Raw genomic sequence first — 110,707 nt, 5'->3', positions numbered from 1 at the left:
GTCCTGGAACTCACTCTGCAGGTCAGGCTAGCCTCAAACTCAGAGATCTGATTTTACCTTCTTTTCTTCCCCCCCTTCTTTCTTTCATGAACTAAGGATTCTTAACCTTCGGTCCAGGAATCCCTCAAGTGTCAGGGTTAGTGTGTATCTGGGGTGAGGAGTAAGGTTTCTGGTTCCCAAAGTCTTTGACCAAAGAAGGACTCAAGGGTAGACTAAAACTAAAGCATTCCTGTGTAGAGCCTCCTCAACAGAATTTTGGGTTGCTTTGAAATGAGACAGGACCTCATGCATCCGACTTCTTTGGACTATGAACGGAGGGTGAAGGGGATGGAAGAATGGTCCCACGGGTATAGAGGTGGGCCTGACGAATCTGAGTTCTTCAGTATACTGATTGCAATACCTGAAGTGCTTAACAGCCTCCCCGGACGGCCAGACTGTGAGGAGGACATCAGGGTGTGGCTAGAGGCCGCTAACTTCTCCCCCCCAATGGGGCTGTGGCGTTGAACCACTCAGCCTAGGGACCATCCTGGGAGTCAAACCCTCTTACATGATGACTGTGGTTTGGATACAAGGGCTCGTGCTCGCAGGCGGCATCTGCCCATGGGTAGCTGTGGCCACTAGAGGGAGCCCAAGTTCTGCAGGACACCATACTAGATGCCAAGGTGAGGTTGGGGCGGGAAGAATTTCAAGGTTGCACCCTCTGCCTGCCTCTCCTCCATTCTGAGTTCTGGTCCCAGGCCTCTCATTCTAGGGCTAACAGAAGCTGTCATTGGAGAATGGGCAGGGGCCACATCTCTTTCTGCCCCCTTTCCTGTATCCCTCAGTTATTTTGTTCAAAGAACTTCTTGCCCTCTCTCTTTCCCTGTACCTCTTAGTTTCTAGGTAACCATCTCAGCTTTCCCTTCTCTCCTGGCACCCCTGTATGTCTCCCATGGGGCTCACTTTCCTCTTCGATTGCTTTCTCAGAAACTCCCAGGCTGGCCAGGGCTAGTGGAGCTGCAGCCACCTCGCCTAACCCTGTCTTTTCTTCCCCCATCCCAGCGAGTTGTCCTTCCCTGACAGCGCTCCCACCCCCTCCAGGTACTAGGTTGGATTGGGTTACAGCTAGCTCTGCTTGGGCCTCCAAGGCCCCTCTCTGCTTTCCTTTTGTGCCGTTGCCTGGAGACCAGCGGATTGTGGGGGGCTGGGGCCAGAGAAGGAGCTGGGGTGAAGGATGGGGGTGGAGTGTATGTGTGATGCTCCCAGCAGCTAAGCTATGAGCCTGGCCTTGGGTACCGGAGGAACTAGAATGGGTAGTGCTGGCTTCTTTTTCTAGTCTTACTCCTTGTCCTAACCTAGGCCTGAATTTTTTCTTTCAGAAAGTTACCATGTTGGCGTTTGCCTTAGTGGTTAAACAAGGAGGAGAGCTCAGTCTAGAAGGGATTTGGAGAGGGCCTGGGCCAGGCCCAGTGGGAGCTAAAGGAAAGAGAGGAAGCGCAGGGGGGAGAAGGAGGAGGAGTCTCAGCAAAACTAGTTGGTGGAGGAAGGAGCAGAGGGCATCCTGGAGCACAGAGAAGAAGCAACAGGGCACAAGAGGACAGGGAGCCGACCCGGTCTCTGGGAGGCCCTGCAAGGGGACCAGAAGATGGGCATGGGGGAAAAGTGAGTCCCTGCAGAGGCAGGGGTTTCGGGGTGGGGTGATGGTGGGAGGATTCTTGCTCTGTCTCCCTAGTGCTTTGGAATCTGTTTAGAGCTTTTGGGCAAGTTCAAGAACTTGGCTGACTCTGGCCTAAGGAATGGTAACAACACAAGATCTACTGAGCGGATACAAGGCCAGCCTTTCTCCTTCCTTCCCTAAAGGCAGTCTGTCCACTCAGCGCCCCTACTCCACGTACCTGGTTTGCAGCTAGACTGCCCCACAGATGCCCTACCACCACTCCAAACTGGTGAACTACCAAGGGCTCCCAATCCAGACTCCAGCTCCAGCTCTTCCCATCTCCCAGCCCGCCTCCCTCCCTTTCTCTAGCCTTCCCAATTTCAGCTGCCAAAAATCACCCTGTCTCTAGTGTCCTTTGTCCTGAGAGATGTTGCTGCTTGGTGTGGGGCCAGACAGGGAGCCCAGAAGAAGGCACTGGTGGACTGATGGGGTGCTGACTTCATGGCTGTAGCCTAGACATGACTGACACATTGACAGGAGGAGAGTTAGAAGATCATGCTGTGGTCTGTGCTGGGGACTGCCTCCATATTCCAACAATTGTTTTGGGAACCAGGGCACCTAAGGACGTGTCTAGGCACTTCCACTTCATCCCCTCTGCGTCTATGGCTGAAGATGCTAGTAGTCATGACTTCAGACTTGAGAAGGAAAAAAAACGATTACACTAGTAAATGGAAGGGCCCAACGGTGAAGTGCTGTCCCTCAGTCACCTCAATGCCAGGGCCTGCCCCCGCCGCCCCCCCTCCCCGTTCTGTCACTTCTCCGCAGTGTTTTCCATCTTCAGCTCCCTCTTTTCCCATCACTGACCCTCCCGCTATGATGCCACGAAGATCCTATTTATCTTGTACTTCCTCCCCGTCCTCTCTAATTCATTCTCCTCCAGTTTATTTGCCAAAGGAAACAGATCTTAGTTCGATTGAAAGTCCCCACCCTCTGGTTTTATCAACCCACTCCAAACCCCAGTCTCCCTCTAGAATGGGCATCTGGTCCCACCTTTCAAAATCTCTTCTGAGACCTCTCCTGCCTTCGCTCCCACAGAGGTGTCTCTGGACTTCCCTCCAGCTTCCCTTCATCACTCCCAAATTGTTGTGGTTTGCATTCTTTTCGACACCAACCACCCCTTAAACTCTTATCTCTTCCAGAAACACCATTCTCTTAGTATGTCTTCATCTCTTCATCCTTTTCCGCCCAGGTCTCCAAACTTCCATCGTATTCTCCCCGAAACAGCTCCTTAAACAACCTCCAGTCTAAGGCTCTGGTCCTTCCTCTCCATCTTGCCAATATAGCCCCATTATCCCAATCTCTACTTCAGGATCCCCCGAACTCCTCCCACTTCACCCCTGCCACAGCCCCTTGTCCCCAAACTTCTGCAGCCTCCCCACGTCTGCCTTCACAGCTCCCAGCCCCTCCCACCCAGCCCTCTCGCGCGGGGCCCGCGAGCTCCCCACGCTCTGCGCCGCGAGGCCCTCTCCCTCCGCGCCCCGGCCGGCTTCGGCCAAACTCGCCCGGCGCCTCCCCTTCCCCGATCCTCCGCCCCCCGACTGCCGCGCGCTCCCTCCCTCGCGTCTCCTCCGGGCCCCTCTCTCCTCCGTTCCTCCGCGCTCCCTCCTTCTCCCTCTTCCTCCCTGCTCCCATCCCCCTCTCCCGAGCGCCCTCCCTCCGCCGTCCGCTTTCCTGTGCGAGTCGCCGGACGCGCCGCCCAGCCCGTCCGCCTGCCCGCCCGCAGCCGGGCGCCGGGCCGGGGCCTCGGGCCAGGACGCGTTTCTGGGCGGCTGGCCTCGGGGCGGGCTAGGGGCGCGCGGCACGAGCGGCGGGAGGGCCGGGGGTCGCGGGCCTCGCCGGGGCCGCGAGTGCGGGCGGAGGCGGGCGGCGCGGCGGGGGCGGGCGGCGCGTTCCGGGCGGGCGGGCGTTCGGGCGGGGAGTGCGAGAAGCCGATCGGGGCTGCGCGGGGAGCGAGGCATGGGGGCCGCCCTCCGGGGGGGCCGGGGCCGCCGCCGCCGCCGCCGAGGCGGCGACTGAAGCCGCGCAGCGAGGAGGGGCGGGGAGTGGCCGCCGCCGTCCCCGGGAGGCGCCGGAGCCCGACTGCACTCGCAGCCAGCCAGCCGTCCCGAGCCGCTCGCAGGTAAGGTCCGCTGCCGCCCGCCCGGGCCGCCCCGTTTCGGCCCTCGGCTCCCCGCCCCCACCCCTCCCGGTCCCCCCTCCCGCCGCCGCCTCCATTTGTTATTTTCCCGGTCGCGTTCCCTCACTGCGGGCACGGCCGGGCCCGAGGCTGGGGGTTCAGGGGGTGGGGCCGCCCGGAGGAGGGACGCGGGCCCGGGAGTCGCGAGCTCGGGAGGTGGGGGAGGAGGGTGTAGGGAGGAGGGCTGACGGGGCCGAGCTTCGCCAGGTCCAGAGCCTAAAGGGGAGGAACGCCGAGGTGGAGACTTGGCGGAGGTAAAACGGGGGATGCTGTGCGGGTGGTTCGCGGAGAAGGCAGGACGGATCGGAGAGATGGCAGCGAGGTGGGGCGTGAAGGCTCCAGAAGCCCCGCAGGCCCAGAACCCGGGTTCCAGAACCCAGGGTTGCGGGTATTAGGAACAGAAGGGAAGTGGAACCGGGAGAGGGGTGTGGTAGATGGTAAGAACAGGATTGTAGCTGCAGAGAGGGGGGATTGAACCTGGGGGAATGGGGAAGGACCAGGAGAGGCCCATCTTTGAGAAGCCTGGGGTGGAAATGGGAAGGCCGTATCTTTTGTGACTCAGTTTTCTTTTCCCCACTCCAGGTCACCTCTGACCCTGTTTTCCTAATCCCAGACCTAGTTACTTCGTTGAAGGGGGCACTGAGGCTCGGCAGTGTGAGTCCTAACACTAATAAGAAAGGAAGGAATACTGATGGGAGGATTTGGGAGGTTGGGAAAGAAGAGAGAATTGGGCAATCTTGTAGGCATTCCAAGGAATTGTGACCTCCACCCTCATCCCCAGAGCTGTGGCTGCCCCACAGCCGGGCTCTATCTGGGAAGCTGTCAGTGATGCTCTGATCTCCGGGGTCTCCCTTTGTGCCCGGGGCAGGTTACCCTAAAGCTCCTTCCCTGAGGGTACTACTGTAAGAAGGTCGGAGTTGCTTTGGCAACTGAGGTGGTAATAGTGGCTGCCAGATGGACCCCTGGGATGGTCTCTTGAGGGGCACTTTTTTTCACCCATTTTGTTGCCATGGCTGTGATCCAGTGGGAAGTCCTGTAGGTGGGGGTTCAGTATGTAGATTGGGCCTCAGCCTGCAGCTATGTCCTAGGGACTCTTGGGAGGGGTTCTGGGAGATGTTTCTGGTGTTGCCCCAAGTAGGGGTTTCCAAAGGAGGTGCACCCCTTCTGCCCCAGCAGTCTGTTGGAACTGGTAACCCTGTTGCTTGCAGGTCATTCTTGCAAAGCCTCCTCCTGGGTATGGTGGGAAGATGAAAATACTGTTGTTCAAACTATCTGGTCTTGGGCTGGGGGTAGTAGCTCAGTGGTAATGTTATTTCCTAGTATGCATACATAGGCTCTGGGTTTGAGCTCCAGAAACAAACAAAATAAAAAACCCAAGTTATCCCATCCTGGTCATTTCCGGCCTCTGCCACCCGTATGTCTTGTAAATGGTTGATTCTTTGCACTACTTCATTTTCTTGAAGTCCTCTTTGGATTTCTCTTCTCCCTGTCAGTTCTCAGGGTGACCCCTTCATTCAACTGATCCTTGGCCTTTTACTTCCCTGAACTTAACAGAAATGGCGTGGCTCTTCATGCCTGTCTCAGGTGTGGGTGGCCCAGGGGAGAGGGCTATGAAACAGCCTTGGGCAGAACAGGATGCTCTGGAACGGGAGCCGGGAGACCAGGGTGTACTCTGGCTGTACCTCTGTGACCTTGGGCAAGTCACTTCTCGTCTTTGAGCCTTCGTTGTATGATGAAATGGACTCTGTGGCTCCTTCAACAGCCCTGGGTTCTAATAAGACTTAGGCTACTGCATTGTTCCCTGCTGGTCTGGGCTTCATGAATAGCTCGGTCATTTTCAGCTGATGGTTAGGCAGGCAGGCAGGTCTGGAATGGTGGAGACTAGTCAGTGATCCTGAAATAAATATACTCTGTAAGCTCTTCCCAGGGAGCCTGTGACATGGTCATTTTCTGACATTGTCATATTTGTTCCTTAATTTCTTTCTTTGGAAAAAAGGATGACATTTATTTTTGTGTGTGCCCTGGTGCACATGTGGAGGGCAGAGGGTAACTAGGTGTTGAGTTTGTTCTCTTCTTCCACCATGTGGGTCCCATGGTTTGACTTGGGTCGTTGGTTTGGTAGTAATCTTTGTTTATATTTTTTGGTTTTTGAGATGGTCTTCTATAGCCCAAGCTGGCTTGGCTTGAACTCACTACACAAGATGACCTTGAACTTGTGTTCTCCTTGCCTCTACCTCTGAAGTCCTGAGATTGCAGGCATGGGCCACACCCTGTTTTATGTGGTGTTGGAATCTAACCCAGGGCTTCATGCCTGCTAGACCAGCACTCTAACCACTGAGCTGCATCTCTAATCCCTCTTAATTCCCTTTCCTCTGCTTACTTAGGGACTCTTTTCTGAGTTCCTGTTTCCCTGCCTTCTGAGTTTGTTCTTCTTTGCTTTCTTCTACAATAAGGTAATGGGGGCAAATGGGTGCTCTTGTACATGGCAGATGTTCAGTGTTAGTTCGCCACAGCCTCCTAGGCAAGACGGAGTACCACTCAAGTTCAGACTTAACATATGACCCGACCTCAGTCTCCAGCTCTACCCCTTCCTCTGCCACGCCTTATCTCAGGAATTACTGCCCCATTGATGCTGTTTTTCTCTTCCAAAGCTACTCATGGCAAATTTTATCAGATTTCAGCCGATTAAAAAAGGTAAGAAAGGCACACAGTAATCGCTCTGTTCTCCAAGGAACGTCAGTATATTTTTTGACCTTTTGGATCCTTTAAGAATCAAACTGACTTGGTAACAAGTTCTGTGATGGGAGGAGATGGGTGCCCTGTTCTAGGAGGGCTGACAGATGCCAGCCCCAGGTAGTGTTCTTTGTTGTCCTTATTGTTAACATTCTTTTCTCCTTTTCTTCTGTTTGGTGCTATTTTGTGGACATTGGTTTATTCTCTTTCCTCTTGTTCACTTGTAGTTTTATTTTTTTGAGACATGATTTCATGGAACTGGCTGGCTTTGAACTTGCTTTTTGCCGAGGGTGGCTGGTCCTCCTTCCTTCACCTCCCAAGTGATGGAATTACAGATGTGTGTCACCATGCCTGGTAATGCTTAGTATTTTAAAAACCAATCCACAAAACAACTAAAAAAAATGTGGTCATAGCTGTAGTTGAAGTAAACTGGCTTACTGGGCAAAGCGTCAGTCGAAAGTTCAGACTTGGGGCTCTATCTCATCTGTTTTGTGCCCCTTAAGTATAAGTTACTAAGTTTCCTGGAAATGTTAGACTCACTCATTCCTCATTGCCTGCCTCACTATGGTTCAGTGGGGTTGGGCAAAAAGAGATTACTCTGTGTTACTTGGAGAAAATACATGTAGAAATGTCATTTACCTGCACCTCCCAACTCAGAATGGGTGGGTGAATTTAGTCTATTCTCATCGGGCTAACATCAGTTAATTCAAAGGACCTATCGAACCTGGGGTGTGCCTGTAATTCCAGCTCTTGAGACCTGACCTCAAAACAGTAACCAAATGGACCTACTGACAGTCACTTGGTTTAAAGGTCATTGACAACAGTACACTTGGCTGGGTGAGGTGCTTGCTTACAAACCCAGTGCTGGGAAATGGAAGGCTCCTGGGCTTAGTTTAAGGCTGGTGCAAGGTGCATCGTGTGACTCTGTCTCAAATAAGGACACAACAAACCCCATCTGTGTGTGTACATGACATCAGTAGAAAATATAAAAAGGAAAACTGTGACAGTAGCGTTTTTTGCACTTAAAATGTTACAGGCTGGGCATAATGGCACACACTTTCAGTCCCAGCACTCAGGTGGCAGAGGCAAGCAGATCTCTGAGTTCAAGGCCAGCCTGGTCTACAGAGTGAGACCCTGTCTCAGAGAAAGACAGACACAGAGAGATGGAGAGACAGAGAAACAGACAAGCAGACAAGAGAAACGGTCTGAAGAGATGGATCAGTGGCTTAGAGCACTTGTGGCTCATGCCGAGGACTGAGGTTTTATTCCCACATGATAGGTCACACTCACACTAACTCCAGTTCCAGGGTATCTGTTGTCCTTCTCTGACCTCCCCAGGGACCACACACACACACACACACACACACACACACACACACACACACACGTGATCCACATACATTCAGGCAAAACGTTCATAAATTCAGGCAAAATGTTCATGCATAGAAAATTACATTTAAAAATTTTATGGGTAGTATTATGGAGTGGTTTGACTCTTAGCAAGAAACATAAACAAGTATAGGGACTAGAAATACACACAGTCCAGTGTATTCTCCTGGCATGCCTGAGGCCCTGGGGTCAGTGCACAGCACCAAGGAAGCCTTTAATCCCAGCACTGGGGAGTGAAAGCTGGAGGATCAGGAGTTGAAGTACTGATGAAAATGTATGGCTGTGGATGCACGGGTAGATGATGATGTCCATGTTTGTACTGCTAGATACAGGTAGATAGGCTGTTCATGCCAAGTAAAAGGACAGGCTTAAAATTTGTAAGTCTGTGTTGTATGTTCACTGACATTTTGTCTTTTTGTAGTTTTAAAATATTTTGAGGGGGCTGGAGAGATGGCTCAGCTGTTAAGAGCACTGGCTGCTCTTCGAGAGGACCTGGGTTCAATTCCCCGCACCCTCATGGACGTTCACAGCTGTCTGGAATTACAGTTCCAGGGGATCCGACACCCTCACACAGACATGAGTGCAGACAAAACACCAGTGTACCATAAAATAAAATTTAAAAAGTTTTGAGTTGGGCTGGTGAGATGCTCACTGAGCAGTGAGCCACAAAGCCTGACAGCTGGATTTGATCCCCAGGTCCTACATGGTGAGAGGGGAGGACTGACTCAGGCTGTCCTCTGACCTGCACACACACATCATAGCACATGCATACCCTCCCTCAGTCAACCCATCAGTGTATTCTGAGTCTGGTTACTGTGAAAGCTTTGACTTTTAAGCACAGGAAACACCAGTACAGCCTTCCCTTGATATCTGGGGGATTTGTTCCAGTACACTCCACAGACACCAGATTAACACATACTCGAGTCCCTTGTATGGAATGATGCTGTGTCTGTTTGTACCTACACACAATCCTCCATGTTTTTAAAATCACCTGTGGATCATGTACAGTAACCAGTTCCATGTAAATGTTTGATAAAGTCCACCTGTTCAAAGTGGAGTCCACGTAACGTGCCATGCGAAGGTGAGCAATGGTTGAACCAAAGCTGGAGAGGGACCCAGGGCTTGTGAAAGGTGCGACATACAGCAGCTTGTGTCCACATAGCATCCTTGGAGATTGATCAGGGGGCAACATTACAGCAGCTTGTGTCCACATAGCATCCTTGGAGATTGAGCCGGGGGCGGCAACATTAACAGATCCAAACTTTGTTTGGAACTTTCTGGAATTTTTCCTCCCAAACATTGTCAGTTCAGGTTGGCTGACTCTCTGGACAAAAACCCTCTAAGTGGAAAAGGCCAACTACTAGAGGATGGATCCTTATGAGGCTGTCTAGAATGTTCTACAGTTTCGAAGATGCCTCGATTTGGGGTTGAAGCTGGTGAGGCTGTGCTACTCAGTATTGTAGAATGGGACATTCTTCTGCATTGTCTGATGTGAAACAAGATTGTTATCTGTGTGACTGATCTAGGCTTCTTAGAATTCTCTCCATCTTCTGAGGAGAGTGTAGAAGAGTGAGCGTGTGAGTGTGGCCTTTGAAGTCAGATTGCAGAGGGTTTGCTTCTGGCTTTGTCGTTGGTCCTTCCCTATGGAAGGTGGGACAGGTCACAGTCACAGTGAGCCTCAGTCTCCTTACCTTCTAATCCCACTGCAGAGTGTGTTGGAGATGATCCAGGAAAGTGCATGTAGAGGGCTTGACACGAAGAAGATGCCCAGTAAACTAACATATCAGCCTCGTTTCTTTGTGCCTCTTTTGAATTTGTAAGGCTCTGGAATTAATGAGTGTACAATTTTTTTTGCTGTTGTTGTTGAGACAGGATTTTGCTGTCTAGTTCAGGCTGTCCTTGAACATGTGATGCCCAAGCCATAGCTTTCTGAATGCTGGCATTACAGGCATCTACCACCATACCAGGCCACAGATACTCTTTAGGGCTTGTAAAGGGTAAAATCCTGCTAAGTGTTAGGTTGGGGTTCATAGGTACATCTGAATTTTCTGCCTTCCCTAGAGATGAGAGAGAATATACTGTGAGGGTCTCTTAGCTGACGTAGCCTGCGGAGCGAGCTGCGGCCTCTTGTGGTGTCTGTACCTCTTGACCCTTAGGACTAGGCTTCCTACTCAGACCCCTGCTGCTTCTGCTACAGTATGAAAACGCTGATGGTTTTTCCTAACAGATTTCACTGAAAACACCCTGCGAGTACTACAACTGCTTCCAGCTTCCCAGACCACAGCTGTGGGGAGCTTGGGGTACAGCAAACAAGATTCTGTATTCAGCTGCCCAGGCAGAGGAGAATGGGGTCTCCACAGCCTGAAGAATGAAGACACGACAGAATAAAGATTCAGTGAGTAGAAGCTATAGTAAGCAGTACGCCAGGTCAAGGGCAGGGGCAGGGAAGCTAGGAGGAAGGGCCTACAGCGGAGAACAGAAACAGTGTATAACCTAAAGTTAGGTGCAGTGTAAAACTACTGCCTCCATCCTGCTCTCAGATGTCAATGAGGAGTGGACGGAAGAAAGAGGCCCCCGGGCCCCGGGAAGAGCTGAGATCGAGGGGCCGGGCCTCCCCTGGAGGGGTCAGCACATCCAGCAGTGACGGCAAAGCTGAGAAGTCCAGGCAGACGGCCAAGGTAACCCTCCTCTGGTCCCCCAGGATGCACTGCAGCTGAAGGGGTGTTTGGGGGCGGGGGCTTCAAGTTTGGCAGGGAGTAACTCTGGCAGGGGCTTACGAGACAGAAGACAAGCATGTTCTCTTTCTCCCTAACAGAAGGCCCGAGTAGAGGAAACCTCTACCCCAAAGGCCAACAAGCAGGGCCGCAGCGAGGAGATCTCAGAGAGTGAAAGTGAGGAGACCAGTGCACCTAAAAAGACCAAAACTGAGGTGAGAGATTGTGACGACCGTGACCTTTCTGACTATGCTCTCTCTAAACTTTTGCTGTGCACCGTTCCTGCTTTGATGTCTGCTGGCATCTCAGAGTCCTGTTTGGTGCTTGTTTGGAGTGGTCTCGTCTATAATACGGTAGACAGCTCCTGAGGCTTTAGTTAGAACAGTAAGTGACAAAGCAGGGCCACGGGACTGGACGGGTAGGGAGGATGTTACAGCCTCCTTGAGGAAGGGACAAGTAAGTCTTAAGGAGGATGCAGAAATGGGACTGGTAATGTAGCTCACTCCGTAGAGTGCTTGCCTAGTACAGAGTGCTAAGTCCAAGCACTTAATACAATCTAAAAACTGGGCATGATGGTGCACATCTCTTAGCCTAGCATTCAGACAAGACAGGAAGATTAAAAAAATTCAAGGTCAGCCAGGTGGTGGTGGTGCTCACTTTTAATCCCAGCGCTTGGGATGCAGAAGCAGGCAGATCTCTGTGAGTTCCAGGCCAGCCTGGTCTACAAATCTAGTTCCAGGAAAGCCAGGGCTACACAGAGAAACCCTGTCTCAAAAAACAAAAAATTCAAGGTCATCCTGTGCTATGTGATGAGTGAGTTGGAGGTCAGCCTGGGCTATATGAAACTGTTGTTAGAAAAGCAAGCAAGGAGGAAAGAAAACAAGGAAACCACACATTTGGGGACAGCTAACGGGACCAGGGATGAGAGTTGGACAGGAGATGGCAAGAAGGGTCTGCAGTCGATTGTAAGGGGTCAGTGTTTGAGATGGACACTTGAGAAGGACCAGGGTTTGACAAGGAAGGAAATAAGCTATTAGAAAGCAGCTGAGATGTGGGAGAGAGAGATGCTAGATGACAGAAGGTGGCCTTGAGCAAGCATCCCCAACACACTGTAGCACAGCAGTGCTGTGAGGAGCAAAGGATTGTGGGAGGTAAGTTTGAATCCTGGGGAAACAGGAAAGGAAAAGAGGAAAATTGAGCCCTCTTCCCTGACAGCAGGAGCTCCCTCGACCACAGTCTCCCTCGGATCTGGACAGCCTGGATGGGCGCAGCATTAATGATGATGGCAGCAGTGACCCTAGGGATATAGACCAGGATAACCGGAGCACATCCCCCAGCATCTACAGCCCTGGAAGTGTGGAGAATGACTCCGATTCATCTTCGGGCCTGTCCCAGGGCCCAGCCCGCCCCTACCACCCACCTCCACTCTTTCCTCCTTCCCCTCCACCACCAGACAGCACTCCTCGACAGCCAGAGCCTGGCTTTGAACCCCATCCTTCCGTGACCCCCACTGGATATCATGCTCCAATGGAGCCACCCCCATCTCGGTTATTCCAGGGCCCTCCTCCTGGAGCCCCGCCCCCACACCCACAGCTCTACCCTGGGAATGCTGGTGGAGGTGTTTTATCTGGACCCCCCATGGGTCCCAAAGGGGGAGCAGCTGCCTCTTCAGTGAGTGCCCCTAGTGGAGGCAAGCAGCATCCCCCACCCACCACCCCAATTCCAATACCAAGCTCTGGGGCCACTGGTGCCCCTCCAACAAAGCCGCCCAATACTCCAGTGGGTGGTGGGAACTTACCTTCTGCTCCACCACCAGCCACTTTCCCCCATGTGACACCAAACCTGCCGCCTCCACCTGCCCTGAGACCCCTCAACAATGCCTCAGCCTCTCCTCCTGGAATGGGGGCTCAGCCAATCCCTGGGCATCTGCCCTCTCCCCATGCCATGGGTCAGGGCATGAGTGGACTTCCTCCTGGCCCAGAGAAGGGTCCAACTCTGGCTCCCTCACCCCACCCTTTGCCCCCAGCTTCTTCCTCCTCTGCCCCTGGGCCCCCAATGCGGTACCCATATTCATCCTCTAGTAGCTCTGGAGCGGCTTCTTCTAGCTCCTCCTCTGCCTCCCAGTACCCAGCTTCCCAGGCTCTGCCCAGTTACCCTCATTCCTTCCCTCCACCAACAAGTATGTCTGTTGCTAATCAGCCACCCAAGTATACCCAGCCTTCTCTCCCATCCCAGGCTGTGTGGAGCCAGGGTCCTCCACCTCCTCCTCCCTATGGCCGCCTCTTGGCCAACAACACCCATCCAGGCCCTTACCCTCCTACTGGGGGCCAATCCACAGCCCACCCACCAGCCCCTACACATCACCATCACCAGCAACAACAGCAGCAGCAGCAGCAGCAGCAGCAACAACATCATCATGGAAACTCTGGGCCCCCTCCACCTGGAGCATATCCTCACCCCCTAGAGAGCAGTAGCTCCCATCATGCACACCCTTACAACATGTCACCCTCCCTGGGGTCTTTGAGGCCCTACCCATCAGGGCCAGCACACCTGCCTCCACCTCATGGCCAGGTGTCCTATAGCCAAGCAGGTCCCAATGGCCCCCCAGTTTCCTCCTCTTCCAACTCTTCCGGCTCTTCCTCTCAAGCCGCCTACTCGTGTTCACACCCCTCCTCATCCCAGGGTCCCCAAGGGGCATCCTACCCCTTCCCACCAGTTCCTCCAGTCACCACCTCCTCAGCTACTCTTTCTACTGTCATCGCCACCGTGGCTTCCTCGCCAGCAGGCTACAAGACGGCCTCACCACCGGGGCCCCCTCAGTACAGCAAGAGAGCCCCATCCCCAGGGTCCTACAAGACCGCCACCCCGCCTGGATACAAACCGGGGTCACCACCCTCCTTCAGGACAGGGACCCCACCCGGCTTTCGAGGCACCTCTCCGCCAGCAGGTCCAGGGACCTTCAAGCCAGGCTCGCCCACCGTGGGGCCAGGGCCCCTGCCCCCTGCGGGGCCTTCCAGTCTGCCGTCTCTGCCTCCACCCCCCGCGGCCCCAGCTACGGGGCCGCCCCTGGCGGCCACGCAGATCAAACAGGAGCCGGCCGAAGAGTATGAGGCCCCCGAGAGTCCCGTGCCCCCGGCCCGAAGCCCTTCGCCCCCTCCCAAGGTGGTGGACGTGCCCAGCCACGCCAGCCAGTCGGCCCGGTGAGCAGCCGTGGGGTTGGGTGCGGGTGGGGCTGGGAGCGGAAGGCGGAGGGGCGACCGGGGCCTTGCGATCACGTTCACCGTGCTGTTGGAATTGGGGGACACGAGCTGGGGGAGGAAGGGGGGGCCGCTCTGGAGGCTCGAGCTCACAGCTCCGCGCGCCCGGCAGGTTCAATAAGCACCTGGACCGCGGCTTCAACTCGTGCGCGCGCAGCGACCTGTACTTCGTGCCGCTGGAGGGCTCCAAGCTGGCCAAGAAGCGCGCCGACCTGGTGGAGAAGGTGCGGCGCGAGGCCGAGCAGCGCGCGCGCGAAGAGAAGGAGCGCGAGCGCGAGCGGGAGCGCGAGAAGGAGCGCGAGCGCGAGAAAGAGCGCGAGCTGGAGCGCAGTGTGGTGAGTGCGTCACAAGGTGCGCCGCGCGCCTCTCCCGCTGCCGGGCTTCGCCACTCCGGTCGCTTCGCCCCCTGGCGGAGGGGAGGAGCCGCTGCAGCCCAGAAAGCTCAGGCTTCCAGGCAGGAGGAAAAGAAAGCTGGGAGTGGGGTGAGGCATTTTGGCTTTCCACCGCTGAGACAGTCGGGCGGCCCGGGGCCGGCAGCTTCCCGTGGCTGCAATGCTGACCCCACCTCTTTGTGTGTTCTGCAGAAGTTGGCCCAGGAGGGCCGTGCTCCGGTGGAGTGCCCGTCTCTGGGTCCGGTGCCCCATCGGCCTCCCTTTGAGCCTGGCAGCGCTGTGGCTACGGTGCCCCCTTACCTAGGTCCCGATACTCCAGCCCTGCGCACTCTCAGTGAATACGCCCGACCTCACGTCATGTCTCCTGGCAATCGCAACCACCCATTCTATGTGCCCTTGGGGGCCGTGGACCCGGGGCTTCTGGGTTACAATGTCCCAGCCCTGTACAGCAGCGACCCAGCTGCCCGAGAAAGGGAGCGGGAAGCCCGTGAACGTGACCTCCGTGACCGGCTCAAGCCTGGCTTTGAGGTGAAGCCGAGTGAGCTGGAACCCCTACATGGGGTCCCCGGGCCAGGCCTGGATCCCTTCCCCCGACACGGGGGCCTGGCCCTACAGCCTGGGCCGCCTGGCCTGCATCCTTTCCCTTTTCATCCGAGCCTGGGGCCCCTGGAGCGAGAACGGCTAGCGCTGGCAGCTGGGCCAGCCCTGCGTCCTGACATGTCTTATGCTGAGCGCCTGGCAGCTGAAAGGCAGCATGCAGAAAGGGTGGCGGCCCTGGGCAATGACCCACTGGCCCGGCTGCAGATGCTCAACGTGACTCCCCATCACCACCAGCACTCCCATATCCACTCTCACCTTCACCTGCACCAGCAGGATGCCATCCATGCAGGTAAGACGCCCTGTTTCCTGGCTTTGGACGGTGGCTCTGCTGTATCCCGTAGCGTTCTCCCGTTCCTCTGGCCAGAACCTCCCTTTTGGTCTGGCATCAGTCGCCCTCTCCCGAGATTACTGTTCTCGTCTCTGCTTCCTTGACTCTCTGTCCACACTGTCTCACGCCCTCTTCATAGTCCAGCCTTCTACCCTTGATAACAGACCAAGCTGGAGCCTTGTGAAGGATCACCTCTCTGTCTTCATCTCTCTAAGCCCCTCACATAGCAGTGTTCTTGTTCCAAACCTCATCTGTTACCAGCATCTCCTTCCCTTACATCTAGGGGTCTTCTGTGTTTCTGCCCATCTGTAGATTTAGAACCTTTTGGGAAAGTCCATGTACGTTTGGTTTTGGTGCCTTAGGCAATAAGGAGCTTCCCTCACTATTTTAATGTCGCACTTATAGCCCAGAACACGGCCTGGTTGGCCGTAGACTTGGTCATTTGGAATTGCTCGTTTCTTCTCGCCCTCCCCCATTCCCCCCCGTTAGAGCATGTATTTGTTTATTTATTAAGTATACAGAACAACAGGCTTTTGGCATTTTCATTCGGCTCATACTCATCCCACCTCTTAACATTTTTTCCCCATCTCATTTCTTAAACTTAAAAAATCAGTAGTTTTCTAAACTTACCCTTCTTCTCTTCAGAGTAATCCATTCTTCTCTTTCCTCCTCAGCCCTCTCTGCTAACTAATCTGTCTTCAGTCAAGCGTGTCTCTTCTCCAGCAGTTTCTTCTTCCCATCTCAGGGCTCGAGCTCTTTCCTCCTGCCTTCGTTAAGCTTTGGATCCCTGGGGTCTGTCTTCACAGGCTAAATCCCTCTACCCCAGTGCATGGTTGTCCCTGACCCTGCCTCCTGGTGACACCTTCCTTTCTCTGCCCTCCAGCCTCCGCTTCGGTGCACCCTCTCATTGACCCCCTGGCCTCAGGGTCTCACCTTACCCGGATCCCCTACCCAGCTGGGACCCTCCCTAACCCCCTTCTTCCTCACCCTCTGCACGAGAACGAAGTTCTTCGTCACCAGCTCTTTGGTAAGGATGGAGGTTGGGATGGAGAAGCCTAAGTGAGGGAAGGCCAGAGCAGAGGAAGTAGGGTGGTCGAGTGGGCCTAGAGGAGTTTGGAGAGAGAGGTGAGGAGCTGAGATGGAAACAGACAGTCTGAGGTCCTTCTAAAAGAGGCTCGAGCTCTAGGGCCAGGCCCAGAAGTCGGACTCCTGGTTCCATTCCACCCCTGGCAGATGGTAGGGTAGGTGGTGTGACTCTACATCTTAGCCTTAGTTCCCACTGTCTGTAAAGTGGCTGAGTGCCCTAGCCGTCAGTCACCTGCTCCTGGCCTTTCTTGTCTGTCCTAGCTGCCCCTTACCGGGACCTGCCAGCCTCCCTTTCTGCTCCGATGTCAGCAGCTCATCAGCTGCAGGCCATGCATGCACAGTCTGCCGAGCTGCAGCGCTTGGCTCTGGAACAGCAACAGTGGCTGCATGCCCATCACCCGTTGCACAGCGTGCCGCTGCCTGCCCAGGAAGACTACTACAGGTAGTGCAGGCTACCCCAGAGCCCAAGGGAGGTGGGAGGTGGGTCCGATACAACAGGGTGCTGGCCCTTTGGAGGGGACGCTCCTCTCTCAGTCTCATCTCCGACGCCTTGCCTCTTGTCTAGTCACCTGAAGAAGGAAAGCGACAAGCCGCTGTAGAACCTGCGATCCAGAGAGCATCCACTGCTCCTTCATCCAGACCTTGGAGGACTCCCCCAACCTTTTGACGACCCCACTCCCCACCCCCGAGCCGAGGAAAGGGTGCTGCCCGCGTGCAGAGCTTCTGCAGCTGGGCGGAGGGAGGGAGAGAAGAAGGGACAGAGGTGTGGGGGGGGGGGGCGGGGACAGAACGTGCACAGGATCTTGGGCCAGGTCCCTCTTCCTCATCCCCTGCTTTTCTTCTCCTCTAGACCCATCCTTGGTGGCCACTGCTCCCCCAACCCGTTGGTGTGATTATCTCATCTGTTAGATGTGGCTGTTTTGTGTAGCATTGTGTGCTGCCCTGCCCCACCCCCTGTGTGCACCCCCTCGGCGATGTGTGCCCCTTGCCCGTCCCACATTAATAATTTATATATATAAATATCTATATGATGCTCTTTAAAAATCATCCTGACCAAAACCAAACAAACAAAAACATCCTCACAGTTCCCCAGGAAGATGTCTGTGACTTGTTTTTGGGGGGCTGTGGGTCTGGTGGGGTGGGTAGGGTGGGAGGTCTGATTGTCTTAGGGGAAGTGGGAAGGGGTGGGGCTGGGCAGGGCATTTCTTGATCGTGGATCCTCAGCTATGCGTCCTCTGATTTCTCCCAAGATTGGGAAGGTAAGGCCTTTGAGAGCAGGAACAGGCCCACAGTGGGCATGACCAGATCTAGAAAACTCAGACCCTGGAAGCACTTCTGGCACTCATCCATCTAACGTGCCACCAGAGCGCTCCAGAAACAGAGTTTCGGAGATCTAACTCTTTCCATAGCATAGTTTGATAAATGGTTTTGAAACAGTTGAATTTGCATTACTTATGTAGGCCAATAAGATTAGTATTGCTGATTTTTATTTAAAGATTTATTTTGGGGTTGGGGATTTAGCTCAGTGGTAGAGCACTTGCCTAGCAAGCGAAAGGCCCCGAGTTCGGTCCTCAGCTCTGAGAAAAAAATTTTTTATGTGTATGGGTTCCTGCCCGTGCCTACGAATGCAAGGGCCTGACAGGCCAGAAGAGGGTGTTGGATCCCTTGTAGCTTGAGTTACAGGCAGTCAAGGATTGCCAGGTAGGGCGAGCCATCTTTGCACCCCCTCTTTTTTAATGAGGCAAGGTCATGGAAGCCCAGGTTGGCCTTGAACTTGTGGCCCTCCTACCTCTCCTCTGTTATGCTAGTATCACAGAAGTGCAGTACTATGCCCGTGACATTCTGGATTACCCTTGCAGTTTGAGGCAGGCGGGGATGGGTGACAAGAGCCTGTAATAAGAATACAAGGCATCGGGCCTCATCGCCTACCACTATACAAGGCCAATTACATCGGCTTTCGCTCCAAGCTTTTATTATTGCGAAGCCCTGTTGTTTTTTTTTTTTCTCATAACAACGGAGCTGTGATTGGCTGTTTCCAGCCAATCAGCATTGAGTCATTTGCATAGCCCTCTCTCAACCGGCCACAAACTCAAGAAACGACCGGTTTTAGTAGTCCTCTATAATATTATTTACCGAATTGAGTAATAAAAATGTGCTTTGTTATTCGTATATTAGTAGGGGGAAGGGGAAATGGCACGCTGATCTCACCCTCACCGAAAGTGGAGTTCGCGTCCTTGCCGGGCTCGCTGCAAAGGCGGCTGGGCAGTGTTACAGCTCTTTTAGAATTTGTCTAGCAGGTTTTCTGGCTTCCGTCGGAAAACCCCTCCCACTCCCTGGTTTATAAGAACAGTGTCTGTCCCGGCCTGGTGGGCGGTGGGGTTGGTTCTCGCTGGGGTCCTGTAGGAAGTGCGTGTGCTAGGTCCGCGCTCAGACACTTCCGCCTCGTGCGGGTTTGCTTCCTTTGCTCCTGCGCTGGCCCGGCAGCCGCGGCAGGAGGCGGCTGGCTGCTGGCTTCTCCGGATCTCTCCAGGCTTTGCACTAGTCAAGTAGCGACTGGCGTCCTATGGCGTCCGCCTCCGCCCAGCCCGCGGCCCTGAGCGCAGAGCAGGCCAAGGGTGAGGAGCCCAGGCTGGGCGTGGGCCGCCTTCAGGGGGAGGGCGCTCTACTACCCGTTCCTTCTCCAAGTGGGGCCCTGGCCCATTAGGGCGAAGGGTTGGGAGGACGAGCTGATCGGGTTACCGACCGCCTCGGTCCGCTGATTCCCTGCCTCTTCCCTCCTCTGGGCTTGCCCGCCGTGCTCCGCGGACCGCTCCGGGATGCTTCGGGTTTGCAGTGGTCTTGGCGGAAGTGATCCAAGCGTTCTCGGCCCCAGAGAACGCCGTGCGCATGGACGAGGCTAGAGACAATGCATGCAACGATATGGGCAAGATGCTGCAGTTCGTGCTGCCAGTGGCCACGCAGATCCAGCAGGAGGTTATTAAAGCCTATGGCTTCAGTTGCGACGGGGAAGGTGGGTCCCACATGGGATGGCGATGCGCTGGGGTGGGGGTGGGGCTCATGATCGGCGGCCCCCCCGAGTCGATCTGTTTCTCGCCACAGGGCGGCAGTCACATCAAACATTGGCACTCAGAGCTCAGGGCCTAGCCTGAGCTCGCTCCCCCGCCCCCCCCCTCCCCCAAGGCCCTATGTTAGGCAAGCTCCCCACCACTGAGCTCTCTTTGAGTCAGGGTCTCACTAAGGTGCCCAGGCTGGCCTTGAACCAAAGATCCTCCTTTCCAGCCTTCTGAGTAGGTGGTATTGAGTAGGCTTGAGTCACCAGGCCTAGCTCTAATCTGAACAGCGGCCTTCTGCACTTCCTGCAAGGCATTTTGGTTAATAGGTTTGGTGTTGGATTTGAGCTCTTTCTTCCCAAGGACCTGTGTTCATTGATTTGGCCTAGCTAGCCAGGGACTACTTGCAGACCTGGGTTCTCATTCATATTTAGGCTGCTTGAGGTAAAACAGCTAACAGGTTCACCTGAGAGTGAAAAACGTTCTGCCTTAGGGCTTTTTCCTTTTCTTTTTTCTTTTGAGACAGTTTCTCTGTGTAGCCCTGGCTGTCCTGGAACTTGCTTTGTAGACCAAGTTGGCCTCGAACTCAGAGATCCACCTGCCTCTGCCTTTCAAGTGCTGGGATTATGGGGGTGGGCCACCATGCCTGGGTACTCTAAGGACTCTTTCATCTGGTGTCCAGTTGTGCCTAGTGAAAGCTGGGTGGGGTTGGTTGGAGCCATGCAGGACAGCCGTGTGAACTGTCCTCTTCGGAAGTGGCTGCCCGGTTCAAAGGAGATCAGCTCGTGTCTGGTGCCTCCTACTCTAAGGACCCCTCCCCTGCCTCGGCGCACTGGCCTCCAGCAGGCGTCCTCGCTCCCTCTTTCAGGTGTCCTTAAGTTTGCCCGCCTAGTCAAGTCTTACGAAGCCCAGGATCCTGAGATTGCCAGCCTGTCTGGCAAGCTAAAGGCACTGTTCCTGCCGCCTATGACCCTGCCGCCCCACGGGCCAGCTTCCGGAAGCAGCATGGCTGCCTCCTGAGATTTGTTCTTGTCAGTGTGCCCCTGCTAGGGAAGAAGACCTTGTGTTCCAGAGAATAATAAATGCGCTTGTGACTAAACCTTGGTGTCATCCGTTTGTAGTCCTGGCTACCCCCACTTGTTGCTACCCGACTGCCTCTGGCCTTGCCCTTCCTAGGTCCTTCCTATCCACTTTTCGGGGACCAACCCTGTTCTCTAGAGCCCCTTACTTCCCAGGGGGTGGGAGGCTGAATGGGCCTCTTGGCATCCTGGGAGGTCTGTTCACAAAGGCCGCACTTCCTAGGAGCACAGGGCTTCAAGGCTGTTCTTTGGGCCCTCTGCCCTCCAGGGTCTGAGAGGTACTCTGCTGGGGGCGGTCCCCTGGCTAGGGTTACTTCCTGGTCCTTGCCCCTGCCCGCCCTCCTGCGGCTCTTGTCAGTGTGAGCTTCAGGTGGAGCAGCAGGTGGCTCCTCCCCTTCCCAGAGAAGTAGGCCCTGGCCGGCCTGAAGCCTGCTCCACGGCCTCGGGCCTCTGGGGAACTGGATTGTGGTGGGCGGTCTCGGCCAGCCCCGCCCCACCTGTCCTTCCCTCGGCGACCTGCAGGCCAGGGGCTTGTCCTCAAGGTGCCCTAGGTTTGACAGACTGGAGGGAGGAGGAAGCGGCTGAGAACCAGAACACTCTTCCTGAAGGTCTGGTCTGGATCCCTGAACAGCTGTGCCACTCGCTTGGCCCCGCCCCCGTCGCCCTTGGCCGGTGACTCCCCCCACTCCTGGGGAGATGCTGTCCCGCGGGTAAGTACCCTGTGCCACCCGTGTCCTAGACTTCTGTTGGTCTGGGCAGACAGGCATCGTTCACACTCTTCAACCAAGCATGCTGCCATAAATAGTCTGTCACACCCACCATCACCCCCTGCCCAGGGTCAGCTTCCTGTCCCTGTGAACCCTCTCCTTCCCACAAGATTCGGGACTCCCAGGCTCGTTCATATCCCTCTGCCTCCTTTTTCTTCGCCCCAACCCCAGATGTTTATCTTTTCTCATTTGTGACCTCTGGCCTGTAGTCCTCTGCTTCGGCCTCCTGTCTGGGACCTGTCCCCACTGGGTAGTACACATTACCTCAGACATGACGGTCTGAAGGCACATTGGAGAAAGCTCTCCCACTCCTAGACAGGCTCCCCCTTACTTCTGAACCTTGGTTCTGTCTTGTCTCTTCACTGCCCCCCAAAGAGAGCAAACTTAGATGAATGGTGAGCATCCATGGCGGGCAGGTACCGCTTATGTTGGTATATGAGCCTGTATGAGGCAGACGTGGTCTCTGTTTAGAGAGCTGGCATTCCAGCCAGAGATGACAGAATGAATAAATAATAGAATAACCAGGATTGTTTCAGATAGTTGAAGTGTTAACACCCAGGAAAAGAAACAGTGTAAGGTGCAGGTGATGTATCCTGGAGACATAACTGGCTGAAGGCATCAGGGAGGGCTTCCTGATGAGGTGCCAATTGATGAGATAGAGGCAGCCATACTGTGATTGGCAGAAATAGCAAGTGCAGAGCCAGAATAGGAAGTGTCCACTCCTGAGGGAACCCGTGGGCAGCCTAGACTTGGGTGGGATTTGGATAGCGCAAGTGAAAACCCACTCGGAGGTGCTGGTGACTTTGTGGATTGTTTGTGCCCGAGTCCTGCTGACTTTTGCTTTTCACACTCGTGTGAGCCTTTCTGTTTGCACTCTTCCTCCAGGGCAAGCCTTGTCACTGCCAGCCCTGAGGGTGGCACTGAGTCTTCCCACCTGGCTTGGCAAGGCATCTCCCAGCACAGAACTTTTTCTTGATTCGTCAGCCTGGACTTGTAAGACCCCGCCTGCTGGGGTCCAGCCCCATGAATACTTCAGCTCAGCTGCATTGATTGGCTTCCACTGAGCAACCCAAGCGCATATTATGCATGCCGCTTCTGTGTCCTGGTCCATCTGCCTGTGGGGATTACGTGCTTCTTCCACCTCCCAGCATGCTTTAAGGTGGTTGTATCAGTGCCGTGGCAGACACATCTCTGGCCACAGACAGCTTTGGTTTTTTTCACCTTCCCACTCATCACTCACATAAACTTGTGACTCTGGGCAAGTTACTTAAATTGTCCGAGTTTTCGTTTTTGTTTCTAAAATTGGGATAGTAACGAGCAAACAGTGTTGTTGTGAAAATTAACAATAATACGTCTCAGCTGGGTATAGTGGTGTATGACCACACTAGGAGCTGAGATAGGAAGAGCTTGAATTTGAGGCTAGCCTGAACCACAGAGTAAGATCCTGTCTAGTAGAAATAATGAAAACAGAGAATAGGGTTATGACCAGTGGTAGAACACTTGCCAAGCATAAAAACCTGACTTTGACCTTTTCACAATAGGTAAAGAAATGAATAAAATAGTCACCTGCCAGTGTCCATAGGCCATTGATTCCAGGGCGACCAGAAGATACCAAACTGTACAGATGTATTTGCATGTAAACTACACATGTACTAATGCATATTTTAAATCCTCTCCGAGTATTTACCTAATACAATGTAAATGCTATGCAAATCATTATACTGTATTATTGAGGAAACTATGGTGAGGGAAAAACGTCTGTGCCTGTCCAGTAGAAGCATACTACTTTTTTGTCTATAGTTGGCTGACTCCACAGATGCAAAATCGGAAGACAGAATCCATTGTAAAATGTTAATGCTGATGACGAGGACATGAAACCATACCACTTAGCAGTGAGTTACATAGGTCAGGATGACCACCTGAGGACCGGCATGTGCCTTCACCCTTGGCCTTTTGTCCCAGGCTTTAGCCTCCTGAATACTGGGGTTCTAGGATAAGCCACCACACCTGGTTGCTTTATTCACTTTTTAGGTCTCAATTTAGGAAATCTGTTGAGCTCATTTATTAGGTTGGAATACCAAGGCTCAGAGATGTCCAGTAGCTATGTAAGATCTCGCTGTGTCTTGACTACGGTACCCAGGGCCTGTCTTCTTGCATTGCCATTGGTCGTGATGTCTTCTTTCATCCCTTGCTTCCCAGAGGAAGTTCTTTCTCTTCTAGATACCAGGCACTTGCATTTAGGACTGTCAGCCTCCTTGACCCTCCTCCTTAAAACAAAGACAAAATCCCTACATCCTAGGTGGTCAAGGGCTCAAATGGGATGATTGTGTATATTGTCCTAATGCTCTTCCAACTCCAGGGCCATGGGCCTTGCTTCTTGGGAGATTACGATTATCTTCCTGCCAGAGGATAGCACTCCATATTATTGGAGTGTCTTGTTTTCTGGCTTGACATTCTTTAGATACACTTAAAGGGTCAGGAGTATTAGGTACCTAGTAAGCTCCTTCACACTAAGTGGGCTTAACTCTGGAATGAAGAGTCCTAGACCTGGTTTCAGTTGGTGTGGCGCTAAGCAGGTACCTGGAACTTCCTGTGTCCTTGTGTTGGGGATCTGCCCCCAGCAAGGTATGTATATGGATGGACACAGATGATGGGGTGCACATAATTTGTGTTACTATACAAGGTCTGCTTGCATATGTCTGTGTAATGCTTACTCATCTGCATGCAGGGGCAGACCAGGAAGCATACATGTAACCATGTCTGTGTACATGTACTCATGAGTTTTCTCACTGGATACTTCTCTGGGTTGGACTCTGATGGTTAGGATGGGATGGTTCCCCGTGCTGGAACCAATTGGTTCCTAACCATTGGTCTTCCTGACCCTGGGGGTGAGCTGAGTCCATGGTGGTTCCAGACCTTTCATAGTGTAAATTCCCAATGCTATAAGCAGGAAGAAAAGGGGAGGGGAGAGGTAGGTTAGGAGATACTTCATCTTTCCAAGAACGATAAAAGACTGGCTGTAGAGGGTTATTTATTTATTTTTCTTTTCTTTTCTTTTCTTTTTTTTTTTTTTGGTTTTTCGAGACAGGGTTTCTCTGTGTAGCTTTGCGCCTTTCCTGGGACTCACTTGGTAGCCCAGGCTGGCCTCGAACTCACAGAGATCCACCTGCCTCTGCCTCCCGAGTGCTGGGATTAAAGGCGTGCGCCACCACCGCCCGGCTATTTATTTTTTCTAAACCGGGTCTTGCTATATAGCCCTGGCTGGCCTCAAGTCTTTATGAAGCCCAGGCTGGCTTCAGACTTGTCCTTGCCTCTTGCATCTGTCTCCCCAGTGCTGGAATTACAGGTGTGTGCCAGGGCACCTAGCAAGACTGTGAAACCCAGGGCTTCCTACATGCTGAGCAAGCGCTTTACTCAGGGCCGCACTCCAGCCCTTGTTGGTTTTCATACTCTTTTATTTCTTCTATTTTTTGAGACGTAACATATATACTACGAATAAATATTAAGCACACAACTAACTATACACTCATTCATGACTTTACTGGGTCTGGTGCAGAAATGGAACCCAGGGCCTTATGTGTGCTACCGCTGAGCTCCACCTCAAGCATCATACAGTTTTGGAAAAAGTGTAAGGGAGCCAGATGTGGTGGTGATGCCAATACTCCCCGCTACTTGAGAGGCTGAGGCAGGAGGATTGCAAATTCAAGGCTACAGAGTGAGTTCCAGATTAGCCTGGGCAACTCAGTGATACCCTGTCTCAAAATAAAAAATAAAAAGAGAACTGGGGATGTAGCTCAGTGATAGAGCATTTGCCTAGCATGTTTGAGGTCCTAGGTTCCATTCCTAGGACTGCAGAAATGTAAAAATGAATCAATGAATAAGAAGAAATGGGCTGGAGGATTTGCCTCAGGGATTGGTTCTTTTTTTTTTTTTTTTTTTTTTAAAAATAGGGTCTCACTATATAGCACTGGCTGCCTTGGAACTCTCTATAGACCAGGCTGGCCTCAAACTCACAGAGATCTGCCTGCCTCTGCCTCCCAAGTACTAAGATTTAAGGTGTGCACCACCATGCATGGCTAGGGCCTGGGTTCTAATTCCAGTGTGGCAAAAATACCAAAACTAACCAATCAAAACACCACAAACAAATAACTCCCCTAAAGGATATAAGGGCCTCTATCCCAGCTCTGTTCTCCAGCAGCCTGCGTTCCGCCTAAAGGAAAACACCAGTAGGAGTTACTTGAATCTTTTGTTGGGTGGATTGTTTTTCCTCTGGTCTTGGCTTGGTAGTGTTTGTTTGTTTGTTTTGTATTTATACTGAGGATTACACACACAGGGCATCATAAGCCTTTGAGCTGAGAGCTCCTAAAAGCAACTATCCCTGTGAGCATCTGCCATTGTTGGGACCTTGGCCACCAACCCTAGCCTCTGAGACACACACACACACACACACACACACACACACACACACACACGCACACACACACACACACACACACACACACACGCACACACACACACACACACACGCACACACACACACACACGCACACACACACACACACACGCACACACACACGCACACACACGCACACACACGCACACACACGCACACACACACACACACGCACACACACACACACACACACACACACGCACACACCTGCTCAGAGTCTACAAGTAGAAAAGGCCCACAACTGACAATGCTGTATGAGGTTGTCTTGTAGGGACTCTCTGCAGTGACAGTATCTCTTCTGGACTAGGAGTCTATTGGCTACTGTTCTTTGGGTCCTGAGGGCTGGCAGGCAGTATTTAAAAATCATTGGTTTTGAAACTAAACTATTTAGGTCTGAATCATGCAATTTACTAAGTGTAAGGCCTGGGGCAGTTCCTCAAACTTCTTAGCCTCAGTTTCCTTGTCTGTAAAGTGGGTTTAAAGATAGTGCCTGTGCAATGAGGCTGTGGTGAGGTGTAGCCCACAGGAGGCATGTAAATGACATTGTAGCAATGAGTCTGGCATGTGGCAACACTCCATTAAATGACAGTGTCAGGGTGCACCATCATTATTAGATTGTGCCAAAGAATGCTGAGTAGAAGCATCTGGTGGAGGAGGAAGAGCCGACCTGGTGACCATGAGCATTCACACGTGTGAATCTTGGCCTGGAGGGGCGGAGGGGCGCACACACGTGTCCTTATCTCTTGAGTCATGAATGTTCAGGGCCATACTCCTCGCCTTTGATGGCAGACTGTGGGAAGTGGGCCCTCCCCCACCCTGCCACCCTTCTGCTTCTCTTCCCTTGCTCTGAAAAGAGAAGTACAAGTGAGTTCCCCCAAGGGGTCGGCCGCGCCCCTTCCTGTCTCCGCCCTCCTGGCTGCCCCAGGCCAGTAGAGTGGTATCCCCGTAGCAGGACAGCAGGTTGGGGTTGTAGGAGGCTTGGGCTCTGAGAGCCTTGCTTGAGGCTCAGCCCGAGAGTTTTCCACCTGTCCAGACAGGCTGTGCCTTCCACATTCTCAGCAGCCAATTCAGCAAGAGCCCCAGGATGGTGAGGTAAGGGCCTGGGAGCCATGGGAGGTAGGAAGGAAGGGTGGCCTGGTGCCCAGGGACGTTACTTTACCGCCCTGTGCACCCTCAGGTGGTTTCACCGGGACCTCAGTGGGCCTGATGCGGAGACCCTGCTCAAGGGCCGGGGAGTCCCTGGGAGCTTCCTGGCCCGGCCCAGTCGCAAGAACCAGGGTGACTTCTCCCTCTCAGTCAGGTAGGTGGCCCTCCCGAGATTTGGCAGCTCATTGTGTGGGTCCTGAGCATTCTTGGGTCCCCTGGGTTATGTTGCCGCCTCATGCTGTATTGCTCCCCTTGTGTCCCTGCCTGTAGCCCTAGTGTGTCCACATAACGATCTGTGTCCACCCCATTCCTGTGTGCTTTTGCATTCGGGCCCCTCGGCCTGTCCCCTCGCCCACCCTACTTCCGCTCCTGTACCTGGGGCCTCACTCCCTGGGGCCTTGCAGGGTGGATGACCAGGTGACCCACATTCGGATCCAGAACTCGGGGGACTTCTATGACCTGTATGGAGGGGAGAAGTTTGCGACATTGACGGAGCTGGTGGAGTATTATACTCAGCAGCAGGGCATCCTTCAGGACCGAGATGGCACCATCATCCACCTCAAGTACCCACTGAACTGCTCAGACCCCACAAGTGAGAGGTGAGGGGCATTGCAGGCTGGCCTTCTCCCTTGAGATAAGTGTAAAGGAGGTGAGCACCCAGCCCAGGTGACCTGCTCACAGTCCGTCCCTCATCCCTGCTCTTCCACCCCGGTTCTAGCTCAGTGCTCTGAGCCCTTCCCTCTACACCTGGTGACTCCCACAACTACCCATCCCCGGTCCCCCGAGGAAGCAAGAGAAGGGCTCCCCTTGCTTCCTACAGGGTTCCTGCTGCCTAGCAACCTAGTCCTGAGAGTGACAGCGAGGCCACTCCTTGTGGCTGGTGTTTCCCATCAGGTTGGCCCCATTGCTAGAAAGCTCTTCCTTCTATGGAACTCCGTTGCCTTCCCCCAGCTCGACACCGTCTGGGCCTCTTAGGTCCCCGTGTTAGTGAGGTCCTGGAGATCCACTGTGATTGTGATGATCGGGGCTTTATCTCAGCAACACAGTGATGGGGCTGCAGAGCTTGGATGAAGCAAGGCCACTGACGTGGTCACAGGTATAGAGGGGACAGAGGGCCCAGGCTTACCTGGCTCCAGGAAACACCCAGGATAGCCCCCACTAGTGCTGCAAAGACATGGCCCCGTAACTGGGCTGGCTGTTCTCACGTGGTCTCCTCACAGCGTGTACAAGGAGAAGGCACACAGACAGATGCCCCTCATTACACTTACATCTTAGTTGTACAGCAGAGTGACTGGCAGCTCCTGTTAAAGGGCAGTGGGATGACGCTAGGGTGTTCTCATGGACTTTTGGGGTCATGCCAACTTGTTCTGGGTTTGTGTATTTACCGTTGAAATGATTCTGAACCTTGCCCTCCCTGTGTCCCCCACTCCAGACTCTCTGCTGGGGCTTGAACCCAGGACCTTGTGCGTGCTGAGCGAGTGCTTTGTCACTGAGCTACTTCCCAACAGGTTTTAGTCTTTTTTGAGATTGGTGCCTACAAATTTAGCTCAATATTTTTGTTCAAGTCACTGATTAAAACTTAGAACTGGAGGCCAGTTGGTAGAGTGCTTGCCTAGCATGCATTAAGCCCTGGGTTTGATTCCCTGGTGTGGTGGCGTATGCCTGCAATCCCAGGCAGAGGCAGGAAGACCAGAAGTTCAAGTTCATCCTCAACTACATAGCAATTTTGAGGCCAGCCTGGGCTACATGTAACCCTGATTTAAAAACACTAAAACAAAAAAATGTAGAACTTGAAAGACTGGGGTAAAAGCCCCTGTGGTCCACCTCAGAGATCCCTTTCCAGCCAACATGAAGAAGCTGGTCTACATGTCCTTGAAGGCTTTCCTCTTCTGATGGGGTGAACAGAAAGAGAGGGACGCCTCATGCTGTCTCTCCTTCCCCCTCCTACCTGCAACACTCAGGGTGTTTGGGCCTCCCACATTCTCTTTTACCCCGTCTTCCCTTGTTGCCGTCCCAAGCCAGGATCTGCTTTGTAGAGGAGACGGACTATGGAAGTGTGGCAGAGTTGTAGCTGGTGTGTTCACTGTGATGGGAGAGGACGGGTGTCAGGGGAACAGGCCAGGCCAGAGTCGGGAGAGCTGGTGTGTGGGGGGAGCATGCAACACTCCATGGATGATACACCTCTGAGAGGACTCCAAGAGGCACTTTGGATGGCCAAAAGCTCAGTTTCATCCCTAACCCTAGGGTGTGTGGAAGCCATGGCCCAGTACTCCTGTGTCTTCCTTTGCCCTGCCTCTTCTGGAAAATTTGCATTTGTCCCCTCCATGGTGAACTCTGTGGTCAGTTCACATTTGCATGGAGACTTCCTCATCCTGTCCCTGAGGGAAGGAGCTCAGCCCCCTCATGGCTTGGGGGCCCTGGCTTGTCTCTGAGGTAGGATGGGGTGGCCCAGGAGGCCTGGGTTGGGGTAGGAGCTTCTGAAGGGCCCTGAGCTATGGTGTCCTCTGGGCAGAGTTGAGAAGGATCAGGGCTGAGCCCGGCTGTCCTTCCCGCCCCATCCTTGCGGTTGGAAAATGCTGCCCCCCCCTCTGTCCCTGAGCTGAGGAAACCTCACAACCTCACTTCTCACTCTCTCCCCAGAAGGAGTTTTGTGTTTTTTCCATCACGTGGTTTCCTGTGAGGCTAGGCATTGTGGGGCTACAGTTTCCTCCTGGGAAGGGGTGCTTCACGGAAAGGTCCTTAGTTCTGCTTTCTGCCGTGGAGCCCCTCGGAGCCCTCTTGGACCCCTGCTACCCAGTCCGTCACTTTATCCTGGCTCCCTGGAACCCCGAAACTACTCTCCTCAGTGGAGTGTGCACCCCACATCCCTGAGGAGTTTTCCGTGGGTCCTGCCTGACTCCCATCTCTTCTAGTACCCACTGCCTTCTGTGGTTTGTGTCCATCTATATTTACTGTCCCTTCTTTACCCCGGTCCAAGTCTGTACTTCACGGGGACACTTCTTTTTGTCTATCCAAATATTCTGGGTATTGCCTGTTAATTGTAAACCGTCAGAAGAGGCTCTAGGTTTTTGTTAGAACCCTTTCCCTCTCTCTCTTCCTTCCTTCCTTCCTTCCTTCCTTCCTTCCTTCTTTCCTTCTTTCTCTCTTTATTTTGGTGCTGGGGATGGAACCCGGGGTCTTACATGTCCCGCTGAGCTATAGCCTCGGTCTCCGTGGTTTGAACTCTGTGGAGTTTTTTGTTAGCAGTCCAGGGCTAGGACCAGTGTGCCATGCCTAGCCTCTGTTTCCTTACTGTAAAGTAGGGACAATGGCAATCTCTCAGCTTTTGTTTTATTTCTTTGTTCAAATTTTTTTTTTTTTTTTTTTTTTTTTACATTTTCTTGTGTGTCTCAGTGTATGTATAAAGATCAGAGGACAACCTGTCAGAGTTGGTTATCTCCATGTGGGGCCTGGGGATCAAACTTGGGTTGTGGGACCTGATAGCAAACATTTTTACCCTCAACCATCTCACACAAAACCTTTTTCTTTCTTTCTTCCTTCCTTACAACTCCCTCTGTAGACCAGGCTGGCCTCGAACTCACAGAGATCCCCCTGCCTCTGCCTCCTGTGTGCTGGGAGTGTGCCACCACTGCCCGGCTCTGCTCTTTTTTTTTTGAGACACAATCTTCCTCTGTAGCTCAGGCTGGCTTGGAACTCACTATGTAGACCAGGCTAATCTCAGACTTACAGTTATTCTCTTGCCCCTGCCAACCCAGGGCTGGAAGTACAGGCAGGGTGTCACCATGCCTGGCTGTTTGCTTTGTTTTTGAGATAGGGTCTAACTCTGTAGCTCAAGCTAGCCTGAAACTTGCCATGTAGAGCAGGCTGGCCTCATTGAGACAGTTCAGCCTCCTGAAGGCTGGGATTATAAATGTGAGCTAGGGCTACACGGAGAAACCCTGTCTCAAAACAAAAAACAAAAAACAAAAAACAAAAAAAACAAAATAAAAGTGAGCCATCATAACCCAGCTATTTATTTATACAAGTGGGTAGGTCTTTTTGTTTGTTTGTTTGTTTGTTTGTTTGTTCTTGAGGCAGTGTTTCTCTATGTAGCCCTAGCTGTCCTGGAACTCACTCTGTAGACCAGCCTGGCCTCAGAGATCCGCCTGCTTCTGCCTCTCAGTGCTGGGACTAAAGGTGTGTGCCACTACATAGATCACGCTAGCCTTAAATTCACTACTGTTCTCACGTCTCCTGAGGAGCTGGGATTCTAACTCCAAGCTTGGCTTTTCCTCTCAGCATTTTTGAGAGATAGTAATGGATCCAAATGCAGTGGTGGATTTGAAAGCTTGTAGCTCAGGCCTGGCCAGTGTCAGTGCTCACTCTGGGGCCTGGCCACTGTCTCTTCAATGTACCTAGGTGGTACCATGGTCACATGTCTGGAGGGCAAGCAGAATCACTGCTGCAGGCCAAGGGCGAGCCCTGGACGTTCCTTGTGCGAGAGAGTCTCAGCCAGCCTGGCGATTTCGTGTTGTCCGTGCTCAATGAGCAGCCCAAAGCTGGCCCAGGCTCCCCACTCAAGGTCACGCACATCAAGGTTATGTGTGAGGTAAGTCAGCTGGGGGGCGGGGGAGGCCTCATGTCAGAACTTCATCGGGAGCTGTTGGGAAGGTCTTCTTGGCTTGGATTTAAGACTGCGAGTGCCAGCAGGGGGACTCGGCCCTGAGGCGTGGCCCGACTTGGTGTCCTTCAGGGTGGACGCTATACTGTGGGTGGCTCGGAGACCTTTGACAGCCTCACAGACCTGGTGGAGCACTTCAAGAAGACGGGGATCGAGGAGGCCTCAGGTGCCTTTGTCTACCTGCGGCAGGTCAGGGGCCAACCTGCTTGTCTCTTCCCTTCCCCTGAGCCATTGCAGATGTGGGCTTCTGAGGTCACTCAGCCACTGACTTCCTCCCCTCCCCCACCCAGCCTTACTATGCCACTCGGGTAAATGCAGCGGACATCGAGAACCGGGTCTTGGAACTGAACAAGAAGCAGGAGGCAGAGGACACAGCCAAGGCCGGCTTCTGGGAAGAGTTTGAGGTGTGTGCCGGCGACGGTGGGGATAGAGGAGGCCACCTTGCCTTCTTTACGTGCCTCTGACATGGCTCTGACCTGTGACCTCTCCACCTGTGGATGTGCCCTGGGGCGGGGGCTCAATTCTCTCACATTTCAGAGTCTGCAAAAGCAGGAGGTAAAAAACTTGCACCAGCGCCTGGAAGGCCAGCGACCGGAGAACAAGAGCAAGAACCGCTACAAGAACATTCTTCCCTGTGAGCACCGCAGCTCGGCCCCCCACGGCCCCCCACAGACTCCTACCCCACCCCATTCTTTGCTCAGGGCCACCTCCCCGCTGCCCAGCAGAGCTCTCCTCCCCCAGGAAGCCTCTTCACCTTCCAAGAGCCTCCCCACAGCTACCAGGCAATGGTCCCTGCCCCGCCACCCTCCTGCTCACGAAGCCTCTGCCCCACCCCAGACACATTTGTCCCTGCCTGTCGTCCTGTCCTCTGTGAGTCTGTGGCTTTGGAGACAAGAACAGCTGTTAGCTTGGGAAGGGTCTGCCCCGGGGTGTGACTCTAGCTGTCTCTCTCTACCCATGCCAGTTGACCACAGCCGAGTCATCCTGCAGGGACGGGACAGTAACATCCCCGGGTCTGACTACATCAATGCTAACTACGTCAAGGTGAGTTGGGTGAGCCACGTGGGAACGGACCCTGTGTCCTGGGGTCCATTGGTACAGCGCCTCTGGGAAAAGCTGGAGCTGGTATCTTGGGTAGAGGTGATGGTGGTATGGGCACATCCTGTGCCCAGGGATTCACAGGCCTGGGATGGGGCTCTCTGTGTTTGCATCTAGAACCAGCTGCTAGGTCCAGATGAGAACTCTAAGACCTACATCGCCAGCCAGGGCTGTCTGGAGGCCACAGTTAATGACTTCTGGCAGATGGTCTGGCAGGAGAACACCCGAATCATCGTCATGACCACCCGCGAGGTGGAGAAGGGCCGGGTAGGGCAAAGCCTCACCTTCTTGACCCTAGTTTTTCCTCCTCAGCCCTTGTTCACCACCATGCACAAGTAAGATCAGGGGCTTGGGAGGTGGCTCAGAGGGCTGAGTGTGCTTGCTGCCAAGCCTGACATCAGGAGTTCAATCTCTGGGCCCCACGTGGTAGAAGGCCAGAACTGACCTCTGCAACTTTTCCTCTGCCTGCCACACGCTTGCTGTGGCACATAGGTACCCATGCATGTACACTCACGCAGACACAGACACACCTCAGTGACAAATGCCTGAGATAAAGTCTCCGCTATACACTGTGACTCCTGGACACCCAACCCTCCTGAGCTCCAGATACTCCGGGGTGATGATATAGCCCAGTGGCAGAGCATTTACCCAGTACGGGAACCCTAGGTTCGATCCTCAGCACCACGGAAGTCTTTACTGTGTCCCAGGACAAACATTCTTTATACATCTTCCTCACCCCCCATCTTCTCTGCTCCTCGCCTCTCTCAGTCAGCCCCTCCCTCCAGCAGGCTCCCCCTTGCTCAGCTCCTTTGTGCAGTGGGCAGTTTTCCTGTCAGAAGCACATGGCATCCAGCTGCTCTCTCTGAAAACCCTTCTGTGGCTCCCAGTTGCTTCTAGGATGAAGGGCTCTCCCTGCAAGTCCTCCAGTCCTCATGTTTCCCTGTCATGCACCTTGCTTCTGCTGGTCTGGCTGTGTCAGGCTTTGGAAGGCACTAGCTCAGTTTTTGCTAGGAGATGACTCTCCTGGACCTCCATGCCTCACAGACTCCGGTTTGGAGTGCTCAGCTACTACTTCCTCTGTGAGGCTACCCTGCATTGCCTCCATAGCCCTGTGGGAGATCGGCTCCTGCCCTAGCCCTGCTCCTGAGACATGCTCTGTCTGCCTGTGTCCTCTTGTCTGTGTCCCACCCTGTGTCCTAGGACATGGACAGTGTCTGACTTGGTCTTCTGGGTCTTTAGTGCTAGGGATGGAACTCCTGGCTTCGTCCACGCTAGGCACATGCGCTCTCGCTGAACTGTGTCCACCGTCTCTGCCTCTTCTTGAGTTTGAACCACAGCTCCACAGCTCAGTTGGTACAGCTTCAGTGGCCACTGATTGGATTATAAAGTTAGATGGTTGATCAGCCTGAGGCCGGATCCCAGGTCTGATTCTGAGTGGGCTCATCCATCTTTTAACAATAGTCCAGGTCAGGGATGGGGAGAAGGCTCGGTTGTTAAGCATTTACCCTGAAAGCAGGAGGACAGGAGTTCGGGTCCTCAGAAACTCTTGTCCATTCTGTGTGAGCAGAGGGGCCTTACCCACAATTCCAGCTTTGGAAGGAGGATACAGGGGATTCCCAGAGCAAGTTGGCTAGCAAGACTTGCCATATTGGTGAGCTCTGGGTTTGATTGAGACACCCTGCCTCAGTGAATAAGGCGGAAGAGTGATGAGAGATGGTTCCCAGCATCGTTCTTATGCCTCCATATACGCCCCCCGCCATGTTTGTACCTACACACACACACACACACACACACACACACACACACACACACACGTACAAAATAAATAAATAAATTCGCTGTGCCTTGGGGCCCGGGAAGGCCCAGCCCCTCCTCCCTGCTTTATCCTTCCCTGCTCTCTTTTCAGAACAAATGTGTCCCGTACTGGCCGGAGGTGGGCACGCAACGAGCCTATGGGCTCTACTCTGTGACCAACTGTGAAGAGCACGACACAGCAGAATACAAACTCCGCACTTTACAGATCTCCCCACTGGACAACGTGAGTGTCCCCAGCCCCTGCACACCCCAGGAGCCTCTCCTCCGATTGGTTCCCTCGTCGGGGCGGGTGGGACAAGGACGTGGTGTGGATGCAGCAGGCACACTGACTCTGTGTCCTTGGCCTAGGGGGACCTGGTTCGGGAGATATGGCACTACCAGTACCTGAGCTGGCCTGACCATGGGGTCCCCAGTGAGCCTGGGGGTGTCCTCAGCTTCCTGGACCAGATCAACCAGCGACAGGAACGTTTGCCGCACGCAGGGCCCATCATTGTGCATTGCAGGTGAGAGGCTTAACACAGAGGGAGTGTAAAAAACCCAGCCCTTGGGGGCTACAGAGATGGCTCAGAGGACCTGGTTTGATTCCCAGCACCTACATAGTGATGTATATATAACCTTCTCTAACTCCAGCCCCAGGGGACTCAACACCCCCTTATAACCTACAAGGGCACTGCATGCACATGGTGCAGACATACGTGCAGGCAAAACACCCACGCACATACAGTTAAAGTAACAGTTGCTGACAAGTGAGCAGTGCTGTCAGCAACATGGATGGGGACTCGCTGAACGCCTTCCCTGACCCCCCGGTTTCTTCTGGGCTCCCTCACTGCTCCAGGTCTGTGGGCACACCTGGTTGTGGGTGGACCTGGCATGAAGCAGTCTCATTGCTGGCCCTTGGCCTGGTGTGCCTTCCCCAGAGGCCTTGCTAGTGAAGCCACCGAGTCCCTGCTGCCAGATCCAGAGACTGGCTCTGCGACTGGCCTGGTTACCAGCAGTTAGCAGGGGAGACTGGCCGGAGGAGGGTCTGGTAGAGTCCGGAAGGGTCCAGATCTGGCCTCTCTACTTTCTTTCTTAGTCCTACTCAGCCAGCTCCTTTTGCCATTTATGGCTCTGTGGTAGGGGAGAGGAAGTTGGCAGAGAGGTCAGCGTGGGGATGGAGGTCTTACAAATGAGCCTCCCCAGGTGGCCTTGCCTTGGCTGGTGGGGGACAGCGGGTAAGGGATCTTGGACAGAAGTCACTTGCTGATCACCAGCTGTGTGATCTTGGGCAAGTTACTTAACTTCTCTTGGGTTTCTCCTCCCACTGCTCATTACTGGGCCTGATGGCATGAACACCTATAGTCTAGCGTTTGGGAGACTGAGGCAGGAGGATCATGAGTTATAGGCCATATAAGTAAGACCTTCTCTCTTTCTTCCTTCATTCCTCCCTCTCTTTCCTTTCTTCCTTTCTTCCTCCCTCCCTCCCTCCCTCCCTCCCCCCCTTCCTCCTCCTTCCCTCTTTCTTTCTTTCTTTCTTTCTTTCTTTCTTTCTTTCTTTCTTTCTTTCTTTCTTTCTTTCTTTCTTCTTTCTTTCTTGACAGGGTTTCTCTGTGTAGCCCTGCCTATCCTGGAACTCACTTTGTAGACCAGGCTGGCCTCGAACTCATAGGGATCTGCCTGGCCCTGCCTCCCAGGTACTTTGATTGAAGGCATGTGCTACTACACTGGGCATAAGACCTTGTCTTTAAAAAAAAGTTTCTGTGTGTATGTCTCTGTGTGTGTGTGTGTGTGTTTCTGTGTGTGTATGTGTATATCTATGTGTCTGTTTCTGTGTGTGTATGTGTATATCTGTGTGTGTATGTGTGTTTCTGTGTATATCTGTCTGTTTCTGTGTGTGTATGTGTGTTTCTGTGTGTGTGTATATATCTGTGTGTCTCTGTGTGTATGTATGTGTATGTATGTCTGTGTGTTTCTGTGTATATCTGTGTGTCTGTGTATGTCTGTGTATATTTGTGTGTCTGTGTGTCTGTCTGTGTGTATGTGTATATCTGTGTGTGTGTTTCTGGGTGTGTATATATATCTGTGTGTTTCTGTGTGTGTGTGTGTATCTGTGTGTCTGTGTATATCTGTGTGTGTGTGTGTGTATCTGTATGTCTGTGTGTTTCTGGGTGTGTATATATATATCTGTGTGTTTCTGTGTGTGTATGTGTGTCTGTGTGTGTGTGTATATCTGTGTGTGTGTATATGTGTGTCTGTGTGTGCACCATTGATGGCTCCTTATGTACGACCTGGGGAAACAGGAACCAGTTTTGTCCTCTTCCTCCTCTGTCCCTGTAACCCCAGGCCTGTGGAAGCTTCAGAATTCCTTTTTCCCCGACTAACAACTGTCCTGCAACTGGGCTGGGGGTACCCTCATACTGTCTTGGGGGCCAAGCTCTGTACTCTACCACCTTGGGGACAGCTCATCCCCAAGAACTACCTCTCTGCTACTCCTCCCCCATGCACACACTTCTTGAAATCCCCATGGCCTTTATTTAGAAATTACAGGAAGGAAGTGGTATGGGGGGGTTATTTTTGACAATCTGGGTTTGAAATTAGACAGCTCAACTTATGGTGCCAGCCACATGGACTGGGCTGTAGGCAGGTCTGGGGTCTGAATCATCTGTTTGCTCAGGGGGTAGGTGGGGGGCTGGGGGGTGGAGGGCATAGGAAAAGGGAGGCATGCTCCTGCACTTTCTCACTGCGTGTGTCCCGGGCCAGCCCTTACCTTTTGCCATGTTGAAAAAAAAGAGAAATGAAGTTCCACAGAGAGAAAGGCCAAATGCCACCTCTTCTCTCTCTGTACGTGTGTGTGTTTTTGTGTGTGTGTGTGTGTGTGTGTGTGTGTGTGTGTGTGTGTGGTGCTGGGGATGGAGCCCCAGGGCCTTAAGCATGCTAAACATATGCTTTACCACTGAAGCACACCTTAAGCAAAATGTAACTCTGTGTGTGTGTGTGTGTGTGTGTGTGTGTGTGTGTGTGTGTGTGTTTCACTTTATGTGGCTTGGTGGCCTGGAACTTGCCAGGTAGACCAGGCTGGCCTGGAATTCACAGAGGTCCATTTCTGTCTGTGTCCTGAGTGCTGGGATTAACACACCGGTCTCTCCACCTTCTTTTTTGAGACAGGGTCTCTCACTGAACCTGGAGCTTATCCCTTCAGTTAGGTTGACTGGCCAGTGAGCTGGCCTGACCTCCTGGGAATGGTTCTATGGCCGCTGTCTCTGGCCTTTTGGTGTGCACTGGGGATCTAATATCAGGTTCTCATACTTGCTTGTGTGATAGTTACTGAGCCATCACACCCATCCCAAATGTAACGTGTGTGTGTGTGTGTGTGTGTGTGTGTGCATGTGTGTGTGTGTGTGTTTCTGTGTAGACCAGTCTGGTCTTCTGAGTGCAAGGATTAAAATCATGTGCCACCATGTGCCTGGCTCCAAATATAACTTTTTTTTCCCCCCAAGACAGGGTTTCACTGTGTTCTATAGCCCCTGGCTGTCCTGGAACTCACTCTGTAGACCAGGCTGACCTTAAACTCACAGAGATCCACCTGCCTCTTCCTCCCAAGTGCTGGGATTAAAGGCGTGTGCCACCACCGGCCAGCTCAAATGTAACTCTTAAAGGCTGGAATGCGGGGAAACTCAGGTGTCCGAGGAGCAGGCGGGACAATGGCAGGGTGTGGAGTTGTTTCTCCAAGGGATGAGGATAGCCATCACTTGGGAGGAGTGAGGAATGGGAGCAGGAAGTGGGGAACAAGTGCTGGGAAGGAGAGAAATGGTATCTGTACCCCGAAACAGGCACTTGCTTGTGTCCAGCCTGTGACTGGGGCAGAAGGATGGGTGCAGAGGGGGGCATACACCCGCTCTGCTGGCCTAATGACCTGTACACATTACTAACCCTTGTGGCTGGAGCCTTAGGTTCTTCACGCCTTGCCTAGTGCTGGGGTTAACCCCTGGACTCCCCATTTCCTGGGCTGGGCCTCTGATGGCGGGGCCTTCTCTCTGCAGTGCTGGCATCGGCCGAACAGGCACCATCATCGTCATTGACATGCTCATGGAGAGCATCTCCACCAAGGGTGAGGGGAGACTCCTGGGGAACGGAGTGGCGGGTGCGGAAGAGGGACAAGCAGTCCCTTGGCCTTGGTCTTTGCCTACTCTGAAGTCCCACTGCCACCCTTGCCCAGGGCTAGACTGTGACATTGACATCCAGAAGACCATCCAGATGGTACGGGCGCAGCGCTCTGGCATGGTGCAGACGGAGGCACAGTACAAGTTCATTTACGTGGCCATTGCCCAGTTCATTGAGACAACCAAGAAGAAACTGGAGATCATACAAGTATGTCCAGAGTGGGGCTGCTGGGGGCTGGGGGAGAGCGGGCAGCACCCAGTCCTGCTGGTACCACCATCCTCCCACCACGCCTTTGCCCACAGTCCCGGAAAGGCCAGGAGTCGGAGTATGGGAATATCACCTACCCTCCTGCTATGAGGAGTGCCCACGCCAAGGCCTCCCGTACCTCCTCCAAGTGAGTGGTCCTGCTTGCCCTCCCAACATCTTCCCCCTTCTCCTGCCCAGCCTCAACTGCCCTTTCTGGAGTGGACTAGTGTGGAGGTTGAAGAGACCCTGGTTCAAGGTCAACCTCCTTCCTACTACCTCTGTTCCTAAGTTTTTTCTGAAGTGCCCACTGTGACTGTGTGTGGGCCTGTGCCATGGACCAGCTGTGGACTCATGTGTGAGTGGTCTCTGTCCCTGGGAGCTTTGGGTCTAGTGAATGGACAGTGAGCAGGTTATCTTGCTTCCTGGATTCACTTAGTGAGAGTGAGTCTGGAGGGGCTGCTAGAAATGGGTCTGCGGTCTCCAAATGTCTTCTCACCTCCCCATGCCCAGACACAAGGAGGAGGTGTATGAAAACGTGCACAGCAAGAACAAGAAGGAAGAGAAAGTAAAGAAGCAGAGGTCAGCAGACAAGGAGAAGAGCAAAGGTTCTCTCAAGAGGAAGTGAGCTGGGCTTTCATCTGCAGGTGGCCATGGTGAGGCCCCTTCGGCATGGTCTCTTCTGCATGGTCTCTTCTCTCCCTGCCCCAGTTTCCTCCACTCCAGTTCTGACATGCATGGGATGGTCACAGTCTCACTCTACCCTGCCAGGGTGTCCCTAGATCTTCTTGTGTCCCCTCCCCGGGCTCCAGATACCCTCTCACCCACTTCCTTTTTTATTTGCAGCATCAGCCTCAATCCCTGCAGAGGCCTCCACTGGACAGATCAAGACCTCTGGCTCACACCAGACCCTAGGACCACCGCCACCCTCTTGTAATTTAAATGGCTGTGGTCCTCTGAACCTGTACATAGCCCAGCAAGCCCCCAGGCAAAGCCAGACTTCTATTCTTGTAAATAAAGCCCCTGGACCACTGTGTGTTGCCTCCAATTCTGTGTGCCCCATGTATCCAGGGACTCTGGGCAGGATGGGACTGGGATGTCATGTGGGACTGCATAAAAGCTCAACCTTTGGGTCCGATAGACCCAGTTCTGGATGCTGCTTCACACAGCTAGATGCCTGTGGCATTTCTAGGGCTTAGATTGCTCTGTGTTCTCCCTCTCTCATTCTTGCTGGGGATGGAACCTAGGTCTTCTATGTGCTTGGCAAGAGCTCGGGCCTTCTTACAGCAGAGGGTGATCTGGACTCGTCTGCCCTCCTTGGCTTCCTAGTGAAGACATTGAGGTAGTGAGTGCCAATAACAATGGCTACTACTACATTGCACACTGGCAACAGGCCCAGGCACTGTTTAAGAGACTATAGGACTCATTAATTTTAGGTACTTTAGTTTTTGTATGTACGTATGTATGTATGTATGTATTTTTATTTTATTTTGTGGTACTGGGGACAAAGCTCAGAGCCTCCTCTCACTAGCTCTCAGTCTGGGTACCTTTATTATCCTTATTTTACAGTGGGGAAAACTGAGGCACAGGGAGATCATCTTAACTTGCTCCAGGCGACAGGACTACTGGCCTTGGGAGTCCATGTCCTCATTACCTGCAGACTCAGCAGGCTCCACCCTAGAAAGATTCGCCACACAACCAGCTGTTGATTGCTAGCTCCAACAACTAGGAAGATTTTTAGGAGGGACAAGCTAGCCTAGCCGCCCCTGATCTGCAGTTCCCAAAGCACAGAGGGGCATCCCACGGCTGAGGCCCTCACCCTCCCGGACACTGGAGATCATTTGATTATTTTGTCCCCTTCCTTTCCTTTTGTCTGGAGTTGGCATCTTTATATATATAACTTGAATCTCCTGGTCAGTTGAGTGTGCCGGCCATACCTTGGGAAGTGCTGGCTCCCACCAAGGATAGCTCCTGGGCCTGACTGTCCCACTGTGTCAAGGGCCCTAGGGTAGTGCTGGGAGCAGTTGAGGGTGACAAGTTAGCTTATCTTACTGGGACTTAGGAGATGTCTGGGAGACCAAGGCAGAATTAGTCCACACAAATAATTACAACGGAAAAGTATGGAGAACAAAGAAGAGGGATTGAGCAACATGATAGCTCCCTGGAGCCATGGCCCTCCAGGGGGTGCATGGGTGGGGCCATCACCTGTGAGCCGCAGGGCCCCTCTCCCAGCAACAGAACCACACAGAAGAAAGGTAGGTCCTATTCTTCTCACTGCGCTGGACTAACTCTTCGAGGGCCAACTGAGAAGAGGGCTCCGCTGAAGGGTAGGTTGCAGGCATCATCCCTCAAGGGTGTAGCAAATGTAGGGCTAGAGCAGGTCCCAGCTTTCCTCACTAGGTGGGGGCTGGGCCTTTTGGCCGGGACAGACACTCCAACATCAGGGTAAAACCAAAGATCCGGAGGCGCGCTGCAGAGGCTAGGGGGATCCGCAGGTATGGTGGGGCTGCCGTCCTTCCCAGCTCTCAAGGGGTCGTCCAACTCCGGCTTAGCACTGGACAGGGACACAGACCAATGCCTGCGGGGCTGACCCCACACTGACCTCAGGGAGGATCTGACTCGGCCCGAGGGCAGGGTTGGCGGCCTCGGAGGAGAGGGCTTTTAGCTTGGTGAAGGAGCCGCTGGAAGGGGACCCAAAGATGGCCTCTCCCTTTACTCCTTTAGAATCAGGGAAAGACTAGGCAGGAGAAGAAAGGCCGCCAGAAAGGGCGGGAGGCCTGGCAGGGTGGCCAGGCCTCAAGAGGAGGTGCCCAGGGCTGGTGCTGGGAGGGAAGGAGTTAAGGCGGAAGGGGGGCAGCCTATGGCAGGAGGACACACCTGTGCGCAGGGCAGCAGGCGGGCGGGGCCCAGGTGAGGCGCCAGTGCTGCCAGGCAGGTGAAGAAGGAAGAGGAAGAGTGGAAGCCAGGCGGGCTCCAGGCGGTTGAGTCCGGGGCCTTGATACCCCTTCCTTTCTTCTGCACCACTCTGGGGATCAGGCGGGTCTGGCGCCAGGTAAAGGCCACCGATCACGGGGTCCTGGGGCCGCGCTAGCCACTGTAGAGCGCAGTGAATTGGTGTGTGGTGGGGGCAGGGACGGGCGGTGGAGTGGTAGGGGACTGGCTCTCAGGCGGACAGCGGAGGGCTAAGTGGGGGCTGCTGGAGCTGGTTTTGGCTTCAGTGATGGGCAACTCAGGGTACGCCTGGTTTGAGCAGCAAGGCTCACCCGGAAGTGTCCCAAATGACGCGGAGGTGGGGGATGGGAGCCAGAGCTCTGTGGCTCCTCCACTGGGTGCTTGGGCTTAGCCAGGACTGATCTTGGAGACGGACTGGTTGGGTAGGGGCCCTCGTCTTACCCAGCAGTGTTTGGGTGCTGGTTAGGAGTCTCTAATACTGCCGGGTAATGATGGAGGCCCCTGTCCCGTGTCAGCGGCGTCCATTGCTCCAGGCCCCCGGCCCCTATCCGGTAGCAAAGTCCTTGCTCCCTCGCATACCCTGAAAGCCCCCTCTCCTGAGTTAAGGGTGCCGCAGAAACGGTTCTCCGTTGGCCGTTCGCCCACTGGAGGAACACAATGGCCCCAGCCCCTCCTCCAACCCGGTGTGATTTGTCATCTGGTAGATCCAGAGCCTACCTGAAGCCGACTTTGGCCTTGGGATTGTCTGCGCACTCAAGAGGTCCCCAGCCAGCCAGCCAGCCAGCAGCGGCTTCGCTCTAGCAGTCGATCAGCTGTGGTCTGGTTTTCTGTAGGCCGGCTCTGGGTCCATCTTCCAGCGCAGTGTTGGGTGATTGAAGTATGAAGCTCCTAACACTGTCTGGTAAAGATGGCCCCCGGGTCGGTTCCCTCAGCAGTGACCTTCTTGGAGCCTTGAAGACCATGGAGGCCACCAGACCAACAACCTGACCTTTAACCTTCTGGGTGGGGTGTGGATGTGTGAGTCACTTGGCAAAGGAGAACAATGGGAAAGAGACAAAATGGCTGCCTTCAGAGCAGCAGCAAGATTTGGAAATACACTCGGTCCGCAGTCACTTCCATTGTGCTTCCACCCTGGGAACATGAGTGTCAGTGGGAAACCAGGGACACTGGTTCAGGCCCATTGGCCTGTCTATCTCTTCCTAGACCTCAGGAGAGGTCCATCCGCTTCCTTTGAGAACCCAGGGAGCCGAAGCTTTACGGCACCCTCTAGTCCACTTGAGGTTCACCCCTTCTCCCATTGGATTGTTTTATGGTTTCACACATTTATCTACCCGGAAGGAAAAAAGATAGCAAAGGTGAGCTACACGTATGAGCAATGGCTTAACTTCCCAGTACTCGAGATGTACTGTCTTCAGAATGAGGTAATAGGTGGAAAACTAGGTCCTTGTTCAGTTGGGCTCCGGGGCTGTGGGGGTAGGAAATCCACCTCCGTGGGGATAACCTTACATACAAATAGCTCATGGTACCTGGTAACTGAGGAACAGTGCACTAGTCCACTGGGCTTTGGGACACTGAGGCCCTCAGGAGGAACACACATGATCTCCCCATAGCTACGCAGAAGCTGGTAACCAAGGAAGCAGCTCCCGTTGGGGTCATCACATTTTTAGTTTGGCTCAGCAAAGCCACAGCTGCTCCAGCTTTAAAAGGAGGTTATTAAACCAGCCGGTCCGTTTGACAGACACGAGGGGTGCGGTGAAGGGTGTAGCTGGGCCTTCGGCTGAGGTCTGCTCCCCGTTGATGGTCTGCTTTGGAGCCAGTAGGCTCTGAGGACCCAGCAGAGCGGAGCCGGAACTCTACAGGCCAGACTGCATGTGCCATCTGCTGGCAGAGACCCAGAGTGCAGCCTGTCTAACCCACTCAGATGCAGAACCTTGGCTGGCTTCAGTTTAATAAAAATTTTATTGAGAACTTCTGGGATGGTAGTTATCTCCCCCCACTCTGGGGAAGGACAACACTGTAGGAAGTCACTGAGAAATCACACTGTCTCCCCCCTCCCTCGGGCCAATACAAGGAGGAAGAAAGTCCTCTGAAAGGGTTGGTCTTCAGTCTTCCTTAATCCAAGAGGACGAGTACAGAGGAATCCATCACATGATGCTTGGGTCAGGGTGGGCTGTGCTTGACCTCCCTAGCCGGCTCCTCAAAACTGGATGAGAAATGCATCCACTCCTCTGGTGGCGGAGTTCTTGATGTCCACAACTCATTTCTTAGCCTTAATGAGGCTGTCACTATAGAACAAAGGGGAAACGTTCATATTACGGGGGACATAAATGTGCAAACTATCTCCTCTTCCCAAATGAAGGTCTGTGAGGAGGTTAGGTGTAGAGACAGGTCCAGGGAACAGGTGGCCCCCCAGGACCCCGCAGCAAGGATACAATCACTTACCTTCCCCTGTAGCCAGCACGGCATGGAGTCAACGGAAAACAGAAAGAAGAGATAAATATGATTAGTCAGCTTCAGGCTCCAGCTGCTCTAGACCCTTCTATCCCCCAGCCCCCACGACGACTGCTCTTTTGGTCACCATTTCTGCGGTCCTGACACATTACTGGGGAAGCAGCATCCAGGTTCTCAAGACAGAACATGGAACGCCATCACTTATCACTTTTCACTTAAAATATTTATAAATAAAGTGCCTTTTATACAAGAAATCCTATTTTGTTTCATAAAGTCAGTCCTAGAGGATCTAACATAGGAACTGCCAACCAGACAGACACACTTACTTTTCTGACTCTGGTGTTCTCAGAGAAACTGTCAAGGGCCCCATGACTATTGCAATGGATTCCAGAGCCCGAGTACCAAGTGTAGATGCTCTGTTCTCTGCACAGTGGCATCTCTTACCGAGTAAAGCTTTCATCCTGGAGATTCAGCACGAGGTTGTCGGCCGTCAGATAGATGCGGTTCTGTGAGGTGGCGATCTACAGGATAGGGAATGGATGTCTGTGTTAGTAGAGGGCGGCCACAAGTCTCATCCCTGTGACTCAGTGGCCCACCCAGTGGAAGACACTGTAATGAACAAGAGGCCCCTGCTCTAGTACAAAGATCCAAGCAGTGAGAAGCCTTGGTGTTACACCTCTGTAACAGCCACACACAAAGCCGGGGAGTCACTCTGGGGGAGGAAGGGTGCCCAAGGAAGTTGTTCAAGTAGAGACTCAGGTCAGGTTGGAATCCTACTGTGTGATGGTGTGTGTGTGTGTGTGTGTGTGTGTGTGTGTGTGTGTGTGTGTGTAAGTGTGTGTAACTGAATACTTTCCATCTCAATGGGCAGCCCTGGGAGAGTGAGACCCTCCTTCCTCTCACCGTCTTAGAGATGTTCTGGGCGGCCCGGATCTTCCGGAGCTTGATATAGCCGGGATTTTTGCTCAGTGCTTCTCCAAGGTAAGCAGACAGGGTTAAGGGTTCATCTAGGCCAGGCTATGATGTCTGCCGCAACACCCATCTTCCCCCGCCTCCTCAGGGTCCTCTGGGCTGTCAGATTCAAGGTTGCGCTCACATGGCTACTCACACTTTGGCTACCCCCTGTGGGCCTCCCTGCAGCATGCTGCCAAGAACTGTGGTGGCAGCAGATGTGAAGGCGAGGCCAGCAGTGCTCTCGATCCGGCCTTACAGTGGGGAGTCAGGCCTCAGGTCCCCCACCAAGATTTCAGATCTCACCAGTCACCCCCCCCCCAGAAGCCAAGGGTCAGTAGGCAGAGTCGCATTCGCCTTAGTCTCATCAGTCGGCCCACGAGGGAGTGGAAACAGGGCGTCCCAGGGGCCGGCAAGCTCTCTGCAACACAAGGATATCATCTTGGCAGCCTCGGCCTCCCCCTCGGCCTGCACGATCTTCTGCCGTTGTTCCTGCTTGGCTTTTTCCACCAAAAACTGGGCCCGCTGGGCTTCTTGCTGGGCTGCGGGGCGGTAAGAATTTAAGCACGTGCAGCCCCCCCTCTCCCAGCCCAGAAGCCCACTGATCACTCTGCGGGAACTCACCCACTTGTTTGGCTTCTACAGCAGCTGTGTACTCTCGGCTAAAGCTCAGTTCGGTGATAGCCACATCGTCCAGAATGAGGCTGAAGTCCTTGGCACGCTCCGTCAGCTCTCTCCGGATCAGCAGGGACACCTGCGGGCCAGGGTGGAGAGGGGAGGGGAGGGGTGGCTTGAAGGGGTCAGAGAACTGGAGGGAAGGCAGTATTGCTGTGACCATCTGAACCCCAGAACTCCCGAGTATGGGCAGCAAACCCACCACTTAAGTCCTCAAACATTCGCTAGAAAAAACCTGGCTCAGTGTCTTCATGTGACAGATGAGGTGGCACCAGAAAGGTGGCATGACCACCCCTCGTCACACTGACCCCTAATCTTCCCGTTTTCCCATGCAACACATATCTGCTTAGCTTCCTGCCAAGCCAGGAAAGAACCGCTTTAGAGATGTGGGTAAGACCATATCGTATTGTTTCCTACGCTTCCTTCTTAACACTGACTGGTATCAGGTTTTGCAGTTGTTTCTCCTTATTTCCCAGAGCGACAATCAGTACAGCTGTCCCACCTCAAACCGGCTATGTGGCCAGGGATAACCCTAAACGTCTGATCCTCTTGCCGCTACCTCTGGAGTGCTGGCATCACAAGCACGTGCCACACCTGGTTTAAATAATGCTTAGGATTAAACCCGGGGCTTGTGCGAGCTAGGCAAGCACTCACCAACTGAACTACAGCTCCACTCACCCCGCATATCCTTCTCTTTCTACAAAATGCCCTTTTTTAGGACCCAGGACCCTGGACCAAGGGGAGACACGCTGTGATGCAGACAGTGATAGGAATCAGACCTGAGCCCGCTGGGTGATCAGCTGCGAGGCGTTGAACTTGGCCACCACGCTCTTGAGCACCTCGTTGACAATGGACGGCAGTACTCGCTCCTCATAGTCTAGCCCTAAGCGCTGGTACATGCTGGGGAGCTCCTGGGCATTGGGTCGAGACAGTACCCGCAGGGAAATGTTCACCATCTGCAGGTCTGAGGGAGAAGCCAGCAGTGACCGGTTAAGGCCAAACAAATTCCCCTTCTCTCCCAGCAGTGTCTCCCGCCACGCCTAGCACTACTGTACAATCTAGCACTCCTCTGGGGACAAGAGACAATGTCAACAAGGCTGATGTGACAACGGGAAACAGACCCTCGTTTACTGTGAAGTCTTCTCTACAGGCCTTCTACTAGTACCGCTGACTCCTATTTTTTTGCTAGTGAACTTGGTGCAACCTCCAGTTTGGGCACCACCGCAACTACAGGTCTCCCCCTAGACTCACTCTAAGGACTCGAGAACCAGAATTGTCCATTTTTTCATTTCCAAGGCCTACGGCTTAGTGAATGAATAAACAACACACACCAAAAAACAGCACAAAGAAGCACATGACTGTGGGCTACTTGCCTCTGTGTGTACATGTGAATGAGGCGGGGGCCGGGGGAATCTCAAAGGCAGGGCTTCTAAGCATGGTCTACAAGGAAACGACTAGTGAAGAGTGGGGACAGTGTCTCCAGAGCAAGGTACGCTGCAGATGTGAGCAGCAAGCCAACAGTAAAGGGCCTTAAAAAGGCTTGGATCTGACTCAGTTTTTGCTAGGCCCAAAGTAACGTTCAAACGTGCAAGCACACACACCAAGTGCTGGAACGTACTGTTTCAAGCCACGAGGCATGCTCTTTAGAAGATGCAGACACCAAGGTCTCGGAAACGCTGCCATTTCTGGTGGCCTGGCCAGGCTCACTTTGTGTTTACTTGTGTCCCCACATGCCATGCAGCTCCCAATCGCCCATACTTACCTTTGGAACCTGTGGGGGAGGAGATTTTTCGGGGTCTGGCCCGAATGTCATAGATGATGGGGTACTGGAACCAGGGGATCCTGGAGAGGAGAGGTCAGGGACAGGAATTGGGAAGCTGCAGTTTCCCTGATTTTGACCATTTTCCCCTCACCACTCGTCTTTGGGCCTGCTCCTCCCCATGACCACAGACAAGGAGATTCTCTTTTCCCTTTGGAGAACAGCCCTTTATGCACTGCTGGAGTTTCGGAGCACCTAGTGTCCTAGGAGCAGGGCTGAGGAAGGGAGAAAGCAGCACCGAATCCTGTTGTAAGTCTGGCTACAGCCGTCAAGGGTGAAGGGTCAGGGCCGTTCGCTCTACCCGCCATTACCTAAAGTGAAGTCCTTCGGCCAGGATTGTGTCCTGTTGCACGCCGCCGATCCGGTTAAAGAAGATGGCTCTATGACCACCTTCCACTGTGGAGAGAGGGGGGAATCAATCAGCAAGCCGCTGATCAAAGCACGGGTCGGTGCAGGTGGGACGGGGATGAGGGGCAGGCAGGCGCGGACACCTTGGGAGGCAGGCCAGTGGGGCTGGGGACCGGCCAGCGGAAGGAGGTGGCTCACCGGTGAACACGGACTCGCGGACGCCATAGGCCACGGCCCCGGCCCCCAGCAGCAGCTTCAGCGCCGTGCCCATGCCCCGAGGCCCGGCGGGCAGGCGTCCCGCTAAGTCCTTTAAGTTCTGGGCCATGTCTGATCCTCCTGAAGGCGGCAGCACCGGCGGTCAGGAGGGGGTGCCCGCCAGCTTCTACCCCACTCCAGTTTACGGACCTCGCCCTGCACACGAGGATCGGGGGCCGTGGGACTGGCGGCAGAAAGGGCACCGGAAGTGCGCTCCCTTCTGAACCCTCCCCCTCTGCTCAGGCGGACCCGAACTTCGCGCATAGTAAAAGCGCATCCGGAAGTCCCGCCTCTTTTGGAGGCCTGCCCTCCTAGGGAGGCTTCGGTAGTTCGGGACTACAGGTATCGCCATTTCCAAGCGCCCTCTTTCAAAATGGCAGCTAGAAGGAAGTTTGCAGTGAGGACGAACGCGAAGTTATAACTTTAAGGACGTCAGCGCGACTTCCGGTCTGCTGGCAAGATGGCTGCGCCCAGTGGTGGTTTGCAACCTCGTGAACGGCGTTTTGCAGTGCAGGAACAGGACTGGGATAACGCGCCGCCTAAGAGGCCCCGGCTTGGGGCAGGAAGCAAGAGCGGAGGCCGTAGGCTCATTGTGGTGCTGGAAGGGGCCAGTCTGGAGACAGTCAAGGTAGTTTGGAACAGAGTGTGGAAGTAGTAAATTGCTTGGTTAGATTCCGTGGGGACCAGGGACACAGAATGGGTGGAAAAAACTGAGCAGTGGAATTTGCTTTTGAAGGATGATCTAGTTTTGCGGGGTGTTGAAAGCCTGGGTTGGCAGTATTTTATTGTGCTCTTCTGCCCTCACACTCTTGCTTTTAGTTGATTTATCAAGGAGTCTTTGATGTAAAATGTAAAGCGAGGGGAAGCATTATCTATTGAGTTCTCCCACATCGCCAAGACCCATGACTTCCCCATCCTTTTATTGCTAAGGATTTGATATTTTGTTTTGTTAAAAGGGTTCCTACTATCAGCTCGTCCTGTATTTCTGCTTATCTTGAAGTGTCTGGATCAATTATTTAATAAGCCTTCGCATTTTTTTAACCTATCATTCATTTCTCTGAGTGATAAAATGAGTAGTGCCTGTCTTAACACTTTGTGCAGTGTTTTCACACACACACACACACACACCCTTTAAAGATATGTTTTACTTTTTGTTTTTTGGTTTTTTGAGACGGGATTTCTCTGTAGCTTTGGAGCCTGTACTGGAACTCACTTTGTAGACCAGGTTGGCCTTGAACTCACAGAGATCCTCCTGTCTGTGCCTCCCGAGTGCTGGGATTAAAGGCGTATGCCACCATACTGGGCTGAAAACCTTTTTTTAACCCCTTTTTCATTAAATGGTCGATTAATAAGATTTTTTACTTTCTTCAGTAATCGATTTTTCCAGCCTAACTATAAGCTTTTATATATTCCTCCCAAAGTGACTGCCTATCATCATCACCATCATTTTTTAAAGATTTATTTATTTACTTATGTGCATTGGTGTTTTGCCTGCACGTATGTCTGTGTGTGGATGACAGATCCCCTGGAACTGGAGTTACAGGCAGTTGTGAGCTGCCATGTGGGTGCTGGGAATTGAACCTTCGTCCTCTGCAAGAGCAGCCAGTTATTATTATTATAGACAGGGTCTCACTGTGTGGCTCTGGCTGGCCTGGAACTCACAGAGATCTGCCTGCCTCTTATGAGTGCTGGTATTAAAGGCATACACCACTACACCCGGCTGCCTGTTAGTGTTTTGACATTATCAGGCTAGCAATACCATAATAATGATAATTTGCAAAACCTTCAGTATTTGAGAATGTAGATACACCTGACTGCCCGGGTTCTAGTCCTTCTGTATACCAGTTTTGTGACATAGGTAGGCAAATGAGTTCATTTAATTGCTCCTCGCCCCTGAGCCGAGGACTGAACCAGGGCTCTACCACTGAGCTAAATCCCAAACCCTGAGTTCACTTAATTGTAATGGTTGGAAGGAGTAAAGGAGTTACTCTTTGTTTAGAATAATGTCTGGTACTTGAAATAAATTACTTCAGGTTACTTACTGATAAGTCAAAATGATTATGGCCAATTAAAATTCGTAGAGCAAGGCTGGAGAGGTGGCTTAGTGGTTAAGAGCAGGTACTCTTACAGAGCACCTAAGTTTGGTTCCTAGCACCTACATTGTGGCTCCCAGTTGTAACTCCAGGTCCAGGGGATCTGATGACCTCTTTTGGCCTCTGAAGGCACTGTACCCATGTGATGTGTATACACACATACAGGCAAAACACCCAAACACAAAATTAAAAAAACATATATAGCTGGGCACGGTGGTACATGCCTTTAATCCTAGCACTTGGGAGGCAGAGGTAGCTAGATCTCTTAGTTCAAGGCCAGCTAGGTCTGCATAGTGAGTTCTAGGACAGCCAGGGCTATGTAGAGAGACCCTGTTTCAAAAAAGCAAACAAAAATATGTATTAAAAATATTCGTAGAGTATATTCTAGAAGAATTTCAGGCAAGGTTATCATCAGTGGTATTTCAAAGGTGACAGATAGCTGCTTGAGATTTTCATCAGCCTATATTATCTTTTTCTTTTTTTTCTCCCCTTCAGTACTGGGGATTGAACTCAAGGCTTTGAATATACAAAACAGGTATCCTATCACTGAACTATATCCCCAGCTTCTTCTTCATTTTAATTTTGATTATAGGGACTCACTTTGTTGCCAAGTTTAGTCTTGACTCTGTAGCTCCAGTTGACCTTGAATTTGTGACCCTCCTGAGTGGTTGGGATGACAGCCTGCCTCATCCAGCCTAGCTATGCTGTTGTCTTTTTCCCAGCCCAGCCCTGTTGTTTTGTACACTCCATGTATGCTTATACTCTAGCCTCCTTTAAGTTCTTTTTTTTTTCTTCTTCTTCTTCAAGGTAGGATTTCTCTAGCTTTGGAGCCTGTCCTGGAACCAGGCTGGCCTCGAACTCACAGAGATCCACCTGCCTCTGCCTCCCAAGTGCTGGGATTAAAGGCATTCCTTTAAGTTCTTTTAAAAACTACTTTATTGGGCGGTGGTGGCTAACGCCTTTAGTCCCAGCACTCGGGAGGTAGAGGCAGGAGGATCTCTGTGAGTTCAAGACCAGCCTGGGCTACAGAGTGAGTTCCAGGAGGGGTTCCAGAGCTACACAAGAGAAACAAAACAAAACTATTTTATGTGTGTGCGTGTTTGCCTGCATGTGTGTCTGTGTACCATGTGCATGTCTGATACCCGGAGAGCCTAGAAGTTGTTCGGTCCCCTGGAATTGGAGTTACAGATAGTTAGGAGCTATGATGTGGGATCTGGGAATGAGCCGGGGCCTCTGGAAGACCCAGTGCTCCTAACTGCTGAGTCGTCTCTCCAGCCCTCCTTTAAGTTCTCTGAAAGCATTGGGTTCTTTTATGTCTTAAGGCCGCTGAATGTTATTAACTTATGGTGGTCTTTGTATCCCTGCTACTTAGTTCATTGTTGTTTTGAGACCAGGGTCTTAACAACATACTCTAGACTGGTCTAGAATGGCCTTTGCCTTAGGTTCCTGACGCTGGAATTGTAGGCACAGACTACCATGTCCAGCTAATTATTGAGTGTTGTTGCTGCTGCTTGCTGAGACAGGGTCTCACCCTCTACTTCATGCTGGCCTGGCATCTGGTGGCCTCCTGAATGCTGGGATTACAGCTGTGAGCTCCCACATCCATTTGTGATGCTGCTTTCTGTTACTAGTGGTTAGACCAAGGAGCTGCTACATCACAGGCTGGGCAGACGGCTTAGTGGAGTGCTTGCCATGCAAACATGGGGACCTGAGTTCTAACCCCAGCACCTACGTAAAAAGCCCAGTCCATGCTGGGCTCGCTCTTGCATGTCTTTAGTCCCAATTTAGTCTCCAATTCCAGGGGACCGAGACAGACAACAGACAGGGAGGCAGATCTCTGAGTTTGAGGACAGCCTGGCCCACAAAGCAAGTTCTAGGCCAGCCAAGGCAACATAGAGAGGCCCTGTTTCAAAAAAAAAAAAAAAAAAGAAGAAGAAGAAGAAGAAGAAGAAGAAGAAGAAGAAGAAGAAGAAGAAAGAAAAGGGCCCAACTCAATTTATAATCCTAGCGTTGGACAGACAGGTGAATCCTTAAGGCTTGATGGCCTGCCAGCCTAGCTGAATTAGCGAGCGGAGGTTCAATAAGGAACGCTGTCTCAGAAAAGGATAGAGGAAGACACCAACCTCTGTCCTTCACATGTACATGTATCTCACACACACAGTTTAGAGAGGTGACAGTGGACTGCCTCCTATATACTTCCTGTTGATCTACTAATGAATCATTTCTGTTCCTCATAGCTTGTAGAGTCACGTGATTGTTTACTTACTATGTTACTATGAGTGCAGACTGTAAGACTTCAAAATTCCTCCTGTGTCTAATGTTAAAAATGGTTTTCATCCTGATCCTTCAAACTAGAGGTAGTTTGTGGTTTTCAGACCAGTGCATACTCATGTTTCCTAAACCATCATCACAGTTGACTGTAAGTCAAACATTTTGATTTTTCTTCTTGTGGTTCACTGAAAGAAAACCTGGGCCTGGAGAGATGGCTCGGTGGTTGAGCACTTGTTCTTACAGAGGATCCAAGTTCAGTTCCCAGCACCCGCTTACAGCTTACCATCTAACTCCAGTGCCAAGGGATCCGATGCCTTCCTTTGACTTCTACAGGTACCAGGCCTGCACATGGTGCATCTGTGTACGTGTAGGCCAAACGCCCACATGTAAAACAAAACCTCCAGTTTTTTCATCCTAACGGATTGAAATTGGACCGTTCTCTTCTACGATTAAGGGTGTCCTAAGGACTTAGTTCTTGATCATTTGTTCTATTCTGACATTCTTTTGAAGATTTGTTTCTATTTATGTGTATGCCTGCGTGAGCTTATGTGTACTACGTGTTCAGGTGCCTGAGCAGGTCAGTCAGCCAGATCTCCTGGAGCAGGAGTTACAGGAGATACAGGAGACTGTGAGCCACCATGTGGGTGCTGGGGACTGAACTCGGTCCTCTGCAAGAGCAAGTGCAGTGCTCTTATCACCAAGTCACCTCTTTGGCCCCTACTCTGACAGTTTTGTTTTGTTTTTTAAGATTTATGTGGGGCTGGAGAAATGAACGGCTCAGCAGTTAAGAACACTGGTTCTTCCGAAAGACCAGGTTCAATTCCCAGTACCCACATGGTGGGTCACCTATTAACTCCAGTTCCAGGGGATCCAGCGCCTTCTTTTAGCTGGCACTGCATGCACACGGTACACGGACAGACATGTAGGCACACATGTACATAAAATTAAATAAATAGAAACTATTTATTTGTAACTGTGCATGTGTGTGTGTACCGCATGTGTTTGGGTGCCCTTGGAGGCCAGGGTTTTCAGACCCCCTGGAGATGGAGTTCTAGCCCACCTGACAAGGAAATCACTGAGTCATCTCTCATACTACTCAGTTCATCTCCAGACTCACATCCCCCAGGATTCTGAAATGTATCATCACTTCGTCTCTAGACATAAAAAGTTCTAGTGATGCACAGCCTTTCAAAGCCGTGTTTGTACATAACAGTATTTTTGTCATTTTTTTCCAAAAGATTTCCGTGTGTGTGTGTGTGTGTGTGTGTGTGTGTGTGTGTGTGTGTGTTCATTCACTGACAACCTGAGTTCTCTCCTGCCATGTGGGTGGTTCTGGGGAGTGATCACACATCAGACTTGGCAGCAGGTGCCTTTACCTGCTGACCCATCTCAAAAGCCATCTTTATAGACTTCTTTTTGCATGTGGTGTGTGTGTGTGTGTGTGTGTGTGTACTTGGGCGTGTGTGGAGGTCACAGGACAACTTGTTGGTTCCCCCTTTCACCACGTGAGTCACAGGAGTTGAACTTGGATCTTCCGGCTTGGTGGCAAGTGCCCTTGTCTGCTGAGCTCTCTCTCCAGCTAGGTTTAGACTTGGTCTTACTGACCATCCTAATATCCCTTGAGATTTGAAATTGCAAATGCGTTATTTCAGAACCCAACCCTGAGCAGCCCTCACTTGCCCCTTTTATGAGATGCATAAACTTGTCAGGACATTTCTCAGGTGTCACGTTCCTCTGACACTAGAATTCTTGGCTCTTTGCCTGAGAGGATTCTTGGGTTACAAGGCAATTTCATTTTTAATCCTAGTCCTCCAGCGCCGCCCCATTTTTTTTTTTTTTTCCTTTTTTTTTTGAGACAGGGTTTCTCTGTGCAGCTTGGAGCCTGTCCTGGAACTCGCTCTGTAGACCAGGCTGGCCTCCAACTCACAGAGATCCTCCTGCCTCTGCCCCGAGTGCTGGGATTAAAGGCGTGTGCCACCACCGTCTGGCACGCCTCCCCATTTTTGTTCCAACTTTTCCTGTGTTTTTATTTTGTGGTGTGGGGATGAAGTCAGGGCCCTGCCAAGCCCTCTGCCACTGAGCTACGGTCATCTGTCTTTTCTCAGTGGTTTGAGGCAGGGTCCTGCCATATCCCAGGCTGGCATTTCCCTCAGCGCATACATACTGCTTTGTGATGAGTCTTGTTCATGAATTCCTGTCCGATTCTAGAACTTCTGTGACTTCTGCCTGATAGCCATAGATCTCAACAGCGAGATCCAGGACAGGCACCAAAACTACATAGAGAAACCCTGTCTTGAAAAAAACAAAACAAACAGAAACCCTCAAATGTGGTGTGACCTGTGCCCCTCCTTTTTGGTTGTAAGGTAGTTGATTGTGTGTCTGTCTCTAACAGAGAAAGCTAACTGTGGCCACACGGCAGTCCCCTGAGAAGCTTTCTGGCTGAGGTCTCGAGTGGGCTTGAACTTGTTCGGGGAGCACCCTTTGAGCACTACCAGGTAGATAACAGATTTCCTGTTTCTCTCATCCTGTTCTGTTCTTCAGGTAGGGAAAACTTACGAGCTACTCAACTGTGACAAGCACAAGTCCATGTTGTTGAAGAATGGACGGGACCCAGGGGAAGTCAGACCAGACATCGCCCACCAGGTAACTGTGGGGAGAGCTAATGACCCTCTGTGCTGTCTACAGAGGCAGCAAATGCTGTTTTCTAGGCTTCACTTTGCCTTGCTGTCTCCCTTTCTCAGAGCTTACTGATGCTGATGGACAGCCCCCTGAACCGAGCTGGCTTGCTACAGGTTTATATACACACACAGAAGAATGTACTGATTGAAGTAAACCCCCAGACTCGGATTCCCAGGACCTTTGACCGCTTTTGTGGCCTCATGGGTGAGAAGCCTTAGGACTTAGGCCTGAATGAACTTGGCAAAGTGGAGAGGAAAGGGGGGCGTCACATCCTCAGTCCTTCAGCAGTGGGGAGCTACTGCCACGATAGGCCCCTGGTAGTTTTCCACATCCATGGAAATTCAGCTCCCCTGCTCTCTTTCTTAGGTTTCTGTGGGAGGGATAAAGCCATCTGAGCTGGTCACAGTGTTTGTTTGTGACATCTTAGGCTACAGTATGGATGGAAAGGACATCAGCCCAGTTTCCCCGAGGGTTCTGCACAGATCACTGGGCAGAAGAATGCGGTTTCTTTTCACTCCTGAACTCTCGTTTTTTTTTTCCTTCCTAGTTCAGCTTTTACACAAACTCAGCGTCCGAGCAGCTGATGGCCCTCAGAAGCTTTTGAAGGTAAGCTGGGGAAACCTGTTGGTAGGTTCTGGGGCTGGCTGTTTCTGGGGCTGACTCTGCTTTTTTTCTCTTAGGTAATTAAGAATCCAGTGTCTGACCACTTCCCAGTGGGCTGTATGAAAATTGGCACTTCCTTTTCCATGGCAGACGTCAGTGATGTACGAGAGCTGGTGCCCAGGAGTGACCCAATTGTTTTCGTGGTGGGGGCCTTTGCCCACGGCAAGGTACAGTCTGGGCTCAGTCCTTAGGTTCTTCATGGAGCTGAAACTCAGTGCTGCATTCCATGAGCAGTTAGCATATTAAAACTCCTTGTCCTCACCAATCAGGAAGTACAGGGTATGAACAGAGCTAGAAAACACATCGCAGCTGCATTCCTGACCCAGCATGTGTTCTTGAGGACTCTGGCATGTCTCTAACAGATACAGCTAAAGCATCCAGTTCTGTAGAAGTTGGACACTGAATGGCACTGCTATAGGGTAAGAGTTGCCTGACCAGCCCCTTCTCTCCTCAGGTCAGTGTGGAGTACACAGAGAAGATGGTGTCCATCAGCAACTATCCACTGTCTGCTGCCCTCACCTGTGCCAAACTTACCACAGCCTTTGAAGAAGTATGGGGCGTCATTTGAGAACAGTGGAGCTTAGTTCTCAGACAGGACTTGTGTCTCTTGACTCCTAAGGTGTCTGTTGGAAGATAATCTTCTGTACCAAGACGGCAGAGTGGGCAGCCAAGACTGAATTTGTTTTTTGTTTTCCTATAAAGACTGTGCTTTTTTCTTTTTTGCAAGCCTGATTGTTCTGAGGGTTCTTAAGCTCAGCAGTACATGGTGGTGTAAACTGTCCCCCTTGGTGTCTGGAGTTCCGGACTTTGAAGGTAGGAGTTCCTGATTTCCTAGATTCTTGTGTTCTCAAAGACACCCTGCTGACCTCAGCTTCAGCAAGCACAGAGAACACGAATGAAAGAAAGCAGTCAGGATGCTAGCAGTGAAAAAACTGAACAACAGAAGTGATTTTATCTGGTATAGTTCCAAGATAGAAAAATGGAGCAGGCAGGGCCTTGTACCCTCCCCTCCCCCCATGGGGGGGCGGCGGTCTCGGCACATATACAATCGTAGTAGATTGGCAGAGGAGAAACACGACAGGTTCCTGGCTAGAGGGAAGAGATAAGGCAACGTGCATGGGGGAGTCCAAAGGGGGTGCAGCCCCTCTGCTCCTCCCACAAGAGCTTCCCCTGGCCTGGTGAAGACTTGGCTGTAGCAGAGGCGCAGCCGGGAGGGCTGTGACTTCCAGCTCCTGGCATCTGCTCGGGGTGAGGAGTGCTGTGAGAAGGGAGACAAGTAGTTTCTGCACCAGTCCAGCCACCTAAAAGGCAAGGTGTGTGGTTAGAAGGTTGGCCAGAATAGCATCTGGTCCCTTCTTAGCAAGTCGTAGCCCACAGAGTGCTCCCTAGTGGTCAGGCTGTGTTACTCCACGAATCTCCAGCCCCGTATCTTCCACGTCCTGACGTCCCGTGGATTGTTTACTTACCAGGGAAATGCATTATTCCCGTTTTTTCAACTTCTCTTTTCTTGGCACCATTGCTTTGTGAACGTAAGGCAATATGAATAGTAGGCTCAAGAAGAAGGTGTGTCCAAGGAAGTAGATGGATCTGTACACCTGTGGAGACAGACCACGGACAGTTGAGAGTGCTTATCTCTTACTGCCCGAGGTTCTGGTGACTGGCTGCCTTGTCATCAGGTCTCACTACCTTAAGCCATTTGTCCCACGTGAAGAGACAGAAGGCGGTCATGGAGTAGCCCATGAAGAGCCAGTGGATGGTCTGCTGCACCAAGTAGTAGACAGGCTGCAGGGCAGTGACGGAAGCCAGGCTGCTCAGGGTGGGGCTCTCCCGAATCAGGTTGGCGGCCTGGGGAAGGAGGAGAGAGCATCAGCCTTGTCCTTACCCCCGGCCCGTTTCCTACCCCCCTTGAGTCATACCTGCTTTTCCACAATAACAATGAGGAATTCCATCTGGAAGCAAATCAGGTATCCTGAGTGTAGGCCGTGCCAGAGAGCCAAGAACAGCAAGGCGAGACCCTGTGAGAGTTCTTTATTTCCAAGAAACTTGAGGCGTTTGAAGATGTAACTAGAGAAGAGGGTGGGTAAGGATGAACCTCAGACTTGACTCCTGCTTCTGGGGCGCGGTGCCCTGAGGAGTGGGGTGCTGACTGGCTCCCACTTGTGGCCACTGAGGGTACAGGAAGCAGTGCTCATAGGACGGCTTGAGGTGGAGGAAAGCTGTCCCAGTTCAGACACAACAGACTCCATGCTTAGATGGGTGAATGTGGAGCAGCCTGCTTCAGCAGGTGGAACCGAGGACCTACTGAGTGCCTGACACTGGAGGTGTAATGAGGCAAGGGTAGGCGTTTTTCAGGCTGTGCAGTGCCAGTGATGGGGCCGTCAGTGGACACTATATAAACAGCACCACAAGGAGGGCATAAACAGTGGCAGGCCAGGATTCGCAGCCAAGGCTTCAAGGCGCTTTTACAGAATGTTTTTTGTGTGTGTGTGGTGTGTGTGTGTGGGTGCCTTGGCGGTAACAAAAGCTTAGCAGACTGATAAGTAGGAAACACGGACAGAAGTGACAAGAACATCCTGCCCTCCTGTCCAGGGAGGAAGGAGCCTGGGCCCAGTCCTCAGTGCTTACCGGGCTACCCAGGCATTGGTGTTGGTGTTGAAGGAGGCGATGGTACCATTGAAGCGAGGAGTTGTTTCGAAGAGCCACACCTTCATGTTGGCACAGGCGTCCCATTTTGCTTTCTTGTTCTCTTCAAAGCCATTAAAGCCCAGCCCCGACAAAATGCACACTCCTTCCTGAGGGGAGAGACACTCAGGGTTCTGGCCACCCCACCCTCCCAGCCTCCCACCCATCTTGTCTAAATATGACTGATCTCTCCTACTTACTGTGACCAGCCAACAGGTGACGTATTTGTACAGCACAAATTTGCCCCAGACCAGCATGTACATGCAGCGGAACCAGAAAGGGCGGTGCTTGAGAAGAGAGCACATGAGCATTAGGGATGGCACCGTCCCCTAAATGTTATTTTCAAACTTGTGGCTGGCTTCTTTACCCCTGTCAATTCCTGATGCCTCATGTGCCATGACAATATAGCACTACCTCTCTGTAACCAGTCAAGAGACGCCAACATCCGTCTACCTCTTCCTCTGCAAAGCCTAGGCATTTATGTGGTCAGGGCAGGGGGGACCTTGTATATCCACGGTCCGTGTTAATTTTCAGAGTTAGCTACCCAGAATGCATATGGAACTGCTGTGAGCTCTTCAGGGGGGCTGGAGCAAAAGCCAGTTTTCCCCTCCCTCTTGGAGCATGGACTCCCGACAAGTCCGTGAGTCTGTCAGTTAAAAGGAAGTAGGCTGCAGAGCCACCAGCTGCTGCACTCCAAGAAGTGGCCTGCCATAAAGCGAGACGAGCTGTTTTAGGGGGAGCACTAACGTGCACATGGCGCTGGCCTGGACCTCTGAAGGTTTGTTCATGCAGCCAAAGGCCTGGGTGACGCGGATACCAACTCTCATAGTCCTAGAGCAAAATCTAGCACACACCTCTAGATGGCATGGCCTACTCTCATGTCTAGGGTCTCTGTTTATCCCTTTTGTGAGGCAGTGGTCACGGTGTGCTAGCAGTCACTCACATCATAGTCTTCAGAGAGAAGATAGTCGTCTGTGATGTGGGGGCTCAGCAGCGTGTAGCCCACCAGGTAGACGAGGCCCAGACTCAGGCGCTTGAGAGCAGGTATGGTGCTGGAAAGGAACAAGTGGGGTCACAGACGGCAGAGCCTCGCCCTTCACCCTCTGACCTGCAGTCACGGAAAGGAGCGTTTCAGGGTGCGGCCACGCAGACAGTGGCACCAGGATCCCTGTGCCCGGAGCTGTTTCCAGGAAAGACAGCTCTATCTGCTTGGCTATCTGCAAACCTGAGTTACAGGGGTGAGGGTAGGAGGGAGCAGGGTGTGCGAGGCTGGTGTTGAACCCTCAGAGCATGCTGCTGAGTTCAGAATCTCACCAGGCTTCTCAATCAGTGGACAGACTAAAAGACCCCATGTACAGAACTAGCAATTTCAACTCCTGCTGAAACTCAGGGGGACAAGTTCCCTGAAGGAATTATAGTGGTGTTTGCATTATCTCTTGTTAAGTATATACACTTTTATACATTGAACAGGGTCTTGGGGTTGGGGATTTAGCTCAGTGGTAGAGCGCTTGCCTAGCAAGTGCAAGGCCCTGGGTTCAGTCCTCAGCTCCAGGGGGGGGATAAAAGAGGAACAGGGTCTTCCTACGTGAGAGGAGGCTTTAATGGGAGGAGCACTACTGGTGGGCAAAACCCTGAGGCATAAAAGTGAGTCCTTCCATTTGTACTTCAGGCTCAGCAAGAATGGCTGGGGCAGTTATCTAAGCTGAGGAGCGTGTAGACATGGTCCACGTGACACTGTGTCAACAGGGCCAGTGTGCTAAGGTTGGCTTTAAGAGTCACTTCTGAAGGGACTGAACTGGTGGGATACCCACACAGAGGTCTTGACCAGAGGGGCAATTACCTGTTTGGTATCTTTCCTGGTCTGTCAGTCAGCTGCCCCTGTACCAGCTTCATGTAGTGGTTCATCGAGAACTGGGGCCCTACCAAGAAGGCTCCATAGAAGTAGGAGAAGCCAGCAACCTCCAGCAGGGAAGGGACACCCCGAATGGCATACTTCTGTTGCTCAGAGGACAGGGAATTCTATGCCGAGAAGAGAATGCATGGTTCAGGACAGCCTTGAATCTTACCCCAAGAGCCAGTCTGAGCGTTCCCAACCTGTGCCCACGGCCTGGAGCTCTTTAGTGTGGCTTTGTGTGGAAATGTGGGGTAGGTGGCTTAGTCAACAGTCGCCTGTGGCTGCTGTGACAAGTGCCTTGCTGTCTTTGATCTCTGGACTTTATGTAAAAGCTGGATTCTGGACAAGTTACCCTGGTTGGTCCTTGCCCAGTTAATATCTGAAAGATAGCTCCCAGGCTAGGGAGTGAGGCAAAGGTCCCACCCTGGGGGCAGGGCCAGGCTTTTGGTGACAGTAACCTTTCTCCTTCCCTCTGGTTAGTCCTTAGCCTCACTTGGCCACAGAGTGGATACTTACCCTGTCTTTGCCTCCATCATAGTAGTCAATAGACAGACCTGAGCAAAGAGAAGGGAGGGGAGAGCAGACGTGAGGATGTGGTCCGTGGACACACTGCAGCCAGGAGCATGACGGGAACATCGGTATAGTTTATTCGGGCTCAGTGGGGAGGGGTCCAGCTGCAGAGGAGGGAGGCAGCACCCTTCCACTTACCAATGAGCTTCAACGTCAGGACACAATGTGGCATTGTCCACTTGATATCGTAGTCCCCCGTGGCTGTGTAGTAATAGCCGGCGAGAAGGTAGGCCTAGGAGAGGGAAGTCTTACTCCTCCACCATCACTACGCTTGCCTGCCTTTGCTCTCTTCTTTTGTGTGTGTGTGTGGTCTTGGACCTCTAGCTCACAGTCCTCTGTCTTAGCCTTCCAAGCCTATGCCACCATGCCTGACTTCCTAACTTCCCCTTCGCTCGAAGCCTCCCCGTATTCCTTCACTTTTCCTTTCTTCTGGCCCCATCATTAGAACATTAAGGAGTTCCCACAAGCCAGGCCTGCTGGTGCAGACCTAGAACCCTGGCACCTGAGAGAGACGGAAGCCAATTTGAGCTACAAGAGTTTGAATCTGGCCTCGGTTACATAGTGAGACCAACCTTGATAAACAAACAAATAAACCCTACAAATGTTTCCAACACTGCAGTGAGGATTGACTTGTAGGGTGGCAGATGGACATTTACATGCTTAGCTCCTTCGGCTCATTCGAAATTAGTTTTCTGCCTTGCCTTTGGGTAACCGCCCTCATGGTCGGCTGGGCTAGACCTGGTGAGAACCAAGGAACCCTGATGGCACAGTCCCGAGGCCAGCCATGAGTTACTGCTACAACTGCCCAGTGATGAGCAGCCCGCCCACAGTCGGACTGCGGTGTGCTGGGAGGAGGGATTACAAGCTAGATCCCCTGGGTCACCATGCTACCATCCGCTGCCTGGCCCCTCCCCACACCTGCTGGCAGATGTAACCTGAGCTGCCATGAGAAAAACGTACCATCTGGAAGCAGAAGGTAGTGAGGACGGCAGTGGCGGTGCGGCCCATGAGTCGCAGGATGAGGAACTGAAGCACGACACACAGCAAGGAGTGGTAGAACTGGTACCCTGGGACGGAGAAGAGGGCAGCACTTAGTGCCTTCGTCCCGTTCCTCCTGAGGTTCCCAACCACAGAGAAGAGGAAACAAAAACACCCCACAACCCACAGTAAGCAACGCTGGAGTCGGGGGATGTAGTTCAGTTGGTAGAGTGCCGGGCTAACATTCAGGAAGCCCTCGGTTCAATCCCCAGCTGCACAGGACCAGGCGTGGTGTTCCATGCCTGCATCCAGCATGTGGGAAGTAGAGGCAGGAGGATCAGGATCTTCTTCAATATAGTTCAAGGTCAGCCTGGGCTACATGAGACTGTCGTCTCAAGTGTGGGTGTGCCTTGGTAAATGTGGAGGTCAAAGGGCAACCCACCCTGTGAGGTCATGTGCTTTTATCTGCTGAATCACCTCACCAGCCCCTAAATAATAGTGACTTTATTATCATTATTACAATTTTTGAGACAGGGCCTATGTAGCCCTGAATGGTCTGGAACTCACTATGTAGACCAAGCTGGCTCTCTGCCTCCTGAGTGCTGGGATTAAAGGTGTGCGCCACAATGCCGTACACTAAATTTACTTCTAACTGGTACAAAAAAATGTACGGACTTATGTGGTACCAAGTGATGTTTTGATATCTGTGGTGCTGAGGGTGATTTGAACTGTGGGGGCCTGGCTCAAGAGTTTTCAGAGGAGAAGAATATTAGTGTACCTTATTTTGAATTACTTAATATCCTGTTTTTCGAAATGTTTGAAAATTACTTATCTTTATTATTATTTATGTGTGTGTGCGCATGTGTATGCCCATGTAGTCAGGGGACTCCAGGTCCCCTGGAAGTGGAGTTCCAAATGGTTTTGAGCCACCTGACATGAGAGCTTAACTGAACTTGCAAATGTTCTTAACTGCTGTGCCATAAATTATTTATCAGTAGGGGAATGTAAAAAGAAAACAACAACAACAACAAAAAAAACCCGAACAATTAAACTGTGTTCCTATCCATTCAATCTTCCCTTTGCAGAGATGAAAAAGTTTTAGGAACCAGAACTTCTGTACACGAGTTTCTCTCCAGGGGATTTTGTTCTGGTCTGCTCCTCTCCCGGTCTCTTCTCATGGCCATGTCCCTGCACAATCCACTCACTTACCGAAGTTGAAATAAGCAATGGAGAGGCCTGTAAAAGCATGGAAGAGGTGGATGAGGTAGCAGTCTTTGTAGAAAAGGTAATGCCGATAAAACAGAGCCAACGGGTAGCCTAGATGGGAGAAAAATAGGAAAAGAGTTACTTGTACCTGGTGCCAGGGAGGAAAAAAACATAAGATTAAGGAAACTATTATTGCCAGCCATGGTAGTGCACACCTTTAATCTCAGCACTCGGGAGGCAGAGGCAGGCGGATCTCTGTGAGTTCAAGGCCAGCCTGGTCTATGGAGTGAGATCCAGGACAGGCTCCAAAGCTACACAGAGAAACCCTGTCTCGAAAAAAGAAAACTATTATTATTGTGTGTGTTGTATATATGTGTGGGTACATTATTATTGTGTGTGTGATATGTATGTGTGGGTACATTATTACTGTGTGTGTGATATGTATGTGTGGGTACATTATTATTGTGTGTGATATGTATGTGTGGGTACATTATTATTGTGTGTGATATATGTTTGGGTACATTATTGTGTGTGTGATATGTATGTGTGGGTACATTATTATTGTGTGTGATATATGTGTGGGGACATTATTGTGTGTGTGATATGTATGTGTGGGTACATTATTACTGTGTGTGTGATATGTATGTGTGGGTACATTATTACTGTGTGTGATATATGTGTGGGGACATTATTGTGTGTGTGATATGTATGTGTGTGACATGTGTGTGGTACATTCATGCTGCAGTCTACACTGTGTCAGACCACGTTTGTGGAGTCTGCTCTCTCCTTCCACTGTAAGTGGGATTTGAGGATCAAACCCAGGTCTTCAGGCTTACTTGACAAGTGCTCTTTACCCACTGAATCATCTCATTGGCCCTCCAAAAGGAATACATTACATGGGTGCTAACAGAGAAGGCAAAACTGTTCCCACAAATCTCTCTTTCTTTTTTCTTTTTTTTTTAAAAATACACATTTAGAACTGCAAGTTTTTGTTTTTGTTTTTTCAAGACAGGGTTTCTCTGTATAGTCCTGGCTGTCCTGGAACTACTCGACCAGGCTGGCCTTGACGTCAGAGATTCGCCTGCCTCTGCCTCCCAAGTGCTGAGATTAAAGGCGTGGACCACCACCGCCTGTCTAACTGCAGGTATTTTTTAACTGAGACAAAATAAAACTGAATCCATTTAACACAGGTGGACCTCTGAGTTCAAGGCCAGCCTGGTCTACAGAGTGAGTTCCAGGTCAGCCAGGGCTACACAGAGAAACCTTGTCTCAAAAAACCAAAAAAGAAAGAAAATGGCCCCATAGGTCATGGTGTCTCTTCACAGCAATAAAACCCTAACTAGATAGAAACTGGTACTAGGAGTGGGGTATTGCTGCGATAGACCAGACCATGCTTTTGTTTGGAGGAACACAGAACACTTTGGGACTTTGGACTAGGAAAACAAGTGGACACTTTAAGTCAGGTGTGATGGCCATCCTAGCAGGAACGTGAAGACAGTGGTGCTGAGGGCGATTTGAACTGTGGGGGGCCTGACTCAAGGGTTTTCAGAGGAGAAGATTAGTATGTGGCCTAGACACTGTTCTTGTGACAGATTGGCAAAGAACGTGGCTTTCTGCCCTTGCACAAAAATCTGCCTGAGGATAAATTGAAGAGATATGGATTAAGAGCTTTGGCAGAAAGATTTCAAAACAGCTTGGCATCGACTGGATCATGTGGTTATTAGTGGCCAGTCTTATGCAGATCTACAACGAAAAGGAGCAAGTCGAGCAAGGAAAAATACAAAATGTTAAATCCGGTGTTCATGGAGATAAACAGATTAAAGAAAAGCCTGGTTCTACATAGAATAAAAGGAGGAGTGATCTCAGGGCAAGACTCCACCCAGCTAAGCTTCCAACTTGTGAAAAGGAATTAAAGAAAAGCTTAGAGCTGGGTATAGCGGTAGAAGCCTTTAATCCTAAGCACTCAGAAGGCAGAGGCAGGTAGATTTCAGAGTTCAAGACCAGCTTGGTCTAAAGAGCAAGTTCCACGATGGTCAAACTTAGGTAGTAAAGGAAACCATTGAAAACAGAAAGCTGGTGAATATGTATTTGAATGAGGAGGTCATGTTCCAGCCACAGCAAGCAGCAGAACTTAGCAGCTTTGACCATGTGGTTCTGAGTTTAGAGCCAAGGATACAAGAAAGGGGTTATAGAATCCACCTCTGTGACTAAGGAAAGCCGTTGAGGCCAGACATATATATCAGGGGTGTCCTTGCTTGGACACCCAGAGGGGCTATTTTGTGAAGCTGTAAAGGTGAACCCTGCATTGCCTTGGAGACCCCAAGATGTCGGAGATGCCAGAATCGTGGGATACCTGTCGAGGAGAGCTGTTAACAATGAGTGGAACCAGCCCAAGAGAAAGAAGTGTGTTGCAATCAACAAAGCTGAAAGGAGTTGGAGATCTGAAGAGTGTTTTGACATCAGACCTGGAGTGTAGAGTTGGGAATTTGCCAGCTGGTTTTCAGTCTTGCTTTGGTCCAGTATTTCCTCACTATACTCCTTTCCTTCCTTTTAGAATAGTAATGTATAGCCTGTGTCAGTGTATGTTGGAAGTATGTGATCTGTTTTTTGATTTTATGGGGAATTACAGTTAAGAGACTGTCATGAGCTGGGCGGCGGTGGCGCATGCCTTTAATCCCAACACTTGGGAGGCAGAACTAGGTGGATCTCTGTGAGTTTGAGGCCAGCCTGGTCTACAGAGTGAGATCCAGGACAGGCACAAAAACTACACAGAGAAACCCTGTCTCGAAAAACAAAACAAAACAAAACAAAAAACCACAAAACAAAACAAAACAAAACAAAAAAAAAAAAAAAGAAAAAGAAAAAGAAAAAAGAAAAAAGAGATTGCCATGAGCATCAAAAGAGACTTTAAACTTTGGACTTTTAAATAGTGCTGATACTGTGACAGACTATGGGGCCTTTTAAAGTTGGACTAAATGTATTTTGTATTATGATATGGCTACAAGCCTATGGGGTTTGAATGAAAATGGTCCCCATGTAAAGAGTCTTTTTGTCCTGCCAGCCAGCTCCCAAATAATGACATAGAGACTTCTTATTATTTATGAAAGCTCGGCCTATAGCTTAGGCTTGTTCATAACTAGCTCTTATAACTTTTTTTAAAAAAAAGATTTATTTATTTATTATGTATACAGCATGTATGACTGCAGGCCAGAAGAGGGCACCAGATCTCATTACAGATGGTTGTGAGCCATCATGTGGTTGCTGGGAATTGAACTCAGGACCTCTGGAAGAACATTCAGTGCTCTTAACCTCTGAGCCATCTCTCCAGCCCAAGCTCTTATAACTTAACTCACATTTTTATTAATCTATGTTCTACTATGTGGCGTGACCTCTCTTCCATCTTGCACTTCCTGTTTCCTCTCCGTGTTTCCTGGCGCCACCTGCGCCCCTAGATTCTTCCTCCTCTTCCTTTCTCTCACCTAAGAAATCCTACCTATACCTCCTGCCTAGCTAGTGGCTGTTCAGCTTTTTATTATACCAATCACAGCAATATATTTTCACACAGTGTACAAATTTCCCACAACATCCCGGAAACCCACAGGGAGTGGCACCATTGGGGGTACCGCCTTGTTGGAGTAGATGTGGTTTTGTTGCAGGAAGTGTGTCACTGGGTATGGGCTTGGACTCTCAGATGTTCAAGTCAGGCCCAGTGTCTCACTCTCTTTCTGCACCTGAAAATCTAGATGTAGAACTCTCAGCTTCTTCTCCAGCACCGTATCTGCCTGCATGATGCCACGCTTCCTGCCATGACAATAATGGACTGAACCTCTGAACTGTAACCCAGCCCCAATGAAATGTTTTCTTTTACAGGAGTTGCTGTGGTCATGTCTCTTCACAGCAATAAAACCCTAAGACACCTAGCGTACATGAAGCTGTGGGTTTGATCCCCAGTACCACAAGAAACATGGTGGTTCATACTTATAATCCCAACACTTGGGTGGTGCAATCAGGATAATCAGAAGTCCACGGTTACCCTCATAAACATATCAAATTTGAGGCCAGCCTGTGATACATGGGACCTTGTATCAAAACAACTATTGCTAAATGTTCTCTTCACTGAAAAGTAATAAAGACTCAAGGGCTAGGCATGATGGCTCACATCTCCACTCCTTTCACCTGAGAGGCCAAGAAAAGAGATCTTGAGTTTGAGGCCAAACTAGCCTATGTAGAGAACCTGCATAAACAAACACAATCAACTCCAAAGAAAAGAAGATGTCCAGTTATGCTCAGAAACAGTATTTTACACATGTGATCTGTCCTGTGAGGACAGCATCCTCAGACTTCTGAGAAGATAAAATACAAGTTAACATCAAGCTATCTAGTGGGCTTGCTGAACTTTTGGCATCAACCAAGCTATAAAACTTGTTTTGGCACAGAAGAAAAATGTCTTCCAAACTCCACTCAGGATATGCTCCAAGGGCTATGAGCAAACTCTCCGGGGAACTCCTAAAGGGCCACTGAGTTCTATATAGCCAAGGGTTTCTCACTTAACCAGAAAGGTCAATGCATTTGGTATCCCCAAATCAAAGAGAGCTATCATCCAGTGGCTTCACTGCAGACTCATCCTCGACGTCCTATCAAGTTGTCAAGCTGACATGCTTGCACTGGGCACGCGTGGAGAATAGTCAACCTCTTGGTGTATTGGAAGGATACCTTGCCTATTCTGTCACAGTGTTTTTGAGCTGGTCATGGTCTACAACTGCCATGGTTCTTGCTTTTAAAATATAAAAGGAAGGGTCAGGGAGATGGCGCGCGCGCACACACACACTCAAACAAACACAAAGAAGCAAATGTAATAAAGTACTTAAAATATAAAAAGGAGTTAGTTTATCATTGGCAATATAGTTTGTTTTGAGCTTGTGATAACTGCGATATTTTAAAGAGTGTCAATCCAGAAAGAAAATGCTTAATTATGATTTCTTCTCTTTCTTCCTTCCTTCCTTTTTTTCCTTTCTGTGACAGGGTTTCTCTGTAGCCCTGGCTTCCTTGAATGCCCTCTGTAGAGCAGGCTGGCCTCAAATGCAGAGATCTGTCTGTCTGTCTCACAGTGCTGGGACTAAGGACATGTGACACCACCCCGGGCTGTTTTTATTTGCAGTGTGAGAGACTGAACCCAGAGCTTCCCACATGCCCAGGAAGTGCTCACCACTGAGTTCTATCCCAGCCCCTTACATTTCACTGGGTTGAGATCTGGAGGCCTTAGCCCCCGGACTTGCTTCACCACCACGTATCCGTTATAAGCAAATGGATCACCACACAGCTGTCTTTTTGTGTGTTTTGACAGTGTCTCTCTGGAGCTCTGGCTGTCCTGGAACTCGCTATGTAGACCATATTGACCTCAAACTCACAGAGATCCTCCTGTCTCTGCCCCGAGTGTTGGGCCTGAAGGTGGTACCACCATGACCAGTTCCTTGTAGCCGTCTTTACATAGCGTAGGCTGGCCTGGAACTCATGACCCTTTGCCTCTGTCTCCTAAGTACTAGATTTACAGGCTTGCACCATCATGTCTAGCCCAAATTTTAACTTTCTTTTTTTTTTTTTCCGAGACAGGGTTTCTCTGTGTAGCTTTGCGCCTTTCCTGGAACTCACTCTGTAGCCCAGGCTGGCCTTGAACTCACAGAGATCCGCCTGCCTCTGTCTCCCAAGTGCTGGGATTAAAGGCATGTGCCACCACCGCCTGGCTAAATTTTAACTTTTTAGTAATAGATTTCTGTATATTTTATGACAGTAAATGACAAAATTGACTACTAGCTACATGCATTTGTGTGTGTGTGTTCATGAAATAGCTTTTTCTTAGTTTTCTTTCAAATAAAAAGTATGCACATAAGTGAACTGTACAGTTCAAATCGCCTGCAATTCATGCGTCAGCTCTTGTTAGTTCCATAAACACCCCGAGGATTACTGGTTATTCACTCACTCCATAAATATTTATACACTGCTTCCTTTATGCCACGTATTCTGTTCATGGAGCACATAATGGGAAGGGGTGGCATGCAATGCTTTCTTATTGGCTGAGATGTCACGGTACAGCATTACCTCTCAAGGGAGAGGGAGACACCTATGACACTTTCCAGTCAGACGACCAAGTGAAGAAATAAGATGGTCTCATGAACAGACACTGTGCAGGGAAGGAATAGGTCTGCAAGGAAGCACTGTAAGAGCCACACATCAGAGTGGGACCTGGTGGTACCATCAGCAGTCCCAGCACTCAGAGGCTGGGGCGGGGGAGGGGGCAGCAGAGTCTGAGGCCAGCCTGGACTATCTAAGACCCTCTCTCAAAGAAAGAAAAAGGTGGGGTGGGGTTGGAAAGGGGATGCAGCTCAGCTGGTGGAGTGCTTGCCTAGCATGCATGCAGCCCTGGCTTTTATCCCCAGGACTACACAAACCAGGTGTGTGAGGATATACACACCTAAAATCCCGGCATTGGAGATAGAGATAGGAGGATCGGGAGTTCAAGGACATTTCTGGCTATACAGCAATTGAGGCCAGTCTGTGCTGCATGAGAGTGTGCCTTAAAAAAAAAAAAAAAAAATTCCAATACCTTAAACCTTTTCTTAAAAAAAGTATGTATTATTGTATGTGTCTGTGTGTACATGCACATATGTGTGCATGCTATGTATGGGTATGAGTGCCACAGTGAGTGTGGAAGACAGATGGAAACTGTGTGGAGCTGGCTCTCTCCCACCAATGCACAGGTTCGGGGGCTGAATTCAGGTAAGAGGCTGCATCCGGGAGACTAATTGTTGGGAGTGCTCATAAATTCTGGATACATAGAATTGACCTTTTTGAGTATTAAAACCTTTAACTATGTGTGATGCCCTAAAACTAAAGAGCTTCCTAGAGTTGAAGAGATTTTGTGTGTGTGTGTGTTTTGTTTTTCAAGACAGGGTTTCTCTGTATAGCCCTTGCTGTCCTGGAACTTGCTTTATAGACCAAGCTGGCCTCGAACTCAGCGATCCATCTGCCTCCACCTCCCGAGTGCTGGGATTAAACACATGCGCCACCACTGCCCAGCTTGAGTTGAAGAGAATTTAATATTTTCTTCTTCATTTTTTTTGAGACAGGGTTTCTCTGTGTAGTTTTGGAGCCTGTCCTGGATCTTGCTCTATAGACCAGGCTGGCCTGGAACTCACAGAGATTGCCTGGCTCTGCCTCCCGAGTTTATTAAAGGCATGCGCCGCCACCGCCTAGCTATTTTCTTCTTTTTTAAAAAGAGGGCCTCGTGTATCCCAGGGTGCCTGAATTTGCTCTGTAGCTGAGGCTGGTCTTTAATTCCCAATCCTTCTGCCTCTGCCTCCTGACTGCCAGGGTTACAGGCTTGCACTGCCAGGCCTGGATCACACCCGGGGCTTCATCCATGAACTCTCCCCCAGCCCTAATTTAGCATTTCTTTTCTTTTTTTTTTTTTTGTTTTGGTTTTTCGAGACAGGGTTTCTCTGTGTAGCTTTGCGCCTCTCCTGGAACTCACTTGGTAGCCCAGGCTGGCCTTGAACTCACAGAGATCCGCCTGGCTCTGCCTCCCGAGTGCTGGGATTAAAGGCATGCGCCACCGCCCGGCTAATTTAGCATTTCTTGATGATACAGGTCACTGCTACCTCAGAGCACAGTCATGATGACTTCCTGTCCTTTGGGTTGTGGGAGCTGCCTCAACTCTGGAGGACGTACACTGTCCTGAATTCTGAGTTCTTCTAGCTACCTCTTACAGTTTCTCTGTGCTTTCCCTTGCTATTCTGGGCTCAATAGTCACTTCTTGAGCTTTCGATGGGCCTGCCAAGAATAGTTCCTCTCCCTATTTCTAACTTCCCACGGGCTTTAGAAAGCATAATTTTATGAGACCAAGAAAAGATCCATGACAAGAACCATGGTCTCACGTGTGCTCTTGCAGACAACATACAGGCCTGGTAGCTTTGGTTCTGGCTGCTTAAGGGACCTGTTTGCGACCTCCTGGTTTGGGAAGTTCAGAAGAGTCCCACACAGGTCAAGTACTGCTGCAGACTGGCAAGAAAATAAAAAGGACAGAGTAAGCGGGGTTACCAAGAACACCGAGGCCACAAGAGAAAAGGGGAAAGCTGGCAGGAAGCTGCCAAGGGAAGGAGGGGACGAAGTGTGCTGGGGGAGTTGCTGTGACAACCCAGACCCATGGCGGGTATGTAAACACCAAACCTTGCTCTTGGCTGCCTCCCAACTCAGCAGGCTTTGGAGCCTGGCGGCTGGGTCATCCCTTCAGGGAGGTGCTGTTTTTAGGAAGAGTGGTGTCCTACAAGCTGTTTCTGAGTCTTAATTCCCTCTTGGTGGGGACTAGTGCTTGACACAGTGGCAATTGTCACAAACGGCAAAGCACCACAACACCTGTTGTCCATCGGAGTCCAACCGGGAAGGCTGTGTTCCTAAAAAATGAGCTGCAAGCAATTCCATGAGCGACCAGGCTTCGGCACCGCCTTGCTAAAATCCTAAAGATGGGCCCTGAGAATGAAATTCTCAGGGTGACAGGTCACCGTCTTTCATTTAATCTCACCAAACAGATTTTAATAACGTAGGCCCAGAGGGTTCTGAGAACCTCTGGTAGCGCTGTCTTCCTCCTTTCTGATTGCTAAGCATGAGGAGGAACTAATGTATGCCCTAGGTCAAGAATCTGTGAGGACCAGAAGTCTCTCTAACAAGAGCACAGTCCAGGACATGCTGTGGACTGGATGGTAGGCTGCTGGGACAGGCTTAGTGTGGCTCTTCCCAGGGCTGCGGCTAGGCATGTGGACTGAGGTCCAGCAGGTCAATGGCCCAGTGAGGCTGAGTTCCCTAGTCATTATGGTCTATGTGCTTCTGACTGAGCTGTGTTTGGGACTAGGAATGTCACACTGTCAATGTTAGTATTTCCTGTGTAACAGTTGTAGTTACTTATTAATCTAAAGTTGTGGGGCTTCATTTGAAGAAAACAGAAGGGAACTGTTTTCATTAAAATCGGATACATTTTGTCTTTCATCCCTGTACTAGGCATTATGAACTCTGCAGGCATATGATATGGCCCCGTTTGGTCAGCCGGCAGATCACATGACCCAGGTCAAGGAAAAGAAGCTTTTTGTCAAGCGAGAGGAAGAAGGTGGAATTCCAAGTGCTCTGCGCTGCTGGGCCAGCTGTTGATATCAGGTCTACAGAACACCCCCCCACCACACACACACACACACACACACACACACACACACACACACACACACACACACACCCCAGGGAGGGGCAACGGAACCTCGGGCCTCACAAATGCTAGGCAAGTGCTGAATTAACCCACACCCCACTGAAGACTTTATTCCCGGCTCCTAAAACATCCAAACTTATCTATTTTTGCTCTGTTGCCTTTGTGGAAACTCCTCTAGGCTCACACAACTTAATAACGATCTTCATGCCAAACCTAGCCAGGCCTAACTTTTCCTATTTTGGTCCCATATCCCCTGGCTCCTCCCTGGATATTCTGAGTGTGATATTTCATACTATCTCAAATGTTGTCATCATCATCTAACTAAAGCTCATTTTCTACCTAAAACAGGCTTCTCTGACCTTCCTGGTTAATTAATAGCCACACACCCACATTCAAACTCTTGGACTGGTCTCTAACTCTTGACTCTTTGGCTTCTACATCTGCTCATCAAATCCTATTGGCTGCTTTCCAAAGTGTCTCTCCATTATTATATATATTATTATAACCACCTTTTTTAAAGATGATTTATTTTTATGTTATACAGTGAGTGTTTTGCCTGCATGTATGTGTGTGTATATATATATATATATATATATATATATATATATATATATATATATATATATATATACATACACCATGTATGTGCTTGGTGCTTGTGGAGGCCAGAGAAGGAATGTCAGATCCCTTGGAACTGGAGTTGCAGACACTTGCAAGCTTTCGTGTAGGAAACTTTTTTTTTTTTTTTTGGAGGGGGGTGTTTCGAGACAGGGTTTCTGTGTGCTGCCCTGGCTGTCCTGGAACTCACTCTGTAGACCAGGCTGGCCTTGAACTCAGAGGCATGCACCACCACCACCCGGCTGTTTTTAGGGGGTAGTGGGGTAGTGGTGCTGGGAACTGAACCTGGGTCCTCTGCAAAAGCAACAAGTGCTCTTACCTGCTGATTCATCTCTCCAGCCCTGGGGTTTTCTGTTTTGTTTTGGTGTGTGTGTGTGTGTGTGTGTGTGTGTGTGTGTGTGTGTGTCTCCAAAATCTCCATTTAAGGGCTGTTTTCTTTATGATTTATTTAATGTGCATTGGTGTTTTGCCTACATGTATCCCCTGGAATTATAGACAGTTGTGAGCTGCCATGTGGGTGCTGGGAATTGAACCCTGGTCCTCTGGAAGAGCAGCCAGTGCTATTAACCGCTGAGCCATCTCTCCAGCCGCTTAAGGGCTGTTTTCTAAACTACATTTCTAGCTAATGTCCTGTGTCTGGTCCTCCCCCCCCCCACTCCCCTCCCCCACTTTCTACTTTTGTTAAAACATATCCGTCTGGTTTTACCCACACTTGTTCTTGGTCCTTTGTGGCTGTACACCGGCCCTTGCCATTTCTGTGTGTGGAATAGCTTCTCTGAGAACCTCTACAAAGCAAAATCCTGGCCATTCTTCAAAACTCAGGTCTTGATGTATTATGGACTTAGGACTTATTGTCTGGCACACAGGACTAAGACTTTCATTTGACAAGTCACTACTGCATGTCATACCTTACACCTTTTTTTTTTTGTTGTTGTTGTTTTTGAGACAGGGTTTCTCTGTGTAGCTTTGCTCTTTTTCTGGAACTCGCTTTGTAGACCAGGCTGGCCTCGAACTCACAGAGATCAGCCTGCCTCTGCCTTCCAAGTGCCGGGATTAAAGGCATGTGCCACCACCGCCCGGCCATACCTTACATCTTGTATTCTATGCCTTTGGATATCTGACAATGTGCTCTCCTTTGTACTTTCTGTAGATAAACTTTTTTAAAGATTTATTTCCTGTATATGAGTGCTTTGCTTGAATGTATGTATGTGCACCATGTGTTTACCTGGTGCCTACAGAGTTCAGAAGAGGGTATAGGATCCCTGGAAGTGAAGTTAGGGATGGGAGAGCAACGAGGACACTGTACTGCTGAGCCAACTCTCCAGCCAATATACTTTATATTTTGTGTGTTGGCCAACAGTTAGTGACCCTCAGTAGCTGCTTCATCTGTTGTACCGGCTTCCTTTTACACACTGGGGGTACTATAGTACCAGATGTGTACTAACTACATCATCTGGCCTTTATATAGGTTCCAGTCATTCCCCAGCTCCCTTCTGTCAGTTATAATATTCCTTTCCCATTCCTTGGTACTGCAGTTTGACCTGGGGCCTCACAGATGCTAGGTAAGCATTCTAACACAGCTCTTATCATAATTGTGTTGAGTGTGCATGTGGGCACTTGTGCGCCACAGTGCTCATGCAGAGGTCAAAGGTCAATTTTGTGGCATCGGTTCTCTCCTTCTACCTTTACATAGGTTTTGAGGATTGAACTCAGGTTGTCAGCCTCGTGTGCCAAGTCCTTTTACCCCTGAACCATCTGCCACCCAACAGCCCTGGCTTTTTTTTGAGACACACTCCACCCTGCTGCCCAGGCTGCCTTGGACTTAGGATCCCGTCCCCTCAGTCTCGGAGTCTCTGGGATTGCAGGTGTGCGTCATGCCCCACGTAACAGCATGCTACTAAGTTAAGGCACTGCATTGGCAGAAGAGCTGACACTAGTGTGGGACAGACTGACCTGAACCCTTCTCCTGCTGCTTCCCTGTCACTTCAGGCTGTGTGGAGTCAGGCTTTTTGAGGTGCAGTCTCATTAGTGGAATGAGCATCTACTGATCTCAGCTAGTTACACAGTCCAATCCCATCCCGATGCTGTCTTCTCTAGCTTGGACCCTCTCTCTCGGTTTTCACATCTGATACCTCTTGTCATCTGTGTTGGGGCCTGCCCAGGGGATAGCGTGGACCCACCAGGTGCAAGCTGAGCTGCTGCAGAGTACAAGGCCCTCTTGGGGCCTTCCTTATGTGTTTTATATTATTTTTATTTTTAGACAGGGTCTCACGATGTAGTCTTGGCTATATAGCCTTGGCTGGCCTCAAACTCAGAGATCCGCCTGCCTCTGCCTCCCAAGTGCTGGGATTAAAGGCTTGTGCCACTGTGCCTGGCTCCTTCCACATTTCAGACTGTAACCCACGCTTCTGTTTACTCAGAACAAACCCCCTGCCATCATTTTTAGCTCCCTTCCCTTCTGTTCTCGATGGCACATTCTGGAGGTCCTGCAAAGTGAACCCAGACTCTGCCCACTCCTTTCACCGCTACGGCTTCCCTTAGTCAAGTCACCGCTATGGCCGCCGTCGCCTCCTGACTGGCCTCTCTGCTCTTCACTCCTGATGCTACTGCAGCACCCAGAAGATCAATTCCGAGTCAGACAGTACAGTCTTACGTCTGAAACCCTCTGAAGGCCAATCTCAGGGCAGAGGCCCATGTCCACCCAGAACATGCAGTGCCCTTCACCCTCTCTGCCCCACTTTCTCTGACTCATCTCTTCCCCTGGTCGTCACCGTCTGCCCTGGACATAAACTCCCTCCCTCTTCCTGGAATGTCCCAACAGGGCCAGCCTTAGAGTCTTCACATTAAGAGCTCCCTGCCTGGAATGATCTTCCCATGAGGCTCCTCAGCACTTCAACAGTGAGGTCTTCCCTGACCGTCTTGACTAACACTGTGGACACTCTCCACCCTCGCAGGCAGCCCAGTGATGCACGTGATCCTTCCGTGCGGGCTTACTTCCCCTTCCCACCCACTGCTGTTGAACACACCGTATAGTTTATTGATTTATCAGTCTCTGAAGGCAGAGACTGTTGCCTACAGCACACTGGTCTCCATCTATTGTGGATAATCATTAAGCAGCCATCACATGGCTAGCACTGCATGAAGAGGAATGTGGCAGATTGGTGGAAACACTTTGCTTTTTTTTCAAGAGACATGGATGGTTATCAAAGAGAATATACATGTAATAAAATACCAAAATTACCCAATCACCAATAAATAAATTCTGAAACAAAAATATCCAGAACTAGTTACAGGATACGTGAGGGTTTCTCTGTGTATACCAGGCTGTCCTCGATCTCACAAGAGATCCTCCTGGCTCTGCCTCCTGAGTGCTGGGATTAAGGCATGTTCCCCCCTACACACACACACTTTTTACTATTGTGGAGCTTGCAGCTTGCTCTTTAGAGATTAAAGGGAATGTCAGATATAATGCTCTACGGCAAGTGCTGATGGTATGGAAGAGTCAATACTGTAGGGTTTAGAGAAGAGACCAATCATGGCCAGAGCAGGGGTGAATAAGGGAGGAAGAGGCAAAGACAAGGTACGAGGAAAGTGCATTGAATATGCACTCATACACTCACACAGACTCCCCGCAGCGTAAAAATGAATCTCAAAAAGACCTTGTTAGGGTGTGAGAGCAACTGTGACACAGGACTGGAACAGGACCTCGGGGCGGAGCCATCCACCACCCTCCCACTTCTGCATCCCTGCTGCTTCCTGCAAAGAACTCTGGAGTCACTCCTAAAAGGTCAGCAACACCAGCGGGCGGGGTGCCGGTGGAGGAACTGGCACACGCCTTTAATCCCAGCAGAGCTAGTCGGATCTCTGTGAGTTCGAGGCCAGCCTGGTCTACAGAGCGAGATCCAAAACAGGCACCAAAACTACACAGAGAAATCCTGTCCTGAAAAACCTAAACAAACAAACAAATAAATAAAAGGTCAGCAACTACAGCACAGGGATTGGCTGGCTGGCCATCGAACTGAGATGTGGCTCAGCCCAGCCCAGGGCAACACCAACAAGGAGGTGGCAAGGTTCTCCGCGGAGGCCATGAGTGGAGCTGGGTCTCACTGGGCCTGGATACTGGTGTGAAGCTGTCCCTGGTGCTGCTCTGGATGCTCAACCAGTTCCATTACCTTCTACTCCTGGTGCTCCCTGACTGGTTCAGCCTCCCAGCCTCCTTTAGCAGAGAGGCCTCTGAGAGCCAGTTTCAATAAACCAGACTATCCACATTAAAAAAAAAAAAAAAAAAAAAAAATCTGGTGTACAGTGTTTGCGTGGTGGCGTGCACGCCCGGGTGCTGGTGTTGTGTGGTGACGTGCTGTGTGCTTGTGTGGCGCTCAGAGAAAAGTTCTCTGCTTTTACCTTTACTCGGCTTCCAGGCTTGAGCCCAGGTGCCTTTATGTGCTGAGCCATCTTGCCAGCCCTTTTATAAATTTAACCTTTATTCTTACTGTGTGAGGTCCCTGCTCTTTGAGTCAGAAGTAAAGCCAATTAAAACATCAAACTAAACTGCTGTAACTCTGTTTGACAGACCGCATGGCAAACCAATCACCTTGACGAAATGTCAGCATAGGTCTGTCTCTTATTTTTTGAGACCGAGTCTTGCTATTAGTTCAGGCTGGCCTGGAACTCGGTGGAGCTCAAACTTGTAGTCCTCCTGCTCCCGCCTCCCAGCGCCAGGACTGCAGGTATGCCTCGGCTTGACTTTGTTTCTCAGTTCTGTGGAACAGAGCAATGTAACTCTCTCATGTTCTCCTTTCTGGATCCGAGTTTAAGACGGCTAGCCAAGGCAGAGGGCTCCCGTGAGCTTGTTACTTGGAGATACACACACACACACACACACACACACACACACACACACACACACACGGTGCTGTTCCTGTTTGCTTTACTTGTGTGGTACCCTGGATACTTTTCAGGCCAGGCAATCGCAACACCCTTTTCCTTTTGGTGGTGCTTGGGACTGAACCCCAGCCTTGTGTGTGCTCCCCAGGTCTTCTTAACAGCCCCAGCCTCCTCACTTTTTGTTTGTTTAAACAGGGTCTCACTGTGTAGCCCTGGCTGTCCAGGAACTTACTTTGTAGACCAGGCTGGCATCGAACTCATAGAGATCTGTTTGCCTCTGCCTCCTGAGTGCTGATAGTCAAGCCGTGCGCCACCTGACACGCAGCCCTTGTTCTTTTAAAGGAATGATCAGGAGAGGATCGGGAAAGGACAGACTCCAGGTGCAGACATAAGCACACCAGTTTTAGCGCAGACGGATGCTAAAAGCATGGAACTGACTGCCTGAGAGTCCTGCAGGTCTCAGGACCACTGAGGAGGCATCTGTACCTTGACTTGAAGCTACTTATCTCAAGGTCCCATGTGGTGTGACTTAGTCCTTGGCAAGATGGTGGTACCACTCAAAGTGACACGGAGATTAGCTGGCTACCGTGCACAGTATTGTTGGTGATTGATAAAACCAGGAAGAAAGATAAACACAAAGATAAGACCATAAAAAAGGCAGATCAAAGGCTAAATGCTTGTAAATGCCTTTTTTACAGGGAGTGAAAGCCATAGAATGAGGGGGAGGAAAAAACTCAGAAAAACAAGGAGGCAAACCAGGTTCCTACATATGTGAGAGGGAAGGCCATTTCAGATGGGAAAAGGAGTTATTCATCCCAGCACTCGGGAGGCAGAGACAGGGGGATCGCTGTGAGTTCAAGGCCAGCCTGGGCTACAGACTGAACACAGGCTCCAAAGCTACAGAGAAATCCTGTCTCAAAAAATTGAAACAAAAACAAACAAACAAAAAAACATACACACACACACTCACACATACAGAGTTTATTTACATCAAGTGTTACAGGTGCCACCCAGATGGCTCAGTGGGTAATCTGATGGCCTGAATGGAATCCCTGGGCCCCACATGGTGGAAGGAGAGAACCAACTCCTACAAGCTGTCCTCTGTGCTCCACATGTGTGCCATGCACTTGAGTATATTCACGTACACAACAATAATGAAAAAAGATGTAATGAAATTATAGAAACTGTGGGAGAATGTGTATGTAAGTGTAGCTGCCCATAGAGGCTTCAGCCGGAAATTTATGAAGTTCTATTGATTTTTTTGTTTTGAGGCAGGGTCTCATAAAGCCTCGGCTGGTTTCAAACTCACTATGTAGCTGTGTGGGGTCTTTAGGTCCTGATCCTCCTGCCTCTAACTCCTGAATGTAGGGATCACAGATGTGAGCACCAAGCTGGGCATGCTGCAGCATGCCTTTAGTCCCAGCACTAGGTGGATCTCTCTTGAGTTCTAGGTCAGCCTGATCTACATAGTGAGTTCAAGGACAGCCAGGGTTATGTGGAGAGACCCTGTCTCAAAAAGAAAAGTGAGACACCAAGCCTGGCTCTTTGGTTTACTTTTGGTTATGTGGACCACGGACTTTTAGGAGGGGGCGTAGCTCAGCTCTGGATACGCTCAGAACAGCTTCTTTGTGATCACCAGATTAAGCCTGCTGATAGTCTGGGCAGGGTGCCACCGTCCCTCACACGGCAGCAACCTTGTGTATCTTCCTCTGAGTCACAGATTCCTCGAACTGAAGAAACCCTAGAAATCATATACTCCAACCCTTCATTAGACAGATAAGAAACTGAGCCCCAAAGGGGATAACTGGTGTGCTGAATAGAGCAGGGCTCAAATTAGAATCCACCGCACCCACCTTCATTCTGAAACTCTTGCCACATGCCTTGGGACCCGGCAGTGACCTCGGAGCCGGGTCATTAATAACTAACTGTTCCCCTTTCAAACTACTGCTACAGTCTCTGGTCTTCAGATAACAATCTGTATTCCAGCACTTGGTCACAGGCACATGCACACCCATTTTTATGCTTGCTTACCTCCCTGTTTTAAAACATTAAAAAAAAAAATCTTATTTTAGGATTTTAGGGTGGGGGCAGCCCTGGTGGCACGTGCCTGCAGCCCCAGCTGGTTGGGAAGCTAAATGGTTTAGCCCAGGATTCAAGGCCAGCTCGGGCAACATACACAAAGACACACAAACCACGTCGCTTCACTTTAATGCAACATGTAAGTGCTTTCCTTTGCTGGTCTAATTATGGGGTACTCAATTCCCTCTCTACTCTATAATAATCCCCTGGGCTGAGTATCTCCAGCATCTTGATAACAGCGACAAGGGACCGAGGAAAAGGGATGGTCAAGCATCCTGGGGATGAAGAGGAGCAGGAGATAATACTATTTTGCAGGACTGGAGAATGAAACCTGGTCTCACGCACGCTAGGCCAATAGCTAGCTCTTCCTACAGCTCTGGGCTGAGGATTTAGTGATGATTTTGATTTATTCATTTTAGAGACAGGATCTTGGTACATAGCCTATGCTGGCTGGGAACTTACAAGGTAGCCAAGGCTATTCCTAAACTTTTAACTCCTGATCCTCCTGCCTCTCTAGTGCTGGGATTTTTGGGGTTCCTGGTGTGCCCCACCACACCCAGGGTTGAAGGGTGATGTTTTGAAGATGAACTAATGGATGATGAAAAAGAAAAAGCATTTTTTGTGAATATTAAGAAATATTTTTTATTTTATTTTATTTTATTTTTGGTTTTTCGAGACAGGGTTTCTCTGTGTAGCTTTGCGCCTTTCCTGGGACTCACTTGGTAACCCAGACTGGCCTTGAACTCACAGAGATCCGCCTGCCTCTGCCTCCCGAGTGCTGGGATTAAAGGCGTGTGCCACCACCGCCCGGCTAAAAAATATTTTTTAAAGCCAAGGATGGACAGTATACATCTGTAAATCCCAGCACTTGGGAAGCTAAGGCAGAGGATCAGGAATTTTAGGCCAGCCTTGACAACACAGCAGTAGGTTAGCCTGGGCTATGTGAGACCCAGTTTCAAACAAGAACAACAATAACAACTACAAAAAGTACTACTTTTCTTTTTGGTTTCTCAACCCATCAAAACAATCTAACCCAGCCGGCCGTGGTGGCGCACGCCTTTAATCCCAGCACTCGGGAGGCAGAGCCAGGTGGATCGCTGTGAGTTCGAGGCCAACCTGGACTACCAAGTGAGTTCCAGGGAAGGCACAAAGCTACACAGAGAAACCCTGTCTCGAAAAAAACCAAAAAAACCAAAAAAACAAAACAAAATAAAACAAACAAACAAACAAAAAAAACAATCTAACCCTAACTTCCCCAAACCCCACCAGGAGTATTTCTTTACTTTCTCCATCCCAGCCAGGTGCTCTTAGGAAGCCAGCCTTTCCACTCCAATGCTCATGGCTGACCTATGAAACATGGAGGTTTAACCAATACCAACAAAAGCTGAATGAGAAAACTAAGCTGACACAAGAATTAGGTTTTCCATCGCCAGCTTATGAGTTTGTAGAAGTCATCCAAGGTGGCTGCCCTCAGGAGTACTTCCAGGCTGAGCAGATGGGAAAAGCAATGTCCAGAACAGCATCCTCGGCCTAACATACAGACATGGTACTCTCCTACAACAGTAATATACACAAGGGCTGACACAATGTCACTTCCCCCCTCAGCAGTAGAGTGACAGCAGACATGCACACTGACTTTAAGACACTCAGAGACCCTATCTGCCTTCCCTAGGAAAGATAAATAACCCTCCCGTCACTACTAATCAGGGCATTTAATCACATTTTAATTCTTTGCAAATTGCTACACCATGTGGTAGCAGTTTCTAGCCAGATTATCTGGGCTCTAGAATCGGAGTGGTCCAGTCAAGATTCAGATCTACAGTCCAAGGAAGTCACTCACATTCTTTGTACCTTACCATATTCTGAACTACGGAAAGAAACTACCAGCCATCTTGCAGATTAAAAAAAAAAAAAAAAGACTTGAGCTAGAGAGATGGCTCAGTGGATAAGGGCCCTTATGACAAGACTCAAGTTTGACCTGGTGACCTAAGTTTGATCCCCAGAACGCACACAAAGGGGGCAGAACGGACTCCACAAAGTTGTCCTCTGACGTCCACATGAATGCCATGAACACCCCTACACTAATAACAAAGGAAAAAAAAAAAACTTGAGAAAGCATCATACACATATAGAAGCCCTTTATCTCAGCTTTTATATAGAAACTAAACTTTCTATAGTTTCAGTTACAACACAAAATTTTGCTGAATGGAAATACTGAATGGAAAATTTCAAGAAAAACCAAGTCCTAAAATTATACAGCATTCTGAGGAGTGTGACTAGATCTTACACTGACACGAGCCCTCCAGCCTTTTATCTGGGTGTCCATGCTGTATACGCTACCCACCCGTTAGTCACTTAACACCTGGCCACCACACAGGCAGATTCATGTGAGGGTCCGTATATGGAGTGGCCTTCATTTTACTTAATCATGCCCCCAGAATGTGAGAGCTGGGCACTGGCAGCTCAGACATGCCAGAGAAGCCTTAAACTGATCCCTAGTGAAAAGGCTGAAGTCTTTTTGTTTCGTTGTTTATTTATTATCCAGGCTGAGTTCATGCTGTAGCTCTGGCTGGTCCGGAATTCACTAGGTAGCCAAGGCTGACTCAAACTCACGGCAGCAATCCTCCTGCCTCAGTCTCCCAAGTGCTAGGATTACAGCTGTGAGCCACCATGGGTGGCAGAACAGTCACAGTGCAGTAAGATGTGTGTGTGTGTATCCATCCTTTCTATGTGTCTACATGTATGACATAATTTTTACTATAGTATGTGGCAGTTTGAATGTCAGTGGCCCCCATAATCTCATAGGGAGTGGCACTGCTAGGAAGTGTGTGAGTACGGCCTTGTTGGAGGAAGTGTGTCACTGTGGGGGCAGGCTCTGAGGTTTCCTATGCTCAGGATACCCCCAGTGTCTCAGTCAACTTCCTGTTGCCTGCAAGATGTAGGACTCTCAGCTACCTCTCCAGCACCACGTCTGCCTGCACACCACCATGCTCCCCCACCATGATGATAATGGACTGAACTCTGAAACAGTTGGCTAGCCACCCCAATTAAATGTTTTACTTTATAGGAGTTGCCATGGTCATGGTGTTTCTTCACAGCAATAAAAACCCTAACTAAGACATAGTACAATCTTATAATTGCTTCTTTATTATTAATTATTACTGATCCTAATTTAGCAATTAAGCTTCATCATGGGTGTGTATGTATAGAAACTGTACATACAAGGTTTGGTGGGATTCACTCAGAGTCTTAGACCGAAACCCTATGGTTAATAAATAACCATATAAATAAATAAACATTATTTATACTTTAAATAATGTTCAAATATTTCATATTAGCATATTTATACCCAACTTTTTTTTTTTTTTTTTTTTTTTGGTTTTTCGAGACAGGGTTTCTCTGTGTAGCTTTGCGCTTTTCCTGGAACTCGCTTTGTAGACCAGGCTGGCCTCGAATTCACAGAGAATCCACCTGCCACTGCCTCCCGAGCGCTGAGATAAAGGTGTGAGCCACCACTGCACAGCTTTTGTGCCCATTTTTGCTTATCAAGTTGTACAGGTTACTGTTCTCTCACAGAACTCCAACCAGGACCTTGCTCCTTTATTTATGGCCCTGGTTTCCAGGGTAGAGAAGTCCATTGCGGTCCCATCTGCTCTGCTCTGGGATAGGACTGACTGCTCAAGGCCTGCTCGGTCTCACTGCCCTGGGATTTACTAATCGCCTGGTTTCTTTCCAACCTTCCCTAATACTGCTTCCTTGCCATTATTGGAGCCAACTTTTGCCAACATAAACAAGATAGGTGAGACGTCTTTGCTCAACGGGTTTCTCAGCTAATAAAATAAGCCCTGTGCTGCCTAGTTATGATGCTCCAGGAGAGAAGGCGTGAAGTGTCCAATTATTGGATTCTTACTCTCCTCTGTATGACTTTAATAGAAAATAGGAAGAACTTGTGATAGTGGCGCATGCCTTTAATTCCAGCACTCGGGAGGCAGAGGCAGGTGGATCTCTGAATTGAGTTCGAGGCCAGCCTGGCCTACAGAGTGAGTTCCAGAACAGCTAGGGCTACACAGAGAAACCCTACTTCAAAAAAACAAAACTAAACAAACAAACAAATAAGTAAATAAAAAAGAGGAGTTGGGTGGGTGTGGTAGTACAGGCCTGTAATCATAGCACTAGGGAGGCTGAGGCAGGAGGATTTTAAGGTAAGTCCAAGAGCTTGAGTTCTATAAAGTATCTTCCAGGCAGTGTGTGTGTGTGTGTGTGTGTGTGTGTGTGTATGTGTGTGTGTGTGTGTGTGTGTGTGTGTGTTACAGTTCAGGTAGCATGTGTGTGTGTGTTATAGTTCAGTTAGCAGAATGTTTACCTACCATGCATAAAGTTCATGAAGCCCTGAGTTCAATCCCCGGCACTGCCTAAGACAGCATGCCTGTGATTCTATCACTCAAGTAATGAAGATAGTAAGAGCAGAAGCTCAAGGCCAACCTGGTCTACACAGTGAACTCCAGAGCAGCCTGGTCTACACAGTGAGCTCTAGAGCAGCCAGGGGTACTCACAGAAACCCTGTCTCCAAAACCAAAAACCCAAACTAAACAAAACCAACAACTTGCAACTGGCCTAATTAAAAATCGCCGACTTCACACCAGCAGTGCCCCCAATTTAACATTCTCATCAAATACCTTTGTTTAATGAAACAGAGCTGGAGATCTTAGTAAAGACTTTTAATGTAGGTTTAAGCACAAGGGTTGGGACAATAGCAACTGGAACAAAGTCAGACTTACACACCTGTGGGTCGGGCTCCTCGGGGGAGACTCTACCACCTGCCAGCTTTAAAACAAGATCCTAAAAGACACGTGGCACAAAATGCTCTTCCTTCATCCCCCATGACATTGATGGAGTACACAGAGGTTAGATGTTTTATCTAACTTTTTTTATTCTATTAAGCACAAATACTGTTTCATTCTTACTACATGAGCACATTCTATTATTATTAACTGTTTTTCATTTTCTCACATCGCATATAGTAAGTTAAAGACAAAAGAATAGCTCTTTCATCCCCTTTTACTACTACTGTTACTTTTTTAAAATTTTATTTCCTATGTATGGGCGTTTTGCCTGCAAGTATGTCTATGTACCATGTGCATGCCTGGTGCTTGTGGAGGCCAGAAGAATGTACTGGATCCCCTGGGACTGGAGTTACAGACAGGTAAATGAGTCACCATGCCAATTCTGGAATTGAACGCAGGTCCTTTGGAAGAGTGGCCAGTGCTCTTAACCTCTGAGCCATCTCTCCAGCCTCTCATTCCTTTTCTTTAAAAAGATATTTATTCTTGCTGGGCAGTGGTGGTAAACACCTTTAATCCCAGCACTTGAGAGGCAGAGGCAGGTGGATCTCAGTGAGTTCGAGGCCAGCCTGGTCTACAGCGCGAGATCCAGGACAGCCAGGGCTGTTATACAGAGAAACCCTGTCTCGAAAAACAAACAAACAAAGTTATTTAATCTTTTACAATTGCACTGGAGCAACATGCGCGATCACGCACAACACACGCACAACACACACACACACACACACACACACACACACACACACACACACAATATATTTTGACTGTATCCTCACACCCAGTATCCTATCTACTTCTTTTTCTTTCTTGTGGTTGAATGGTATTCATTATATGAGTAAAATACTATTTATTAACTCATTGGTTGGTAGACCGATGGACTGTTTCCACTTCTTAGCTATTATAACTTATTTTGGTTTATGTGAAGAGATGCCTTCCACACTCTTGGGTCTACCCTTAGACACACTGAACTGGTCCTCAACCTAGGTAAGAGGTAAGAATTACTTCGGGTCCTTGTTTCTGCAGACTGTATGTTGGTGTTTAACTTTCTGCGGACTACAGCGTTTTACATTCCCACCAGCAGTGTAAACTGGTCCAGCTTCTCCAGGTCCTCGTAATCACACGCTCCGTGTGTTCTACATTGCTCAAGCTGGTCTCCATGGTTGTTTGCTTGTTTTGTCTTAGACAGCCTTGCAGGAGGGGCCAGGCTGGCTTCAGTCTCTTGATCCTTCTGCCTTGGCTTCCCCAGTTTGGGATTATAGAGGTGTAATATCTCATGCAGCAGTTAGAGCTGATTTGAATCTTTGCCCATTCTTAGAAAACCTTTTTGAGGCAGTCTCATGTCCCCTGGGTTGACCTTGAACCTGGTGAGGATGGCCATGAACCTGAGTATCCCGCCTCTACCTCCCCATGCTGGGATGATGTCAAATGCTGGGATTTATAGGCACATGCCACCACACCTGCCCTTTTTTTTTTTTTGCACAGGGTTTCACCATGTACCCAAAGGCTGGGCTAGAACTTGAGGTAATTCTCCTGGCTCAATTTCCCGAGTTCTGGGCTTTCAGATATATGCCACCAGCTTGGCAACTACCTTCTCTTGCCTTTTAGGACACACGCTCTCACTCAGATTGGGGTAATCCTGCTACTGCAGCCTCTTGAACGCTGGCATTACAGGTGTGAGCCACTATACCTGCAACACTGTCCATGCTTGAGTCTAAGAGTATGTGTATATATACTAGACACTTAGGGCCGGAGAGATGGCTCAGGTTAAGAGCACTGGCTGCTCTTCCAGAGGTCCTGAGTTCAATTCCCAGCAACCACATGGTGGCTCACAACCATCTATAATGAGATCTGGTGCCCTCTTTTGTCAAACAGGTACACACGCAGGCAGAATACTGTACACATAATAAATAAATAATTAAAAAAAACTAGACACTTAGGAAATACAGAATTTACAAATATTTTCTCCTTTTGTGTGTTACTTTTTTTCATTTTCATGACACTGCCCTTTGATCTAAAAGAGTTATTAATTTAGTCCATCAAAATAATTGCTGGCCACTCCAGTCAGAAAATGACTTGCTCCTTTTTATATTAGCATCTGACTTATTACTTGGTTTGGGAAGAAACTTAGAAAACATATTGAAAGTCTTTATTTGAAATCAATTTAATAGCATTTTGATATAAACAAGAAGGTTGGATGTAGCTCAGTTGTTTGGTACAGGCAAGGCTCTGCATTCAATCCCCTATACCAGAAAGGTCCCAAACCCAAACCAAAACAACGAAGACCTCAGACTTGAAGCACCCTGAAGCGTCTTATGGCCTTGGGGACCCCCGATGATCTTAGGGTCTTCGTGTTCTGAAGAGAGTCAAGTACTGGCCCCTCTGCTGTACGACAGCAGAAACAAATGAAGGACAGACAAGTGACTTTGGATGACTATTTTAAAAATAAATGCTTCTGGCTGAGAGTATAGTGCCTGCCTTCCCAGCATTCAGGAGGTCAGAGACAGGAGGGTGTTAGTGAGACTGAGGCCACCCTAAACCAGCCTGGGCTACAGAACACAGCTGTCTCAAAACAACAAAAAAACACGGGGACTAGGGGTGTGGCTGAGGCACAGAGCTTGTCCAGTATGAGATCCTAGGTCTTCTTCCTCAGGGTCACAAAGCCAAAGTTAAACACAACCAGCTACCTAGGAGTTCCCTGTTTGCTTTCAGTTCCTAGTTTTTCAGATGGGCAATCAATGACTAATTTAAAAATGGAGTCAGTCAGGTTTGGTGATGCATGCCTATAGTCCCACCTACTTGGAAGACTGATGCAGGAGGATCACATGTTTGAGCATAGACTGGGCAAGACAGTAAGTTCCAGGTCAGCCTGGTAACTTAGCAAATATTGTCTTAAAACCCAAGTTCATTGGCGGGCGGTGGTGGCACACAACTTTAGTCCCAGCACTCAGGAAGCAGGGGCAGGCGGATCTCTGAGTTAGAGGTTAGCCCAGTCTACAGAGTGAGTTCCAGGACAGCCAGGGCTACACAGAGAAACCCTGTCTCAAAAAAAAAAACAAAAAAAAAAAACAAACATATAAATAAATAATCAATCAAGCAAAGCAAACGAAGTGAGACAGACTGTCCTTTAACTAAAGAACGTGGATTAAAACCAAGAATGAGCATTTCTAGTGGCAATCATGGTCCAGTGCTTTGGGTCAGATCCTGTGTCTATATTCCAACTTGAATCAGTCTTGTCCAATTCTGTCCAAGGTGTATGCCAGGAGCCTTAAGCGGCACTATTCCAGCTGGCTTCTGCTTGCTGGCTTGGCGACAGTAGTTCCCTATTTATGGAGTGTAATCTAGAGTGGTGTCCAGCTGATCTGAGTTTAGAATTGCTGTCACAGCAAAGTGAAAACCTCAAGAGCTAGAAGGCATTCCCCACAGCTACAAGTATGCCATTTCTCAGTATAGCATGCAAATAGAGATCCAACATAATACCAAGATTTGCATATGTGTATAAATCCTTTATTTTTATAGTGAATTCTTTATTACTTCTAAAAATTACTACCTTGCTTTATTTAAACTTTATGTAGCAGATAGGACCACATATGGGTTTGTTTTGAGACAGGGTCTCACTGTGTAGCCCTGGATAGCCTGGAACTCAATATATAGAACAGACTAGCCTCAAATTCATATTAATCCTGCCTGCTACTGACTCCCAAGGCTTGTGTTACATCCCTACCCTCCCCCTTCCATTTTATGGTTTTCTTATGAAAATGCCACAGCAATATGAGTATTTGGTAATGAAAACATCTTTAACTGATAAAAGCTTTTAAATCTTTGGTTTTTTGAGACAGGGTCTCACTATGTAGCTCTGGCTGTCTTGGAACTCACCAGGCTAGCCTCTGCCTCCCAAGTGCTGGGATTAAAGGCGTGGACTACACTCCTGGCACAGACTTTTTATTCTTAATTTAAATTTGGCAGGCAGTTAGAGTGAGACATTTAAATAGTCTACTTAAGACTTTTCAAGACAAGACTTTTCAAGCAGGGTGTTCAAGCACACCTTTGATCCCCGAACTCTATGGCAGAGCAAAGTGAATCTGAGTTCGAGGCTAGCCTGATCTACAGAGTGAGTTTCAGGAGAGCCAGGGCTACACTGAGAAACCCTGTCTGGAAAAACCAAACCAAACCATACAAAAACAACAGCAACAACAACCATTTCCTGTCAGGGCTGAAGAGATGGAGTAGTGGTTGAGAACCCCTGCTGTTCTTGCAGAGGATCCAAGTTCGGTTCCCAGTATCCACACAGAAGCTCACAACCACCTGTAACTCCAGTTCTAGAGGATCCCATGGCCTCTGTGGGTACTTGCAAGAACACACACACACACACACACACACACACACACACACACAGACAGACAGGCAGACAGGCAGACAGACTCCTTTGGCTGACACAGACACAAACACCCTTTAGCAGTTAGGGTTACTTTTTCAGAGAAGGGATGATGAGGGCAGGAGGTAAACAGACCCCAAGAGAAGGAACCAGTTCCTTTTTTTGGCTAAAGGCCAGAAACGTCCTTCCGCCTGTCGGCAGCCTCTGCTTTGCCAGAGGGCAGACACGCCACGAGGATTGGGGACTCTGATCTGTGGTCTGACTCCTAGCTGATTTTAGGGTGACTGTTGTAGAATATGATTTTAAGATGTGTTACTTTTGTTTATGTTGCATCTCTCTGTGAAGTTGTGTTACTGTGCCTGTCTAAAATACCTGATGGTCTAATAAAGAGCTGGCCAATAACAAGGCAGGAGAGAGAGGTAGGCGGGGCTGGCAGGCAGAGAGAATAAATAGGAGGAGAACGCTGGGAAGGGAGAATTGAAAAGGAGGAGCCAGAGAAGGAGGAGGACTCCGGGGGTCAGCCACCTAGCTACAAAACCAGCAAGCCACGGAGTAAGAGTAAGGTTTACAGAAGTAAGAGAACAGGAAAAGCCCAGAGGCGAAAAGATAGACGGTATAATTTAAAGTTAAGGAAAGCTGGCTAGAAACTAAGCTAAGCTAAGGCCAGGCATTCATAATTAAGAATAAGCCTCCATGTGTGTTTTATTTGGGAGCTGGGTGGCCCCCCACAAAAGACCAAATACCACCACCACCAGGTTACTTCTTAAGAGTGTGTGTGTGTTGGGGGGTTGTTATCAGTAGCAAGAGAGGTCCATTAAGTCAGGAGAGCAGACGCTCTGGCCTGGGAGACTCACTGGAAACTGATAAGACTATCTTATTTGCTGGGTGTGGTGACACAGACCTTTAATCCCCGCACTCTGGAGCTAGAGACAGGTGGATCTTTAGGAATTCCAGATCAGCCAGGGTTACTTTGTGTCTCAAAAAAGACTTTATGTGTTGAGCCCAAACTAAAACCCGAGTATGATTATTTGGGCTTAACTGCCCACCTCTGACAAAGCTTCCCTCTAGTTATGATGCAATGATACACGTACCTGAAGGCTTTGTCATTAACAATTACTGTATTTGTGATTCTTACACAGAACAGCTCATTCAAGGTGTCCAGACCTCATTCTTTGGACTGATCTTTAAAGTGTGATTTGAATAGGAAGGAAGTGAGATTGTAAAAACAGTGCATTTCAAGCCAGAAGAACATTGTCACCCAGAAATGACTTACTTTTCTCTAGTGTTTCATTCACCGTATTTCTTTCTTGTTTTGAAAGTAGGGAGAGAAAATAACACATACAACGCTTTCTGAATAAACAAGTTACAGACAAGCAGAATGTCTCATGCTTGCTATCCCAGCTGAAGCTAAGGGGAGCTGAGTTCAAGGCCATCCTGGGCTACAACAGTGAGTTCCAGGTTAGCCTGGGTTACAATACGAGACCCTGTCTCAAAATAACAAACAGATAAACTTTTATGGTCTCCAAGGAGCTATTACTGTTTCACAAGAGAACTCCTCCTGTGCCTTAAAAACTCCTGGTCTTTGATTTAACTGCTTGGAACACACACACACACACACACACACACACACACACACACACCCCTACACACTTGTACTTGAAAACCCTCAGGCATGAGAACAGACAGCAGAACTGCTTTCCCTAGCAGGTGCAACTGGGATCTAATTCTTGTTAAAGCCACAAGTCAATTTTGTAATTGCATTAATAAATGCAACGTAAGTTATGAGTTGAGAGATGATTCGACAATCCAGGATTTGAAGAATGACAAGGCATGGCTTTTAGTTTAAGGCAAGCCTATAGGCCACATGAATGAGTTCCAGGCCACCAGAGAGACCCTGCTTCAGAAAAACAACAAAACAGAAATGCTATACTTGATATATATATATATATAATATATATATATATATTATATATATATATATAATATATATATAAAAAGATGGCTGATCCGATACAAAGAGCAGAAATGGCAATGGCAGCTGGTCCCATGCTATGAGGAAGTTTAGTAACTGACCCTCTCATTTGAAGTAACAATAATGGTTGCAACACTGATGAGCATGATCTTTTAACAAAATTCTTCAATAACGAGGATTTGAAGAATGACAAGGCGTGCTAGCCAGTGGGGCACCCCAAGCCATAAAGAATCCGAGAGAGTTGTTTTGCCGAAGATCTTCATGTACACTGACATTTCAAAAAGCTTGAGACGATCCAGACTTGTCAAGTATTATAAAACAGATGATGAAATACTCTCAACAGCCATCGTTAAGCTCTAGGGCAGCTAGTGTGTCCTGAAGGCTTGTGAACAGGCAGATCACGGCAGGCGTGGTGGTAAGTCTGTGATTCCAGCACCTGGAGGCTGAGGCAAGCGGACTTTGAGTCCACAGCCACCTTGGGCTGAAGACAAGACCCAGTTTCAAACAACAGTCCCAGATTACTCAACCAGGCCCGGTGGTGCAGGCCTGTGATATCAGATACTGCGGATGCTGAGGCAAGAGAAGAAGAAATTCGAAGCCTTCCTAATGGTGTGAGTCTAGTCTAGTGCCTGTTAAGCAAGGCTGGTATCAAATAAAACAAAAAGCAAGAGGCAAACTAGGTGTGACAGGTGGCTGAGGCAGGTGGATTCCTGTGAGTCTGATGCCAGCCTGGGCTACCAGGTGGTTTCCAGGCCAGCCTGAGGTACAATGGGACATCTAATCAGCTCACACCATCAAGCAGTCCTGAGTCAGGTGTGGGAGCACACACTGGCTTTCCCAGCACCTGGGAGGTGGAGGCTGGAGGACCAGTAGTTCAAGGTCATCCCTGGCCACACACAAACAGATCTCAAGTCGGAAGCTTCAGATGCTGAGGAAATCTGTGGCTATGAATTAGCATGAAGTTCAGGAACACAAAAGTCCTATGACATACCCAGACTTTGCGAATTCGCAGGGCCTGTGGAAGTCATTTAGGACATATCTCTGTTCTATAGTTGTGTATGTCATAGTCAGAAATCCCAGTTGTTTAGCTGTTCACCTCCTTAGCTTTGATGTCTTTATGTCATGATTTAAATGCTACCCCCGGAAAGGCTGCACTGAACGATGGATTATTCCCTGAAGGACTAGCTGGTGACTCCGGTTCATGGGGAGCTAACCTGTGGGCCTCGTTTGGTTTTGATTTTAAAAGTCACTAACATTAATGATACAAATCCGGAGCCTCCAAGGAAAGAATTCCTACTCCTAACTGCAATTTTGAGCAGCCAGTCAAGAAAGCTATGGCCATGGCCACACTCACAGAACCCCATGCTAGGCAGAGTGGCCATCTGTTCCATTTGGCCAGCTCCGGCTCGGGATGCCGAGGTAGTCTATGTGCTGATTACACCTTGGTTAACCACAGAGTCAACAGAAAGTTTATGGAGGACACTGGTATTTTGTACCTCTACCAGCTCCACCCAATCCCGACATGGTCATGAACATGGACACCAGCTGGAGAGGTGTGATCTTAAGTAACTCATCCTTCTGGCCCCCAGTTTCTAATCTGTACAAGGGAAATCATGACAGTGATGTAGCCATCTTAGGAGACTTGGCAGTAAGTTTCAGAGAACTGCCTGAGGATCACTTAGGACCATGTCTGGTACACAGCAAAGCCTTAATAAACGGCAGCTACAAAGCCCAGGGTGGTGGTGTTCACTTACAATCTCAGCACTTGGGAGATGGAGGTAGAAGGATCCAGGCCAGCCTGGGCTACCTGGGACGCCATCTCACAAAATAAACAGGATAATAATAGTAGTTTCTCCTGTTGTTAAGGGGTATCAACATTAACCTAAAGGATTAGGTTCACTTCTGTAAGCTTTCCTGCAGCAGCATTTCATGTCCTAGCTGATTCAATTATGAAACCGAACTTACATCCCACCCCCGCCTTAGGTAGCACAGGCTGGACTCGAGTCTGCTTGGTACTGAGGCTGATCCTGGGCCTCCTTCCTCCCCCTCCTGGGTACTGGGATTCCTGGGGCACCACAGCTGGTTTATTCAGGGCTGGAGATCAAACCCAGGCCTCCCATCAACTGAGCCACAACCCCGCCCTGTCTGAACCTGCTGGACTTCTTTCCCAAATTCATGCTCAGGTTTTACAATTTCTTTAAATTAAATTTCAAACTAGATTGCAACCCGGCACTGACGGCACCTGACTTTCTTTTTCATCTCTGTGCCTCGCTGTCTAGGCAGAAGATGAAAGTCGGTTCCCGGGCGTCACTGATATGCTGAGGATGGAACTGAAGACCTTGTGTACCTTGGGTAGTACTGCTGGAGGACCATTGCTCTCCCACTGGGCTACATACCAGGTCCTTGGTTTAGGGTCCCAGGCCAGCCAAGACTCATGATTGTTTTGAATGCTGGAATTACAGGTGTGCACCACCGCACCCAATCTTTTTTGAGGGGGGATTACTTTTTCCAGTTCATCTGTTTCCAAATCACTCATTCATACCTTCACTTAAACAACAACTATTTATTACTACATTATAAACTCTGAGTACACTGTGGTGAACTAGTCGTAATATATGGTTGGAAGGATATTTATTCAGCCTAAGAAAATGTAACAAGGGACAGGACTCCAAATGTGAGTCAGGAAAGAACGCTCCGAGGAAGCAACAATTTGATGTGAGACCCAAAAGGTGGACAGATGTGTCAAGTGAGTAACTGAGTAAAGAGCTTCGTGGGCAGTAGGGTCAGTGTGTACAGAGGTTCGGGGGACAGGCAGGGCTTACTGCCTTCCCTGAGGAACTGAAGAGAGGCCACGTGGCTAACGGCTATGCATGTGTTTCAACGAGGCTGGAGGAACAGGCAGGGGCTCACCAGCCAGGCATGGAAGCCCCTGAATGGTGGTGCAGGGCAGGAGACGCACGGGATCGGATGACTCAGGCTGCTTTTGGAGAGGAGACCGGAAGGGGCAAGAGGAGAATCAGACAGCAGTCAGGAGGCTGCTTGGGGTGTGGGTGGGCAGTTCTGAAGACAGAGGGTGATCGGGAGACGAACTGGAGATACAATTTGTTGGTTGCACTGACAGGAACTGGTGACTGGGGTGTGGACAGGGAGGTGACAAGGTGGAGTCTTTGGCTTCTGGCAACACCAGCTACGCAGATAAAAGTACTTTCAGAATCCACCTTTCCAACAACTCTGCATTCCCCAAATCTCAGAGATGTGTTCTTCCCTTAGTGGATCCACCTGGACTTGGAGGAGTCATCTGGATCCCGATTCCTTACCTCTTTCTAAGTCACTTTTGTACATCACCTCCCCCCCCCCCCCCAGTTATAGCTCCAGGCACAGCATTCCCCGTTCAAAAATCAAACATCAACGAAAATTTTGTTTTTGTTTTGGTGAGACAGTGTCATTCAGTAGTCCAGGCTGGCCCTGAATTAGTGGTGATCCTCCTGCATCAGGCTCCTAAGTGCTCACATACTTCCTAAGTTTTACTATCTGAGCCTAAAGAAGAAATCTAACTCAATATCCAAAGTTCATTATTTATGAAATGTTCCATCTATAAATCTCATAGTGCTTTGTACTTCTTCTGGCACTTAGGTCTCTGCCTTTTATTCGGGTCCGGACACTGATCTCACGCCCTGTCCTGACAGACCATAATGTCTGAGTGCACAGTTTTATTACACATACTGCTCCCACTGCCCCTGCCCTGTGGCATCAAGAACACTACTTGTCCATAGCAGGTATACCTTGTTGAATTTATTAAAGAATTCATGTTACAAATTATGTTAAGGAATGATGAAACCCAAGTTGTTGAAGGGGGATGTTTCCCAGTAGCATCTGTCAGCACTAGGGCTCATAGCAAAATTCATCTTTAGCAACCTTGCAATCACACTTAACACAAATGTCCATATCAGTAGTCTTCTGGCTGTTCAAAGTACTCCAAGACAGCAGTCCACACAGCCTTATGTACTGAATTTACGTACACTCTGGCCTTATGTACTGAATGTTAAAATTACAAGGTGGTGAGGCAAGTTTGGTGATGGAGCACACTTTTAATCCCAGCACTCCAGCGAGGTGCAGGCAGATCTCAGTGAGTTCGGTCCTATCTGGTATACATAGTGAGTTTCAGATGAGTCAGGGCTACATAGTAACACTGCTTCAAAAACAAAAATGAGCCAGGTAGTGGTGGCCCATGCCTTTAATCCTAGCAGTCACAACCAGGTGGATCTCTGTGAGTTCGAAGCCAGCCTGGGCTACAGAGCAAGATCCATGACAGGCACCAAAACTACACAGAGAAACCCTGTCTCACAAAACCAACCAACCAGCCAACCAAACAAACAAAAAAATTAAAACAACAAACCAAGCTGGAGGATGTAGCCCAGTGATAGCGTACTTGCTTAGTGTGTGTGAAGTCCTGGGTTCAATACCTAACACTCCCACCTTCCTCTCTCAAATTATATTCTCTGGATTAGGACTTTTCAGATTTCTCTCCATAACTCATTAATAGATCATGAGTTCAATGCAGGGGGCACAAATGATATGAAAAAAAAAAAAAAAAAAAAAAAAGACAGTAAGGGCCAACAGTGTTTCCTGAAACGTGTTTCCAGTTACATTTATACACTATGGAAAGTATTATTTCTCATCATAGGTCTTTAGCAAGGAGATCAGAAAGCCAGTGTTTTAATATTCTTCAACCCACAGAGCTTAGGCAGAGAAAGTAGAAAACTGGGCTGGAGCTCAGTTCCCAACGCCTCACCACTGTTTTCTTTTTCTTTCTTAGTTTTTTAAATGCTTTATTTTTATTTTATATGCACTGGTATTTTTGCCTGCATGTGTGTCTCTGTGAGGGTGTTGGATCTCCTGGAACTGGAGTTACAGACAGTTGTGATCTGCCACGTGGGTGCTGGGAACTGAACTCAGGACCTCTGGAAGAGCAGCCAGGGCTCTTAACCTCTGAGCCATCTCTCCAGCTCACCACTGTCTTAAGACTAATTTTTATTATTTTTAATTCTGAGTACTTGTGTGTGGGTATGTGCAGGTGAATGTAGTTGCCGGCATTGGCCAGAGGTGCCAGATCCCCTAGAGCTGTAGTTACAGTTGTGAGCTCCATGATGTGGGTGCTGGGAACTGAATTTGGGTCCTCTGGAAGATCAGCAAGCACTCTTAACCTCTGATCTACCTCTGTAGCCCCATTTGTTTGTTTTTATTTGATTCTTTGAGGCACGTTCCATGCAGCCCAGGTTGGGCTCAAGCGTTCTGTGCCGAAAAGGATGACCGTGATACCTCTGCCTCCACTCTCAAGTGCTGGAATTATAGCTTAATATTATAAGGGCCTGGCGGTGGTGGCACATGCTTTAATCCCAGCCCTCAGGAGGCAGAGGCAGGTGAATCTCTGTGAGTTCAGGGCTAGCCTGGTCTATAAAGCGAGTCCCAAGACAGCTAAGGCTACACAAAGAAACCCTGTCTCCAAAAACCAAAAACCAAACCCCAAACAACCAAACAAAAACACCTCTATAAGGAAAATGTATTTACCGGAAAAACATAATCTTCATGTACAGTCCAACTGTATCAATTTATATTTACATGTACATATTTAACCTATGCCTAGAAATACCATCATATATAGACACATAGTTGGGCTGGGAATGCAGTACAGTGGTACAGTGCTTGTCTAGGATGCGTTAGAGCCAGGACTGATATGAAAATGAGAAATCCTACCAATTACCAAAGGAAACAGTGTATGGGCAAAGGGAAGGGAGGCCCTGGGAATGGCAGAATGAAGCAGAATGAATACCTGGCAAGAAGACTTGGAAATGTGGTGATGTGCCAGGTACTTATTACTTTGATTACGTGTCATTATGACAGAAGATGAAAGAAGTGGGGTAGGACATGGAGATGATTTCCTAGTCAGCTTATTTTTGTGACAGCACATAGCAGCGCCTGGCAGTATTTGATGTCAGCATACAAACGCGGGTTCCAAGTCCTAATTCCAACCTTAGTTCCACTTAACAGGCTGAGCTGCTTGTCTTAGACTTTCAATACACAGTTGAGAAAGCAGCAGAGGACCTCCTACCTAATGAATGTAAGCATTCTTAATTGCCAATCTTAGCTCCAATAAACTGGGTCAGAGCAAGGTTCAAAGAGTAACCAGCTCCAAGCTGTGGTACGTAAAGCCAAAGATATGGGATGCTGATAAATTTGGGTAATGTCGGGTTGGGGATTTAGCTCAGTGGTAGAGCGCTTGCCTAGCAAGTGCAAGGCCCTGGGTTCGGTCCTCAACTCAAAAAAAAAAAAAAAGAAAGAAAGAAAGAAATTTGGGTAATGTCTGAGTGACACTGGATTAGGAAACTGCACCACTTAAGATCCCACCCACCTCTAGAACCTGAGGATCCTACCAAGGAAGATAGCCTTTATCAGAAGAAAAGAAGATCATCTTGGTGTGATATATAATAGGCAAATAACAATGGTATTAGCAGTGGTTGTTTAAATATGAATTAAAGCTCCTGCCATTATCTAGATTGGGTTAGCACCCTCTGGTGATATTATATGTCAATGTCTCTACTGACTCCTGGATAAATTCCAAATTTCTTTCTGAAATTTAAACCCCCCCACACCAGCCCAATCTTCTTTTAAACTTTTTTTTTAAAGAGGGTCTCACACCATTAGCCCAGGCTCACAATTCTCTTGCCTCAGCACCAGAGTGCTGGGACATAGAGGCAGAAGCCACCACACCCAGTTTATCACAAACTTCCGACAGTTCCTATCTGTTAGCCCTCCACTCTTGCCCCAGACACCTTTCACTGAGCGTTCACTTAATGTTCTCTCAAGTTAAAGTTGTACAGCCTTCCCCAAAAGTTTCAACTACTCAAAAACCTACTGAACCAAGCCTGTCATCTCTGATCTTGACTTATGAATTGTTGGAAGACTTTACAGCAATTCAGTGCTAGGCACAGTACAGCTGTCCTCATTTCATACATAAGAAAATTAGACGCAGAATTAAAGGGCTTGCCCAGGGTCCCATCATCTGTGAGCAGTGACAAGGGTGGGCCAGATTCCTTTGACCTTAAAGTCAATGCTTTCTCATCATACCACACTACCTCTGTGTATTAAAAACATTGAAGAATGTGGTTTTAAAAAAAAGCCTATAAAACAGTTATAATACAGCTTGTTGTGACATAAATTCAGACACATCACATCCTTTGAACCATATGAATAATAGTCACTTGGAACAAGCATGGAGTTTTTAAGGGTGTTATAGTCCTGTTTCCCAAGCCCAGTATAAGAGCATATTCCAGAATAAATGACAGGTGGATGGCTAATGGGGAAAAACAGTATGGTATAAGAAAATATTCGAAACAGGAAAGAAAAGAGATGAAAGTACAACATACGTTGGCAATGCACATAGACTGAGAAGACGTATGGAATGTGGGGCTGAGGAGGCCCGTAGGGCTAAAATATCCTGAGTTCGAGGGCATATGCCTACTGTAAGAGGAGCGTACGATAGGGGCTGTTAACAACAGATAAGCAGTACTCATGGTCAGAGTCAAACTCTCGAGAGCCACAGACAGACACAGGTCGCGGAGCCACGGTACGGCATATCCATGACTGAGGGGCCAAAGGGCACACAACATGGGCCAAAGAGAATGGCAAGAGGTACGGCACCCCCAGACTCGAGACAAGACTTGTGTCTCCCCCTCGATAGCTGGCTGGTGTGCTTGAGGACCTACACCCGCACTCCCAAAGCCCTCCTGGGTGGTTCGGGGCAGACAGGCAGGTCCCGTCCCCATTCTGCCAATTTCCCTGGGACTCCGCGAGGGGGCAGAGGCAGACAGGAGGGTCCTTACCCAGGAAGATGGAGATGATGAGCCGCAGCGCCTGTTCCGACGCGCCCAGGGACGACGCCAACTTGTTAAGGCTCAGATCCTCGACACCCGGCCACAGCCCCCGCATCTGCTCCAGAGCCTCTCCCACGTCCCCGTCCGCTGCAGACGCCATCTTAACTGCGGGCGCCCCCCGGGGACCCCCAGCTCCGCGCCCCGAATGTGGGCAGAACGCGGTGGCTTCACCCCCAATTCCGGCCGGGGGCCCGCCCACGGCGTGCGCATTGGCTGCGGGCCCGCCCAGTGCCTCTAGACCCACCCGATTATTGGTCGAGCCAGCAAGGGGCGGGGCCGAGCGCGGCAAGGTAGGAAGAGGGCGGGGCCGAGCGTTTGTAAGGCAAAGGTGACTCCCGTGGGGAAGGGAAACGGGCCGGGGCGGCAGGGCGGGGCCTGTGATCGCGACCTCGCTGCTATTGGAGCAGCCCGGAGCGCGAGGCGCGGTGACTGTACAACTCGGTCCGGACGGCTCGGGGAAGGAGTGGGTCGGCCGGGTGTCCGGCCGGCTCGCTCGCCGCCTTCCCATTGGTTGAGACAGGAGCAGGCGAGAGTCGGGGCGGGGGGGTGCGGGGGCGTCACCAGACCGCGAGGTTACTCTCGGTCGCCGGCGCTGGGGTTACTGGGGCATGTAACGGAGAGGCGCGAATGCCTGCTGCCGCCTCGCGAGCGCCCCCTAACGGCGCCTCTGGGGAGGGTCCTGCAGTCCCCAAGCCTTTGCCGAGGGGTCTGGGGGAGCCCAGGGGCCCAAGAACACTATTTGACCCTCTTATTCTACGTAGCCCTTTCCCGTACGGGTGCCTTTCGGTTGTTCGCGCACTGGGGCTCGAACCCGGTCCGCGTGCATGCTTTCCCGCCCGAGCTCCAACCCTACTCCTTATGCAGTTCCTTTCCTATAGTAAAAGGCGACCTTCTCTCAGGAGGCAATGAAATTAGGATATGCCTATTTATATTAAAAACAGCCTATTTAACATTTGCTGTTTTAATTAACAATTAGATTAGTTTTGGCACCGCTTGAGTAATGCATGTTCATGATGAAAGTTGAAACAGTAGGGTCCCCTGAGTCAGAAAGTATAAGTCCTTTCCTCCTATGCAACTTTCCGATCTCGCTTCCCACCGGTGACTCCAGGAAAAGTGACACTACGGGAGTATGTAACAAAGGGATTCACAATTTCTTGTCGTAAGGAGTTCAGCTATGGCTTACACTTCCATAGCACTTGGTACTTTTTTCTAAAGCCCCCTCCCCGCCCCCGCTTGTGTCCTGGGGAGTTGAACCTAGGTTTTGCACCACTGCCTCCCAAGTGCTGGGATTACAGGCCTGCACCACCACCACCGCCCTGCTCGTTTGAATGTGTTTGTGCCTGCTTGTCTGTGTGTACGCTGTATGCATGCAGTGCCCAAGGAGGCCATAGCAGGATGTTTGACCTCCTGGAACTGCAGTTACAGATGTTTGCGGGTGCTCAGAACCAAACCTGGGTCTTCTGCAAGAACAGCAAGCGCGCTTAACCACTGAGCCGTTTCTCCATCCCCATCTCGATCTGGCTTTGAACTTTGACTTTCCTGACACAGACACCCAAGGACTGCATATTTGAAATACTGGCCAGTTCTTCCATCACTGGATCCCATTTTGACATAGGAATGCTAGGATTACAGATGCAAGCCACCACATCTGGCTTTTTAATTTTATTATTATTTCTTTTAAGACAGGGTCTCACTGTAGTCCTGGCTGGTGTGGAACTGCCTATGTAGACCAGGTTGGCCTTGCACTCAAAAGGTCTACCTGCTTCTACCTCCCAAGTACTGGGATTAAAGGCACATGGTCCTGAATTATATAAGAAGGCAGGTTGAGTAAGCAAAGGGGGTTGAGCCAGTAAGCAGTGTCCTCCATGCTTCTGCTTCTGTCTCAGGTTCCTGCCCTAACTTGAGTTCCTTCCTTCAGTAGTGAACTGTGATGCAAAAGTTTAAGACAAATAAACTCTTTCTGGTTTTTTTTTTTGGGGGGGGGAGACTTTTAATGACTGTTTCTATTTTTTTTTTTTATTTAATGGCTGAATGCTGTTTATTGAAGGAGAGAAGAGGTCTTAAATACAGGCTTACAGCACAGTGGGAGAACCCCGGAGGGCAGAAGTTCGCTACGTTTTACAATCTTGCATCTAAGCTGCTAACGCCCATTATGTAGGATACACAAACAAGGAACTTCCCTTAAGCATTCAGGAGGGTGAAACCCGGCAGGGAATTAGCATAGGGAGGATATCAAGGTCAAGGTCAGCAAGCAAGGCAACAGTTACCCAAAACATTTTAATTAAAATATAATTATACCACTTTCCCTCATACTTTTCCCCCTTTCCATCTCCTTCTTAGTCGCTTCCTTCCAACTCCTTCTAGTCCCTCCATTCACTCAAGTCGATAGTCTCTTCTTCCTCAGATATTATTGCCATATACATATATGCCTGGGCCCTAGGTATTTTTTTTTAATCACAGCAATAGGAACCCTAACTAAGACACCTATTTAAAAAAGTCTTTGATTTCAATTTTCTTATCCTTAATACTAGTGAGTTGTGTGCAGAGGAATTACATGCTTTATAGAAAAGAAGAAGTAATTGACACCGGGCGATGGTGGCACACACCTTTAATCCCAGCATGTGGGAGGCAGAGGGGTTCGAGGCCAGCCTGGGCTACAGAGTGAGATCCAGGAAAGGTGTCAAAGCTACACAGAGAAACCCTGTCTCAAGAAGAAGAGGTGGAAGAGGAGGAGGAGGAGGAGGAGGAGGAGGAGGAGGAGGAGGAGAAGAAGAAGATGAAGAAGAAGACGAAGAGGAAGAAGAAATAACTGTTAGACCTGAGAGTGGCCACCGCCTCCTCCTCCTCCTCCTCCTGGTCTTTCCTCTTAGTCTTCAGCCTTGGCAGTTCCTCTTTTTGATTCACCAGAATTTCCTTTTTCTCTGTAGACAGTAATATCCTTATTTTCCTAAAGCTGCCGGTGTGTGCAGTGGGATTCCAGCTCTCTCCTAGTTCTACATCACAGCGGATAAGCAGGGATGCAATTGGTGGCAATACTCAGAACATGACAGCCTGGCCCTCTTTTGCCTCAAGTGGTTCCCTTTTCTCTGGAGACATGATCTCCACCTCTCCCAGAACTTTTTGGAAAATTCTGAGGAGCTGACTGAGGCTTCCAAGCGCCGCTCCCTGAGCCTTCCTCGGGCGTTTGCACGAAGAATGCATAGGATGGATGGCATTTTGGCTTCTGAGCATCTCCTTTGTCGATGTTTGGTCTTTTTCCTCAGGGAGGGCTGGCGTCACCCAGTGTTTGGCCAGCTTTCACTTCCACCACTTGTCTGCGAGGTGGCGCTCAGTGTATTGAATGGCCGTGGAAACAGGGACCTGGCACTATCTTTTTTGTTGGTTTTTCTTCTGAGACAAGGTTTCCTGATGTGTCCCAGGCTAGCCCATACTGCGCTGGACACTCTTCTTTAACCAACAGTGAGAGTTTCTCTAGGACTTCTGCTTCCAAACTTTCAAAAAAAGTTAACTAGGGGGCTAGAGAGACGGCTCAGCAGTTAGGAGCACTGCCTTGGTTTGATTTTCAGCACACATGTGGTAACTCCAGTTCCAGGGGGTCAGATGCCCTCTTCTGACCTCTGAAGGCATCAGACACACAAGTTGTACACAGACATACATGCAAGCAAAACACCCATATACATAAAATAAAATTATTTTTGAAAAAACTAACTGGGATCTACTGTAAAAATACATTGAAACAGCCGGGCGGTGGTGGCGCACGCCTTTAATCCCAGCACTCGGGAGGCAGAGGCAGGCGGATCTCTGTGAGTTCGAGGCCAGCCTGGGCTACCAAGTGAGTTCCAGGAAAGGCGTAAAGCTACACAGAGAAACCCTGTCTCGAAAAACCAAAAACAAACAAACAAACAAACAAACATTGAAACAATAAATATGTGCACTACTCACGTATATATTCAATACACACTACCACACATTCTCTGATCATTTCTATTTACATTCACTTAAAAAAATTGTTGAGTAAGACACACTAACTTAGTTACAGTATTAGTAGTGATTCATGACACTCGGTTTATACTGTCTTCCTTTTTTTTAAGGGAGGGAGGGAGAGAGAAAGAGAGAAAGAGATTGGTTATATGATCTTTTCCTTATAATTAAACACAGTCACTGAGAACTTAAGTCATATTTTGACCTTCAAAATACAAAGATGAGGTTTGGTGTGTTGACACATATCTGTAATTCTAATATTTGAGAGGCTGACACAGGAGGATTGCTGAGAGTTGGAAGTTCAATCCCTAGGGCCCACTGGTGGAAGGTGAGAACCCATTCCTTAAAGTGGTTCTCTGACCTCTACTACCTTTCTGACATTTCTTTTCACAAAGAAACAAAAACCTAAAGCTATTGCTGGGCGGTGGTGGCGTACACCTTTAATCCCAGCACTCGGGAGGCAGAGGCAGGTGGATCTCTGTGAGTTCGAGGCCAGCCTGGCCTCCAAAGCGAGTTCCAGGAAAGGCACAAAGCTACACAGAGAAACCCTGTCTCGAAAAAAACCAAAAAACCAAAAAACAAAACAAAACAAAACAACAACAACAACAAAAATCCTAAAGCTACGGTAGTAGAGTCCTTGCCTAACATGCACAAGACCATGGGTTCCATCTAAACACAGCAAAGAAGGAGAGAGAGAGACAGACAGAGAGAGACAGAGAGAGACAGAGACAGAGAGAGGGAGCCAAGCAAGCATGCCACCATGCCTGGTTTTATTTTATGTGGTGCTGGAAATGGAATCTAGGGCTTTATACATCCTGGGCTACATTCCTAACCCTATTTAACATTTTTTTATTTTATTGAGACATGTTCTCATGTAACACAGGCTGACCTTGAACTTGATATGTAGCAAAGGCTGACCTTGGACTTCCGGTCCCCCTGTCTCCATCTTCTTACTTCTGGGATTACAGGTATGTCCCATCACACATGGCTTGTGTGGTGCTGGGGATCAAACCCAAGACTTTGTGTGTACTATGCAAGCACTCTACAAACTGAGCTACAATTCCAGGCTTTCGATCTCCACTTTCAGGATTTAGTCATCTCCAACAGGCCCAACCTGAGAGAGTCTCCTATAGCCCACACTGGCCTAGAACTCAATATACAGTGGCCCAGAATGACCTTGAACTTCTGGTCATCAGACTTCCACTTCTGGTCCTCATGCCCCCAGGGAGTGAGTGCTAGGATAACAGGCCTGTAATACCATGCCTGGTTGGGGAAGACTGAATCCAGGCCTTCCTGCATGCTAGGCGAGCACCCTATCAAATGAGCCACATTTTTTTTTTCTTTTCTTTTTTTTAAAGATTTATTTATTTATTATGTATACAGCATATATGACTGCAGGCCAGAAGAGGGCACCAGATCTCATTACAGGTGGTTGTGAGCCACCCACCATGTGGTTGCTGGGAATTGAACTCAGGACCTCTGGAAGAGCAGTCAGTGCTCTTAACCTCTGAGCCATCTCTCCAGCCCAGCCATCTCTCCAGCCCATGAGCCACATTTTCAACCTTCAACCTTTTAATATGAACACACTGACCATTAAGTTTCAACATATGAGTCTTGGGGAACATGTTGAAGCCATAGAAAGTCATCTCAACTGACCCTTTGAATTCTGTCTGTTATCATCTGCAGGGCTTTACATCTTGGAAGACCCTCCCCCTTCTCTCAAGTTACTGCCTTCTTCTTTTCCTTCTTATCATACTTCTGAAACACAATCTCCTGGACAGCTGTCCTCTCGTTTCTGTGTGTGGCACTATAACTGCTCTGCTTCCGTGGTCAGGCCAGGTAATTAGTTCTGGCCAATGACTGTAAGCAAGGTTGAAGTGTATTGTTTCTAAGCCAGGGTTATGTTAAAGGGTCAGTGAGCTTTCCAATTTCTGCCTCCTCTCACCTTACAAAAGCCACCTGTTCTGTGTGGCATGGCTGGTAGAGGGAGAAAGCCTGCAGCTGGCATCACACTGACCTTGCACAAAAAATAAACCTTTATGCTATTGAAACCCTGGAGTGCAAGGTTACTGCTTATATTACCTAATACAACTCTTTGTGTTTTGTTTTGGGAGCAGGGCCTCATGTAGTTCAGGCTGGCTTCGAACTTACTGTGTAGCACAGGATGGCCGTGAACTCCTGCATCTGCCTCCCAAATGCTGGCCTCAAAAGTCGGAGCCAACACTCCTGGCATTAAAAACATTCTTCAAGACAGGGTCCTGCTATGTAGTTCAGACTAACTGTGTAGACCAGGCTGATCTCAAACTTGCAGCCATCCTTTTGCCTCAGCCTCTTGAGTGATTAGAATATAGGCATGTAGCATCTGCTTCGCTACCCACTACCCTATCTTCCTAAGAAGTGTGTGTGTGTGTGTGTGTGTGTATGTGTGTGTGTGAGACTAGAGATGGAATCTAGATCCTTATACATACTATAGGGATGGGCTGTACTCTAAGCGATATCTCAGCTCATTAAAATGATTATATTTCATATATTTGCATGTATACTGGCATGCATGTGCATGCCTGAGCTCACAAATGGGGGGTCAGAGGACAACTTGCGGGTGTCAGTTCTCTCCTTCCGCCATGTGGGTCCCAGGGATCAAGCTTGGGTTGTTAGGCTGGGCAGCAATTGCCTTTACTTGTAGCCCCTATAAATTTCTATGTAGGATAAACTTCTAGATGTGAAATTAGTGGACCCACTCGGTGCCAATCCTGTGCAGTGTAAACTTGAGAGGTGTAGATATAGCTGCCTACAACAGCTAGGTTTCTAACCTCTCGTGGAATGAAAATGCATTGAGCCTAAATTCACCTATTTTGGCTCTTAAAGTTTAATAGAGCCAGCTGCTTTATCAGAACATCCTAGGGGAGGAACCAGGGGAGTTCTACTTGTCTAAGTATGGATTTATAGAAATCAGATGTGTTAGGGATTCTATTGCTATGATAAAAAAAAACAAAATGTAACAAAATCAAAGTAAAACAAAAAAACCACCATGACCAAAAGCAGCATGGGGAGGGAAGTTCTTATTTCGGTTGTCAAGTCCTGGTCATTGTCCATCACAAAGGGAGTCAGGGCAGGAGCTGCTGCGGAGGCTGTGGAGGATGCTGCTCACTGGCTTGCCCCTCATGGCTTGCTCAGCCTGCTTTTTTAGAGCACCCAGGCCCACCTGCCCAAGAGTGGTATCAGCAACAGAGAGGGAGCTCTCCCTCATTCCTTAATTGAGACAGTGCCCCATAGACTTACCTAAGGCCAGTCTGATGGAGGTGTTTTCTCAGTTGAGAGTCCCTCTTCCTAAGTGGGCCTAGCTTGTGTCAAGTTGACACAAAAATAGCTAACCCAGTGGATACAGGAAAGGAAAGGAACAGCACCTTTAAGATTTCAGACCGAGAGAAAATGTGGAAGCAGCCATTCCTTTTTATTTTTTAAATTTATTTATCTTTTATCTTATGGGCATTGGTGTTTTGCCTGTATGTATGTTTGTGTGAGGGTGTTGGATCCTGAAGTTACAGACAGTTGTGAACCACCATGTGAGTGCTGGGAATTGAACCCAGGTCCTCTGGAAGAGCAGTCAGTGTGCTTAACCACTGAGCCATCTCCCCACACCCTATTTTTTATTTTTCAAGAATTATTTTTATCTGGGTGTATGCCACATGTGTCAGGGAGGCCAGAAGAAGGCATTAGACCCCCTGGAGCTCGAGTTAGGTGTTTGTGAGACACATGATGTGGGTCCTGGGAACAATCTGAGCCTGTGCTGGGAACTGAACTCTGGTCCTCTCTTCTAACTTCTGAGCCATCTTTCCATCCCCCGCAGCCCATTTTTTAAAAGTGTGCTATTTGTTTATATATATATATATATAGTTTTATGGCTAGAGATATTGGATAGGAGGGCGCCTCAACTGAGAAAATGCCTCCATAAGACCTGGCTGTAGGCAAGACTGGAGGGCATTTTGTTAGTGATTGATGTGGGAGGGCCCCGCCCACTGTGGGCGGTGCCATCCCTGGGCTGGCGGGCTGGTTGGTGCTATAAGAAAGCAGGCTGAGCAAAGTGAGTAAGCAGCCCCCCTCCATGGCTTCTGCCTCAGTTCCTGCCTGCAGGCCTCTGCCTCAGCTCCTGCCTCCAGGCTCCCACCCAGTCTGAGTCCCTGCCTTAGCTTCCCTCAGTGGACTGTGATCAGAACACGTAAGCCAAATAAGCCCCTCCTCCTCTTCTGGTCAGGGTGATTTAGTGCAGCCATAGAAGCCGTAACTAAGACAGGGAGAAGATTATTTTAGCTCACAATCCCAGTCCATAGTCTATCATTGCCGGGAAGTCGAGAACGGAACTTGCGGTACTCACAGCCGCCATGAGGAGCAGATGGAGAATAAATGCTTACCATTCAGCTCTCTCTTCTTACACAAGTCAGGACCCAACCCAGGGAATGGTGCCCTCCACTTTGAGGTCTTCCCACTTCAGTCAACACAATCAAGACACACCACCACCACCACCATGCCTCCCGGCAGGACATGCCCTCATAGGTCCACCTAATCTAGACGATCCCCCATTGAGACTCTTCCCAGGTGGTTCTAGCTTCTGTTAAATCAACAATGAAAACCAGCCATCACAGCATCCCTGCAAGGGGTTTTCTTAACCGGGTTAATTGAAGTGGGAATCCCCACTTGAAATGTGGGTGGTGCCATAAAGATGCAGAAGTCATGTGAGCAGTTTTCTCAAGATTCTGCTGTTGTGACATTCCTGCTATGATGAACAATGTAAGTTAGAATAAGACTTTTCTCCCCTAAGTTGTTTGGTCAGAGTATTTTATCATGGCCACGGGAAACTAAGATAATGACCATTCCAGTTCTGTAACTGGTCAGATGGTCATAGCTGATATTTATACATCCTTCTGTTACCCATTCTGTGTTTCCTTTGCCTTCACAATCATCTTACTTGATTGGTTGTGGCTCTTTTTGTGGTGGGGAGGGGCACACTGAAATGCTATCATAGACAACCCTGGAGTGAGTCAACTCTCTTCATTCCTGAAGGATCTAGGCCATGTATGCTTATGCCAGGATTGGGTTTTTGTAGATTTCCATTGGCTTTAGTCTTGGGCATTGAAATACTAAGAGACACCTGAGCTGTCCGCCATTCCTTACATACATGTTCTTACCTCCATAGTGGAATAACATTCTGATTTTTCCTTGGAAGTCAGGACCAGTCACCAGCAGCAGCAGTAATCCCAATCCTTGCTTGTTGATTCAGAGAAATGAAGAGTCCAGAGTGACTAGGTGGCACATTTAATTTTACGTTCAGTTGGAATCATCCTTATATCTTTTGATAGACACATCCCTCCCTCCGTAGTTGAGATTCATAGAGCCTCAAGCTGTAGGAACAGGAAACAGAATTTTGTTTGTAGGTCATTATGGATGATAGTGAGTGGTTCCACTTCCATCTCTACCTCTTGATTCCTGGCTATGTGACTCTTGGCTATGGGAAAAGCAGCACCGTGGATCAGATGCCTGAACACACACAGTTCCTGGAGCACATGGCTCCAACCATGCAAGGTATTATCACCTTACTGGAGACATATCTGTACTTTCAAACCAAGCCAATTGCTGCAGAATTATGGAGACCATGGTAAGACATAAATTCCATGAGCAGGAACTCTTTGCCACACGGCTTGCTGTGAGCTGGGTTCCTCAACCAGAAGCAATGCTGGTTTGAATACTGCAGTGATGTTAAGGCAGTGTATACAAGCCCATGGCTGACGGTTTTCATAAAAGCATTCCGTCTGAGGAAGACAAGTCTTTTCCCAGAGTGAGTGTCTGTTCTGAGGAGAGCAAACATGTTTTACTTTTTCCACGACTGAGCAGTCTAATGTAATCAACCCGACACAGGTGACTGGCTGCTTACTTAAAGGAATGGTGCCACAGCAAGGAGGTGACACTGCTGCTGGGAACTTGGGCACTCACCAGTGACTGTAGCTGAGTCCGCCTCGGAGAGTGACTGTCCGTGTTCCTGGGCCTATGATGAACCTTCACCCCTGCCACCATGATTGTTTAACTCATGAGCCCATTGAACAATTAAGGCAGGAGGGGGAAGGGGGAGACTGACTGTCATTTACAGAATGTGTAACTGTGCTCTTACATAATCAAAATCTCTGCTGAGGTTGCTCTGAGCTTCAGTTGAGATACGGGTATCCCTGACGTTCTGTCCACAAATAGAAGCTTCGAGTTCTGCTTGCTGGGGGTATTTACATTCACTATTGTCTTCCAGGCTGTGTGTTGTAGCCATTCCTTCATGGATGGTGTGTGCACTCATGCAGAATCAGATCTGATTCTTCTCTTTTTATATCAAATGATAGATCACTCATTGGGAATCCTCATACAGCCGTAGCTGCACGCTCAGAAGACAGTGTAGCTGTAGGTAGAATGGGGACAGTAGGCATTTGAGACAGAGTATCATGTAGCCCAGGGTGACCTTGAACTCACTATTAGCTGAGAATGACTTCTTAGACTTCTGATCTATTAACTCCCAAGTGCTGGGATTGTAGACATGTGCCACAACACCTGGTTTGAGCCACTTTGTCATAATGGACAGCTCAGGTCCATATTAACTTGGTGGCCTGATTCAGAACATATAGTTTTCTGGAGAACATGACTCCCGTCAACCGTCATCAACTGAATGATTCAATAGTCATTTTCTACTACACCTCAGGGGTAGGGTAAGAGTTGTCTTTTTTTGTTTGTTTGTTTGTTTCTCGAGAGAGGGTTTCTCTGTGTAGCTTTGCGCCTTTCCTGGAACTCGCTTTGGAGACCAGGCTATCCTGGAACTCACAGAGATCTGCCTGCCTCTGCCTCCAGAGTGCTGGGATTAAAGGCGTGCGCCACCACCGCCTGGCTCACATTTCCCTCTTAATTACCCTCTCTCGTTCTCTTCCTACTCCCACTGATCTCTGTCCTTTCCTCAACCACTTCTTCTTCTTCCTTCCCTCCCTCCCCCTCTCCTTCCCTCCCTTCCTTGAACCAATTGAACTCATTGGAGCATGGGTGAGGGATTATTTACCAGAGCCAGGGCAACTTACCGGTGGGTCCACCACTGAGGAAAATGTCTCTCCCTTCCCCAGCACCGGTAAGCTGCCACACCAGCCCCTCCCTCTTCTACAGAAGAACGCTGCCGGGCCGACTTGTGCAGATCTTGTGTAGGGAGTAACATCTGCTGAGAGCGAGCGTGCAGTGGCCATGTCCTGCCTGGGAGCCATCATTATACTACGCTCACCCCTTTCTTTACTCTCACATTCTTTCTGTCCTCTTTCCACAGAGTTCCTGAGGCCTCGAAGGGATGTTCTGTTTCAGGATGAACGTTCTTGAAAAGGTTATCAGGCTGGGCATGATGCCACACTTGTAGTAGAAGAGGTTGGGAGGCTGAGGTGGAAGGATAGCTTTGCCTTCCAGACCAGC

The 110,707-nt window shown here is 49.7% G+C and overlaps 6 protein-coding genes, 2 long non-coding RNA genes and 2 other non-coding genes across 14 annotated transcripts; 6 read left to right on the top strand and 4 right to left on the bottom strand.

The window, feature by feature from the left end:
• Positions 1–3,702: 3,702 nt before the first annotated feature.
• LOC131907387 (uncharacterized) lies at positions 3,703–10,248 on the top strand. The gene is made up of 3 exons (XR_009378386.1): positions 3,703–3,815; positions 4,455–4,526; positions 10,222–10,248. It is a non-coding gene; the product is annotated as an uncharacterized LOC131907387 (long non-coding RNA).
• A 5-nt stretch (positions 10,249–10,253) lies between these two features.
• On the top strand, positions 10,254–17,467 carry Atn1 (atrophin 1). Of its 2 annotated transcripts, none has more exons than XM_059258555.1 (9): positions 10,254–10,389; positions 10,535–10,672; positions 10,810–10,923; positions 11,927–13,908; positions 14,078–14,300; positions 14,550–15,246; positions 16,169–16,312; positions 16,633–16,813; positions 16,937–17,467. In XM_059258555.1, exons 1-9 carry the CDS (start codon positions 10,363–10,365, stop codon positions 16,968–16,970), a joined length of 3,540 nt encoding a protein of 1,179 aa, XP_059114538.1. In that variant the 5' UTR covers positions 10,254–10,362; the 3' UTR covers positions 16,971–17,467. The 2 variants fall into 2 exon arrangements, with proteins under 2 accessions (XP_059114538.1, XP_059114537.1); XM_059258554.1 differs by having other exon boundaries at positions 11,924–13,908.
• A 1,167-nt stretch (positions 17,468–18,634) lies between these two features.
• Positions 18,635–18,696, top strand: LOC131907539 (U7 small nuclear RNA). Its single transcript, XR_009378443.1, has one exon. It is a non-coding gene; the product is annotated as a U7 small nuclear RNA (small nuclear RNA).
• C3H12orf57 (chromosome 3 C12orf57 homolog) lies at positions 18,639–20,520 on the top strand. The gene is made up of 3 exons (XM_059256898.1): positions 18,639–18,986; positions 19,205–19,381; positions 20,290–20,520. Exons 1-3 carry the CDS (start codon positions 18,935–18,937, stop codon positions 20,439–20,441), a joined length of 381 nt encoding a protein of 126 aa, XP_059112881.1. The 5' UTR covers positions 18,639–18,934; the 3' UTR covers positions 20,442–20,520.
• A 385-nt stretch (positions 20,521–20,905) lies between these two features.
• On the top strand, positions 20,906–39,858 carry Ptpn6 (protein tyrosine phosphatase non-receptor type 6). Of its 4 annotated transcripts, none has more exons than XM_059258547.1 (16): positions 20,906–21,210; positions 26,898–27,020; positions 27,271–27,465; positions 31,265–31,454; positions 31,599–31,715; positions 31,817–31,930; positions 32,064–32,160; positions 32,491–32,570; positions 32,742–32,891; positions 34,531–34,662; positions 34,788–34,942; positions 38,459–38,526; positions 38,635–38,786; positions 38,882–38,973; positions 39,336–39,478; positions 39,669–39,858. In XM_059258547.1, exons 1-15 carry the CDS (start codon positions 21,197–21,199, stop codon positions 39,448–39,450), a joined length of 1,794 nt encoding a protein of 597 aa, XP_059114530.1. In that variant the 5' UTR covers positions 20,906–21,196; the 3' UTR covers positions 39,451–39,478; positions 39,669–39,858. The 4 variants fall into 4 exon arrangements, with proteins under 4 accessions (XP_059114530.1, XP_059114532.1, XP_059114533.1 ...); XM_059258548.1 differs by lacking the exon at positions 20,906–21,210 and adding an exon at positions 26,002–26,812; XM_059258549.1 differs by lacking the exons at positions 39,336–39,478; positions 39,669–39,858 and having other exon boundaries at positions 38,882–38,977.
• Positions 23,262–43,046, bottom strand: LOC131907384 (uncharacterized). Its single transcript, XR_009378385.1, has 3 exons — positions 42,492–43,046; positions 27,242–27,325; positions 23,262–24,207 (listed from the first exon to the last, which is right to left on the bottom strand). It is a non-coding gene; the product is annotated as an uncharacterized LOC131907384 (long non-coding RNA).
• Positions 43,047–44,651: 1,605 nt separating this feature from the next.
• Phb2 (prohibitin 2) lies at positions 44,652–48,513 on the bottom strand. The gene is made up of 8 exons (XM_059258552.1): positions 48,217–48,513; positions 47,982–48,066; positions 47,614–47,693; positions 46,631–46,815; positions 45,801–45,930; positions 45,615–45,718; positions 45,129–45,206; positions 44,652–44,746 (listed from the first exon to the last, which is right to left on the bottom strand). The coding sequence occupies exons 1-8, from the start codon at positions 48,341–48,343 to the stop codon at positions 44,666–44,668; spliced, it is 870 nt and encodes a 289-aa protein (XP_059114535.1). The 5' UTR covers positions 48,344–48,513; the 3' UTR covers positions 44,652–44,665.
• LOC131907567 (small nucleolar RNA U89) lies at positions 45,298–45,551 on the bottom strand. Its single transcript, XR_009378469.1, has one exon. It is a non-coding gene; the product is annotated as a small nucleolar RNA U89 (small nucleolar RNA).
• Positions 48,514–48,570: 57 nt separating the features above from the next.
• On the top strand, positions 48,571–56,705 carry Emg1 (EMG1 N1-specific pseudouridine methyltransferase). Its single transcript, XM_059258553.1, has 6 exons — positions 48,571–48,901; positions 55,179–55,280; positions 55,379–55,520; positions 55,864–55,922; positions 55,997–56,146; positions 56,434–56,705. Exons 1-6 carry the CDS (start codon positions 48,734–48,736, stop codon positions 56,545–56,547), a joined length of 735 nt encoding a protein of 244 aa, XP_059114536.1. The 5' UTR covers positions 48,571–48,733; the 3' UTR covers positions 56,548–56,705.
• Positions 56,706–56,903: 198 nt separating this feature from the next.
• Lpcat3 (lysophosphatidylcholine acyltransferase 3) lies at positions 56,904–99,616 on the bottom strand. The gene is made up of 13 exons (XM_059258551.1): positions 99,203–99,616; positions 63,313–63,420; positions 62,086–62,192; positions 61,264–61,357; positions 61,072–61,109; positions 60,502–60,680; positions 59,605–59,713; positions 58,862–58,948; positions 58,605–58,771; positions 57,896–58,043; positions 57,666–57,824; positions 57,446–57,574; positions 56,904–57,280 (listed from the first exon to the last, which is right to left on the bottom strand). The coding sequence occupies exons 1-12, from the start codon at positions 99,351–99,353 to the stop codon at positions 57,458–57,460; spliced, it is 1,464 nt and encodes a 487-aa protein (XP_059114534.1). The 5' UTR covers positions 99,354–99,616; the 3' UTR covers positions 56,904–57,280; positions 57,446–57,457.
• Positions 99,617–110,707: the final 11,091 nt, after the last annotated feature.

Source organism: Peromyscus eremicus, chromosome 3 (genome assembly GCF_949786415.1).
Source record: "Peromyscus eremicus chromosome 3, PerEre_H2_v1, whole genome shotgun sequence".
Taxonomy (NCBI): Eukaryota; Metazoa; Chordata; class Mammalia; order Rodentia; family Cricetidae; genus Peromyscus; species Peromyscus eremicus.
This window is presented reverse-complemented; position numbering and strand designations above follow the sequence as displayed.

What these genes read in the sequence shown, in the direction of transcription:
- Atn1 (XM_059258554.1), top strand. Translation starts at nt 10,363, where the DNA reads ATGAAGACACGACAGAATAAAGATTCA. An exon ending in GCGAGCTGGAGCGCAGTGTG is followed by an intron (nt 14,301 to 14,549) that starts GTGAGTGCGTCA and finishes TGTGTTCTGCAG; the next exon opens with AAGTTGGCCCAGGAGGGCCG. An exon ending in GCCCAGGAAGACTACTACAG is followed by an intron (nt 16,814 to 16,936) that starts GTAGTGCAGGCT and finishes CCTCTTGTCTAG; the next exon opens with TCACCTGAAGAAGGAAAGCG.
- C3H12orf57 (XM_059256898.1), top strand. Translation starts at nt 18,935, where the DNA reads ATGGCGTCCGCCTCCGCCCAGCCCGCGGCCCTGAGCGCAGAGCAGGCC. An exon ending in GAGCGCAGAGCAGGCCAAGG is followed by an intron (nt 18,987 to 19,204) that starts GTGAGGAGCCCA and finishes TCGGGTTTGCAG; the next exon opens with TGGTCTTGGCGGAAGTGATC. An exon ending in CTTCAGTTGCGACGGGGAAG is followed by an intron (nt 19,382 to 20,289) that starts GTGGGTCCCACA and finishes TCCCTCTTTCAG; the next exon opens with GTGTCCTTAAGTTTGCCCGC.
- Ptpn6 (XM_059258547.1), top strand. An exon ending in CCTTTGTCTACCTGCGGCAG is followed by an intron (nt 31,716 to 31,816) that starts GTCAGGGGCCAA and finishes TCCCCCACCCAG; the next exon opens with CCTTACTATGCCACTCGGGT. An exon ending in GCTTCTGGGAAGAGTTTGAG is followed by an intron (nt 31,931 to 32,063) that starts GTGTGTGCCGGC and finishes CTCACATTTCAG; the next exon opens with AGTCTGCAAAAGCAGGAGGT.
- Phb2 (XM_059258552.1), bottom strand. Translation starts at nt 48,343, where the DNA reads ATGGCCCAGAACTTAAAGGACTTAGCGGGACGCCTGCCCGCCGGGCCT. An exon ending in CCGCGAGTCCGTGTTCACCG is followed by an intron (nt 48,067 to 48,216) that starts GTGAGCCACCTC and finishes CTCTCTCCACAG; the next exon opens with TGGAAGGTGGTCATAGAGCC. An exon ending in GCCGAAGGACTTCACTTTAG is followed by an intron (nt 47,694 to 47,981) that starts GTAATGGCGGGT and finishes TCTCCTCTCCAG; the next exon opens with GATCCCCTGGTTCCAGTACC.
- Emg1 (XM_059258553.1), top strand. Translation starts at nt 48,734, where the DNA reads ATGGCTGCGCCCAGTGGTGGTTTGCAACCTCGTGAACGGCGTTTTGCA. An exon ending in CCAGTCTGGAGACAGTCAAG is followed by an intron (nt 48,902 to 55,178) that starts GTAGTTTGGAAC and finishes TCTGTTCTTCAG; the next exon opens with GTAGGGAAAACTTACGAGCT. An exon ending in CCGCTTTTGTGGCCTCATGG is followed by an intron (nt 55,521 to 55,863) that starts GTGAGAAGCCTT and finishes TTTCCTTCCTAG; the next exon opens with TTCAGCTTTTACACAAACTC.
- Lpcat3 (XM_059258551.1), bottom strand. Translation starts at nt 99,353, where the DNA reads ATGGCGTCTGCAGCGGACGGGGACGTGGGAGAGGCTCTGGAGCAGATG. An exon ending in CTACCTTCTGCTTCCAGATG is followed by an intron (nt 61,358 to 62,085) that starts GTACGTTTTTCT and finishes TCCCTCTCCTAG; the next exon opens with GCCTACCTTCTCGCCGGCTA. An exon ending in TTCTCTCTGAAGACTATGAT is followed by an intron (nt 58,949 to 59,604) that starts GTGAGTGACTGC and finishes TCTCTTCTCAAG; the next exon opens with CACCGCCCTTTCTGGTTCCG.